Here is a 104,538-nt window from a genome sequence, read left to right as displayed (position 1 = left end):
TGGTCATTTCAGTTCTGGGCAGAGTTAGTCTGAGTCTGGGAGGGAAACCCTTCCCAGCACCCGGAGTCCACTCAGGTCGCATGCCTGTCTGCAGTGCCCTTGGAGCATCCCCAGCAGCCTCGGCACAGGCCAAAATGTCCTCGAGTTCTGGGGGCCATCGGGGAGTGGGGCCTGGGGAGATGCAGTCACTCAGTGGAAGGTTTCGAGGTTTTCTCAGAAGTCCGTTAGCAGAGTCTTCAAAGCTCCTGTGTGCTGCCATCTCACCTGTCATGGCTGAGCTGCTAACACTTCACCCCAAGCCTGGTATGTTCTGTTCAGACTGCCATGATGTGGCCGTCCTCTAAATAAAAATGGTCGCACCAGGGGTTGGGGATTTAGCTCAGTGGTAGAGCAGTTGCCTAGCAAGCGCAAGGCCCTGGGTTCGGTCCCCAGCTCCGGAAAAAAAAAAGAAAAAAAGAAAAAAAAAAAAATGGTCGCACCTCTCCCTGTGCGGGACAGCGGAGCTCTGGGGACCTGGGCAGTAGGCTGTTCGCTGAAGTTCCTCTAGAGCCGGCCAGCACAGACCTCCTTTTTTTTTTTTTTTTTTTTTTTTTTAATTGGTTCTTTTTTTCGGAGCTGGGGACCGAACCCAGGGCCTTGCACTCAGCACAGACCTCCTTAAGGTGAGTTACTGACCCATAAGGAGAAAGGGTGGTGGGGAAGGGGCGGGGTCGTGTTCCTAGGGTTCAGAATAGACCCCTGTGAGCCTCTGGCCCTCTGCTTAAGCTCACTAGGCCAGCCCTGTTGACAGCGCTGCTGTTTGTCAGAGCCGGGGGCTAATGTGGGAGTTTCTAGTCTTTGTTTTATGTGTGGGGGAGTTCGCATGTCCTAAGGGCACCGCGTGCCAGAGGAATAATGTCAAATTCTCTGGAACTGGAGTCATAGGTGGTTGTGAACTATCATGTAGGTCCCAGGAACCAGGTCTGGGTCCTCTGAAAGTGCCCCCTTTAAAAAACAGCCTTTTTCCCCCTCCATGTATGAATACACAATACATCTGTGTGCCTAGTGCTCTCTCCCCCAGGCATGCAGCTCAGCACCTCACCACCGTCTCCATTTCTAACTCACTCTGGCAGTGAGATCTCTCTGGGAAGGACAGCCCCTAACATCAGGCTCGCAGCGGGAGAGGAAAGCAGTCGGCTGAGATCTACAGCTAGAGAATAGCTACACGGCCTAGCTGCCACCAGGAGAGGAAACTCAGACTTGCCTGGGTTTGCCTTCAGTCTCCCGTTTGTTTCTCCCTCTCCCTCTCCCCACCGTACCCCGAGAATCCAAGGTCCTTTCCACCTTTGCAGGACATTAATTCTGTGGTACTGAAGCTGACAGACCCTGGGTGTTCCCACAAACCAAAGTGGAACTCTTGGAGTCAAGTCGGAAGTTGTCCTGAACACTGGATATGACAACCAACACTACATATGGAGTTGGCCACACAGCTCAGCAGAGGGCCCAAGGCTGGCACCTAGGCCTCTGTCCCGATGTGATGGCAAAACATCCCAAGTGCTGTGTGGCAGGCTAGACAGTGCCAGCCAAGAGGGCCGAAGAGCAGGCTGGTACAGAAGCCAGAACACCCCTGTCAGGTGTAACATTAAATGGCCACAAAGAAAAGACCACTGCAGCCTGTGATGCCTTGACCTTTAACACAGCAGGGCTCAGAAGCCTTAGGGTCATTCTCCTGCCAAGAGGGTGTGATGGTAGCGCGCGCGCGTGTGCGTGCGTGCGTGCGTGCGCGTGTGCGTGCGTGTGTGTGTGTGTGTGTGTCCTAGCAGTGGCAACCTAGGTAAGAACGTTACACGGTCAGGAGCACCTTTAGCACTGTTGGGCTGAGGCAGCTCTACAAGGCCAGCCTGGTCTACATGGCAACTTCCAGGCCAACAAAGGCAAAGTGTGTGTGTGTGTGTGTGTGTGTGTGTGTGTGTGTGTGTGTGTGTGTGTCCGTACATGTAGAAAACAGTTTGGAAGGAAATGTGACAAGCTTGGCACTCTGGACAGAGCATGATTTTTAGGCTAGCCTGAGCTACGGAACAAGACCCTGTCTCAAGAACAGTAAGATCTGCTCTGGTCTCCCCTGGTCGGCCGCTTCCTGTTTGGTAGACCATGTGACTGAAGCGTAGTGCTGGCCTCTGGCAACAGCGGCACCTAGCATTTTGATCCACGAGCCTCATGGAGGCCACAAAACAGCAGGAGGGCAGGAATGCAAGCAAAACAGGTCCGAGCAAGTGCACGGTGCGCAGGGGTGCTGTGCCCGCAAGGAGTGAAGGAAGTGTCCCCAGGACAGAGCAGGACAACTGCCTACCAGCACACCAGCCATGGGCACCAGTTCCTCTGCCTCTGGAGCCATGCCCATGTGGGAGACACAGTGTGGCTCAGGACCACACAGCTAGAGAGTGGCCTAGGAACCAGGTCTGCTCTGAAACCTAGCACAAAGGATGGAAGGAAGTATAACCAAGTCTGTGTCCTCACCTTCACATGACCAGCCCATCACCAAATTATAAGTCCTCTCTCTACCCACCAAGATACAGAGACCTCTCTAAGCAGCCCCACATCGGCCCCTCACAACTACAGCTCCAGGGAGTGCTACACCCATGTCCTTGCACTCGCATGCATACATGAGTATGTGTGTGTGCGCACGCACATACACACACACACGAAGCTTAATTTCTAGTGCTGGTGAGACTGCTTAGCAGCTAAAAACATTGGCCGCTCTTCCTAAGTTCATTTTCTAGCATGCAGGTGTACATACATACACACTCCTGTGTTTAAAAAGAACGTATAAATGTCTAAAACTGCTATGTGGATAAACACATACTGGGTTCCCAATCATGAGAAACCAGGAGTCCTAGGACTGAGACGGCAGCACGCATGCCCCCAGCCAGCCAGGCTCCCAGCAGACCTGGTTTCAGAGTCTGGACTGCGGTTGCCAGAGAGACGACAACTCTGCTGAGACCTGGATGAGAGCAGACTGAGCCTCAGCCCTGCATACACAAATGTGGGGCTGTCCTAAGTCTTGACATGGTCAGGGGGAGCCTGTCCTTACAACACCCCTAAAAAATGACAACTTTAAAGTCCAACCAAATAAAGCCACCCGGAGTAACTAGTAATGGGAACTTGCCATTTGTCTGAGGAAAGACCCAGTGAGCCACTGTAAGGCACAGTTAAGACACATCTTGGGGAACGGAGCTGGAGAGATGGCTCAGAGGTTAAGAGCACCCTCTGCTCTTCCGAAGGTCCTGAGTTCAACCCCTAGGACCCACATGGTGGCTCACAGGCATGTGTAATGAGATCTGGTGTCTTTTGGCCTACGGGCATATACGCAAAGGTGGTTCAGGGGCTAAGAATACTTGCTGCTCTTACATAGGACCAAGTTCCCCACACCCACATGACTGCTCACAAATTCCTGTTACCTCCAAGTCCAGCGCATCCACTGCTCTCTTTTTGCTTCCACAGGCACCAGAACACTCTCACACGCAAAAACATCGAAATAAACGTAACAAATTCAGAATGTCTTTGGAACTTAAAAAGGGGGGGAAAATCTTGAAGAAGAGAAGGCGGGGCTGGAGAGATGGCTCAGCGGTTAAGAGCACTGACTGCTTTTCCAGAGATCCTGAGTTCAAATCCCAGCAACCACATGGTGGCTCACAACCATCTGTAATGGGATCCGATGCTCTCTTCTGGTGTGTCTGAAGACAGCTACAGTGTACTCATCTAAAATAAATAAATCTTTTTAAAAAGGGGGGGGGGGCATTGGGGATTTAGCTCAGTGGTAGAGTGCTTGCCTAGCAAACGCAAGGCCCTGGGTTTGGTCCTGAAAAGAAAATTATACGAATTCTAGGTTTAGAAATATAAAAATTAGGGGCTGGGGATTTAGCTCAGTGGTAGAGCGCTTACCTAGGAAGCGCAAGGCCCTGGGTTCGGTCCCCAGCTCCGAAAAAAAGAACCAAAAAAAATAAAATAAAATAAAAAAAAAATAAAAATTAAAAGTGTTAGCCCCAAAAGCCACAAACTCAGGGCTAAGCCCTGCCGCCAGGAATAGCAGGCCATAAAGATAAAGAAAAGGAATACAAAAACCAGCCCAGGCTATCGAGGACTGACCCATAAACCATCCAAAGACATCCCCCCAGCTTACTCAGAGTCATACTTTAACCAGATGTCCTCCAGACCCTGATAAGCCCCTACTTGTGCTTTTCAGCCATTGTGTCCTGCAGAGAACACTCCAAGAAACCGGGCAGCCCAAGCCTAACCAGAGGTGTTTCGAATACAAATGCTCCATCAATTTTGACAAACTTTTAAAAATAATGAGGACCTGAAGACCCTACCCTTCTCCTGATTTAGTAGCTCTGTTCCAGGAACCAGGGGGCCATAAAACCTTCTGGCGTCCCCTTATCTCCTGGAGCCATAAAACAATCCTGTAACTTTTATTCCCCTTTGACATCCCCCATCCCCTGGTGCTCACAGCCTCTGCCTTTAAATACTCTTTTTCCCAGCCTCTCGGGGTGACACCTCTGTCTCCTGCGCGGGATACTTGTCGGCCCGGAGATCTCTGTAATAGGTCTCTGTAATAAACCTCGCCTTTGCTTATTACATCCAAAATGGTCTCTCTGTGTCTGGGGTCCACGATTTCCCAAGACTTGAGTAAGGGTCTCTCTGCGTGGGATTTTTTCAGTCCCCAGCTCAGAAAAAAAGAAAAAAAAAAAAAAAAGAAGAGAAGGCAAACCATAGTGGTCCACACCTTTAATCCCAGCACTCAGCAGGCAGAGGCAGGTGGATCTCTGTGAGTTCAAGGCCTGCCTGGTCTACAGAGTGGGTTCCAGGACAGCCAGGGCTACACAGAGAAACGCTGTCTCAAAAAAGAAAAGAAAAAGGATTCAATCAGCCTAGAAACTTGAGTGTTAGCTGTCAGCCATCACAGAGGATTGATTTTTTTTTAATTTTTTTTTAAGATTTTATTTATTGTATATGAGTACACTGTAGCTGTCTTCAGACACCAGGAGAGGGCATCAGATCTCATTACAGATGGCTGTGAACCACCATGTGGTTGCTGGGATTTGAACTCAGGACCTCAGGAAGAGCAGTCGGTACTCTTAACCACTGAGCCATCTCTCCAGCCCCCGAGGATTGATTTTTAAGTCGACTTAAATGAAATTAAAGGTTAGTGTGTGTGCATGTGTATGTATATGTACATGTGAGTACATGTGTGTATGCACATGTGTATTGGGGGGGTGTGCCTGCATGTCCCACAGCACACATGGAGGTTAGGAGTTAACATCCTGAGTCTGTTTCTATCTTCCCCTTGCTGGGGCACAGTCTGGCTTCTCCTGACCCATGAGCTTCAGGCAGCTCTGCCCTCCCCTCAGCAGTACTTAGGTTCGTAGAGGGGCGCATGGTCATATCTGGCTGTTTTGTGGGTGCAGGAATTGAACTTGAGTCAGCAGTGTTTTCACCCACTGAGCCATCCATCACCCAGGCCTAAATGCCCACATGTAAACAAGAATCCTTGGTAGAATTTCTGCGATGTGTTAGGATCCTTGGGATACAGTCCTCCTAGGTTATACATGTGTCTGTGTATGTACACCACCGTGAGTGGAGATCAGAAGGGGATGCTGTTTTAGTTCCTGAAGCAGATACCTATGTGCTGCCCAGGCTGCCTTCCTGGACATAACTGATCTCCTGTCTCAAACCCCTGAGAAATTAGGACAGCAGGCAGAGGCCCTCATACCTAAAATCATTCAAGACTTACTTTCTTACACATGGTATTACTTTGCATCCCTGACTGGACTCAAACTCTCAGAGATCCACCTGCCTCTGCCTCCTGAATGCTGGGATTAAAGGCGTGCGCCACCACCCCGGCAACATCCTAGACATCGACATCATCATTATCATCATTATTATTTAATCTTTTTTTACACTCTAGTTGCTGTTCCCCTCCCAGTCCTCCCACTGACAGTTCCTCATCCAGTCTTCCTCCTCTGACCCCAAGAGGATGTCTCCAACTCCCTCCCTTCCCACCAAACCTCCCCTCCCCATTCTAGACTTTGAAAGCAGCTATTAGAACTACATTGAGGGGTTGGGGATTTAGCTCAGTGGTAGAGCGCTTGCCTAGCAAGCACAAGGCCCTGGGTTCGGTCCTCAGCTCCGAAAAAAAAAAGGGGGGGGAGAAAAAAAAACTACATTGAAAGATTCTGTCAGAGGGGTTGGGGATTTAGCTCAGTGGTAGAGTGCTTGCCTGGCAAACGCAAGGCCCTGGGTTCGGTCCCCAGCTCCGGAAAAAAAGAAAGATTCTGTCAGAAGCCATCTGGGAAAAGTTATGGCAAGGGAGTGAGTCTTTCAGAGATGGCCCCACCATTTTGCGTGGATGCATTAGGTGAGATACAGGATCCTCAGAGACTTCATTCCCGGACTGCTGCTCAGTGCGGATATGCTTCCCTGACACCGTCACATAGACTAATCACTCTGGAGCATCAGTCCATCAGATTTTCTGCAGCTCAACATGAAGATGTACTCTGGTGTAGAAACGCCGTGTAGACAAATTGATTTCATAATCCCTGATAATGATTTTATGGGACTCCTAAACTGATACAAATAATTTCAAGCCCTCTCTAGAATAAAAGCTGCAAATAGAACTCTTTAAGCCTTCAGGTGTCCTGGGCCAATCGAACTAAAAAAGCAAAGCAAGTTTGGAACAAACTTACGATGGAGGAAGACATTCTTTCTAGGTAAGGAATGAAGCCACCACTCTCTGGTAACTACGCTCATAAGCTGGAATTGGGCAGTGTATCATAGGTCCAAGGACAGAACACGTGACAGACTAGTCTGTCTATACAAGACTTCAAAATAAGAAGCCATCTCATGACGAAGCCGTGCTAACTTGTGACAAAAATTATTGCTTTAAACTTAAAATGAAACTATGGAACTAGAAACAACAGATCGTGAATATTAGTCAGGTCCTAGTCTTTTATTTTTATTTTTCTTGAATATTTTATGTATTTACATTTCAAATGTTACTCCCTTCCCCCCTCTCCCATACCTCTAGTCCTAGTGGAAAGACATGTAAACAATTCTGCTGTAACTCTTTAAGTCTTATTGGTTTATGCCTTAAACTTACTATGAACTTATGAAGTGTAAGGACGCTTAGAAAACCGTGTGATAATTATCCTGAGAAAGAATAAAAACTAAGACCAGCAATAGAGCCCTGTCTTTCTTTTCTTTTCTCTGGTTAACAAACTCTGAGCCTCTCATCTGGCCAATGAGCGGTCCCTGAGTCAGAGAACCCAAATAACTAAGTTTCTCTTCCTTTGCTGCTATCAGCAGGAGTTAATTGCCAAAAACTAAACACCTATTGGCTCCTAATAACAAGAAGGAGCTAAAATGCCAGAAGTCATCAGCTTTTGGCCCCAGTCGCCAATGCTACCCTCTGCCTGCTTCAGTTTACCCTGTGATGTCAAGCGGCTCCTTGACAAGATTCAAAGGAAAATATGCTTACAAGAAATAAACAGAAACTGTCAGTGAAAATTCAACAGTAGAGGTTGGAGAGAGAGAGTACAGCAGTTAAGAGTACTGGCTACTTTCACAGAAGACCCAGGTTTGAGTCCCAGCACGCACAGGGCATCTAGTCACAACCATCTGTAACTTCAGTGTCATCTTCTGGCCTCTGTAGACACTGCATGTAAATCACACACAGACAGCCTTCAAGCAAAACACAATAAATATATCCAAGCTCGACACGTGGCACACCCCTTTAATCCCCGCACTTCAGAGGTAGAGGCAGACAGATCTCTGGGTCAGCCTCTTCTACAGAGTGAGTTCCAGGACAGAGCTACGCAGAGAGACGCCATCTTTAAAAAAACAAAACGGGTTGGGGATTTAGCTCAGTGGTAGAGCGCTTGCCTAGCAACTGCAAGGCCCTGGGTTTGGTCCCCAGCTCCGAAAAAAAGAAAAAAGGAAAAAAAAAAAAGAATAAAAAAAGTTTTTGTACAACAAAAGCACTGACTGCTCTTCCAGAGGTCCTGAGTTCAAATCCCAGCAACCACATGGCGGCTCACAACCATCTGTGATGGGATCCGATGCCCTCTTCTGGTGTGTCTGACCAGTATACTTATATATAATAAATAAATCTTTAAAACAAACAAAAAATGTACAAATAAATCGATAATTACATGAAAAGACGCATGTCCTTGCCCACTGGGGACTGCACATACAACCTGCATGGAGTTCTCACCTCACCCCAGTCAGAGTGGTTCACACTCGGTCACCCGTCCTGTCAGCCGGGAGGCTGAGGCAGGCTGAGCAGCTTCAAGACATAAAGGAGAGGTTGAAGAGGCAGCTCAGCCAGGCAAAGTGCTTGCCAAACAAGCAAGAGGACCCAGGTTCAATCCCAATCACCTGCATGAAAGCCTGACCCCCATGGCGTGTCTTTAACCCTGGCTGGGTACAGCAGGTGAATCCCCAGGGCTCACTGACTGGCCAGCCCTAATCTGCAGAAAGTTCCAGGTCCCAACCAGTTCAGCATAAGGACAGAGTCTGAACCAGTGTCCAAACAACAGCATGGACATCTCGGGAACTGACCCATCCCCCTCCCCCCATACACACAAAGTAAAGGCTGGTTGTGCGGCTCAGTGCTGGCCTACGTCAGCCAAGGCCTAGTTCAGTACTCACTATAAGAACAAATTCTGCTGCACCACTCCTGAGCATGAACCTGAAGGTTGAGGCACAGCCATGATTACCACAGCACCGGTCACTCCAGCAGGGTGTGACATCATTCTAGACACCCATCAGCAGATCATGGGGCCAGGAAAATGTGGTGTCCCTACTCGGGGCACTGTGCTCAGACCTAAAGGATGAAATTGCAGCAGGACACTGGTGGCACATGCCTTAATCCCAGCACTCGGGAGGCAGAGTTCAAGGCCAGCCTGGTCTACAGAGGTCCAGGACAGACAGGGCCACATAGAGAAACAACCCTGTCTCAAAAATAAATAAATACATAAATAAATAAATAAATAAATAAATAAATAAATAACAGGAATGAAATAGCATCCACTCAGGGAAATGGCAGGAACTGAGTGGAAAGTCAAACATCAGGTTAGATCTGTACCTCAGAGGAACAGCACCTGCCTACTCTGGGTAAAGCATGGATTCAAATCCCCTATACCCCACAATATGGAGTCTGCAAGTGCTTTGGAGGCTAAAGATCCTTGCTGCCATTTCAGGAGAGAACTAACGCAGAGCTCCACACTATGTCATCCATACATGTGTACTTAAAATTTTTAATTATTAAAATATGGTGGCTGTTGTGGCACATGCCTTTAATCCCAGCACTCAGGAGGCAGACACAGGCAGATCTCTGAGTCTGAGGCCAGCATGGTTTACACAGACTTCCATGGCAGCCAGGGCTGTGTGTAGAGAGACTCCCTTCTCAAAATGCAAAAAGTCGTTAACTTAGACAGTGGCCTACAGTGTAAAATTCACAATGCCTTTATTCAGTTAAACAGATCAATGTATGGGACAGTAGAAAAGGAATTCCCCACAGAAACAGAGTCCGAGATAGGCCAGGTGTCAGAAACAGCCAAGCACTGTGTTTAATGGACAATGATGGATGTTTTGTGCTTAAAGAAAGCAAAGGAAAGGGCTGGAGAGATGGCTCAGTGGTTAAGAGCACTGACTGCTCTTCCAGAGGTCCTGAGTTCAATTCCCAGCAACCACATGGTGGCTCACAACCATCTGTAATGGGATCTGATGCCCTCTTCTGGTGTGTCTGAAGATATCGACAGTGTACTCACATACATAAATCATTTAAAAAAAAAAAAAGACGGGGTTGGGGATTTAGCTCAGTGGTAGAGCGCTTACCTAGGAAGCGCAAGGCCCTGGGTTCGGTCCCCAGCTCCGAAAAAAAGAACAAAAAAAAAAAAAAAAAAAAAAAAAGAAAGAAAAGAAAGCAAAGGGAACCTTGAGTGTGAGGAGGGGGCTAGAAAACAATGGGCTGGGGCTGGGGATTTAGCTCAGTGGTAGAGCGCTTACCTAGGAAGCGCAAGGCCCTGGGTTCGGTCCCCAGCTCCAAAAAAAAAAAAGAAAAAAAAAAAAGAAAACAATGGGCTGACAGCAGGGTGGACAGACAGACACACACACATATGTACACATATGTTCATATACATATATACACACATGCGCACATATACATCCTTACACACACCCACATAACATACATATACATACAAATACATACAATCACACAGGTATACATGCATATACATACAAATATATACATACACACATATATAGACACAAACACATATATACACACATCCACACATATATACACACAAACACACGCATACGCATACATATGCACATAAGCACACATGCATATACAGTCTGAATTGTAAAGCACGCTGGATGAGACTAACAGCCTACTGAACACAGCTGAAGGAAAGATTACAGAACCTGAAGAGAGCGACAGAGTTGACCCAATCGACGCATGCAGAAGAGAGAGTCTGGAGATTACCCAACCGCAGGAAACAGGCAGCAAGGTGGGCTTAGAACGGTGAGTGAGCAGTGCAGGTATAAAACTCATGATGGCTGCCAGGAGCAGGGCCTGTTCTGAGACCACCCTGTGATTATGGTAATGGACATAGAAGTTCCTTTTTGGAAAAACTGGCTCCCCAACTCCACCAGCACGGGTCACGGAATTGTGTGCTTTGAAATGGTTAAAAATAGTAAACTTTACTATTTATTTTTGTGTGTGTTACATGAATGAGTGTTGGGGTCCAAAGAGGCCAGAGGAGGGGGATGGAGCCCCTGGAGCCCAAGTTACCATAAGTTCTGAGCCTGCCACATACGAGTGCTCTGAAAGAGTAGCCCGTGCCCCCTGACCACCCCCTTCAGCCCAAAATAGTTTTTTTTTTTTTTTTGGTTCTTTTTTTTCCGGAGCTGGGGACCGAACCCAGGGCCTTGTGCTTCCTAGGTAAGCGCTCTACCACTGAGCTAAATCCCCAGCCCCCCAAAATAGTTTTAAAACACAGTACTGACATTGTCAATAAAGGCAGCAGCTGGCTCTTTGAAAAGGTGAACAGAATCGATCAAACGAGCAGGCACAACTTGGAAGGTCAGGCATGTGAGTCGCTGAGCACACCTGAGTTGAATCTCGGCAAGGCCATCAGACTGATCGAGTCTCCGCTAAGCCACCAGCTGGGACTCTTCACAAACAGCTCTGGCACAAAGTGAATTGTAGGCTGGTGTGCTGTCCCGTGCGCCCGATCCCCGGCCAACAGCACCCATTTAACACTGGAAAAACCAGCCAATATGGAGGTCGAGTTTCCCTACTTAGGCAACTGTCCCATCTTGCAACTGTCCTTAGGACATGCACCTGCTGCAGAATGTAGGCATGGAAGACCGCGGTTATCTGGAACGGACTTCACAATTCAGGTTCAAATGCACCCAAGGGTAGGGTTCAGGACTCTAGCTCTAAGTGAGCAAATGTCCTTTCGTCCAAGCTGCCGAAGCCACCACCTAGCAGAGTGGCAGACCGAGTTGAAACACCCCAGTGTGCAGACCAGAGCTTAGCCTAAGGGGCCAATGTTACTTCACCATACAAAGGACACTCCCTGGCCTCCCGAGCTGCCCTGCACCCTGAGGTTGGGTACTGGTCCTGAGATGTAGAAACCCATGCAAGGGGACTCTGGCTATAGCTGACCCATTTCCCTGCTGGGTACATAAAGCTCATTAAGTCGCAAAGCTGTGACAACCCTTAGAATCGATGCCACAGAGTGACAGCTGGGTTCCAGTCATATGCAGGCTCAGTTTGGGTTCCCCTTGCTCTCCTGGCCACACACTGGAGTCCCTCCCGCACCACCTTGATGGGAGACGGTGCTACAAAGCTAGAGGGGCCATGGAGGCCTCTGAACACTGCTAGTACCCAAAGTTCCTGGCTCACACAGTCCCCACCTGACAGTGCAACTCACAGTGGTGCCCGCAATGTGGGGTGAGCTATGTGGGACCCACATCACCCTGTGCTCTCTGCGCTAGAATGGGGAACCCAGACGCAGGGACAACAAAACCCTCCAGCACTCACCTGGGACCAGAAGGAAGGAGCTGCTTTTGCAAGCTGTGGAGGCCTCACTTTGCCCTCCAGAGGATTAGAACGAAGCTTCCTCAGACACACGTGTGCCTGCCACACCCACACCCCGGGAATGGCACTTCGAATCTTTTCAACTCCCAGGATGAAGCTCACACTGTCCCTGCCACTTCCGGTCTACTAGGGGCACAGCGTGCACACCCAACAGCTCCAGCCCCCCTGCTGGCTGCTTCTCCACTCACCCAGGTGACATACCCAGCTTTACCAAGCAAGGACACCACCCTTCCGACACCACACACACACACACACACACACACACACACACACACACACACACACACTCTCTCTCTCTCTCTCTCTCTCTCTCTCTCTCTCTCTCTCTCTCTCTCTCTCTCTCTGTTGGGTGAGGCCTTGGCCTAAAGAAAGACACGGGCACGGGTCAGGACACAGGTGAGCTTTATTGACCACAGGCAGCTCTACAGCCACAGAACCACCTGCGGCCACTTGACCTCTAGCCAGGGCCCTATGATCCGGTTCCCCAGCCTTCCCACGACAACCCTGGGGACTCAAGCACTGGGCCATCCCCTTCCCCTCCTCACCCCGCCCTGCCCCTCCTGTTCTTGCCTCTGAGGACTCTTGGGAACGGCATCCGCATTGGGAGGGCCAGGGTCATTCAGGTCTCTGTGGCCCTGCCTCCAGCAGGTCGCTCAAAGAGAGAGGCACTGTTGGTGGGGGGTAAAGAGGTAGCCACGCCGCCCCATTCTGAGCTGACAGGTCACAGCGGTTGACCTTCCCTCTCCCTGAGACAGACTTTCCCCTAGTCTGACTGGGGGCTACAGTGAGGGGCAGAAAGGCTGACCGAGGCAGGTCCCTTCATGGTCTGAGCAGGCTGGCAAGTTCCCAAGAAGGGCGGGGGCTCAGCTCCGGTAGCTCCGGAGCAGATGCCCGGCAATCACCAGTCTCTGGATTTCGCTGGTACCTTCATAGATCTCAGTGATGCGGGCATCTCGGTAGTAGCGCTCGGCTGGCATCTCTGTCACGTACCCCATGCCGCCCAGGATCTGGATGGCCTAAGAGGAAAAACAGGCACAAGGAGGGAGAAGTCCCCGACACCGGGGAAGGGAAAGGGGCCGTGCCCAGGGGCTTGGTGCTCACCTGGTGGCTAATGGCAGTAGCAGCCTCTGATGCAGCCAGCTTGGCCATGGCCGACTCCTACCCCCCAAGAATGGCAAAGTCAACACCCTCTGTAAGCGACATGCACAGTCTTCCTGGTGGTACGGGAGGGGCCAGGACTGACTTCAAAGTCCCATGGTGCCCACTCCCCCCACCTCAGAGAGTGCCTTGGGAGCCCCTCCCCACGGTCACCTTGGTGAAAGGCTTCTTATTGTCCTTCAACATGGCGGCGCGCCAGGTCAGCAGGCGGGCACTCTCCAGGGCCAGGGCCATGTCTGCCAGCTTGAACTGCAACAATCCAGCCCCACCCATCAACCGACGCTCTCCCTCCCACTGGCCAGGGAGGGGGTTGGAAGGGTGGGGGTGGCAGAGGGAGGGTTGGGGTAGGAGGGGTGAGCCGAGCAAGTGAAAAGTCAGGCTTCCTTCCATTAGCCCGGTGCCCAGCTCCTGAAATCCAGGTCCTACCTGGATGTTTTGGAGCTTTGTGAGGGGTGCCCCAAAGGCATGGCGGTTCTCGGCGTACTTCACGGCACAATCCAGGGAGGCCTGGGCAATACCCAGGGCCTGGGAGGCGATGCCAATGCGGCCCATGTCCAGGGTTTGCTGTGGGGACCGCCCAGTCAGTAGCTGTAGGCTGGGCCCAAGGCCTGGCCCCAGGGTGCTGCCCTGTAGCCAGGCTCACCATGGCTATCTTGAAGCCCATCCCAGGCTCGCCGAGCAGGTTCTCCTTGGGGATGCGACAGTCCTCAAAGATGAGGTTAGCTGTAGATGAGGCCCGGATGCCCAGCTTGTCTTCCTTTTTGCCCAGCGTAAGCCCAGGAGTTGGCATGGGAACCAGGAAAGCGCTGATACCCTGGGAAGGCCCCCCAAAATCTAGAATGAGGCTGCAGAGCTGAGAGCAGCCACGCGGGCTCAAGCCCCGCCCCTACTCCGGCCCCTGCGCCCTCTGCTGGCTTTGGGAAAGAGTGCAAGCTCTACGGGGGTAAAGAGGGATCCGGGTCAGCCCCAGCAGGAGCTCCTGCAGGACCAACAAAGTTCTGACCTAGAAATTGCAAGGTCCACTCCAGGGGTCTGCTGGCCCACCTTGTTCTGCCGGGACCTGTCGGTGCTAGCAAACACCACCGTGGCAGAAGCCTCCCAGGAGTTGGTGATCCAGGCTTTGGTGCCGTTGAGGACCCAGGAGTCACCCTCTTCCCGGGCAGTGGTGGAAGCGGCCCCCGCGTCACTGCCATTGCCTGCCAGAAACACAGACTCGGGACCCACCCCTCAAGACACAGGGTGTCTAACTTAGAGCCCTGGCTGCCGAGCACGAAGTCCCTACGACTTGGGCTCTAAAGCTGGGACCTTGGACCAAACCTTCAAAGACTCGTCCACAAGGACACGGGGATCAGAACAGGCATGGGCTATCTTTAAGCCAAACCTTCCTCACCCGGGTGGGAAACCTCCTGGTATGTCTAGGCAGCTGCAGTTTATCCCGCAAGCCGCCGCGAGGCCTGCTCCAGTGGCTCAAGACTCCAGTTCAACAGGTCCCAAGCCTGCTCTCACCCTGATTCTGAGGTAAGGAGACAGAGGACCCTGCACTGTACAGTACCTGGCTCACTGAGGGCAAAACAGCCGATTTTGTCACCGTTGGTGAAAGGGGTGATCCACTGCTGCTTCTGCTGTGAGGATCCGAACTTCAGGATGGGTCCCAAGTAGAGAGACTGATGGGAGAGCAGAGAGAGCAGTTTGAGGCCACCCCCCAGGTCTTTACTCTCTCCAGAGGCCCTCCCTGGGGACTAAGGACTCAGGAGACTACAAGGAGACAAGTCCAGGAGCCCAGGCTGGCTGTGCTTGGCTGCAGAGATGCTCGGCCAAGGTCCACACAGCCGTGCACCTCCCCCAACTGTGTCCCGCGACCCAGGAAGACTCACGTTGTTGACACTCATGATCACTCCGGTGGAGGCGCAGCCACGGCTGATCTCCTCCAGGGCGATCGAGTAGGCCAGGTAATCCAGGCCAGCACCACTCAGCTCCTCTGGCACATCCATGGCCAGCAGCCCGAGCTCCCCCATCTTCTTCACCTGGCCGGGGGGGGGGGGGGGTCACATCAGGGAGAGCTGCTTCAAGCCTACTCCCCGCCAGCTCTCCAGCCCCTGAGGCAGAACCTGTGCTCAGGTCTCCGACCCCAACTATTCACACTGATCGTCCTCCCCCAGCGCAGGCAGCACCACCCACTCCAGCCGCGTGGCGTCCACACTTGATAGTGTTTGCATCTCAGCCCTCGGCTGCAGCAGGGAACAGGTAATGGGTGCCCATCGGGGAAGTTGGGAGTAAGAAATAGCTTTCTGCCACGCTGACTTTTCTTCAATCCCTTGTGGGCATGTGTGCATGAGCGTGCACGTGCACCACGGGACCTTTTTTTTTTTTTGTTTTTTCCTTTTCTGTTTTTCGGAGCTGGGGACTGAACCCAGGGCCTTGCACTTGCTAGGCATACGGGACCTTTGAGTGTGCCGTCTCGCTGTTCACTGTCAATTAATCTCCGTGGGCGGTAATATCTTCCTCCCACCTCCCTTTTTTTTTTTTTTTTTTTTTTTTTTGGTTCTTTTTTTCCGGAGCTGGGGACCGAACCTAGGGCCTTGCGCTTCCTAGGTAAGCGCTCTACCACTGAGCTAAATCCCCAGCCCCTCTCCCACCTCCCTTCTTACATCCGCTGAACCTTGCTGCATTTCCACAGCTGGAATTCCTAGCCTTTTAACATGTTTGTTTGACTACTGCCCCCCCCCCCAATGACACAAGAGGATGGACACCCTGTGGGGTTTTGTTTTTTTTTTTTTTCTCTTACTGTTGTATGCCCAGGGCCAGGGAGTGAAAGCATCCCTGACAAGCCCTTGGGATTTCTATTTGAGGACAACAGTAATAGTACTTTCCAATGAGGCCATCCCATTTGGGTTGTGGCTTCTTCCTTTAAATACTCCTTCTCTCAACCACTCGGGGTCGAACTCCTCTGCCCCTGCGTGGGATACGAGTCTCAACCCCAGTGCACTGATTCCTATCGATAAACCTCATGTGATTACAGCAAGGATGGTCTTAAGTGAGTTCTTGGGGAGGCGCATCATCCTGAGACTTGAGTGAGGTTCTCCCCACTCCGGGGGTCTTTCACTGCCTCTACAAAGTGGAGGCATCATGCACATGGGCCACCGTGCCCTGCACCGCTAAATAAATAGATTGAAGTAAAAGTCGATGGAGGGGGGGGTGTTGGGGGTTTAGCTCAGTGGTAGAGCCCTGGGTTCGGTTCCCAGCTGGGGGGGGGGGGGGGAGTCGATGGAGAGAGCTGGAGAGATGGCTTTGAGGTTAAGAGCACTGGCTGCTCTCTCAGGGAATCCAGGCTCCCTTCCTGCTGCCCACATGGTGGCTCACAACCATCTGTAGCCCCAGTCCCTGGGAGATCCAATGCCCTCCTCTGGCTCCTTGGGTACCAGACATGTATGCCGACGGAACACCCATGCACACAAAAGTATCTTTTAAGTTTATTAAAAACCTACTTGAAGACATTTTTTCCCCTTCACTGAGAGTGGCAGGCCCCAGTGAGGCCCAGGACTGTGAACCTGGCACAGCCCAAAGAAAATTACCATTTCAAGGTGGAGGACTCAGAAGCTGGCTGTAAAAGCTAGTACTGTAAACTCATTTCTTTCTCCCCTTTGTTAGTTTAGGTGTAAAAAAAGATTGAAGTCCAGTCTGGTTGTGAAGCAGCCAAAAGGCAGCTATTGTCTCCCACCCCCCACGCTGTCCCCCAGTCTGGCCCACTCTCCTCTCAGCAGCTGTCCACCCCCCATCTCCCATGCCCCCCTCCCCCCACTTCTCTTGGCAGCCGCCCCTCCGCCCTTCTGTAGACCTGCTATTCTGATCCTGCGATCCTGCGAGAATAAAACCATTCCTCAGCCAGAGCTTAGGGATATCCAAGCTTTGGGTCCTCTGAGGTGGCTTAGAAGTCTGTTTCTGAGAATTCTGTCTCACAGAATGTCACGTCTGGCCTTGGTTTCTCAGCAGAAACTTATTCTGACCAACTCTGGAGTGGTGCTTCGAAGAGAACATGGGCTACGTTACATTCACCTGGATACACAAGTGTCCGCTGCAAGGGCTGTTGTTACTGTTATTATTATGCTTTTGCTTTTATTGACTTGGGGATTTTGTAGGGTTTTGGGCTGTTTTTTTACCTCACTATGTAGCTCAGGCTGCTTTTGAACTTGGGATCTTCCTGCCTCAGCCTCAGGGACACATCATGCTCTACCATCTAAATGCTCGTCACCTTTTGTTTGTTTTCCAGACAAGATTCTGTGTGTGTGCGTGTGTAACCCTGGCTGGCCCAGAACTCACTATGTAGACCAGGCTGGCCTCAGCCTCGGGAGCTGTGGGATCAGGGACGCGTGCCACCATGCCCAGGTCTTTGCTCTTGGTAACTGCACTCCCTCCGTGGGTGCACCACTCTCCCCATTCTACCCGGTGGGTTTTTCACCTGCCTCCGAACACTGACAGAAAGGAAAGCTTATCAGAATGACCCTTCCATGTCTGTGGGGGAGCACGGGCACCCCTAATCTTGTCAGACATGTCTTCCAGACGGGACCGCTGGTCACGGCACTGAGTACGAGGCTCCCGCGATCGTGACACAGGTGCAGTTAGCAGGAGGAAGTCATGAGCACCTCAGAGAGGGACAGCGAGGCAGCATCGGTGCCAGTTTAGTCTGCCACCTGGGCAAGGCCCTTGCTTGGTGGCTGTGGAGTCGCATGGTCACTGGTCAGTGTTTGTGTCTCTTAACTGAGGAGGTGGTCTGCTTACTTCTCGGTTACTGTATAGCATTCTAAACCTCCAAGTACAGAATGGAATTTAAGGGCATCAGCCTAGCACTCAGGAGAGAAGCTGGGGCAGAAAGGTTGTGAATTTGAGGCCAGAGGTACCTAGGAGACCCTCTTTTCCAACAACAAAGCACAAGACATTTGAGGGATTATAGAAACAGGAAAACAAATGAATTGAGCTATCAATATAAATTTCAGTACATGGCCAGGTGGAGGACAGTGGCTTCCACGTAGCTTAGACCCCAGAGTCTGAGTCTGACTGGCTCCGAAACCCTTCACCACCCACTATCCATGTAGCTGACCCTGGAGTCCCACGAAGCAGGGAAGTCACCTTCTTGTTGGAATGAGATTATCAAGCCTCCCCTGTCCCCTTCCCTAGGACAAGCTCCTCCTCTTGGTGATCCCACTTGGAGCTGTGCCTCACGTCCATGGCCTCAGTAGAGAAGGAAAGACACAGTTGGGAGCAGGCCCTCAGGGTCCCTACAATGGCAAACTTGGAAGCTACAGGTCTCCATTCTCTGGATGTCTTAGCTACAAGGACAACAGGGCTGAGATGGCTCTGTCGTTAAGGACCAGAGGACCAGAGTTCAATTCCCAGCACACCACATTAGGCAGCTCAAACCACCTGTAATGCCAGCGTGGGGATTTTCTGGCTTCTCAGGGCTCCTGGACATACTTGACACAACTCTCTCTCAGACACACATACACATAAATAAAACCAAACTGAAAAAAGGCAACCACAGGAGCTGGCCCAGGAAGTGGTGCACCTGCCAAGCCTGATGACCCGAGGCTGACCCTCAAACCCATGTAGAGGTGAAGGGAGGGAATCCGCATATCACACGCACACACACACTCACACATATACACACACTCTACTCACACTCACACACACACAGACACACACATATACACACTCACACACACTCTCACACACACTCACACACACTCATGCACACACATACACACTCACACACACTCATATACACTCACACTCATATACACACATACTCACACACACACACTCACACACACACTCACACACACTCACACTCATATACACACACTCACCCACACACATACACACACCCACATACACACTCATACACACATACATACACACACTCACATACATACACACTCATACACACACTAGTGATGATAACAGTTTAAGAAAACGACCTCATGGGGCTGGGGATTTAGCTCAGTGGTAGAGCGCTTACCTAGGAAGCGCAAGGCCCTGGGTTCGGTCCCCAGCTCTGAAAAAAAAAAAAAAAAAAAAGAACCAAAAAAAAAAAGAAAACGACCTCATTATTAAAAGAGGCCTGTCGTGCCAGGAGTGGTAGGATGGGTCTTTGTCAATACACAAGAGGCAACAGCAAGGGAGAGAGAGTTCTGTGTGTCTGAGGCCAGTCTGATCTACACAGCAAAACCTCCAGGACAGTCAGGGCTACATACTGAGACCCTGTCTCAAGAAAACAAAATGGCGGGGTTGGGGATTTAGCTCAGCGGTAAAGCACTTGCCCTGGGTTCGGTCCCCAGCTCCGAAAAAAAGAACCAAAAAAAAAAAAAAAAAAAAAACAAAATGGCTGGAGAGATGGCTCGGAGGTTAAGAACACTTGGTGCTTGTGCAGAGGATCAGGGTTCAATTCCTAGCACCCACACGGCGGCCCACAACTGCTTGTAACTTCCTCTTCAGGACATAGGATGCTCTCTCCTTGCCTTGACAGGCATTCTATGCACATCACATGCAGACAGACAAACAGGCACACATATACGCACTAAATTCACAAATACATTTTCTTTAAAAGTTTGCAAATCTTGGCAAGGGGCAGGCTGCTGAACAAATCGAGCATTCAGAGCATGATGTGAGCCTCCTGCCCGAGACGCTGGTGCCTCTGGCTGCCGCCACCATGAGCTGTGGAGGCTGCTGTTCTCACCTTCGATGTGGGGAAGAGATGTTCCTTGTCCAGCTGGGCAGCGATGGGGACCAGCTCCTTCTCAGCAAAGTCCCGGCATGTCTGGCGCAACATCTGATGTGTCTCAGGTAGTTCCACAGACTGGTAAACAGTATGTAATCTTCGCCAATCTCGAGCGCGGAGAGCTATCAGATAAGGGTTGGAGTTAGGGAAGGACATTTCGAAAGATCTTAAGACTCGTTTCTCTTTATGTGTCTGTGTATCTGTGTTTATATGTGTACCCATGCATGCAGGTGCCCACACAGGCCAGGAGAGGGGTCAGATCCCCTGGACCTGGAGTGACAGGGGATTATGAATTACCCAACATGGGTGCTGGGATCTGAACTCAGGTCTTCTGTAATCACAGCAAACGTTGAGGTAGGGGATGATTTGAGCCTGGAGTTCAGGCTAGCCTATGCAACATGTCAAGACTTCATTCATCTCAGCGTCTGGGGTGAGGGCCGGCAGCTAAGAGCACCTGCTGCTCTTTCAGAGAAACCAGGAGCAGCCTATAGGGTGGCTCACAATTGTCTGTAACTAAAGTTCCAGGGGATCCAATACGCTCTTCTGGCCTCTGTGGGACATGGTGCGCTTACGCAAGCACACGTGCAGGCAAAACATTCACACACATAAAATAAAAATAAACGTTTAAGAAGAAAAAAATAGGGCTGGAGAGATGGCTCAGCTGTTAAGAGCACTGACTGTTCTTCCTAGAGGTCCTCCTGAGTTCAATTCCCAGCAGCCACATGGTGGCTCACAACCATCTGTAATGGGATCTGATCCCTCTTCTGGTGTGCCTGAAGGCAGGTACACTGTACTTATGTAAATAAATAAAGAAAGAAAGAAAGAAAGAAAGAAAGAAAGAAAGAAAGAAAGAAAGAAAAAAATAGAGCACTACTCCCCACCCCCACCCCCAGTGTCAAAGAAAAAAACACTTTATGGATACAACGCTAATAGGGCTGTCACGGAAAAGCCCCAGGCTAACTGAGTGCTTAATTGCTTGTTAAACACACCAATCCTCAATATGATCCCATTTAGGACACCTCGGAAATGGGTTTTAAGTTTTAAGTTTCGCTGGGTCTGGAGTTCTATAAAATGTGACCTCCAGGGTGTGGAAGGATTAAAGAAGTACTAACGGTTGATTTAACACCCCTTAACAATTAGACGGTTAAATCAACCCGTCTAATTGTTAAGGGGTGATAGTGTCAGGACTGCTACAGACGACCCAAAACACTATAAAACATAACCAAATGCTAACATTATGGAAACACATGATAGAGGCCAACCAGGACGCGTCCTGTGATTTTAATATAGCTCTGGGGATGGAACCAGTGCACACTTGGACCACTCGGTGCGGAGAGGTTGAGAGTCACGTCCAAGGTCACAGGTCGGAGTTCAATGCCAGCCCCCCACCCCCACCCCCGCAATGGAGGGCCAACTCCCCCAGAACTTTAGCTGGAGCTGAAATGGGGTTAGGGGTGTGGATAGCGGGACCGTAAAGGGGAGTTGGCGATGGGGGTCCCACTGGAAGGAAGCAGAGCAGGAGCCCGGATCCCTGCAGTGCCTGCATTAGCCAGAGGCTACCGAACTAGGACAAAGGCCGCGCGCAGCCGCAGGGGTGCTGCCGCTCGTCCGCCCGTAGTCATAGGAGGACCCGCCGTCAGGATCTCCGCCCTGTGACCGGTCCTGAGGCTCTGCGGGCGTACTCACCTCTGCCGAGAGAGCCACCGGCCCGGGCGAGCAACGCAGCGGCCATGGCCATGGGCACAGACCTCCGGGACCTCCTGAAGCAGCTCTAGAGTTCCGGATGGCAGGGGCAGGGCCTGGGCCACGCCCACTTGCTGCAGGGGCGGGGCCGAAGAAAAGCGGGGGCCATGCCCACGGCGCGGGAGAGGAGGGGCGAGAGCCAATCCTGGGCCACGCCCACCTGACCGGAGGGGCGAGGCCTGAGACTGGCTAAGCGTCCTAGGGTTGGGGCTTCAGACTTTCGCAGGAATTAACACTCCTGCCAGTCGGGGGACTACAAAGTTTGTCAGCTCGTTCTCCTGCTCTCATCTCTGGTAAAGCTGCTGACAACGCAGAGGCACAAAAATAAAAGCAAACAACCAGTCATCCTCGGGAGAGAGAGAGAGAGAGAGAGAGAGAGAGAGAGAGAGAGAGAGAGAGAGAGAGAGAGAGAGAGAGAGAGAGAGAGAGCAAACTTGTAATTCTAGTGACACCTGAGCCTGAGGCAGGAGGATTTTGCAAGTTCAAAGTATCCCTGTATCTTACTTCAAAATAAAAGTATAAAGAGGGCGTGAGGAACATAGTTCATCGGTTGAGGCCCTGCCTAGCAGACATAAGGCATTGGGTTCAGTTTTAGGGAGAGAAGAAAAGAGCTAATACCTACCCCTGCCCGCCCACTCACTTCTGCATCGTGACAGCGTGAGAGCGTAATCCCTGGCTCCGGTCACACAAGGTAGGCAGCTATTTACATCCATCCACCCTTCTACTTATACTTCGCCCTGGGAATTTTTTTTTAAAGATTTATTTATTTTATGTATACAAGTACACTGCAGCTGTCTTCAGACCAGAAGAGGGCATCGGATCCCTTTACAGATGGTTGTGAGCCACCATGTGGTTTCTGGGAATCGAACTCAGGACCTCTGGAAGAGCAGTCAGTGCTCTTAACCGCTGAGCCATCTCTCCAGTCTTTTTTTTTTTTTTTTTTTTTTTTTTTACTATTCATCTCTCCCACTATTTGATGATCCCAAAAGGGCTGGATGTCTCAGTATCTAGGCTCATTGCATGGGGATGCCTGGCAGGAAGATCCCTACAGCCCTGAGATGTGAATATGAAACAGAACTACTGTCTCACACACCTCCTAGCTGGGGAGCAGAGCCCCGTTGGGGGTAGGGATACCGCCCATTAATGACAAGGGTTGAGTCCTAGCACCCTAAGAACAACTTCCTCTGTCCTAGAGACTGTCAGTGTGATTTAGCTCACAGGGTCTGACCTTCATGCCCTCCTGGTTTCCACATATCCCACCACTGACCTGTGCACTGAAAGTCTTACTACATCCCCCACCCGTGCCTAGAAAACTGAGGTAAAGGTGTGGCGTGATAGTTTAGATTGCAAATGTTCCCATTCCTTCATTCCTCCCCCATCCCGGAACTCTGGAACTGCCATTTAAAAAAAAAAAAAAAAGCCAGGCTGGAGAGATGGCTCAGCGATTAAGAGCACTGACTGCTCTTCCAGAGGTCCTGAGTTCAATTCCCAGCAACCACATGGTGGCTCACAACCATCTGTAATGGGATCTGATGCCCGCTTGTGCTGTGTCTGAAAGACAGTTACCTACAGTGTACTCATAAATAAATCTTTAAAAAAAAGACACCTGCCCAGTTTAGGCTTGTAGCTTGTTAATAATAAACAAAACAAAAACAAAAACAATACAGGTCTCTGTGCCTTTATTGGGAACGCCATGCAGTTATTTGGGAGCAAAGCAAAGGGGGTGAAGGAATCCCCCCCCCAATAATTACAAGTACAGGCCTCCACTGCCTGGCCAGCCTTGTCTTTTGAGGTGGGGTCTCACAATGTGGCCTTGGCTGCCCTGAAATGGTAAACCAGGCTGGCCTGGGAGACTGACCTGCCTCTGCCTGCCAAGAGCTAAATTAAAGATGTGTTGACATCATGCTCGGCTCAAAGATGTACAGATAAGCGAGGTCATTGTGTCATCACACACAGCAGGAAGCCTCGTTAGGGCTGGGAACAGAGCCCAGGTCTACTGAAGAGCAGTCAGTGCCCTTACAGAGCCATCCCTCCCTCTGTCCCATTAACTCGAAGTCCCTGCCTAAAACCTACACCAGAAAAACTTTAAAAAGAAACTGGTGGCTCTCAGTTCAAATTCCCCTCTTATAAACCAGTGACACCCAAGTCAACAGAAATGCAGCAGCCGATTGAAGGGACTGGGACCCCACCCACCTCCCAAGTCCCCAAAGGCCCAATCAAGAAGCAAGAGAGAGTGAGGATATTGTGAAAAATCTTTATTACCGTCTCTGGTGGTAAAATAGCATCTCATACAAATAGAATCACCTAGGTTTTTGAAATGAGGATTTTAAGGACAGAGATGTTTCTAAAATTCTGTGAAAAATAGATTTACAGGGAAAATAGACTTTCACAACTCGAGGGACATCACCACATGATCCTTTATGAAACAAGGGTGAGCCCACCTCTTCCAGACTCCCTGGCTATGATGCTCTGGACACGGAATGTGGATGTTTTCAGAATCTGAGTCTATGGCCCATCCCGGACACAACAAGGTGCTGTCCCCAGGAACTGGGAATCAGATGCCCAGAGCCTAGAGAAGCTTCAGAAGGTTCGTACGAGACAGTGCTGAGCTGAGCTGAGACAACAGCTGACACCAGCCCAGGTACTGGCTATCTTTACTCCTGTGTTCATGGTTTAGGCAGCTTGGCCCCAAGGCATAGGCCAAGGATAGAGACCAAGCAGAACCTGCCTCGTACCAGGGGGGCTTCTGCCCAGCTGCGGGGAGGTCCCCTGGGGCTGCTCTGGGCAAGGGGCATGCGCCCCCAGCACTGACTCTGTCTCCCTCGGTGTCACAGGAAGCTGCTCTAACCACTGGGGCTCCTGCACATGCCTCTGCTGTCAGTCGTTCACCAAGAGGACTTCCAGTTTCCTCAAGTCAGGCACAAAAGCCGGGATTTCAAACTCTCTAGCAAAGAGCAGATGCATCCGTTCGCAGCCAGACAGGGATTCCTGGCCCTTCAGGAGCTAAGGAGACTGCTCCATCCTAGCAGGCTGACTGAGCACCGGCCTCAGTGTGCGCTCACTGAGAACAGGCTGGTGAGCAAGAGGCTGCCACCCGTCTCAAGCCAGTGTGCCCAGCTCCTCCACCCGGGACTCTCCAAGTAAAAGCCAGCACGACGGGCAGGAAACAGTGCCAGGAAACAGGAGCAGCCCAGGCTGCGCTCCACTGAGCAAAGCTCACGCAGCCCCAGGAAGCACATCCTGGTAGTTCTCACTCACTCACTGGGAACCAAATACCTCACCAGACTGGAACAGGGCAAGGGCTCTGAAGCTTGTCAAGAACATGGAAATCTCACCAGAGGAGCCGGGTGAGGGAAAGCAGAGACTGCTCATGTCTGTATATAGGAAAGGGAGGACAATGGCCCCGCAGCTCCCAGCAGCACATAGGGCAGAGCCACACTTAAGGCACTAGATTTGGAGTGGACTCCAGCTCTGAGATCACTGGAATGGTCACCTGGGCTCGCTTATCTCAGTGGATAAATCCAGTGCAGCATGAAGGGTGAGCCAGGCTTCCTCATTCCCAACGCTGCCCACACGTGGCCATCAGGTGCTGGCCAGACATAGAATAAGGGTCCAAATCCAAGCCCACTAATGCTTTAGAGGCCAGCAGAGCGACACTGGACAAAGCAAGTCCTTTTGCTTTGGGGCCCTGGTCGTGTCACAGGTGACATAACAGGTGATGTGGTGCCGCAGAGACACTTTATGCACACGCGCCCCTCCTGCACCTCATTCAATGCCAAATAGACCCCAGCCAAGCAGAGTCCTAGAGCCACCCACAGGGACAACCAAGGGAGCCAAAGAGGTGGGAGTCGGTCAGTGGGGAACTGAGGACACCTGAGGCCCACAAGTGTAGGAAGCCTATGCTGCCCCTTCCCAAACCCAAACATGCATCAATTTGACAGCAGGTCAGACTGGTCATTCCTCAGGACCATGCTGTGGCAGATGGTTCGAGGAAGGACTTCAGCGGAAGGAAGGCAAACAGTAGGAAAGTCTTCCTAAACACGAGCCTCTGCTCTGGAGCCAAATCCCCACTCAGAGCCTCCTGCAGGCTCACTGTACAGTCAGCTCTCTCTCTAAAGCTCGACTGTGCCTTCCCACAGGAGCCCCATTAGCCAATCAGTCCTATCGGAGATCTATCGGCCTCCTGGGCACTAAACACTGACACTGTAAAATTCCCCAAAGAAGTCTGAGAATAAGGAGCACAAAGCACAACCCGCCTGCACTGAACTAGAGCGACACCACGTTCTGTGAACAAAACTGACAAGGGCCACAGCAGGACATGTTAAGGTCACAGCCAGGAGAGCAGAGCAGCTCACGGCTTCTAGAGCAAGAACAGAGGGTGCCGTCAGGCTGAGACTGTGGCTCCCCGAGGCCTGGATGTGGCTTCTCAAAGGCAGGTAAGAAGCCTCCTCAAAAACTTTGTCTTTGACCTTCCAGCCCAGTGCCTTAGCTTGGGCTCCGCCCTACCAGAGTCTCTCTTCAAGTTTCTTCCAGTTGGCCTAACTGCATAGCGAGGACACAGGATGAGGGAGAAGTGAGCCGCTCTCAGCTGCCCACAGCATCCAGGAGCCTGCAGAGGGCTGGTAACCTGCGGGCCGGCCCAGCCCAAGCCTTCTGGCTGACACAGCTGTGCCTGGACCGGCAGGCTTGTCGGGATAAGCAGTGCACGGCTAAGACTACACAGAAATAAGCTTTTATCTGGATCTGGGAACCTTACCCTAATCTTTACCTCACTGTAAAGCCTCCGTGAACCAGGGGCAGGGAACAAACACTGGGAAGACTACACAGAAATAAGCTTTTATCTGGATCCGGGAACCTTACCCTAATCTTTCCCTCACTGTAAACCTCTGTGAACCAGGGGCAGAGAACAAACACTGGGAAGAGAAACTGCCGCCTGGCACCGCCTTGGAGCACAAACCATCACCGCCCCAGATGCAGCCTCCTGGACCAGGTTCAAGGTGGGTGTTGACGGGCAGCAGCTGCAGTTCCGCTGTGAGCCTCGTGGTGGCAGCAGAGGACCTCCCGTCCACTGTGCAGCGCTTACTGGCCTCCGTTATAGGCATAGTCGGCCTTGTTGTGCATGATCAGCTTGTTGTCCACAAAGTAGAAGCTGTCGGAGCGCGTCTCATAGGGGTTCTCGATCATCAGACGGACTGCAGGGTGGGGGGAGAGAGCACTGTGTGAGTCTGCCCGTGGCTGGGCTTGAGGAACTCAGCATCCCTCCAAAGGGCGGACCAGCGCTTTGCAAAGTTTGACTGTGCTCTCCCTGGACGAGGGCAGAACAAAAGCCGCCAGGGAGACTGGAAGGCTCCAGATGGACCGTGACGTCCAGTTCTATACAAGGATGCACTCCACTCTAGTCATCCTAATCTGATCTGTCCTGTCGGTATCCTAGGAAACAAACATCTCCCTCAGTCTCGGCCACTTCTTAACCCCTCACTCTTGGTCAGCTCGGCGAGTGAGCCCTGGCTCTGGGCATGTCAGTAAGATCCAGAGCAGCACACCCCTCTGTACCTGCTTCTTTGGGCTGTCTTGTTTGTGGAGAAAGGATCTCGCTATACCACTCTGGCTGGCTTTTTTTTTTTTTTTTTCCGTTTCTTTTTTTCAGAGCTGGGGACCGAACCCAGGGCCTTGCGCTTGCTAGGCAAGCGCTCTACCACTGAGCTAAATCCCCAACCCCCTCTGGCTGGCTTTGAACTCACAGAGATTTGCCTGCCTCTACTTCCCAGGGGCTGGGGGATAAAGGGAGGCAGGGTGCCCCACCATAACCAACTCACTTCTTTGTTTTTTAAATGTTTTAAAAATGACTTATTTTGTGTGTACAGGTTTCTTTGCCTGCCTGTGGACATGTGTGTACCACATGTGTGCTACACTCTCAGAGGCAGAAGAGGGTCAGAGGCCTGGAAGTAGAGTTAAAGCCCTGTGAGGCACTGGGAATGGGGCTCGACTCTTCCCCATGTCTCCATCTCTCCTGCTGCTTCCAGGACTGCAAGCCAGAAAAGCCTAGGTACCCAGTCAGAGGAACAGAGGGGAAGCTTCTCTGTAGAGAGGGCTCTGGTGTTCACCTGAAAGATCTAGACAGAGGTCTGTTTGCCTAGGGAACTTGTGTCTGTCTGTCTGTCTAAACCCTCACCCTGACCTCTTTCCACACTGGAAGAAGGTAAATACAATCACAGGCAGTTCTGATTTAAAAGCCATGTGTGCCCCATCCCCACCCACCAGGGCAGGGCGCCCCAGGTACTACAGTGTGAGAAATGTCAAGTTCTCTGAGCTCATCCTGGACATAGCAACTTGGTTTACACTCAGACTCGACTCCACAACCTTTGTTTGGTTTCATTAATCAATCTAATCTCGAAGGTATCTGCGAATCCAGGTCAGCTCCAGCCAGAGTGAATAAGTGTGAGGGCGCCCTTGCCCAGTCCATGATTTCCATGGGGTCCTGTGGTCATAAGAGTGGGGCGTCCACCACAGAGACCTGACACTTGGAAGACGCAGACCATAATGTATCCTCTCGGAAGTAAGCAGGACGCAGCGGAGCTGTGAGCAGCAGTGAGGGGCTTGGTGAAAGCCTGGGGTGCCCCTTTCATTTAACCCCGTAGACCCAGGTCACATGACCAGACACACAGCAAGCCACACCTCCCTCTTGCGCAGAAGGCCACCGGACAGGGGGGTGGGGGTGGGGGTGGGGGATGGGGGTGGGAGGTGGGGGTGGTCGGGATCTAGCTCGGAATGGGGAGGATACATACTGACGTCCTCTGAGAGCTGCGGGAACTCATAGATGTGCTCACACGTGTTTCTGCTGCTAGGGATGCAGAAGCCGAAATCAAAGTCAAAGGTCTTCAGTAGCCGCTCCCGGAAGTAGTGCCGCTCGATCATCCGGAAGCCTGTCACCGGCCTGTCGCCCACGGTGAACTCTACCCTGTAGGAGAATCCCTGTGAGACTCACTTCATTTCCTACGCCCCCCACAGCCAGCCTCAACCCCACAGAGCACCTCTTCCCTGCGAGCGAGTGGAATGCTCCGCCTCAGAAAAACAGCAGCACTCACGTGGCACCGACGGTCCGCAGGCGGAGGAACGCTGGCGTGAACTGATAGCGGACGAAACGCCCCACGCTGATGTCTACGTCCACACTCTCCTCCTCTGTGTCCTGGTCTTGGTCTGAAAGAGCACAGAGCTGAGACTCGAGCACAGGCACGCACATCCACACAGCACACCGCCGACTCCCAGACCCACACTGGTCACAACCCTGCAGCCCTCCTGTCTGGGCACACGCAGTGCAGCAGGCTGGACCAGCAGTCACAACAGCCCAGTGGGGAGGAGCCGCTTGTCCTGGTTTCACAGATGAGGACACTCAAGTTCAAAAATGCTAAGTCACACCCAAAGTCCCCAAACAGTTAAGGAACTGAGCAAAGTTCTGAAGGCAGGCCAGTTGACCAAAGTCTGTTCTTCAAACATTGTGCTATCTGCCTTATGCAATTTGGGGGTGGGCATGTGCTGGGGTAACATAGTAAGACAGCAGCTGGATAAAAGATCTGACATAGAGACGAGGTTGGTACTGGAGATCAGAGCGCTACCTTGTACGAAGATGGTAAGTCCTAGAGGTCGCAGAGGGAGAGGTGTGTCCTGGGAGCGCTGTCTGACTTCAAATGATGACAGACTGACCTGCAGACGCAGGCACTAGTGTCTGCTGCAGGCCATTCCAGGCCTAATCCTCTGACTCCCTGGAAAGCCGGGCAAGGAACCAGCATACTGGTCGCAGTATGAACGTGGGGGAATTCTCTACCAGTTTGAGCATATGGGTGCCTTGAGCACCAAGTATCTCAGCCTGCGATGTCCCAGGGACACTGAGACACTACCCTGGTTGGAGCGTCCATCTACCTACAGGGTAAGGGCCTGGATCCACTGATGTGACTCCAGCCTTCAAGGCCAAGCTGGGAAGGATGGAGAGCACAGTCCTGCACGCACCTCCTACAGCAGGTTTCTCTGAGGCTCCAGTGCCTCAAGCAAGGCCGGAAGGTGACGGTGGAAACACAAGCATGCTGAGCTGGGCCAGTGATCATGCTGATGTTCCTAGCAAGCCTGTCTGTCTGTCTGTCTGTCTGTCTTTTAGCGTTTTGTTTTGTTTTGTTTTTTTTTCCGGAGCTGGGGACCGAACCCAGGGCCTTGTGCTTGCTAGCCAAGTGCTCTACCGCTGAGCTAAATCCCCAACCCCCTGTTTTAGCATTTTAAACCGGGTAACTGCTCCTCCTGAGAGCTAAATAAAGCTTGGGACAGTCTTTTCTTTCTCTGAGATCTAATGCCTACCTTCTCAAAGAGCTGCAGGCTCATTCTGAGCAGCATATCAATGAGAAGAATTTTGCAAAAGAAGTTTCATTAGAGGCTGGAGAGATGGCTCAGTGGTTAAGAGCACTGGCTATTCTTCCAGAGGTCCTGGGTTCAATTCCCAGCACCCACATGGCGGCTCAACACTGCTGTAACTCCAGCTTCAGGGGATCAGCTCCCTCAGGCAGACATACACGTAGGAAAAACACCAATTCACATAAAATAAAAATAAGTGAGTTATATTAAAAAGTAAGTTTCAGGGCTGGAGAGATGGCTCAGCGGTTAAGAGCACCCAACTGCTCTTCCAGAGGTCCTGAGTTCAATTCCCAGCAACCACATGGTGGCTCACAACCATATGTAATGAGATCTGGTGCCCTCTTCTGGTATGCTCTGTAAATGGTAAATGTTTAGGAAAAAAGAAGTGGGGCTGGAGAGATGACTCAGTGGTTAAGAGCACTGGCTGCTCTTCCAGAGGTCATGAGTTCAATTCCCAGCAACCACATGGTGGCTCACAACCATCTGTAAAGAGATCTGATGCCTCTTTTGGTGTCTGAAGACAGCTACAGTGTACTTATATATAATAAATGAATAAATCTTTAAAAAAAAAAAAGTAAGTTTCATTAGAAATCACAGTTGGGTTGGGGATTTAGTTCAGTGGTAGAGCGCTTGCCTAGGAAGCGCAAGGCCCTGGGTTCGGTCCCCAGCTCTGAAAAAAAAAAGAAAAGAAAAACAAAACAAAAAACAAAAAAAAAACTTGGAGACCTGAGCCCCGTCCTATGACCACAATGGTGGGGGGAGAGAACCAATGCCCACAAGCTGTCCCGACTTCGCTTCTGCCCAGGCACACATACACCCCACACTCACATATACAGTAACAATACAAAGGAAACCAGCACAGAAGCCCTGATGAGCAAAGTCACCTCCATTTAAACAGCAAATTCGAGGCTAGCTCTAGCTACATGTGATTGTCTCAAAACAAGAAAATAAAGCAAAAGAATCAGCTCTCCTTGTACCTCAGGGGTGATGGCCACTGAGACCTAGTTCACTTTTGGTCACCCACAGTCACAGAAACGGTCTCATGGAGTCTGTTGCACACTTAAGAATAATTGTTTACTGAGAAAGAAGAGACACAGAGAGAGAGAGAGAGAGAGAGAGAGAGAGAGAGAGAGAGAGAGAGAGACAGATGGACAGGAAGGCAGGCAGACCATGGGGCTGGAGAGCTGGCTCAGTAGTTAGAACACTTAATGTCCTTACAGAGGACAAGTTCAGCTCCAGCTCCCAGCACCCCTGTCAGGAGGCAAATGTCCTCATGTGCACAAGCCCGGGATGGACACACAGGGCCACAAGCACTGCCCAAAGACAAGCAAGAGGCTGGAGGGTGCCTCCCTCGATGCACAAGGGCTCGGGGCAGGGCCTTCCTTCATACAGCGCAGCTGCAGCAGGGCTCAGTCTGCCGCTGTACATCGTGAGCCACTGAACAACAGGGTCTTAGGGGAGGGTTGCACGGGAATGCTGGGTCTCAGCTGAGCCACTCACAACCACAAGATTACACAAGGCAGTTCGCTAAAGAACCTGGACAGTGTCGCAACACAAGAAATGCCAACGTTCTATGCTGGTTGCAGTGACTCGTGCCTGTAACCCTAGCACATGGTGGGACTCAAGGGCACCCTCAGCTACACAGCAAGTTCTGGGCTAACATGGGCTACATAAGAACCTGTCCTAAGGGGTTGGGGATTTAGCTCAGTGGTAGAACGCTTGCCTAGGAAGCGCAAGGCCCTGGGTTCGGTCCCCAGCTCCGAAAAAAAAGAACCAAAAAAAAAAAGAACCGGTCCTAAAAAATAAAATAAAAGCCAGCCAGTGAGATAGCTCAGTACACACAGGTGCCTGCCACACACTCCTTGGAACCCCCACTGCAGATGTGGAAACAGAGAACTGACTCCACAAAATTTCCTCTGGCCTCCACCTGTATATTCTGTACACTCACACACACACACACACACACACACACAGAGAGACACAGAGACACAGACACACACACACACACACACACACAGAGACACACCATTTTCATATAGCTCTAAACAGCTCAGTAGCTATGCCACTGGCAGGCAAGCTGACAGGAAGTAATAAAAGAAAGAGTCATGAAAGTGGGGCACAGTGGCATCCCAGAAACAGATGTGCTGGCCCACAAATACTGGGTTTCCCAAAGATCTGTCCTTCCTGGGCCGTGACCACAACACCCAGGCCTACCTGAGATGCAAGGTTTGGCAATCTCGAAGAGCACCGTCCCTGTCTCCAGATCTCGGATTTTGAAGCGGGTAAAGTCAATACTGTAGACATTGTCCTCGGGTTTACATAAATAATCTGAAAAGGAGACCGGTGTTATTAAGTAATCTTCCAAAGCATACACTGTAGCTGTCTTCAGATCCCATTACAGATGGTTGTGAGCCACCATGTGGTTGCTGGGAATTGAACTCAGGACCTCTGGAAGAGCAGTCAGTGCTCTAACCACTGAGCCATCTCCCCAGCCCCCAGCCCCCAGCCCCGTTTTAAAGCAAATGTGTTGTTGTCCTATACAATTCACTGAAATTGTTCCTCCAAACATTCTCTTGTTTTTAAGATTGATTTATTTACTTTATATGGATGTTTTGCCTGCATGTAAGCACCACATTCGTGCAATGCTGGAAGAAGTCAGAAAAGGGAGTCAGGTCCCCTGGAGTCATAGTTACTGTTCGTTGTAAGATGCCACCTGGGTGCTGGGACTAAACCCAAGAGCCCAGAAAGAGCAGTCAATGCCCTCAGCCAGCAAGCCATCTCACATGGCCCAAACGCTTTCTTGAAAATTCATTTAACATTAATTTTATGTATGTCTTAGTCAGTATTCTATTGCTATGAAGAGACGCCATGACCAAGGCAGCTCTTGGGAAAGCATTTAACCATCATGGCGGGGAACACAGCAGCACATGGAGCTAGAGTGTGGTTCTTCCTTTCCTAGGGCTGTGACCTTTGACACAGTTTTCCTGGCCTGGTGACCCCAACCATCACATTGGTTTTGCCACTCCGTAACTGTATCTTTGCTACTGTTATGAATCATAATGTAAATATCTATGTTTTCTGATGGTCTTAGATGACCCCTGTGAAAGGGTCGTTAGACATGCACGTGGGCACATTCGCAAAAACACACACACACACACACACACACACACACACATGCACACACATGCACGCACGTACCCCCCAAGGGGTCTTGCCACAGGTTGAGCTGCTGTGCTAAAGCGATAGCTGAGAACTACATGCTGATCCGTAGGTAGCTTTACAGAGATGCTGGGCCTTCTGTGAATGGTCTGAATCTTCAAACCAGCCCAGTAACACACTCCCTCCAACAAGGCCACACCTCCCAATCCTTTCAGACATCCCACCCACAGTGACTAACTTTCAAACACACGAGCCTATAGGGGGATTCTTCTTTTTTCTTTCTTTCTTTTTTTTCCGGAGCTGAGGACTGAACCCAGGGCCCTGCGCTTGCTAGGCAAGCACTCTACCACTGAGCTAAATCCCCAACCCCTCTATGGGGGAATTCTTATTCCAACCACCACAACATGTCTGGTGCATGTTTTGCCTGTGTTGCATGGGTACACTGTCTACAAGGAAAGCCAGAAGAGGACGCCACATCCTCAAGACTGGCATTACAGGTAGTTGTGAGCTGCCATGTGGATGTTAGGAATGGAATCCAGGACCTCTGGGAGAGCAGCCAGTGTTCTTAACCACTGAGCCATCTCCCCAGCCCCCAAGCACCCTCTTGGATTATCAAAATTAGGAAGTTCAAGAGAGAAAAGGGTACAGGACAGAGAGAAGTCGAAAGATTCAGTGTGTGTGTATATGAAACTGTCAAAGGGTAATTTGTGCTCTTGCTGTTATTGAAGACGAGGCTTCTCTGTGTAGCCCTGACTGTCAGACCAGGCTGGCCTCAAACTCACAGAGCTCTGCCTGCCTCTGCCTCCTGAGTGCAAGGATTAAGGTGTACGATCACTGCCTAGCATTGTTTTTTGTTTTTTGTTTTCCTTAAAAGTGTCAGTTTTTATTTCATGGGCAATGGTGTTTTGCCTGCATGTGTGTCTGAGGGTGATGGATCCCCTAGAGCTGGAGTGACAGACAGCTTCGAGCTGCTGGAGCTGCTGCTGCAGGTTCTGGAAAGTGAACCTGTGTCCTCTGGAAGAGCAGCCAGTGCTCTTAACCACTGAACCATGCCTCCGGCCTGAAATTTTCAAAAATATTTAATGCATACTGACTAAGAAATAATATAGGGGTTGTTTGCCAACTGTATCAAAAAACAGAACAAACTTTTCTGGAAAAGTCCAGATTACACAAGTAAGCCAGACTCTGCAGCCATACAGAGTATGACATAAGCACTCCACTCTCACTGTAACCCCAAGGTCTACAGACAGGAAATAGGCAAATGAGGTCTTCACAACGGAACTGCTGGTGTGGTGGGCACCGAAGCCGAGTTGGATAATCACATGTAACAGACTTTAACATCTACTTCAACCACTGAAAAGGTTAAACCCATTCTTAGTCTGCGGCACAAAAACATGCATACATTAGCAAGGTCAGCGAGAACGAGAACGTTAGGCCAAAGCAGCGCCTACAGCAACCCAGGAACTCCTCAAAGTCCCAGAGATGCTGTTGCCTTGTCTGCTGGCTCCCCACAGCAACTCTTCCCGCTCCTCTGCACTGCCTTAGCATGCCTGTGTGTGATGCCTGTGTGTGAGCTGTTTCACACTCAACGAGCAGGGTGCTCTCCAGTGACAAGGCACACTGGAGAGGTACAGTAACTCCAAAAGCCTGTGGCAGGGGTCCGTGTCTATGGGACATGCTCAGTAAACAACTCACAGGAGAACTTAAGAGTGATAAAATCCAAAGGCCACTAAGCTCTGGCTGGGGGCTTTCTCTAAGGACTTGCAGAAATGGGCAAGGGACATACATCACTCTCAAGTGTTCAGGGAGACCCGAGTGCCCTTAGCACATCGGTAGGTCGGTAGCATTTGACAGTTCTAACTTGCCAGTGAGGCTCACAGGATGTTAGTGGTCAGGTGCTAACCATTTCTGTACTTTCAAATCCCCCGTGAAAACTGAGAACTGAAGCAGCTTTTCACTATTCTGGGACCGCAGGGCATAACTATCTAAAGTTGTTTACAGACAGACGAAAGAGTGTCCCAACCCAAACAGTGTTGGGAAACTGGGTCAACAAACATCCAAAAATCAAATTAAAACTATTTTAGGAGATGGAGGTTTCCTTTTCCACAGGCTGAACCAGTTAATGGCCACTTTCCCTCAAACTCCATCTCCAAGTCGCCGGATTGGACACGAACAACCTGAACTACACCTCACAGGCCTGGGGCTGAGTGAAACAATACAGCGGCTACTCTGGCACCCTTCAGGGAAGCGGGGTTAGAAGTCTCCAGGGCAGGGATGTGAGGAGGACAAGCCAAGGCTAACCAGGTGACTGCAAATTCCTGCAGGAAAGGGTGTCAGGTCACAGCCGGACTGAGCACCTTCCGAAAGACAGAGATCAGCAAGGAACCAACACGGATTTCTTCCCACCATTCCTTACCACGCCAAAGAGACAGGGAGGTGGCTTCTCATGCAAAACTCATACTTCTGAAACCCTGACGAATTAAAAAAAGTCTCAAGAGCAGGATCCCCGGGCCAGTTTGAACAAACGCTCAAACTTTTAAACTTTTTTGGGGATGTGGTACAGTGTAAGTCTGCAAGGAATGCGACAGCCACGTGTTTGACCGAAGCACAAGCTACCTGTACACAAAGGGGTCCCGGACCCCAGAGGGGGATTGAAAGGTCGAGTGGGGGAGGGGCTGTCAGGACCCTGAGCAGAGGGAAAGGCGGAGTCGGCAGGTAGGGGCTCCGGCCCCGAGGGCTGCGAAAGCTGGGGGTAGATCAGCAGGGTGGTCAGGAACCTGGCCGAGGGCTGAGGTCTCAGGAAGAGGGCTCCCGGGCCCGCAGGGTCGCACCAGGCCCAGAGACGATCGGAACTCTAGAAGCCTTGCCCGCCGGGTCTGGGAGCCCGGCAGTCAGAAGCACGGCCTGAGCGGACCCCGGCGCCACCACACGGCCCAGGCCGCCAAGGGCTCCCAGGCCCGGTGCCCAGGGAGGGCGCGGCCCGCCCGCCACTCACTCTCGGTGACCCGGTTGAGGCGTAGGACGTGCTCAGGGCGGATCGTGTCCAGTGCCAGCAGCTCCTGCTCCGTGACCGCGGTCCCGGGGCCGTCGTCCGACGTGTGTGGCGGCCCCTGCCGCCGCGCCTTAAGCCGGTTCAGGACGCCGCCGCCCGCCTTCTTCTTCTCCTCCTTGCCAGCTACCAGCCCGCCGGGCCCAGCCTGCGACCCCGCGGTCGTAGCCTTCGGGTTCGACCCGCTCATCGCTCCACCGCCAAGATGGCCGCCACCTCAGGGCGCCGTAACTATGGAGAGCGGGGGCGGGGCCCAAGCGCCTGGGGCGGGGCTCGAGCTCCTGGAGGCGGTGCCGAGAGTCTGGGGGCGGGGCCTGCGGGGAGCCGCCTCCCTGGCCAACTTTGAGTCTATTAAGTGAGATAAGGCTGGACTGAACCCCGAGGGTCTTCACACTCCAGTCACCCTTGATATTTAAAATACATTCTTAGAAAGTAAAACAAGATAAAGTGAAATATATTTTTAGTCAAACGGCTTTGAAACAACTTTAACAACTAATTTGCTGGTGAATGCTTTTAATCCCAGGTACTTAGGAGGCAGAAGCAGGAGAATCTCTGAGTTCCAGGATAGCTAGGGTTACACAAAGAAACCTTGTCTCTTGGAGGAGAAAAAGGTGGTCTTAACCACTGAACCATCTCTCCAGCCCTTGTGTCTTTTTTTTTTTTTTTAATGTATATAAGTACACTGTCGCTGTCTTCAGACACACCAGAAGAGGGAGGGCATCGGATCCCATTATAGATGGTTGTGAGCCACCCTGTGACTGCTGGGAATTAAACTCAGGACTTTTGGAAGAGCAGTCAGTGCTCTTAACCACTGAGCCATCTCTCCAGCCCCCCTCCTCCTTTTTTGTTTGAGACAGGGTCTCACAGGTCTTACTATAAAACCTAGCTGACCTGGAACTATGTAGCCAAGCCTGGTTTCAAACTCACAGAGCTCCACCTGCCTCTGCCTCCCAAGTCCTTGGTTAACTATGTATGCCACCACCTGCCTCTGCAGTCAGGGCTTTTAACAGGGCTAGGAAACTGGGGTGTGACTTCCAATTTAACGTTCCTCACTCCTTTCTAGGGTTTTTGAAAAGGCTCTCTTTGAAAGGAAAACAATGTAACCACATATCCTAGCAGGAAGGAAAATAGAGAAATACTGTATTAAACAGTAACTGGCCTCCCTTTGACCCCCTACACTGTACTCTGAGTCTCTTCAGCCACTGTAGGAAGTGTGACGGTGACTGTTTTCCAGGGCAGTCCCCTAGTAGACAGACAGTCTGCCTCAAATCAGACCAGGCAGGTAGAGCCTAGAGCTGGTGCACCCAAGGTTAGCTTGATGCTGCCGGGTTTTTCTCTGCAGACAGGGAGGGCAGTTCTGTTGCTTCCCTAAAGATGGCAGGCTGGGGCTGGATGGCAGGCACTCCTTGTGGTGTAGGACCAAAGACTAGTAATTTCCCCAGTATCTAAGTCACTTCACTCCTAGGCTGAGAACTTTTTTATTTTTATTTTTGTAAAGCATCGATTCATTATTCGAACATCCAAACTGTTCCAAAGGAGATTTCTGGCATATTCCAAAGCTACGTGGTGCTTGATTGGTGAGTACGGTTTTCATAGCTTTGTATAGGGGTAGCATGTGTTGTTCTAGGAATTCCTGAAAAGTGTTGTGTGGGGCTTGGAGTGATAAGGTCATCTGTGAACGATAAGGCTCACACATGTGGCTTGCTCCCCGGTTGATGGAACTGTTTGGAAAGGATCAGAGGTGTGTCACCGGGAGTTGGTTTTGAGGTTGTAAAGGCCCACACCAGGCCATGTTAACTCTCTCTGTACTGGGCTGTGTGTCAAGATGGGAGTTTTCAGCTACTGCTCCAGTGCCTGTCGCCTGGAGTGGTGCCACTCACTCTCGGTGACCCAGTTGAGACGTAGGACGTGCTCAGGGCGGATCGTGTCCAGTGCCAGGTCCCTCTGCTCTCACAGGAAACACACACGTTGCCCACTGAGCCATCTCTCCAGCCACCTTATATCACTGTCTTAAAAGGTTACATTAAGTTTTTAATTTTGGTATATGTATGTGTGGTCACACAGAGGCCAGAGGGAGGAACTGGATGCCGTGGAATCGGAGTTGTATATGGCTGTGAGCTGACAAAGAGGGGCTGGGAACCAGGCCTGCGCCCTCCGGAAGAGCAACAGGTGCTTTTAACCCCTGACCCATCTCCTAGCCAAGGTTACTTTTTTTTTTTTTTCCTTTTCTTTTTTTCGGAGCTGGGGACCGAACCTAGGGCCTTGCACTTGCTAGGCAAGCGCTCTACCACTGAGCTAAATGCCCAACCCCGCCAAGGTTACTTTTAATGGTGTCTTAGTTAGGGTTCCCATTGCTGTGAAGGGACATATCCAAAACAACTCTTACAAAGGGAAATATTTAATTGGGGCTGACTTACAGGGTTGGAGGGTCTGGCCATTATCATGAAGATAGCATTCGGACAGCACTCCGGCAGCCATGGTGCTAAAGAAGCCAAGGGCTCTACATTTTTTAAAAAATTTTGTACATATAAATACACTGTTGCTGTCTTCAGACCCACCAGAAGAGGGAGGGCATTGGATCCCTTATAGATGGTTGTGAGCCACCCTGTGGCTGCTGGGAATTAAACTCAGGACCTCTGGAAGAGCAGTCAGTGCTCTTAACCCCTGAGCCGTCTCTCCAAGAGTTCTACATCTTGATCCACAGGCAGCAGAAAGGAAACTCTTCCAGCCAGGGTGGAGCTGAAACGTAGGACCTCAAAGCCCACCCCCACAGTGACACACCTCCTCCAACAGGGCCACACCTCCTGATAGTGCCACTTCCTGTGGGCCAAGCATATTCACTACATTAGGTGAAAAGAATGTATTTCCCTATACTTAGGAGGCTGAGGTAAGATTGCTGAGAATTTGAGGCTAGTTATGGACATACAGTGAGTTTCAGTCTATACTGGATGACAAAGTATAACTCTCAATAAAACATACACATACACACACGTGCAAACATGAAACCAGATTTAAAATTTGTGTTTCTGTGTGTTGTGTGTGTGTGTGTGTGTGTGTGTGTGTGTGTGTGTCTCACACCATGCATAGAGACCAAGACTAAACTAGGGAAAACTGCTTTTCTTCTCTCATGTGGGTCCCAAGAAAGGTTTTCAGACTTGGAGACAGGCACTTCATCATGGCTTTAAAACTACAAGTTTGGGGTAGGCATGGTGTTACACAACTATATAATTTAGCATTGGGGGGGGGGGTGAAAGCAGAACTATCACAAGTTGAGAGTCAACCTAGGCTACACAGTTAAATTTCTGGTTCAAAAAAAATTAAGTTCAGGGCTGGAGAAATGGCTCAGATGTTAAGGGCACTAACTGCTCTTCCAGAGGTCCCGAGTTCAAATCCCAGCAACCATATGATGGCTCACAACCATCTGTAAACGGATCCAATGCCCTCTTCTGGTGTGTCCGAAGACAGCTACAGTATACTCATATATAAATAAATAAATCTTTTTTAAAAATTAAGTTCAGATCCTAGATTCACTTGTGGCAATTTTGGGTAGGCCATTCCTCCCCAGAATCTGAGCCCTTAGGCTTGTCAGATAGTCACCATATGCCCCAAACTGCCAGGAAGGCAAAACAAATAGCAACAAACAGTCCTGTGTAGATGCCAAGGAGGATCCTGGGAATGGTCCTATGTCAACACTCATGAATGGGCCATCCCAGGAACCTCTGCAGGGGCAGAGGGAAGATGTCGAGCGGTGTGGGAGAATAGTTTCCTCCATCAGTCAGAGGTAGGCAGAAACCAGGGCCAGGCCTTGAAGAGACAACAGATTTGAGTGGAAGCAGTAAGGGAGCTCACTCAGGAATTCTTTATTCAGGAATTCTTTATTTTCTTATTTTTTTAAAAAAAAAAGAAAAATCATAAATTAATTTTATTTATTGAGGTCTCATCATATAGCCCTAGCTGGCCTGGAACTTGCTATGTAGACCAGGCTGGCCTCGAACCTCGAATTTCCAGAGATCCATCCATTTGCCTCCACCTCCCAAGTGCTGAAGTCAAAGCCACCCCGCAGCCTCAGTTTTTAGTACAAGGTCTGAGCCGAGGAGGAAGGAGGTTTACTTTTTACTGCCATAGGTGACTGAGAACAAAGAAAACTAAGACTCTTGGGACTGTCGCTCCAGAGCCTCCGGGTTCCGCCCCTCTTGCCTTGACCCCCTCACCTCTGCTCCAAGAAGCTTTCCAGTAAGTGTTAGAATATCACCTCTCCCCTCTATGGAGGACGGGGTGGGGTGTGTGTGTGTTAAGTATGGAGGAAGGTCTGGCACACAGGCTCCAGCCAACCCGGAGCCTGATTTCCTAAGTAAGATTACTATCTGGCCCCACAGAGTGGTCCAACCCAACAGCTGCGCTTGGCCATGCTCTTCTGTCAGACAATGTCCCTCCCTGAGAGTCCCTACAGCGGTGCAGTTTCAGGTCCCATCCCCATTTGCCAGGTCACTGCTGCTGTGCTGCACCATGGTAACACCTACCTCTGAATGGTAAAGAATTCTACGGGGTTGGGGATTTAGCTCAGTGGTAGAGCACTTGCCTAGCAAGCGCAAGGCCCTGGGTTCGGTCCCCAGCTCCCAAAAAAAAAAAAAAAAAAAAATTACCTTTGAGAGGTCTCAGCCAGAGGCTCCATGGGGCCTGAGAATGGACCCCATCAACACTGGCTTTTATTCTTAGAGCTAAGTGCTGAATTCTGGGCTGGAGGGATGGCTCAGCGGTTAAGAGCACTGACTGCCCTTCCAGAGGTCCTAGGTTCAATTCCCAGCAACCACATGGTGGCTCACGACCACCTGTAATGGGATCTAATACCCTCCTCTGTACTCACACACATAAAATAAATAAATCTTTGTTTAAGAAATGCTGAACTCTGCCATTGAAAGAATGACCCAGCAGGCAGGGCAAACTCATCCTTCCTCACACAAAGCCAGACTTCCGTTACTGTTTGGAGAAAGTGGGTATGTTCTGGAGACACATCAAAACATCCTGGGGAGATGAAAGGCAACAGAGAGTAACCACCAAGATCCAGAGTCGAGGACTAGGCATGGTGGCCATAACTTTTAGTCCCAGCATTCAGGAGGCAGAGGCAGGCAGAGCTTCGTGAGTTGGAGACCAGCCTGGTCTACATAGTGGGTTCCATGCCAACCAGGTTGCTTCGTCAGACGCTGATACAAAAGTAAATAAATAAACCAAGAATCCTGCCTGTCGCTTTTTTCTTGCGGTGTGGCCGTGGGCCAGTCACTCTCAAAGGGAAAACACAGAGTAACATCTGTAAAGTGGCACTGTGGCCAGCCCATTTCAAAGGCTCACTTGAGGATTGCTACAGTTAGGCTAGCTGAGGGAGAGCCTGGGTTACGGGTGGCCGACTTGACCATTTACTAACCTGCCTGAGGTAGGTAAGTGACATTAAGCCTCCTTCCTGCACTCTGGCCTTCCTCCTGCCAGGGAAGGGGAAGCAAGAGAAATGTGCTGTGGCTTCGCTTTATTGTAGGTGGCCTCAATGGAGGGCACAGACAGAAAGACACAGCCTGAGGCCTGATGTGCCTTTGACCAGAGGTCAAGGCTGAGTATTCCAGTCTGAGTGAAACAAACAACACTGGAACTTGATTTCTCCTGGAGTGCCGGCTCAAGTGGTCAGATGAGGATTTGGGAGGAAGTGTGGACCAGTTTGTGTCTGGAGGTCGGATGACAACCTGTGGGATACCGGTTCTCTCTTCCCATGTGTGCTCTAGGGTCTAAGTCAAGCCTTAGGCTCGGTAGCAAGGACCTTACTTGCTGAGCTGTCTTGCTGGCCCCACACTAGCCCTCCCCTTCTCCCACATTCCTTACCTTTACCTTCTATTATTATTGTATGTGTTTGGGGGAGGGGTCCACAGCATGTGTCAGTTCTCTTCCTCCACACTGCGGATCAGGTTCTGGTCATCAGTCCTGGTGGCCGCTGAGCCATCTCCCTGGTCTTTAGTGGTGGGGGTGGAGTCCAGACTGACAATCTAACGGAGTACTTAACTGAATGTGGTCTTCAATTCCCAATCCTCCCAAGAGTCGGGATGACCAGTGTGTGCTACTGCAGCCAGCTTACCCCTTTGTGAGTTAAATTCAATCTCCACACAGCATCACTGCAAATTGTTTATTAAAACACAAAGCAATGGACAGTGAAAACATCCTGACTTCTTACTTTTTGGTGGGAGTGGGTGGGGCATGGAAGGGATAGAGACGGATGGAGACAGCCCAGAAGGAGCGACAGCTCTACCTACCCCTGCTGCTTTCCTGGCCAGCCAGGTTCAAGGTCCCTCACTACACCTTGCCACGCTGCTGTAGATGCATGGCGTGGCCGAGTCAGGCTGGCCTCGCAGGGAGAGATGGAAAGAATAAAGCGCTACAAAGGCTAAGGACTTGACGCCTGCTCTCCAGAACTGGATTCCACACAAAGCAGCCAAGTTCATACTGAGGGACAAGCCAGGCTGGGCCAACAGTGGTTGAAGAGGCTACCCTGAGCTGAGAATGGACAGCCATCCAATCCTGGGGGAACTTTGAGAAAAGGTAACGTTCCGTAACTCCAATGAAGGAACTAATCCAGGGTCAAATTTCTTTTCATTCCCTGGATCATGGCACACCAGGAAAGAGAAGAGCTAAGAATGTCTCTTTTCCTAGTTTTGCCATGACATCTCTCCTTGCCAAGTCTCCCCTCCCACCTGGCACCGTTGAGGCTTCCTGACAGTTGTCCTTTGAAAGGACGGGAAACGCACTCCAGTTTGTTGTTGTTTCCCTCAGACTGAAATAAAGCACGAAGCTCAAAATAGAGGTGAGGATGGAGTTCTGCTCTTCCCGATGCTGCGTGCTCCCGTCACACAAGACTGCTGGATGTGAGCGCCAAGGCTTCTCTGCCAGCTTCCACAGGCACTACTGTTCCCGGCCCCTTGGTTTTACACTCCTGAGAGAAGCCCATCCCAAGAGATGCGCTCTGTTCTTTTCCTGCCAAGCCAACCAGTCCCCAAGTCTGCTCTTACCACGATGATCTGGCCACGGAGAGCAAAGGAGGCAAAAGCAGCCCAGGAAAGACACATCGGCCGGCCAGCAAGCCATACACATACAAAGGAACTGGCCCTCCCTGGCAACTGACCACAGCACTACGCTAGTCAGCTACCATCATCAGGAAACCTAGCCCTTGCTCCTCTCCTGTGTTGGAGAATCTAACAGTTTTAGTTCCACCTGGAGGATAAAGCTGCCCTGAGCTCTCTGCGTGAGCAGTAAGGCTTCTTTGCAATTTTCTTAGCACTCTTTGATCCCTAATTACATCTTCCCTAGAGGAGAGGCTGAACTCTTCTGCCATCTCTGAGCAGATCCTGGGTGTCTGCAGTCTGTCTGTGTATCTTCAGTCTCACCTGAGAATCACCTTCTTCAGAGGCCACAGCAGGAGACCCAAAGTCACCTCCCTAGCTGTCTTTTAACAGCAGAAGCATCTGTTAGGTCTCTCATTTGAAAATGCTCACATGCTCTCCTAGGTCTTTATAGAGTCACAGAGAAGTGTCACATGTGGTGGCCACAACTCCATTAAGGTTCCCCAAGGCAAGAAGACACTTGAATTATGTCGGAGTAGGCCAGCAAGGAGGGGGAGAGAAAGGGAAACAGCCCACAGCAGGGACTATCAGACCCCTGCCCAGACCTGAATCTAGAGGGGATGCCCACCTGACTCAGAGCAGGAGAGGAAAAGGCACTGTGCTGACCGGGGCTGACCAGTTCCCAGGGAGGAGAGAGAACCCACTGACTCCCTACTGACTCCTCCCTGGACTCCGAAAGGTGAGCCAGTTTCTAAGAAGAGGGCTCTGAGTGCTAAGAGAAGGAAATACTGCGGCTGTTTTCTCAGATCCTTAGCTAAGACTCTAGACCAGGCCAGGCTTTCCCAGCAGAGGCGGGAATGAGACAAGAAGGAGAAATTCCTTAAAACAGAAGCTTCTCAAAATTAAAAAGTCAAACCACAATTCTAAAACTGCTCCCAGCCACACAACGCAGGAGTCAAACACAGCTCAACCCTACCCATCTCACTGAGGTTCACGTGACCCTGGGATCTCCTACTCAGCAGGAGCAGGAAAAAAAGGTCACATACTTAGTCAACAGGCAGTGCCTCTCACACGATGGGCCCTTGAGGGCTGCCTTCTAAACTGCCAGATCTGTGGGTGTCTAGTGAGCAGCTCCTCCTCAGGACTGCAGACTTTCCAAACAACAGATTTAATGGTTTAGGGGACATGAGTCCCACAAACCATTTCTTGGCACAATACTTAAGATAGTTTGAATAAGACCTAAAGCAAGCAGGCAGAGGCCAGCTGGCCCCTGACTGACCTCATCCACACTGAACCTGCAGACTCAACCCAGCTGTCCTCAATTGCTCCTCCCAAAACATTCACAGAGCCACCCTCTGCTATCTTGTCCTTCTCTCTACATCCCGGGCCAGAGGATAGCTCAAAACAGAACCCCTGAGCCTCTCCAGCCCACTCCCCGACTGGCACCACTCACAGCTCCCAATCCCAGGCAAACTCCTTGTTCTAGCTCAAAACACAGAGGGGAACAAACAGTGCAAAAAGCAACATGAACAATGGAGTCATTCTTGACACACACAATACGAAAATAAAAATAAAGCCTGCCCCACCCAACCCCTTTAACCCAAACCTCCCGTACCTACATCATCTTGGAGGAAGGGAAAAGCTTTCAAGTTCAACGAGAAGCAGCTCTTAGTAGCTGGGCGGGCTTGGCTTAGGGGAATCTACCCCAGCCCCTGCCACACTCCTTTCCTTCTGTTTCGTGGCTTCCCTTTTAGTTTTGTCAGCTACAGAAAGATGTTCCTTCCGTTTAGACACAACTGGAGGAAAGCCAGTAGACCCTGTCCCTATCCCTCTGGGAAGGGGTGGGCTTGGAAACAGAGGCAGAAACCGAGCTGCTTGGCTTACAGTACCATTAGGAAATGGCCCCAGGAGTCAGGGTTTCCTTCTGCGACTCTGAGTCACCAAAGGGATGGGTTGGGGTGAGAAAGCAGGACCCCTCCCTCCCCAGAGACCCAGGCAAACAAGGCAACGAGAGGCAGCTGTTCTCCCTCTTCTCCTTTAATGTGCTGACAGTGGCCCATAGGTTTGTAAATAGTGATGGACCAGGACCCACAGCCACTGGCAGCTGCCCCATTAGTCAGGACATCTGCTGCCCAAGGCAGGTCGTCCCCAAGACCGGTAGTACCTCATCCTGTAGAAGCAGGACCTTTGCAAGCCCTCCAGGAAGTGCTCCTGACAGCAACTTCAGGCCACAGCCGTGCACTGCCAACTCAGTACCCTAGGGCTAGCCTGAGTCACAGAGAAAATAGACGACAGTTCTCAAATGACTGAGTGCTGGCCTGGAGTCACCATTAGAAGCCAAAGTCAAGACATGGCCCAAGAGCTACCACATCACACAGCTCAAATGTCTGATAAGGCAGACCTAAAATTTAAACACATTCAGAAATATGGGCCTGGCCTGAGACTGACACCGCTCCAACTCAAGCTGAGCAAACCCCGCTGCTTCTGACCTAGAAAACCCCTTCCATGGCAGCTGGGCTGTCCCTCACTGTGCCTAACTGACAGACAGATGAAGGTGACCAAAAGAAAGATGGGGGACACAGAAACTTCATCTCCTACAGAGGTGTTTACTGGGAATTTGAGACAGACACTTTGATGCTAAAGTTAGACATTCAGAGCCTCCAGAACTACGGCCGACGAGGAGTCTTTCAGTCCCATCGTACTTGGATGGAACTTAACTGCTACTGGACGGGGAGGAGAGGGCAGCAGAGCGTACTGTTCTGATCAATGAGGAAAACAGCTGGGCTGGTGCAGCCAGTCTCAGTTCTTTGGGGTGACTCTAGGCATAAGCCTAAACTAGCTGAAAGAGGACAGAGGACACGGGGACAGATGGACATTAGATTCTGGACATTCTAAACAGTGGTCAGTCACTTAGCAGGGCTCAAGTCTCTGAGGTTGCTAACATAAGCCTTTTCTAATCCAAAGACCAGAAGAGACTTTTAAGGTCAAGTGTTCTGTTGCTGCAGGCTGGAAAGCATCCCTGTCCCCTGGCAACACGACCCTACGGAGGGCCAGTGAGAGCTGCTGGCTCAGGAACTCAGGGAGGGAGGTACCAACAAGTGAGGTGGTGGAGGGTCAGACACCCCAGCAGAGAGAACGCCAATGTCCTATCTCCTGCCCAGTTTTGACAATGACTTAGCTCTATGGTTGAGAAGTGAGAAATTTCAGATGAACCAGAGTAAGAGAAAAATCGAGAAGAAATCAAATCCTCAACAGGCACTGAAATCAAAACCATTTGTTGAGTAACGAGCTGTAGGTGATCTGAGGATCGACACACACTAGTCGTCCTGGGCACCAGATGGCCCTCTAACTGGCCACACCAAGATGGGATGACAATGAAGGGGCGTGAGGCGGAGCCGTCCACAGATCAACCTAGGAAGGCTTCCCAGGAAGGACACACTGACTCTTTTCCAATCCTTTGCTTTTTCCTGTCCTTACCTCCACGCACATACTTGGAATACCATGAATTCTGAAACCACATTTGGACATAAACTCAGAACACACCCAACTCCCACTGAGGTCTTTCCAGGCTAGGTGACATTTTCCCGCTGTTTGTTAATGTCTAACCTAAAAAACCAGGAGCTGTGACTGCTCCGAGTTCAGAGTCCTCTCTACTAGGTATATATATAGTGAGGATCCTTGGAGAAAAAGGATCCACTCACCTAAGTACCCCATAGGAAAAGAGCGCTGGGGGCCAGCTAGGCAGAGTAGGACTGAGCAGCTCTGCGGCCAATGTTGGTGGGTCGACCCCACTCACACTGCTTCTCTTATCTCTTTTCGTGTGTGTGTGTGTGTGTGTGTGTGTGTGTGTGTGTGTGTGTGTGCGCGCGCGCGCGCGCGTGTGTGTGTGTGAGTGTGTGCTGTTTGACTTGGTTTCTCTTTTGCAAAACACTGTGAAGAATACAGAAACCAACATGGCTGGTTTCTTTCCCCTCCCATCCACCCTGCTGAGGATGGTCATTTGTTCTCACAAGCGGCAGAGGCAGAAGAGGGTTGGAATGAACACTCCGAAGGCCACCAGAATAGGAAACATGAGGCTGCTGTTGTCCGAGGCGTAGGGGTTAGGTGTGCGGGGGCCTGACTGCACCCTGTTCTTGTTGGTCTGTCTTTTGAGATTAGACCCCTCATCATATTCTTCCTCTTCCTCCTCCTCTTCTTTCTTCTCCAATCCTGGATGAGGCTGCAGCTTTGGCACATCTAATAAAAACGAAAGAAAATACCCTGTAAGTACACTAAGACCCAGAGCGTTTCCATGAGACCATTCAGAGCAGTGAATGAAGCACACTGGAGAGCCCTGTGATCTAGCCAGGGCCCATAGGAAGGGAGAAAGTCTCAACCTCAACAGCAGAGCACAGGAGCAGTGGTCACACGGCAGTTATACTAAGACAGTAGTGTAGGGCCTTCCTCATGGGAAGGTTACTGCCCCTTCCTGCCTTACTTCTTCAAAACTCCAAGAGGCCACAATAGGCAGGGACAGTGATCTGACAATTAAAACTTATTTCAAAGTCTTCCTCGTCCTTCTCTATGTCCACATTCCTTCTGACACAGACACTGAAGGGCTGATCTACGAGGCTCAGGTTCCCAGACTCACCATGCCTCTGCCCTGACTCCTGTGGAACCCAAGCAGAGCCTGTGTAAAGTATCACCTTCCTAGAAGATACGGATCAGCACTGAGCAGGGAAGGAAGGTATCAGCACAAGGACCAGGGCTAACGGGATGGCGCCATGCTGGAGAGCACTGGCTATTTTTGCAGATGACCTAGGTTCAGTTCCCAGCACCCACATGGTTGCTCATGCCACCATGGCATAACCGAAGTTCTAGTTTCTCTTCAGAGCTCTGAAAACACTACACACGTGATACATATACAACACACACACTAACACAGTTGCACAAGTACATGCCAAGCACATGCACACTGATAAAATACACATAAAATAAGTCTAAAAAAATTAAGGCTACGATAAGACAGGAAATAGCACAGAGAAAAGACAGAGGACAAAACCCAGTAAGATCAAGCTCTCCCTGCAAAAATCAGCTGGAAGGCCGGTCGGCAGGCAGAGTAATTAAACCCTGAGCAAGAACTCTATCAAGAGTGATCCAAGGAGACACTGACAGTGAGCGTTACCTTGGTGTACTGTAGCAACACAACCAAGCCACAGGGACGCTTATGTTTGTCTTTTTCTCCAAAGGACTAGAGCCCAATCCACAAATGAAACAGACATATTTCAGATAATTCTAGGACGTGTGTGTGTGTGTGTGTGTGTATGTGTGTGTGTGTGTGTGTGTGTGTGTGTACAAGTTGTGGGGTCAGTTCTCTCTGTCTAGCATGTGGGTCCTAGGGAACATATTTAGGTCACCGGTCTTAGCAGTGGGTGACTTCCCAATGAGCCCTCTTGCCAGTCCGCAGGTGATTCTAACCGAGTAAAATAAGGGTGGGGACTCCGAAAGGAGCCATCCCAACTCATAGTGCGGTTTACAATCTGTCACAGAAGCAGGGTGTGGGGTCACACCTTTACTCCCAACACTAGGGAAACTGAGTCAAAAACAACAGCTTGGTCTACACAGTGAGTTCCAGGACAGGCAGGACTAGAGAGACTCTATCTCAAGGGGAGGAAAAACAAATGTTGTCAAAGACCAACTGTTGATTAAACAGGCAGGATGAACAGACCTGACTTTAACCCTTTGTGGCCAGCACTATGTGAAACTTTGTCCCTATTCATCTGACTCTGAGTTCCCCATAATTTGGTTTTAAATATTTCCAAAATAATGACCAGCCAAATTACCTCAAGCACTCATCAACCATATCCTTCAGTGCTAGACAAGAAGCAGAAGTAACCCTGGGTTCGGTCCCCAGCTCCGAAAAAAAGAAATTAAAAAAAAAAAAAAAAAGAAGCAGAAGTAAAATCCTGACTTACCGTCTACTGTCCCAGCCATTATGTAGAGTGCACAGACTTTGGGATTGTCATAGTACCCCTAGGAGAGAGAAACGCACAGTCAGGCCACGGGGCAGCAAACACCTCCATCTCCCTTCGACGAGAGGCACAGTGACTGTTACCTTGACGAACTCGATGTAGAGCTTCCCAGTGAAGGTAGACACCTCCCCCTGGACACTCAGCTTCCCCTTTCTGATGCTCATGGGGATGATTTCATCATGAGCCGTGCTGTGGCCAACACGGTCAAAGATGTCTAAGTCTTTCACCACAACATGGCCATTTAATCGGACATCAAATACCTTCCAGGATTAAAAAAGAAAAGACAAATGTTAACACCACCAGCTTCAAATCCTGTCAAGAAGTTAGACACTATGTACCTGCTTGGGCTTCATAGCTTAAGTTATGGCTCTGGATATACTCCAAGGTGGCTGCAGTTCTTCACCAGAGCCAACAAAGTCACAACCCTTTACTGCCAAGGTTTTCCATGCTGGCCTTACAGGGGGACAGGAGACAGGAGAGCACCAGGGAAAACAATTGGGGGATAAGCTGCTGAGAATCAAGGAAGGAAGTGAGCAGAAGGTTCCTAAGAGTACCAGTTTTGTTACCAACCCCAAGACTGGTAGAGCCGATAGGCAAGGGGATGCAGCTTCTCTAGGTGGGAGGATCCGATTTTCCCTTGGAGCTCACAGTTCCTCCCTTATGAGGAGGCCCACAGGTTTCTACTCTGGCCTCAGAGGACTGAAGTGTTCGAAAGCAGCGGTGTGTCACTGGTCAGGTAGGAAGGAACCTGAGCACCCTCACCTTCTGCTGAGACTGTGCGAAGTAAACCTCAGCAAACTTCAACACCAGCACATAGTCCCCCTCCTCCTTGACAGGTACTTCGTAGCCAAAAGTCTCTTCATTGTACCGCTCTGTCTGATAGAGGATCTGGTCCTCTGGGGTGGAGCGCAGGATTGGCAGTTTCATGCCATAGTCTGAGGCTAAGGAGAACACAAGGAGAAGCACGTCAGAGGCAAGACAAGGAGTAGCGAGGACCGCCAGAGCATTTCCAGGGCAGCACTCTGATAACTCTCAGTGAAGGGCCACGCTCTCTGCATCTGGTTCCAGAGAGAGTTCACACAAAGACAAGAATCAGATGGCTGCTGACACGGAGGAGAAACATCAAAGAAACCAAACAGCAATCACTTCAACAGAACCTTACACGTAGTTCCTGGGCATGCTGGGAAAAGGGTGGAAACAAGTGAGTCTCGTTCTTGACATGAAGGGAACGGGATGCTGCAGAGTTCTTCAAGGAGAGTCGTGGGGAAAACCTCCAGAGACCACTGAAAAACCAGCAACTCTAATCGGTTCAAAGGAGTTTTCTCAGTCTAAACCAACCTGGATTATCCACTCTCACTTTTACGTTTACTACATCACTCACTACATATAATAACTAGCTGTGCTTGCTGCTGCTGCTGTTGCTGCTGCTGCTGTTGCTGCTGCTGCTGCTGCTGTTTTTCAAAATTTTTATTCAAAAGGTTCCTAAGTTGGCAAAGATAAACAGGCTCCTAAAGGAGAGGAAGGAGTCCTGCAACTTCCTCCCGATGCAGCTACCTCACATGCCAGACTGAGAACTCACCTCCGCTGCCCTCCCCTCACCACTGCCTCGGTTAAGCAACAGGAGAAATGTTCTACCAAGGCTCAGCACAGTAGCCACTTGGATAAAGCACTGTACAGCGGCAGGGCCAGCGTGACAAGGAGCGCTGCACCCTGCACAGAAGTCTGCCTCGAGACACTTGCTGGTCTCCAGAGCCGCCTCCCCGTTTCTAGGGCTGACAAGGGTAAAGGAATCCTCTACAGCCCCAGTCCTCTCGGTAACAAGTTGTAAATGTGCCCCCCACAAACAAAACAAACTAAACTAGGATCTTTCCAAAGACATACCACCCTCCAGTCCCAAGAGAAGAATACTCATGCATCTGACAGGGACAATCCTGACGGGTGCTTTTCGCATACACACACAGTGAGGCTTGCCAACATCCAATAAAATCTCCCCCAGACTACTTCAGGAGTGTGCCTTTTCTCTGCACGAACTGAAGATTTTAAGTCCGCCTTCCACCTGAAGACACCTGACACCTGATTCTTTGACAGATGGGCAGACCAGCCATGACTACACTACCCTGAGGTGTCTGAGCTTATCTGAGTCACTACCTAGAACATAATGCTATAGTGCTATCCTCCAGGTCACCATCATTTCAAAGGAAAAGGACCCGACAAAAGGTGAAAGATGAACTCATAGTCACAATGACTAAGGTCAAGTCCTCAAAAATATAAACACACGTGTTAACAGTTCCTGTAAGTGCCATTAGCCTTGTGATCAGCTGCACACAGGAGACAACAGGACAGGAAACTTGCTGTAGTTTTGTCCTCAGACTCTTCTCCCTGTGTCTCCTCAGGAAATCAAGACGCACGCACGGCTTATGCTTACAAAGGATGTGAGCTAACACGCCCCAGCTCCTTCCCAACTGGCTACTTCTCTTCCAACTGGGTGCCAAGAGTTTCCTTCTCCCAGGAGGGCTGGGACTCCTGCAAATCTGGAACGTTAGCTAGATTTTGTTTATTGATACACAGAAAATGCTGTTCCTGTGTGGACCCCTCACCCCCCAATGGAAAACTTGAGAAGTCAGCAGCGGTGCTGTCTGTAGCAGTCTCGGTTCCACAGCTTAGAAAACTGCCAAGTGAGCAAGACTTACACAGTTGGGATTAGGTTTAACTGGTTTCCCTTTAAGCCCAAGTGGCTGTCCTAAGAGATCTGCCATGAAGTCCCAAGAGACAGAGTAGCAAAACCAGGGTTTTTCTTCCCTCATTAGCCTTTATACACTGACAGCTAAACAGGCTCCTTTCATAGACTGCGTGTACAGTCGGCACGCTGCTGAAGCTGGCACAACACTGCTCAGTTAACCAGAAAGGAAGGAGGCCAAAGGCCTATGTTCTATCTGCTCTGAGGGCAGCCAGGCTCTGGAAAACCCAACCCAGCCTCAGAGTAAGACAGGCCTGGATTTGAACCCTGACCCTACCAGCTCCTATTGATGCTGAACTAGTTGTTTCTTTTCGGTCCATTTCCTCAACTACAGTATGGGGTTATCACCACCCCACAGAACTGCAGAGGCGGGAGACACCTGGAAGAATCTTAGCAGATGGTCCCTCGAGGGGACAGACAGAAGATAAACAGGCAGAAATGCCCGCTGGGCAGACAGGCAGTGAGCATTAAAAAGAACACCTCTGCTCTGGGAGTTTAGAAAACAGGGTAGCAAGCCCAGCACAGGAGGCAAGGCAGACAGAGCGCCATGAGCTGCAGGTCAGGCAGGTCTACAGAGCTAGTCTCAGGCAAGCAGGGCTACACAAAGAGTTCTTGTCTTAATAAATAAATATGAAAACATTAAAAGGAGGTAATGAAATGAATTAGAAAGCCACAGATGAAAGGAAAATCTGCATCCAGCAGGAACATGTGGGAAGCACCCACCATAAAGTACCAAGTACACCTATGACCCCAGACTCAGGAGGGTGCCACAAATTCAAGGCCAATCTGGACCAGGATGAGACCTTGTTTAAAAACAAATAAATGAATTGCTTCCTCTAGTCCCCGACACTAGATTCTTTTTCTCAATCATTTCTTTTTCAAGAAAGGTTAATTTCTGATCATTTATGAGGAATGATAGAGGCAAGGAACCTATGACCTGAACCCTCTACCTGTAAACGTCAAGAAACATTCCCACTAGCAACGGAATAGCAACAGAACTCTACACAAACCTCTGGCCATCAGCAAACCATGACTCTCCCACCTCCCTTCTGCCTCATACCCCACCGAGCTCTTACCTCCTCAAGGCTAAATCCTTCCTTAGCCAAAAGGCAGCCCCCAAAAGGGTCCACTTTAGGGTTAAACAGTAAGTCACCTGACCGGCTCAGGTCTCCAGATATTTCTCCCTCTGGACACCCATTCTGACCTACTTTTAATTTCATGTAAAAGGTCACCAAACGGCGAAGAAAGAAAGGACAGTAGCAGCATTTTACCCTCCTCTGGCCAGCAGACCTGTGAGAGGCACCTAACATGTGACAGTGTGACTGTCGGGAAGGAAGACAAGGCTCAGGGCAGTAAGCAAGGTCCTCGAGCCATAAATTCTAGAGGGGTTGGATCTCCTTAAGAAAAGAGTGTCCCCTAAACCAAGCCAAGAACTCTGTGACCTGTACGTATTATAAAATACTCAATAGCAGGATCTAGTCATCACGGGCAACCAAATCAAGAATCTGGAGAGTCAGGCCTGGTACAAGCCTGTGATCCCAGCACTTGGGAGGTAAAGACAGAATAATCAAGAGTTCAAGGTTATCCTAAGGCTACATGGTTAAGTTTGGGACTAACCTGGGCAAACTGAAACCTTGTCTCAAGACAAACCAACGTCAAAGCCCCCCCCCCCCCCCCACGCACACCATGTGGCAGCACTGTTTACAGTAGTACTCCCATCTGCTGAACTGAAGCACTCGGTATAAGATGCCTTTCCACGCTGTGAACACTAGCCATCCCAGGGCAGAAGAGAAAGCCAATAAACATTTATCAAGTGCCGTTAGGAGCATAAGCCACTGGGTGGGTACCCCAGGCCACTCAGTTACAAGAATGCTGAACTACTAAGAATGCAAGTTCAAAATCAGGCCAAACCCTTATCTGGACTAAGCTGGCAACAAATCTCTGAACTCACTCAACAGAAAATGAACTTTCCTCAGCGCTGCAACAGTGTTACAGCCATGTGGGAAGGCACGAGGGCCAGAGCTCCCAATCAGCATAAATAGCTACATGAGACAAGGGTCTCCAAATAAGGGGCACACCCTGATCCGGAGAGGGAAAGGCGTGTGAGCAGCTGCTCTTCCCTTGGCAAGGCCAACTCCTCAGCACAGAAGAAACTAGAAAGCTGATGGCTAAGGGGAAGCATAAGCTTATCTGGGGCCTACACCTGATGCCAGGAAGCACTGCACTGCTCTTAGGAAACTGTAAGTTCTAATACACGCTAGCCCAAGCCACAGTAGTGTCCCCCACTCTTCTTTCTCTCCATGCCTTAGTGCCAGCCACACCCAAACAAGCAGACAGTCTGGGGCAGGGGGCCTTCATTTCTGCATCACCCCAAATGCTAGTGTCCAAACTGGGATTACACTATGAGGAGTCTGGTAGGACACCCCAACACACACATACACGCACACACACACCTGGGATTACACTATGAGGAGTCTGGTAGGACACCCCAACACACACACATACACACACACACACACACACACACACACACACACACACACACACCCCTCTGGGATAACACTATGAGGAGTCTGGTAGGAGACACACATACACGCATGCACGCACCCACGCACATGTTCTGGCCTCCAGGGAACTACAATCCAAGGACACAAGAGCCTGGCTGGCTACCGAGCACATCAAAACTAAATCACCTGTACCAACAACTTAAAAGCAGGGTTTCTGAGTAAGAGCGGAACCAGGACTAAAGATGACAATCTTCGGTCTTCTGTACTGGGGACCCAACAGTAGCACAATGGAGCTAGTGTAAAGCTGGGTATCTGAATGAAGAAACCAGCTGCAACTGCTCTCACCACCATTATCTCAAGAGGCAAAGTCCACCAACTGTCTGGTTTCCTCAGGAGCTCCTTCCTCTCTGCCCACAATCATGAGGAAAGAGAAGCACCAGCAACAGAGGCAGTAATGACCCTGCTGTTACAAAGTCTGGCTTTGGCTGCCTGATCTGGAGCCCTGACTCAGCGGAAACCAGGTTCCTGGGACCTACATGCCAGGGGACCTACATGCCAGGTCTAAATGAATTCCAGGACACAGAACTACAGAAAACAGCCCCATGCACCAAGGTCCTTACATGTAAAAAAGCAATCAATTCTGGTTTCTTGTGTGAAACAAACTCTCACATTGTAGCCCTGGAATTCTGGCTGACCTGGAGCTCCCTATGTAAACCAGACTGGCCTTCAACAATCAGGGAGGGACTTGCCTGCCTCGGCCTCCCAAGTGCTGAGATTATAGGTGTGTGCCACCACATCCAGATAATACACACACAACAGAACTCTCAGGACACAGAAACTAAGTCAAATCCTTCAGTAAAGCTAAAAGAGCCACATACAGACACTGAAAAGAAGACCTGTTGTCCAGAAAGGCATATGGCCAACTAGGCGGCCTCGGCACCCAGTATACAGCATCAATCTCCCAGAACATGAAATAAGGAATATCTTTCCTTTAACTTTTAAAGTTTTATGTGTATAGCGTTCGGCCTGCATATATTCTGTGTGTGCACATGTGTGCCTGGGACTATGGAGGTCCGAGAGCACACTGGATCCCTGGGAAATGCAGTTACAGACAGCCTTAGTGTTTGGGTCCTCTGGAAGAATGTTCTGTCACTCTTAACTGCCAAGCCAGCTCTTCAATCCCCGAATTTCCTTCTAAACCTGTCTTTCAATCCTACCTGTGGAAGAACCTAGAGTAGTTTTCTCCAAAGAATGGATTGTGGGTAACCTCTAACAGAAGCGCCTGGGGCAGAACCCAGCCAGTTAAGTGAAAGAGAAAAGTTTGTTGACTAGGTCTAGAGACGGTCCCCAGGGACCTGTTTTTTAACCATCTGCCCCTCGGGATTTTCATTTGGCCACTGTAAACTGTAAAAACCACTTTCCCCCCTAAACTGGAATCATACTTCTTGGATCACCCGGGGGCGTGGGGGAGGGTCATTGGAATACGCAAACCTTACATAGGTTGACCTCATGGGCAGGATGGAGTTTCAATATACCGACACCCGACGGGTGGCTCTTACTTTTAAGCATACAAATTCCAAAGGAAGGTAGGGGTGGGTGCCACCGCCAAACTTTCCCGGACTATCCCCTTCGAAGATCCTCTGCTCTTCTGGCTAAGAATCAAGCCCCACTCCCGGAGAAAGGGGCCCGGGAAGCGGGTGATTTATGGGTGGGCAAGAATCTACTGGAAATCGTCGCGATGGTAGAGCAGTGGGAATCGGTGACCTACAACCTGCGAGGCCTCCAGGAACCAGGCAAAAGGCCACCCCTGGCCTTTACATTCCCAGCTTGGGTGGGATGAGGGGCTGAGAAAAACGCCAGGATGAAAGATCTAAATATAACTTCTCGCCAACTCTATGCCTCGATGGGATCTCGGTGGCAGCTTCGAGCCGGAGCTAGGCCCTGGGCTCTAGCCGGGTCCCTGGGAGACCTGCAGAGAGAAACTTCGTTCCAAGGATGTGGTCTCGCGGTCGAGAGGAAGGGGCTCGAGGCCCGCGGCGGCGCCCTGCTCCCAGGCCGCGGATCCCAAGGCTCGGCCGAGGGGCTCTCACCTCGGCCCACCCGGCCTTCCAGAGGGTCCTTGCGGAAGTGGATCCCGTGCACGTCCACATGCGCCTCGCCGCCTGCGTTCACTGCCCAAATGACGCTCTCGGGCAGTCCGGCCCCAGCGGCGCCGGCCACGCCGAGCCCCCGATCCCGGAGCTCCGGCGGCAACAGCAGCAGCAGCAGCAGCAGCCGGAGAAGCGCCACAGCGGCTCCCTCGGCTGCCCGGGGCTTCAGCATGGCGGCCACCACTGCGGGGGCAGCCCCTGCCGACCCTCGTCCTCGGCCGGCCGCCAGGCCGCCCCCGACTCAGTAAAACAGCGCCACGGACCGTTCTGCCTCAGCAACCCGGGACATGTCGCTCTCGGGCCTCCTCCTCAGCCTCGGGTGCCGCCTCCCACCTCAGGAACAACCTACCCCTCCGCCCAGCCCTCAGCCTGGAGGCTTCGACCAATCAGGGCGCGGCCCTCATGAATTACCCACCACCCTGCCTAGAGCGGCCCTCCTATTGGCTATGGTGTTCGGAAAGGGGCGTGGCCGAGCCCAGGCTCCGGCCCAACCACCGGGCACGAGAAGCAGCGCGCGCAGAGGGAGGGAGTTCGGTTGAAGCGGCGGTTCCATGCGGAAGTGGCGGGTGCAGCGCCCAGGCCGCCCCGGAATCCCACATCAGACTAGGAAAGGTGGCCTGGGTGGGGAAGATTTAGAGAAGGGCGCACTGACACGTCGCCAGCACTTCCGGTGCTCTAGATCTTGGGACCCAGTCAGCTCCGAAGGGGGCGTTGCTGCCTTTTCCAATCCCCCCCCTCCATTTTCCCTCAGAAAGCAAGAGCACAGGCTCTAGCAGGGGAAACAGTGGCTTGTCCCCGTGTGGATCATAGGAGCCAGTCTCTCCCTGGGATGCCATTTGTACAGGTGGCAGGACGCGAGTCCCACGAGGGTAAGGTCCCGCCCTCACCCCTTGGCAGGCGCGTGGTGTGTGGTAGCGTCCGGGAGGCCGTCCAATCAGAATGCTCCAACGCAGCGGAAACGCGTGGCCGTTAGGGGAGGGGGCTCCAGGATGCCTACGTCTCCATGGCGACGGTCTCGGGAGGGCTTGAGAACCTGAGTGGAGTTAAGGCTTCCTCCTCCCCCTGGTGCCGGGACTACCTGAGGCTGGCGCGACCCGAGATCCCTCCTTTGGCATTTCTCCCGGCGCTCTTCTACATTAGCGTCCATGCCCTTGGGTATCTGCCCCAAGCTCCCATTTTTCGGACACAGCCAAGCGGAGGAAATGAAATCATTTGTTCCATATGTGCTTATCCTTGTCCGTACGACAAAAGTTGTCAGATTATGCCGACGAAACATAGGAAGCCCGGTTAATTTTGATTTTTGAGGTTCTTTTATTTAAAAAAAGGAACATAGAAAATAAAAACTCTGGGCACGGTGACACCAGGTGACACATTCCTGTATTCTCAGGGCTCGTACTCGGGAGGTTGAAGCAGGAGGATTACCAGGAGTTTTAAAGGCCAGCTTGGGCTACAAGAGTGCGCCCCTGTCTCAGAATTAAACAGGCGGCTGGAGAGATGGCTCAGCGGTTGACAGCGCTAGCTGCTCTGGCGGAGAATTGCTCCCAGCGCCCACGTGGCTGCAAAGCATGGGTCGCGCGGTCTTCTGACCTTCATTACGTGTCGGTGACACATAGACACACGTGTATTAAAGCCCTGCTTTGGGATTGCCAAGGCCCAGGTCAATGTTTTCTTTAAATCCTCAGCACTCTCTCAGGACAGGTGACCTTGACAAAGTGACGGGAGCTACAGTTTGGGGCTGAGCCCAAGCTGGGTTCTGTTCCTTTCTTTTAGATCTTTGAGCCTTTGCTGACCTGAAACGGAACTGACACCATCCCCCTAGCCCTGCACCGCTCTTTTGGGAAACTAGGGTTGAGCTCAGCATCGTGTGTGTGTGTGTGTGTGTGTGTGTGTGTGTGTGTGTGTGTGTGTGTGTGTGTACACGCGTGCGCGTGCTAGGCTTCTACCCCTGAGGTGTATCCCCAGACTTCAGTTATTTTCTTTGAGTCAAAACAGTTATTCTCTTGCTAAGTTGTCTAGGCTGGCCTCAAATTCCTGATCTCCCTGCTGCAGCCTTCAGAGTAGCTAAAATAACAGGTCCGTGCTACCTTGGCCCAGCTAAAAAATATGCTTCTCATGGAAAAATGCAGGCAAACACGGAAGGGAACTTGAAAAAGATCACACACCCATCCAAGGCCAATATTAGGACCGTAGCCAAGACGGGTCCTGACAGCAGGTTCTCTACAACCATTTGTTCCCACACATCTGAATCTCACAACCACCCCGGAAGGCTGAAAAACAGGAAATGTCCCCCGTTTTATGGATGAGAAACTTAAAAAGTTGAAGGTTAAGTAATTTGTGTAAAACCACACAACAACTTTCAGCTTCAAACCCACTTACACTGTGAGCTTGGCTGCTTATGAGGCCATATTTGATGCAAATTAACAGCTCTACCAGGTGTCTCTTATGTTACCTGGGTAAGGAATGCGCCTCTCGGTGCCTCAGTTTCCCCCCCTCTGAAAAAGAATAATTGTATACATGTCATAAGACTGTGAGATATAAAAGATACATGCACACACATGCGCGCGCGCACACACACACATTAAGGGAAGAGAATCAAAAATGCTTTTCAAAAAGTCTTTTGTAAACAGGGGGTGTGGGGGAGGCACCTAGGTACATGCCACAGCTTGGGTGCGGAGTTCAGAGGAAAACATTCAGGAGTCGGTGAATTTCATCATCAACTGTCAGGCTTGGTGGCAAATGCCTGCACACCCTAAGCTGTCCTACTGCCTCTTCTTCTAATTTTAAGACAAAGCCAGGCCAGCCTCAAACTCAGGATGTAGCTGTCTGTTGCTGAGGACAGCAGCTGGTCTCTACCTGCTAGGCTACCTTGCCAGTCCAAGAGCATCGTGTGACCACGGGCTAAGTGTCAATAAATAAGTCTTAAGTGTTTGGGGTGTCGGGGCACAGAGACCTAGATTCAAAGCCTGCTTCCACTTTTTAGAGCTATGTGGAACTTGGGGAGTCCTTTCTCCCCTCGGAGCCCCAGCTTCCTCTATAGATGCCATTAGAACTTTCAGAAACCCTTAGCAGAGGGCCTGGCTCATAGATGGTATTTAGTACACAGTAGCTATTAATCATACAAGAAGAAATAATTACAACCTCGTGCTGGCAATCGAATAGTAGAAAAGGCCCCCAGTGAACACCCCAGGGTAACGAGTTGGGAAAAACCCTTCTGCCCCAGGGAGGGAAAAGCCAACAGGAACCAGAGTTCAAAAGTGAGAAATGAAAGCAGCTGTTGGTGAGCCCCCAGAGGCAACTTCACCTTGACCCACAAACATGAAAGGAGGCGTGTCTTCCGGTAGAGATAAGAATCCTAAGAACAAAGCGTGCTATTAATTAAGCATAGTCTATTTTAAGATAGTGGGATAATTTCCCCCTGAAGGATAAGCTCACAGTAAAGGCTCGAGAGGAAAAAACACAAGGTGGGTGGGGGCCACTTTGCCTCTTCCTCAGAGTCCTGTGATGCAAAGATGGGTGGTCTGTTCCCAAAGCCAAGATTCTTCACCTTGGGCCTCTTGAAGCCACATTGCAGAGGGATCAGAGCCACCCAGAGAAGCAGAGAACCAGCCCATGGCACCTCGACCTTCAGTCAGAGAGAAACTGAGTGGGTCTTCACCATCAGCAGAAAGGAGGCTGGGCCGGCTGGCCTCTGCTTCCCCGCAGAAGCTGATAGGCCAGTGTCACCAGGGGACAGAAAACCCTAGCAGCAGCCTGGCCGTGGGCAAGAGGTTTCCTACTCTGTCTGTTATTCTTCATCTGAGACGTTAATTATCTTTAGCTCCACCACAAACGCCTGACAACTGTTTTTTTTTTTTTGTTCTGCAGCTGAGGATGTTTGAACTCCTGCTTCTATCTCTGGAGCTGCAAACATGCTCCACCATGCTTAGTTTCCAGATGCTGGGAACGGAAGCCAGGGCTTTGTGAATGATAAACAGGGCACCTCAACCTACCAAGCTGGGTCAGAATACCCAGCACAGAGAGCAATCCCATTTGCTTTGTTTTGTATTTGGGGGGCAGAGTCTTGCCTGCAGCCCAGGCTGGCCTGGAATCTGTGACCTCCTGTCTCACAGCCTCCTACAAGCTGAGATCACAGGAGTTTGCTGTCACCAGTCACAGGACACTCCCATTAGGGAAGGTCAAAGCTATGCTGTGGGCTTCAGTCCTTCCAAGGCAAGAGGGAGGAGACCTTTAAGCCTAACTCAAAGGAAATCGCAGGCAGAAAGAACTTTAAAGGATTTGGGCCACACTCTCTAAGCACCATGTGTGGGGACTTTCCTTTTTTGAGACAGGATCCCACGATACAGTCCTGGCTGGCCTTGAACTCACAGAGATCTGCCTGCCTCTACCACCCTAGTGGCCCGCCCTCCCCCCCCCCACTTCCGTGTGCATAAGCGTAGGTGCATTATGCAGGCCTGGTGCCTCCAGAAGTCAGAAGAGGGTGTTGGATCCTCTAAAACTGGGGTTACAGACCGTCGTGAACCCTCACGTGAGTGCTGGGTAGGCAACCCAGGCCCTGTATAAGAGCAGTAAGTGCTGTTAACTGTGGAGTCATCTGTTCAGCCCCCCAAGGAGCTAGTTCCTTGTAACCACCCACCGGCAAGTGGGGTATTGCTAATAATCAAGAAAGAGGCTAAAGGAAGGTGTATCCGTAACTCCAAGGAGAAGAGGTTCAGTCTGACTCGTGCTTTCAGCGGTTGGTTATGGTTGCTTAGCCCCACAAATTTTGGGAAACCATCATAGTTTAGGGAACACGGTGCTGACAAGCTTCCTCACCATGTGATGGAAACAGGAGGCAGGGAAAGAGAATACAGAATGGGCTACAGCCCGCACTGAGCTACTTCCTATTGCCTTGGCCCCGCCCCCCGATTCCCACCACTTCCAGAAGAAGCCCTGCCAGGCAGGACAAGGTGTGGGGAGCTGTTTTCTATTCCAACCCAAACTCAAAACTCTGTCCTCCCTCTGCAAATGATAGTGGGCTGAAAGCAGGAGCAGGTGACAGACACCTCCTCAAAGAGTGCAGGGACAGCGTGGGTCTGCAATCTGAGCCTGCCAGGCACAAGAGGATCAGGGGCCCCTTGCAGGACCCTGAGGCACAGGGGAACTACTTCCAGATATTTGAGCCAGAACCCAGATTTGAGCGAAGATGATGAGTTTGTCACTGTCAACCGGAGGTTCCTGTACGGTTCCACTGGGGCTGGAGAGACGGGTCAGCCGTGAAGAGCTCTTGCTGCTTTTGCCCCACTCCTGAGTTTTGTTTGGTCCTCAGCACCCAGGACAGATAACTCACAACCAACTGTTTTTAACTCCAGCCCAGGGGGATCTGACGCCCTCTTCTGGGCCCTGTGGGCACTGCACACACAACTTCCACTGACACCCACCTACACCCTCATCTCACCCCCACGCACCTGCGCGCGCACACACACAATTTAAAAAATTTAAAAATGGGGGCTGCAGAGAGTGGTTAAGAGCGCTTCCTGCTCTTGCAAGGTCTTTGTGCTTGCTTCCCAGCATTCACATGGTGGCTCACAACTCTCTATAACTCCAGCCCCAGGGGATCCAACACCCTCTTCTGGCCTCTGACGTTACCACGCATGCATGTGCTACACATATATGCGCACGTGCAGGCAAAGCCTCTTATGCATAAAATAAAACCTTTTTAAAAAATAATAAATAGGGCTGGGGAGATGATGGCTCAGAGGTTAAGAGCGCTGACTGCTCTCCCAGGGGTCCTGAGTCCAGATCCTAGCAATCATATGGTGGCTCACAAGCATCTGTAATGGGATCCGATGTCCCTTTCTGGTGTGTCTGAAGAGTGTACTCATATGCATAAAATAAATATATCTCTTTAAAAAACTTTTAAAAAAAAACTTTAAAAGTGAATTTCATGACTGTCTTTCCCATGCTTTTTCCTCAACAGGAAATCCCAGTGAGGCAAGGCGGCACTGAGGAGGAGAACAAAACTAAAGGTATGGCATTTTTAAAAATATTTATTCTATTTATGAGTACACTGTTGCTTGCTCTCTTCAGACACACCAGAAGAGGGCACCAGATCCCATTACAAGTGGTTGCTGGGAATTGAACTCAGGACCTCTGGAAGAGCAGTCAGTGCTCTAACCACTGAGCCATCCCTCCAGCCCAACAGGACCAACTCTTAATTGCTAAGCCCTCTCTCCAGCTCCTACATCTTTATTATGTTTTTAGCATGTGCGCTTTATTTATAGTTTCGTTTTTTGTTGGTTTTAAAGAGTGTTGAGACAGGCAGGGGTGCCATCGCACACATTGGGGGCGGGGGTTAGAGAACAACTTCAAGAGTCAGCTCTTCGGGGTTGGGGATTTAGCTCAGTGGTAGAGCGCTTGCCTAGCAAGCGCAAGGCCCTGGGTTCGGTCCCCAGCTCCGGAAAAAAAAAAGAAAAAAAAAAAAGAGTCAGCTCTTTCCTCGGGATTAAAGTCGGGTCACCGGCTCTGTGGCAAGTGCCTTTGCAAGCTGAGCTTTCACACTCCCCCCCCCTTTTTTTGTTTTGTTTCAAAGAACTGGGGGTGGCAAGCAATTCATGGACCTGTGACCTCTGTGATTATTAAGGAAGTGCTCCCTAACCGCTAAGACACACCCTAGCAGTTTTCGTTTAATTTTGAAATTGCATTTTATTTACCTATTTAGAGATTGTGAGCATGTGTGGTGGTGGTGGTGGTAGTGGTGGTGCACGTGCGTGCGTGCGTGCGTGCGTGCGTGTTGGGTATGTGATTATACAGTTTGGGCTGCCCTCCAACTCACAATACTCCCTTCTCCATTTCCTGATTGCTGTGATTATAGGCTTGTGCCACTAGGCCCAGCTCTAAGGTAACACTTGGAGCTGCCCCAGGAGGGATATTAGAGGAGTGCTCTGGGTAGCAGAAGGGGCCCTTGCCTAGGGAAATGCATCTTGGTTCTAGAAGTCATGGAATTCTAAGCCCTAAAATAACCTTGTGGGCGGGAGGAGCTAAAGTGCGAGGGCGGAGCTAAGATGCAAGGGCAGGGCTAAAGTACAAGGGCGGAGCTAAGGTGCAAGGAAGGAGCTAAGGTGCAAGGAAGGAGCTAAAGTGTAAGGGAGGAACCCCAGGCTTCAGAGGAAACCTACCCCTGCCTAAGTACTTAGTCCTTCCAGCGGACCCGACTTTTCTCAACTCCCTTTTCACAGCTGCTGTGTTTATGGTTTAAAGAGCCCACACACTAGGTACAGAGTTGTCCTAGCCTACTGTGTGCTCCACGCTCTCCTTGGCTAATTTCTGGAGGGCTCCCCCGCCTGCTGAGGAGCTGTCTATTGAGGCCCTTTCTCTTCATATTGCCCTACAAGCCATTACCTTTCTGAAATGTCCTCATCTGGAGTCTCTGGGCAGAGCTAAGCCAGTAGAACTGTAGGCCTGTGGGGCACAGAGCCAAGGGCTTAGTCCCAGAATTGGATTATTAGAATTTGGAGCTCCCAAGCCATGCTGGCCGCTGTGACATGGAGATTACCCAGGCGTCTGGCTGGGGCCCACAGGCCTTCCCACATTCCCTGCCAGGTCTAAGAACAAGTGTCCTCCCTTTGCTGTGACACCTGAGGATACAGATTGCTCCATCCCTCCCTCTCCCTGCTCTAGCCTTTAACCCTCCCTCCTGCCTCAGGTGCCTGGAAGCACACCTGGAATACCGTGGAGTTCTGTGGTCCACAGACGGACAGCATCGGAATCTTCTGAGATTTGGTTAAGGATGGAAAATCATGGCTCTTACCCCATGCATGACATCAGAATCAGCGGCAATTCCAAATGGGTGACTTAATGAACCCTCAGGTAGGCTGGTGAGATGGCTCAATGGGTGAAGGCTCTTGCTGCCAGACCTAACAACCTGAGTTTGAGGGCCAGGAACTCCATGGTAGAAAAAGAGAGCTGACTCCCAAACGCCATCCTCTGGCCGTGCTGCACGTACCCACAGGCGTGCACACGAAATAAACAAACACATGTAATTAAAAAAAAAAATCCTTGAGGTGACTCTTTAACACGCTGAAGGAGGGAAACAAATTTGGAGGACTCCACCTATCCTCAAGTATGCTCCAAGCCTGCCCAAGATTCCAAACAACTTCTCACAAATGTCTCCTTTAAGGTCCTCCAGCCCGGGGTTGGGGATTTAGCTCAGTGGTAGAGCGCTTGCCTAAGAAGCGCAAGGCCCTGGGTTCGGTCCCCAGCTCTGAAAAAAAGAACCAAAAAAAAAAAAAAAAAAAAAAAATCCTCCAGCCCGTCAGTTGTGGAAGCTAAACCCACTGATTAGCTCTATTTCGCCACTGATTGGCTCTATTTCGCCAGGTCACAAAAGTCAGTCCCTAAAGATGCAAAAGTCAATGTCCCCAGTGTGGAATCGCCTCCTCATTATACACAGGAAGCAGGTTCCGAGAGGGCACATCGTGGCCCGAGTCACACACAGTAAACAAACCCAAGGCCTAACTGCCACAGAGCAACTGCCGGTCTCAGTGGGGTCTCCTCCAGAGCAAAGCCCTTGACACCACTTCCTCTCACCTCCCTAGGGCAGGGCAGGCCTCCTCATGCTCTGCTTCCTGTCTGAGCAAGGTCTGCTTCCGGTTTGCTTCCTGTCTGCTTCCCTCAGTGCAGGGTCGCACTCTATAATCACATCTGAAGGTGTTTCTAGCATGTCTGTCTCCCTGACCACTCTGGAATCTCCTGGCAGTCAGGAGGCATGACTCCTGCTCCAGCATTCATCTCCTCAGACAAGGTAACCTTGTCTCTCCTGTCCTCTATGTTAGAAGGAAATAAGGGGTATCCCTATCAGATGGTAGAACTCTTGCTCTGCTTCCGGGAAACCCTAACTTTGGTCCTCTGCACCGCAAAACCAGGTGCCGCATTGGATTCCCGTAATGCCAGCCCTCCAGAGAGGCGTGCATGCGTGCGTGCGTGCGAAGGGTCATGAGGTCCAGGTCAGAGCTGGAGAGATGGCTCATAGGCTAAGTACTGGCTGTCTTCCAGAGGATCTGGGTTCAATTCCTAGCACCCACATGACAGCTTATAATTGTCTGGTAACTCCAGTTCCAGGGGACCCAGTCCCTCCTCTGATTCCGCGGGCACCGGGAATGTACACCATGCAGAGGCATCACACAGGCAAAATACATGTGCCCATAACAAATAATAAAGTTCAGCTAAACACTCTGCCAAGAAACAAAGAACCGGGTCTTACTTGAAGCAGCGACCCCGCTACATAGCCATATCAGTCTCCCTCTTAAAAGAGGCCACATTTCCAGGGTGGAGCGGGCCTTTGATCCCCGCACTCAGGAAGCAGAGGCAGGTGGATCTCTGAGTTTGAAATCAGCCTGGTCTGCAGAGCAAATTCCAGGACAGCAAAGGCTACACTGAGAAACCCTATCTGGAAAAACCACCCCCAACCCCCTAAAAAATGCCACATTTCTGGACTATGTAATATACGAGAATGGAAGTTGCGGGGTATAGAATACTGTCAATGTATGTGGCAGGCAAGAAAATCCACCCAGTTCTGGTCATGCACGAGGTTCCTCTACCAGGCACAAAGGAAAGACCACCCTCTCTGTCATTCTCCGTTTTTTTTTATTGGTTCTGAGATCAAAGGGCTAGGCGAGCTGGGACGGGCATCGGGAGGGCGCTGAAAGGCTCTGCCCTCGGGGCAGACATGCTGTGTGGGGTCTGCTGGCGGGCTCCCTGGCCCACCCAGCCAGCAGCGGCTGGGCAGATGGCACTTGGCGCCTTGCGTGTCCTCTACCGGCTTGGCACTGTGGCCTCCTCGCCGGCGGGCGCCCCCTTTTCCAGTTGCAGGAGTTGTGAGTCTTTCACAGTGCAGAGGGGTGGGGGTCCGGGGTGGGCACCTCCCCGGGGTGCAGGCAGGCCCCATCCGCCAGTACATCCTGGGCTCTCGGCAGCTACTGCGGGGTGAGGCGAGCTCAGCTCTTCTCCCCGCCTGTGGGAGTTGGCAGACCTGGAGGAGCCCCTCAGCGGCCTCAGCGAGACATCATCCGGACAAACTCTGGGAGGGGACAGGAGCGGGTAGAGAGAGTGGCAATCAGAGCCAGCAAACGACCCTGTGGCCAGGCCCTTCCTCATCACCCCTGCTCCGAGGCTGCGCTGTCCCCAACATCTCCCCCCATCTTCGTGGGGCAGCTCTGGGAGCCTGTGGTCTGCAAGTCTGACCCCTGCAGATATCCTCACAGCTCTTCCCTGGTGGGGTGACCTCACAGCGCTCCCTGGTCTGATCCAGCCTGGCATTTCCAGCACAGTCCCCTGGGTATATTACAGTTGTATGGGTTTTTTTGGTTCTTTTTTTTTTTTTTTTCGGAGCTGGGGATCGAACCCAGGGCCTTGCGCTTCCTAGGCAAGCGCTCTACCACTGAGCTAAATCCCCAACCCCAGTTGTATGGGTTTTTAATCCATTCACTTACAGAGGAACATCTTGGCTGTGTCCAGGTTTTGGCTGATGTGTTTATAAAAAGGGGGGGGTGAGGTGTGGGGAAAGGGGGAGCCTCAGCGGGCCAATGCTGAGGGACCAGCCACAGGACCGGATAGTGTAGAATAGAGTTTATTCAGGGCATGAGGAAGTTAAGAGGATAGTAGAGGCAGAGAAAGGAAGGGAGAGAGAGAGAGAGAAATAGAGTAGAGGTGGGCCATGTGAAGAAAGGAGGGAAGGGGATGAGGAGAGAGCAGGAGCAAGAAGGGAAGAGCAAGAGAGACCAAGAGAGAGAGGAGGGGCAGGCAGCCCCTTTTATAGTGAGTCAGGCACACCGGGCTGTCACCAGGTAACTGTGGGGCGGAGCTTAGACAAAAACAAAACAAAACAAAACAAAACAAACAAACGCTAACATTGGTAACTGCTAATAAAGCAGCCATAAACACCCACATTTGGGATTCTACACTGACATACACCTTCAATTCACTGGGATAGACATCCCTCCTTTATTATTTTTAAAAAAGATGTTTTTAAATGTATGTGAGTACACTGTTGCTCCCATTACAGACGGTTGTGAGCCACCATGCAGTTGCTGGGAATTGACCTTTTTTTTTTTTTTTTTTTGTTCTTTTTTTCGGAGCTGGGACCGAACCCAGGGCCTTGCGCTTCCTAGGCAAACGCTCTACCACTGAGCTAAATCCCCAACCCCCAGACAGTGCTCTTAACCACCGAGCATCCCTCCAGCCCCTATCTCTATTTTTAATTGTGAGTGTGGATGTGTGGGTGTTGTGAGGGCAAAGTCTAGTGAATCTTATCTGTGTGTGAGGTGTTTATTGTCTAGGAAATGTTGGGATAAAGGACACAAAGTTAGGGTTGGAGAGGTGGCTCAGTGGTTCAGAGCACTGGCTGCTTTCCCAGAGGTCCTGAGTTCAAATCCCAACAACCACATGGTGGCTCACAACCATCTGTAATGGAATCTGATGCCCTCTTCTGGTGTGTCTGAAGACAGCGACAGTGTACTTATATATAATAAAATAAATCTTAACAACAAAACAAAACAGAGTTATTCTTCTTTTAAATTTCGGAGTTGATTAGGGCAGCCATGGGGTACAGGGTAAGGAAAAGGGACGGACCTGAAGTGAACAGAGGTCAGAAAAGAGGAGGCTCAGTCTGTAGAAGCGTCTACTGCTGGGTATTGGAAAATAAGTAGAATTTCACTCAAGGATAGGTGAGATGGTTCAGGAGGTAAAGGTGATTGCTGCAAAGACTGGAGATCTGAGTTTGATCCCCAGGGCCCATTTGAAGGAGGAAAAGAACCACCTCCTGCAGGTTGTTCTCCATACTCATGCCATGGAATGTGTGTGCAAGACACACACTGGATGGATAGACAGACAGACAGACAGATAAATGCAATTTAAATTATCTGTCCCAAGTGGAAAGACGACACCAGGCACAATGGCTAGCAGATTCACAGGAAGGCGGCATAGGGCACATGTCTTCAGCATGTCTTAAGGCAGCTCAGAGGGAAGGAACGATAGACGCTACGGCTGGAAAAGCAAGCTGTGGTCAGATGTCAGAGGCCTAAGGTCAGGGCTGAGGAACCGTGATGCTCAGGAGAGTGTGAACAGAGACAGTTGGGGCAGACCGACACAAGGGTGGACAGATATATGGATAGCTGGATACAGGACAGACAGGAATGCAAGGAATGGCTGCAAGGAAGTGTGTGACTATAGAGCAAACCACAGAAGCATAGGGGAGAGGCGAAGCTGGGAGCCCAGGTACCGAGACATACGCACGAGCGAATGTATAGCCTATGATTGCATGCAGAATAAATCGATAAATGCAGGAATCGATATGTATCAATAACTTTTAGAGATGGTGACAAACTTTTAGAGATACCTGGATAGATGAAGAAATGAACGGGTGAACAGTCTGAGTGACAGACGGGTAGACAGACGCACGGATGGGCATGGGCGTGGATCGACAGTACACAGAGAGCAGAAGAAATGCAAGGGGCGGGGCGAGGCACAGAGTGGGATTGGTGGTTCCCTAGTGCGCCTGCGCTTAGAGGGCTCCGTGGCTGGTCCGCTTCACACCCGGTTTTCAAGCCCCCGCCTACCTTCGAAGTCCACTCGTCCATCTCCATTGAGGTCCACGTCTCGGATAATTTCCTCTATGTCCCGGTGTCCCACCTGATGACCCAGGAGCTTCCTCATGGCCTCTCGCAGCTCGCTCGTGCTTATCTCCCCGTCACCGTTGGTGTCAAACTGGAGAGCGTGAAAGGGAGAGCACGCTGCATGGATGGGCGGCAGACCCCAAAGCTGAGAGGGGTTCCCCCTATGCCAGGTCTCCTTTCCAATCCAAGACCCCGCCCACGGTCAGAGACCAGGACCCAGGGTTCAGGATCCTTCACAGTCATCCCGAAGTTGAGACTCAGCCCTTCCACCCCTGCCTGTCAACACCCATCCCTCACCTCCCGAAAGGCGTCTCTCAGTTCCTTTACACCGATCATATCTGCTGTCTCCGCCAGGAGTTTAGGGCCCATCAGTTCCACAAAGTCATCGAAATCCACGTGGCCACCCACTGTTGCAAAAAAGAAGGGACTAAGCCACGCTCAACCCGCCCAGTACACACCTCTCACTAAGCAGCCTCCCCGCTCTCCTCCATCTCCAAGTCCTGGGGTGTCTCCAAGTCCTGGGGTGTGACCGAGGGCAGTGAGGTCAGATCACACACAAGGGGCTTGTCAGGAAACGACTCGAGGGGTGGCCAGGGAGCGGGAAAGGGAAGAGTCTCATAGTGGGCAGAAGGAAACACAGGAGAAAGAAGCCACAGAGCCGGGTGAGCCAAGACGCTCTCGGAGGTTCCCCGTACCTGCACCATGGCGCGCTCTGAGCCTGCCTTTACTCAGCTGTGCAAATACAAACGCAACTTGCAAGCGACTCTCAGTGGAAGGAAGTAGGGCACCTGCCTGCTGGCTTCATCTTTGAATGACTGCAGCAAGCGGAGGTGGGGGTGGGGGGACGCCCCCCCCCCCCGCATACCTTTTAGTTGTGTTTGTGTATATGCGCCTTTATGTATGCAGGCCTATGAGCATCTACAAAGGCCAGAGGTCAGGCACATCCTCCATTGCTCTCCACCTTCCTGCTTAAAGCAGGGTCTCTCACTAACCAGAAGCTCACTAACTCAACTACAGTAGTAGGTCAGTGAGCCTTACCTTTCTCCACCTCCCCAGTGCTGGAATCACAGACACATATTGTCGGCCCTGGCTTTCTCCTAGCCACCACTACCACCATCATCACCATCATCATCATACAGAGCCCATGTAGTCCAGGCTGGCCTCAAACTTGCTATGTAGCTGAGGATGATCTTGAACTTGGTTTTTTTGTTTGTTTGTTTGTTTGTTTTTGTTTTTTTTAAGATTTGTTATTTTATGTGTATGGATTCTTTTTTTAAAAAGATTATTTATTTTATTTATATGAGTACATTGTAGCTGCTTTCAGACCTACCAGAAGAGGACATTGGATCCCATTAAAGATGGTTGTGAGCCACCATGTGGTTGCTGGGAATTGAACTCAGGACCTCTGGCAGAGCAGTCAGTGCTCTTAACCGCTGAGCCATCCCTCCAGCCCCATGTATGGGTTCTTTACCTACATGTTTGTCTATGCCCCACATGCATGCCTGGTGCCCACAAAGCCGGAAGAAGGGGGTCAGACTGTCCTAGAGTTACAGCTGTAAGTCTCCATGTGGTCGCTGGGAATCAGACCCGAGTCCTCTGGAGGAGCAGCCAGTGCCCTTAACTGGGGGGCCATCTCTCTGACCAGCCCTCATCTAGAACTTCTGCACCTCCATCCCCCAGGTATGCTCTCAGCACAGGGGCTGTGGGGTGTGGTGGAGTCAGGAGGATACCTGGGACTTGCTGACCAACCCCTGTAGTCAAATCAGTGAGCTGCAGGCATGTGCCACCAAGTTTGGTCTATGCCTTCCTAAGGACCAAACCTGGGGCTTTGAGCACGCTAGGCCAGCATTCTACCAAGCAACTATCTCCATACCAACTCCATGGGTAAGCTTACACTCCCGTGGCCCCGGCAGCAGTCGGTGTGAGTCTATCCTGTGTGGGCCCCTCCTCTCCCCTTCCCTTTCCTTCCCATTTCCCTGTTCCCCCTGCACTTCCCTTCCCTTGTGTGACAGATGCCTCAAACCCAGATCCCTGTTTCTGCAGAACCCAGATAAAGACGCGGATAAAGACCTCGTGATACCAACAGCATCCTCTTCCTTCTTACCATGAGCCCAGTTCTAGGCTGTTGTCCACCCGAGGCCCTAACTTACTCCTAGTGTCTCGTTACAACCCTGATTTACAAGGGAGGAAGCCGAGGCTCAGAAACCACGAGCCACAGAACAAGAAACAAAAGTCGACCCCAGGCCCGTGTGGTGGGGAGGGCAGCGACTCACGGTTCATGTTGATCTGCTGGGACAGCTCGATGAGTTCCATCTCAGTGGGCATGTAGCCCATGGTGCGCATGCAGTTCCCCAGGTCCCGGCAGTTGATGTAGCCATCTTTGTCCTTGTCAAATTCCCGGAAGGCCTCTCGGAGCTCTGGAGAAGCCAGCAGGGGCAGATGTGATCAGAGATGGGACCCAAAGAACCCTTAAAGTAAAGGCAGTCTGGGGCCAGCTCGGAGAGGCAAACCCTGGCGTCCTCTGGGCTTCTCTGGCTTGCCCAGGGCTCTCTACAAAATGATCCCTGCTTTGTGCTAGGGACTGCCCCAAGCTGAATCTGCCTCTCCTCCTGCCAACACCCAGAGGCAGGTGGATCTTTTTAAGTTCAAGGCTGGACTATTCTATGTAGTAAGTTGCCGGACAACCAGGAAATATGTGGAAAAATCCTGTCTCAAAAAAACAAACTGGGGTTGGAGAGAAGGCTCAGTGGTTAACAGCGTTAACTCTTCTTCCCGAGGTTCTGAGTTCAACTCCCAGCAACCACATGGTGGCTCACAACCATCTGTAAATGGGATCCAATGCCCTCTTCTGGTGTGCATGAAGACTGCTATAGCGTACTTGTATAAATAAAATAAATAAATCTTTAACCCCCCCCCCCAAAAAAAACCCATCAGGTGTGGTGATGCACACTATTAGCCCAGAACCCAGGAGGCAGAGGCAGGTGGATCTCTGAGTTTGAGGCCAGCCTGGTCTACAGTGTGAGCTCCAGGATAGCCAAGGCTATGCAGAGAAACCCTGTCTGGAAAAACAAAACAACAGAACAACAACAAAACCAAAACCACCCCCACACAAAGGGAGTTGAGCAGCCCTATCCTCTAAGGGCCTGACTTTACCTTCGATCTCCTCTGGTCGTAACGATCTATCCTGAAACGAGAGAACATGTCACGTTAGCAGCAGAAAGGGACCTAGAACATACAATATGCCCATCCAAAGGGGGCATCCAAGAGGCAGCAGGCAGTAGGGGGCAGGTGATGGGAGATGAGCAGAGGTCTGTCTGGACCTTGAGGGAAAAATACTTAGTCCCCAAGTCTTAGAACCAGAAGGGTATTGACAGAGATGCCTCACACCCAATAGTCCCTGCAAAGACTGTGGGCCGCTGAAGAGCTGCTCCCTTGTCCAGACACAAATGGAAACAGAGCTGGTCCAGAGATAAAAACCTGTAAATAAAATAGGGCCCGGGGAAGTCGCCACAGAAGAAAAAGACCACCCAGCAACACCAGGAGGAAGTTGGCAGCAAGAGGCCTGCACGAGCTGGAAGATGGGGGTTGCTACGGAGGGGAGAGCAGGCAGAGGCCACACAGGCAGCCCAGACAGAGGAAAAGCTGGAGCTGTGTCCAGCTTCGTGGGCACTGCTCCCACCTTCCCCCCAGTGTGACCCCATGCCCTGGACCTGGGGGCTGCATTTTTGCAGCTTCCAGTAGGGCCTGTATCTCCAGAGGGAGCTAAAAAAACAAAAACAAAACCTGCATCCAGGCATTAAAATTGCTGCCCGAGAAGTTTCTAAAAAACAAGTTAGAGGAAGCGTGGAATAGGTCCCTATGATGACGCCATCACCTAGGCCTGCCCGGTAGGCCCCTGATGATGACGCCATCACCCAGGCCTGCCCGGTAGGCCCCTGATGATGACGCCATCGCCCAGGCCTGCCCGGTAGGCCCCTGGTGATGACGCCATCGCCCAGGGTTGCCTGGTAGACCCCTGATGATGACGCCATCGCCCCAGGCCTGCCCAGGAACTCCTGGTTCATAATAGATATGGGTGCCATGTTCCTGCTCTCTGCCTTAGGGTGTAGAGAATATGAGGGAGGTCTGGCTACCCTAAGGAGGCTCACAGCAGGCACTGGCTCCCACATCAGTAACACAGGCAAACAGGAAGGCCATAGTGAGTGTGGGGTGTCTCAGCTGTGCACAAAGGTTGTTTCACAAGGCGCGTGGAGGCCATGGAGACAAAGGCACCCGGATATAGGCACCCAGTCTGAGAACCATGTCCAAAGGGAAGCGTTATGTTGATGTTCAGAGTGTATTCGAGTTGGGAATGAGCAGGCTACAGATTTCTCAGGTCCTTGCAGGGGACATTTCTAGCTGAGGGGGTTGTTGGAAGGGAGTTTGTGTCTGTGACGACACATGGCCGCAAGGCTTTTCCCTTCCAAGGCTGGCATGGTGTACACAGCACAAGAGTCAATCCTGCTCCAAGACAGAAATATAGGTTCCTGGACATTCTTGGGTGGCCAAAAAGACACATTTCCATGTATTCTATCTCCAGTAAGTGATAATAATTGTACAGTCATCCTTCGCTATCAGTGGGGGATTGATTCCAGAAACCCCAGGCATGCCAACATCTTACGATGCTCTACGTAAAATGGCACGCTGTTTTGCATATCATTTACATACCTTCTCCAGTATACTTCAAATCATCTCGAGATGACTTGTTCTATTTATACAATGCAAATACTATGCAAATAGTTGCTATGTTTTATTATTCAGGAAATGAGGATAAAAAATAATAATTTTGTGCATTTTCAGGGCAGATGCAAAGTTTTTTTACTTAAACATTTTAAAGACTTTTTTTTAAAAAGATCTATTTATTTCTTATGTATAAGTAGACTGTAGCTGTCTTCAGACACACCAGAAGAGGGCATCAGGGGGTTGGGGATTTAGCTCAGTGGTAGAGCGCTTGCCTAGCAAGCGCAAGGCCCTGGGTTCGGTCCCCAGCTCCTAGAAAAGAAAAAAAAAAAAAAAAGAAGAAGAAGAAGAAGAAGAGGGCATCAGATCCCATCACAGATGGCTGTGAGCCACCATGTGGTTGCTGGGATTTGAACTCAGGACCTCTGGCAGAGCAGTCAGTGTTCCTAACTGCTGAGTCCTTAACCTCTCCAGCCCCGAGGACTTATTTTTATTTGATATATATGAGTGTTTTCCTGCTCATGTATATATGCGCACTGCCTGCATGCCTGGTGTTCTAAGAAGCCAGAAGAAGACATCAGATCCCCCGGAACTGGATATACACACAGTTGTGAACTCAGGGTGAGTTTTGGGGACCGAACTCACATCATCTTCAAGAACGGCAAGCGCTCTTCACATCTGGGCTCTCTCTCCAGCCCCAAATGCAAGGTTTTAAAAAATTTATTGTGTGGTGTTGTGGAGAGGAAAAACTTTACAGTGGCCCTGCTACAACAAACCTGGTGGCTGTACCCAGTCTCCCACTCTGCCCCCAAGTCCCGCGCCGGGCAGTGGGGGGACATGCGTTGTGTTCCACAGTAGTATATATACCACTCCTGGGGTCGGGGGAGTGCAGGCAGCCTTGGAAACATGCATGTTTTCCCCCCAGTTTGTGCAGTTAGGAGAAGCCCTCAGAACCTAGAGTCAGACAGACCCAGGTTTGAAGTTTCTGGCTGCTACCTCCTCGCTCCTGCTTCTGAAGCTAGCTTTCTCAGCTGAAACGTGGGTGAATGTCAGTGGGTGAAACTCATAGGGAGTTTTCGTGCATTCCTCAAAAACATGTATTTAGCATTTGAAATTAAATCAATGTGATCTACAAACGCTTGTATCCCTGACAGCCTCGTCACCCTCTTCCTTGTGACAGCTCAAGACACCTGGAGGAGGCTGCTCCGTTAAGGTAGCCACTAACCACCCGTGGCTACTTATATTCGAACTGGAGGGCTGGGGTATACAGTTCAGGATAGAACCGGTGCCTAGCATATTCAAGATCGCACAAGCTCAACCCTCAGCCAAAACAAAGCTTTTAATGAAAAAACAAAAAACCAAATCAATAATTCCGTTCATTGGCCACCTCCCTAGAGGTCAACAGTCACACGTGACAGAGGATGTCACAGCATAGCATACCAGGAGACCGTCTGGGTACACTGCATTGCTGCTAAGAGCACAGAAACTGCAGAATTAGCTGCGTCTGAATCCTGTCGCTGACACGTGGGAGTGTGACCTCAAACGTGTTACTGTATCAGACTTAGTCTCCCCACCATGGTAGTGAGGAGGGCAAAAGCCCCTGCCTCTGGGAATTGGGACTTCTGGGAGGCGATCCCACCAAGACACTTGACGTAGCGTTGGTTTCCTCTGCACGCCGTAAGGAGTCCGGTGCGTGTTTATCTGCGCATGCGCAGGTGCGCTCGCACAGGCACGCGTGGAGGCGTGTGTGCACGCAGGACCATGTGATTGCATTTGTGATAGTGTGCGTATGGAGGATGGGGGTCAGCCTTAAATGCTCTCCTTAGGAGTCTTCCACCTTTTTTTTTAAAGATTTATTTATTTATTTTATGTCTGTGAGTACACTGTGGCTGTCTTCAGACACGCCAGAAGAGGGCGCCAGATCCCATCACAGATGGTTGTGGCCCACCACGTGGTTGCTGGGATTTGAACTCAGGACCTCTGGAAGAGCAGTCAGTGCTCTTAACCGCCGAGGGTTGTGCCTGTGTACAACCCCATGAATGAAGAACCCCTGGGGGCCAGAAGATGGCAGTGTGATCTCCATGGCGCTGGAGTTAGAGTCAAAGATGAGCTAAGTGATATGAGGTATTGGGAACTGAACCCAAGGCCCCTGAAAGCGCAGTACCACTGAGCCACCCGGCCAGCCCATCCCTTGCCCCATCCGCCTTATATTTTAAGACAGGTCTTTCTCCCTGGGGCCTCAGGTTCACTGGTTCTGGGCCGGCCAGTGAGCCTCAGAGATCTTCGTGTCTCTGACTCCTCTCAGCAAGCACCTGTCATCACCTTCCGATTTCTAGTGGGTGTCGGGAACTAATCTCGGGTCTTTTATCTGCTTTTATTATTTATTTCTCTTTTGAGACTTTTAAAAAAAGATTTATTTTGTATGTGTTTGAGTGTTTTGTCTGCATGAATATATGTGTATGCATGTCACGGTGCCCATGGAGATCAAAAGAGGGCATCGGATCCACACATACGCCCCCCCACCCCCGGGACTGGAGTCACAGATGGTTGTTAGCCACCAAGTGTGTGTGTGTGCTAGGAGGCAAACCCAGGTCCTTCACAAGAACAGCCAGTGCTCTTAACCATCTCTCCAGCCCCCGGCTTTAATCATTTCTCAGTGGTTGATACAGACTCACTTTGGAGCCATGAGTGGGAAACTTCAAGAATCAGATTCACAAGTTGGGGGGGCATTGAGAATTGGGGTTGCTAGGTTACAAAACCCCTTTTCTTCCCAGCACCTCCTCATGCCATGTGAAGCCATGTGAAGCCAGGTTCAGTTAGCTGGCTTCACCGGGTCAACTTACGTACAGGTTGTCTGTTCTCGGCAAAACCCTTTCGGAGAAAGATGCAGGCGGGACCCAGCAGGTTGTGCATGACCGCACAGTTCTGGGCCAGCATCATGAGTGGTCCAGGGAGCTCACCGCCATCCGCCAGCCCATCCTCACTTGTCTGCACCGCCATGTAGCTGGTCTTCTCCTCCTGGCGCATCTTCAGCCAGAACCAAGCAAATAAAAAGAGGGGTGAGGTGTCACCTCCCTGTTCACCTGGGCCCTCCCAGCCCTGGCCTGGCTGTTGATTCTAGAAGATCCTTGAGAGTCACAAGATGAAGTCCTGAGAGCTTTAGCGTGTACAAGGGTGAATATCTAATTAATCCAACTGATGGAGACTCCAATCCTTGGCCGAAATGTCCCATGAAGAGATAGATGTGGTGCTTGAAGTAGGCTGTGCATGCACGCACACACACACACACACACACACACACACACACACACACGCACGCACGTATACAGAGAATCACACACTTGTATGCATGACATTCAGAATGAAGCAGACGGAGCGGAGTGTCACACAGAACCATGTCCTTTCCCTAAATGTTTCCAGTGTCCCAACTCAGCCCTGGGACCTACATCCTGTCTCCCAGTCTTCTGATAGACTCAGGCCCTGCCCTAGCTGGACACCCCCTCCTGCACCCCCACCAGAAGAGTCAGGCTGAACTGGTGACACAGAGAACACAGGGCTTCCGAAAGTCCGCTAATTGGAGGTCACAAACCAACGATACCATTGCTGGCAAATAAAAGGTGAGTGGTAGGGGGTGGGAAGGGGGCAGAATGGACGCTGTGCACTCTAAATGGGCGGTGCTACCCAGGCCACGCCAGGCCACAGGTGCCAAATCTGGTTCAAAAAGCATCAGTGGGTCAGACGAGGCCCACCTGTGCCCAGGCTCCACCTGTTCATGACGACCTAATTGGGCGGTCTTCCAGCAATTCTCCTTTCCTCTCCCGCCCTCTTTCCCTGGCTCCATGCCCAGGCTGGCCTCCTTGCGCTCCAGAGGCTGAGGCAGGGGCCTTGCCATCTGACCAAATATAGCTGTGCTCTCAGGCCCCAGCCAGCCTGAAGATTCCCACAGTTATAAAAAGTCAGCATTGCTCCACAGACCTTCCCCTTAGGATAGAAGCAGTGTCCAGACACAACATGTGGCTAGATCCAGGCCTCCCAGAATTCTCAGTGCCTCCCAGGTCCAGCACCGTGCCCCGCAAGGGGATAGCCTCTCTTCAGCGTGGGAGCTTGTAGCAGAACTTTCCCAAGGACAGAGGGATAGCTGGACTCCCAAGAGAGCTGTCTGTCTGAGACACACAGAACTATACACTCGCCATCCCAACTAGCCTTCTTCCAACCAGCCCCCTCTAGCTAAGCACACACACAGGTGTAGACGGGGCAGCCTGTTCTGTTGGAACCTCAGAGACTCAATTCCAGCCTCTTAACCCCTTCCAGACCTAGAGAAGGAGGAACAGAACTTGAGTTCCTCAAAGGAGACACGGTGACTCAGACCAAGGCTCGAGGGTCAGCTGTAAGAAATCTCTGAACATGAGGGACGTCCACGGAGCAAGGCTCACTCTAGCTTGAATCTCTGCCCCATTTGCTCACACCTCTGAGGCTATGCTGGAAATGGCAAAGACCAGAGAGCCCTTCCCTCTAAGAAGGGGTCCATGAGAAGTCCAGGACTGGATGGAGGACTAGCTCCAGGAAGTAATCTGACTGGAGATGTTTGTGGAAAAGCAGACTCTGTTTCTGGACGAATCTCACTCGTGTTGGCTCAGGAGAAGCACAGACAGGAGGAGGAGGAGGAGAGGGAGGGGGAGGGGGAGAGAGAGAGGGGGGAGGAGGTGGCAGGTGGCACAGAATCCTAAGAGCGGTTCGTGTGCTGCCTCTGGACACCGTCACGGGCAAAGCTCTGCCACTTGCTCGCTGTGTAACCTTGTGCATCTCCCCGTGCCCCAGCATCCTCCGCATTCTTGGGGGGCAATCGTCTGTGTCCACAAGGCTCTCTCGTGAGCCAGCGAGCGAGCTACGTACGGCCTATAGAGTGCTCTGCATAGCATTCAGAACACAGTAAGAGCCAAATAAATGAAGTTGCCGTAGTTACGGCAACGGTGCAGACAATGGTGTTGGTAGAGCGAGTTAAGAGATGTTGGGAGCCAGAAGGCATTTACTTCTGGCTCCAGGGGAAGTGGGGGAGCATCTGCCAATCAGTAGAGAAATGAGAAGGACGGAGAGGGATTTGCTCCCACAAAGAATAAGCCAGTGGTGGCTGGGAATTTCCACTGCATCTCTTGAGTGTAACTCTGCCTGGCACCGCGTTGCCCCAGGAGGCAGCCGTTCTTCCCCAGTCAGCGATGATGACACCTGACAGTCTAGTCCTGCCCGGTTCAGGGCCAGAAGCAGGCTACGTATCACCAGGTCCATATTCCCAGCTTCCATTCAGGGAGCCGAGCCAGGGGCCAGGAACGCCTGGGCTGGAACCAGGAGAGGCCAGAGTATTAGAGAATGTCACTACCTCCGGCTCTCTAACAATACCATCTACCCGAGGGTGCACGGTGCGGTCCGCTCGTGCTCAAGGAGAATGTGAAGGGTGGTGGGAGCTTCATGAGACAGGAGAGGGCGTGTCACTCTACAGAGTGGGGAGTTGAACTAGACAGTCTCGGGGGTCATGTTTTGGAATTTATGAATAACATTTCTGGCACTGAGAGAAAGAAAAGGCACGCACGGAATACCAGCTCCGAGTTTACACAGGGCAGGCTCTAAATCCTCAACTCTGCTTGCTAGCGACAGAATGACCTCGGAAATCCTTATCTCCGGGCCCAGCTCCCTTCTCTGCAAACTAGCCAGGGGAAGTATTCAGAAGGGAAGAGGGAGTGAGATGGCAGATGTCTGATACATTGTAAAACATCCAAAAAAAGAAATGGTTCCTAAGAGTTATGATCACTTCTCCAGGGGACTCAGAGCCTTGCCAGAGCTGCCAGTGTGGCTCAGTGGGCAGAGGCACAGGGCTCAGCACGTATGAGGCTCTGAGAACGAAGTCTGCCTGGGTGTGATGGCTCAAGACTATGCTGTACATCTAATGTGCGGCAGCTAAGGCAGGAGGATCTTGAGGCCAGCCTGGGCTACAAACAGAAGCCTCATGTCAAAATCAGCGGTGATGATAGCCGATCTCTTCCGTTTTTACCCCCTCCTTTACCTTGGATGATAGTGAGCTCCCTAACACGTGTCCAGCACTATACATCCGGCACTGCGCACAGCACACAACCATTTTGAGAATTAAATACTAGGGTCTGGGCGTGGTGATGCACACACCTTTGAGCCTAGTACTTGGGATGCAGAGGCAGGAAATCTATGAGTTTGAGGCCAGTGAATTCCAAGTCAGCCATGGCTATGCATAAAACCTTGTCTCAAAACAAAACAAACAAAAACCAACCAGAGAGAGAAAAGAGAAGAAAAAAGGCCTAAGCATTATGAACCAGCTGTAGTGGCCCATACGTGTAACCCCAAATACTCAAAATGCGGTTTCAGAATAAGCCCTTGTTTCTAGTTAGCAGAACAGAACAAGCAAAAGCCACTACGGCTCAGGCCCGGGTGGTGTACAGATCTGAGTTTGAGTCCCACTGAGACACACGTTGGAAGAGGTACGTGCCCATCAGCACGCCCAACTGATGGGCGATGATAGAACTAAGTCAATGGAACGTTAAGGAATTCGTCCACAATCACATGGCCGGGAGGAGGAGCCCTGTGTGGTCTGACTCGAGCACTCTTCAGCAGGAGATGATTGGAGGCGGAGGAAAGGACTCGTTCTTAAATTCATATCCCTCTGCGGTGGCATTTGCCTGTGATCCTCTAATTCAGATCAGCCTCTGCTTCCATAAACCACCCCCCGGGCAGAAGCCTCCCCTGAGAGAATGGCAGACTCTGAGGCACGAGGGAAGCGTCAGCCCTCTGAGCAGCCCAAGGAACGGCCGAAGATTAAATGAAATTCGATGTGAGCAGCTTAGCCACACGAGAGGAAGGCGACAGGCTGAAAAGCCCCAAGTGTCCTAAATCGAGAGGTCAGAAACCTTAATGGGGAAAATGAGGTGGGACCTGAGTGACGGCTCCATCAGCCAATCCAAGACCTTCGGTGAGTCACCTGACCCTCTAGTCTCCCCGCCCCCTCAATGGGCAATCACTTTTATTTGGAAAATGAAAACACTGGAAGCAAAAATCTTTATCAGTCTGTGACCTGACTGCTGCCAGGCAGCAACATACGCAGCAGAATACACACAGGCAGGGAGCACACATCCTGCAGGCACAGCCCAGACCCTAATGATGCCCGAGGAGCGAACAATTGCCTTCTCAAAGGAATTCTTGCGAAAGAAATCCTAGCATACAAGCAGTAAATCCACCCTAGAAAGTGACATATACAATCCTGACCCACATATCTCTTGGGCACTGTGTTTCTCAAAAGAAGCCACTCTGGGTTCTAAGACGGCGTGGTCATCCTGACTCCCACTCCTGACTCGAGAGTAAGGGTGAGTAGAATCAAAAGGGGGGAAATGTCCTTGGTTAATACGGTTCCCATAGTTTTGAAGGCTTAGATCGGTGGTTCTCAACCTGCAGAGCATGACCCCTTTGGCAAACTTCTATCTACATGATTATTTATATTATGGTTCATAATAGCAAAATTAGTTATGAAGTAGCAACAAAAATAACAATAATTGGGGGGGGTCATCACAACACAAGCAACTGTATTAAAGGACTGCAGCATTAGGAAGGTTGAGAACCACCGGCTTAGAGAGTACCAGTGAGAAGCACAGACCCTCTGAGCCCTGTGGCCTGCTCCTGAAGGGTCTTCCATTCTTTAGACTCTAGGGTAGCTATCTGTACACCGATGTCCTACGAATCTCCACTCTTCATGTTACAACCCTAAAGCCCCAAAGTCACATGATTTTTCTCTTACCTCTTCCATGAATCCCCAAATATGGCCTTCCGGGACCCCATGACCTCCCACCCCCAACCCCAGGCAGCTTTAAGCCCTAACTTTAGCTCAGAGCCTGCCTAGAACATAAGAATCTGCCAATGGAGGGTGTCTTGAAGTCGGAGCAGGGAGGCGGTTTTGGATAGACACCCTGGGAAGGGTAGAGAGTGTCTGACGCCCACCCACTTCATCCCCTCCGGGGTAGGCGGCAAGATGTCCCCAACCCCAGTACCAAGACTTGGGCGCTACACAAACATACCTTTCTCGAGAGGTTTCTTAGTGGCGACTTGACGCAGTTGCCCATTCTACACTGACACAGCCCCTTTGGCGGTCTCTGGGTCCATGAAGGAGGCTTCTGGGGGTCCAGAAGACCTCAGTCTGGGTCACTGCCAACCCCAGCGACTCTCTGTCCGAGCTGGCTCTTCCTCCAGGACAGAGCTGATCTGGAGCGCGCGTGCTCGCCTGCCTGACTGCTCCCGCTGATTTTTTTTTTTTTTTCCTGGTGGTTTGTATGTGCGTTTGTGCGTCTAGGTTTAACTTTCTGGTCAGTTTCTTAAGGAGCCAAAGGCTGAAGGAAAAAGTGCATGGCACCAGAAAAAAAAAAAAATCCCCTGGAGAGTAGATCACAGAGGGCACTGGCGCTTGGAAGCCTCTCGGATCATCAACATCAGATTAAAGCATTAGCGTTGAGTCCATTCTCTGCATCTTTCCCCTCCCCTCAGCCCCCTCCTTCCCATGCTGCCAAATATGCAGGGAGATTGCCTTGGGGAGGGGGACCAAGGTGGCAGCTGCAGCTGGGAATTAGGCCAGCAGATCCAGAAAGGGGAAAGCTGGCTAGTTTGGGCCCCCAAAGCCAGGGTGCCTCACAGCTTGCAAACCTTGCTGTGTGAATGCGTGCGGGTGAACGAACACACACACACACACACACACACACACACACACCACTAACCACACACATGCATGCACACACAGGACCCCAGGGAGATGTATGCCTCATCTGAAGAGCACTGAGCCGGACAAGCATGGCTCATCCGCCCCTGGCAATTCCAGCTGGATGGACAGCAAGGTGGCTCTCAGTCGAGGGCCTGGAGATCTTGTGACGTCTCTATTACGCTCCATTTTTCACACTTGCCTCATCATTGACATGGAACGAGGCTCCAGGGCTGGCAGCACAGCTGAACCCACAGCTGGCATCTGCTTCTTCCTTCTGTTCCCTCTGCTATGTAAAGGCTCCCTGACCCTCGGGAAGCCAAGCGATGGCCTTGAGGGGAGCAGAATGAAGGCGGTGCTGGCACAGAGGTCGTGGCCAAGGTCTCTGGTCCTTCCCATTATCCTCCCAATCCTGACCGAGGGTCTTTCACTGGCTTTGTTGAAGTGCAGAACAGGGAGACTGGCTGCCTTTTAAAGGTGGTCCTCAAAGTCCCACTGATGGAACTTTACAGACGACTGGATGTTCCTCGTCCCTCCAAATTCTCGCTTTGTCAAGAGAATTCTTCTCATACCTCAGATGTCCCGGTTTGAGCGCTGCAATCCAGAGATGCATTCCTGTTTCCGTGCAGCCAGCTTTTCCCCAGCAGGGGGCGCCAGAGATAGACCAGGAGGCTGACCCATTCCCTGGCCCCTGATGCAATCGCAGACACCGGCCCAGACTGCTTCCTCTCCCAGGGACTTTTGTCCATTGGGGTGTCTGGTCAGAAATCTCATTAGCGAAGATCGCTGGGTGCCTTGCCCAGTGGGTGGCACAAGCTTCCTCCTGCGAGGCTATAAAGGAAGTCGTTGGCTGGCTCACGATGGCTGTGATGCCGTGGGAATGGTTTAGCCAAGGCAGTTTCTCGATGCCTTGTTTGGGCCATACTCCTGGAGGAGGAGAAAAGGGAGAGGCCACTCCCTGAGCACAAAAGGAGGAGCCTGGGTGGGAACACCTAAAGGGCAGGAAACAGGGTGAAGATGCCGGACAGACAGCTGGGGAGGGGCAGACAGCTAACGGAACCGCAACGCAGTAAGGAGGAAGCACTCCGCTGGGCCAGGGGTCAGGGTCAGTGGCCTCGGATGTATGGGGAAGGATCTGGGGTTTAAGGTTGAGCCCAGGCTCTGACTCTGATCACCCTCCATTCCTGAGCTTCAGTTTCCTCCGTTAGAAAATGGGACTTTCCCTGTGTGGCTAGTACGGCGCATACAGGAAAGCCTGCGGTCCCTAATAGCGCTGATAAGTAATTATTCAAATGGAAGAAGGAAGTAGCCTTTGCCCGGCGTTTATGTGCCGGGTGCTGTGCTTGGCTCTGGGAACAATAAAGAGGAACAGCAGCAACGGGAGTCTCCATCCTCACAGGTGGGCAGGAGAGCGTGAGGAGCACGGCTATTTAACTGTATTTCAGAGAACGCTAAGAAAGGCAAACACAGAGGCGGCTGGAACCTGCCCTGAAGTCCCTGGTGCAGTGGGTGTAGGCGGCTGAGTGCAGAGACTGTCCGCTCTCTAGGGAGCTCGAACCTGTCGCTGGCGTGAAGATCCCCCGAGAGTGGCTGGGGAAACGCTTCGGTGGTTATGTGCGCTTGCTGTTCTAGCAGAGGACCGGGGTTTGGTTCCCAGCACCCACTTCTCGCAACCTTTTGTAACTCCAGTTCCAGCCAGGCACACATGTGGAACACAGACAAGCAGGGGAAAAATAAAAAAAAACCTCCTACACACAAAGTAAAAATAAGTAAATCTGGGCTGGAGAGATGGCTCAGCGGTTAAGAGCACTGACTGCTCTTCCAGAGGTCCTGAGTTCAAGTCCCAGCACCCACGTGGTGGCTCACAACCATCTGCAATGGGATCTGATGTCCTCTTCTGCTGTGTCTGAAGACAGTGACAGTGTACTCGTATATAATAAATAAATCTTTTAAAAAATGAAAAATAAATGTTAAAAAATAATAGTAACAAATAAATAAATAAAAGATGTACCGAGGGCTGGAGAGGTGGCTCAGCGGTTAGAGCACTGACTGCTCTTCCAGAGGTCCTGAGTTCAAGTCCCAGCACCCACATGGTGGCTCACAACCATCTGTAATGGGATCTGATGCCCTCTTCTGGTGTGTCTGAAGACAGCTACGGTGTACTCACATACATAAATAAATAAATCTTTAAAAAAAAAATGGACCGAGAATAGAATGCCGAGTCAGACTGATGGAGATGGATCTGATTCACTCTGGTCTTCTGGAACTTGTCTCTTAGATACTAACACCTCCTTGGGGTTTTTATGGGTGGTTAATGAAACAATATTCACAAAGGGCCCCACCCAGTGTCTGGCGCCTAAAACCTGTCCCCTTCCTCTGCCTAGCACTGGCCTTAAAGTACTAGATGCATCATCCACTCATCCCGTTACTCAGCCCTGGTCACTTCTGCCCCCTGCAGGCCAGGCTCTGATATAACAGGCGCTTGTCGACCTTGGCTTTGTATGCCTCTGTCCTTGGAAACTGGAGACAGAAGACAGCAAAACCAATCAAATGCTTAAAGAAAGCCCATTCGGCCGGTCTGCAAGATGGTGCAGTGGGTCAAAGTGCTTCCTGCTGAGCTTCACATCCTGAGCTGGATTCCTGGGATCTACATGGTACAAGGAGAGAACCAACTCCTGAAAGCTGTCTTTTGACCTACACTCCACACACACACACACACATGCACACTTGCACAAATACAAACATATACATGCACACATGCAATATGCACACATGCACACACACTTGCATACACACATATACACACATACCCATGAACACCTGCACACACATGCACGCATATACTTGTACACATGCACACACATATACACACATACACATGCACACATGCATGCACAAACACACACATGCACATTTGCACATAAATGCACACATATATACACACATGTACACACATACACATGCACACACACACTTGCACACACGTACACACATATACACACATACCCTCCATATATGCATATACATGGACACACACTTGTATACATGTACACACACATATACACAGATACATATGCATGCACAAACACACACATGCACTCACATGTATGCATACTTCTGCCTCCCAAGGGCTGGGATTAAAGGTGTGCACCACCACACTTGGCATATATACATTTTAAATAAATAAACTGTAGAAAAATTCAAAATCCATTCTGCTTTAGGGTAAGAGTGGGGTTGACACTACTGAGGTTTTAAGGTCAGCCAAGGATCCAGAAGGAGCAGATATGGGGTTTTACAGACTCCTTAAAATAAACTGGCCAGGGGCTGGGGATTTAGCTCAGTGGTAGAGCGCTTACCTAGGAAGAGCAAGGCCCTGGGTTCGGTCCCCAGCTCCGAAAAAAAGAACCAAAAAAATAAATAAATAAATAAACTGGCCAGTGGGCAGGAGGTTTGACCTTCCCTTAAAAATACAGCAAGGCTGAAGGTTGGGAGTTTCCTCTAGGAAGCGAAGAGTGCTTTGTGACACGCACCCTTTTTCTTATACTCTGCGAGTCCCTGAGCTTCTGAGGCCATGCTTCGGATTGTGAATGGATAATAGGATGAGAGGGTGAGAAGGATGAGCCCATCGCTGGTTATCCCTGATTAGCAGGGGGCTGGACTTAGGTTTTGACCAGATCTACCAGCAACATATCAACTTGGGTGATAACCCAGTGCTGGGACACTCAGGGGGAGAGCTGGGGGACACCATGAGGTGTGCCCCGTGGACACTTCTGATGACTCCCTTCCCTTCCTGGCCAGCCCAGTGCCACTCAGGTGACAGGTGTTACTGTTTATCTACTCTGTGACCTCTGGCAGGCACTGCCCTCTGGAGCCTGTGTCCTCGTTTCAAAAAGGGGAGATGACAACGCCAACCCTCTGAGGACAGACTCTGGTGAGGGTCGTGGATTCTGGGCTGAGGTTTTGAGTACCCCTGTCGATCACCGGAAACAGCTGGAGCCAAACGCAGACATCCAGACGTCCCCGAGGATGCTCATCCACTGATTCAGCCACTCCTAGCATCATGACTGATGCAAACCACAGGCTGACCTTCTCTTCCCTCACCCCAGGCCCCGAAGGAAAGGCATCAGAAAAGAGCAGGTGGAGCAGGATCAGAGATTCACGGTCCTCGTCTTTAAGACACAGGCTGATGCGGTTGAACCCACAGGACCCGAACCATCATGGCCCTGACCTATCTCTTCATCTGTACCTCAGGAACGAGGAACCCCATGAGTCACTCGGGAATGCTGTGAGGCTTTTGCTTGTTGTGTGGACACCACGCTGGTCCCTCCAGACCAAGAGAGATGCTTCTCTAGGATGGGACCAGAGCTGGGGGCGTTAAGCTGGGGCCTTCGTCTCTTCTTAAGCTTTAAAGCAAGAGCAGGTGTGTTCCCACCATAGTCTTCCAAGACCCCATATCCTGCTCACTCACGGTTGCGTCTCATGCCCCACAGTCGGGGCATCCAGGTGACATGTCCTTACCTGGTAGAACCAGGGACAGTTCACGGAGACTGAGCTCTGAGCCCATTCTTTCAAAAGCCTTCCTTGCCTTACGTGGCAGCCCTTACTCAGACACCCCTCTTTCGTGACTCTTAATTCGAGCAGTGAAATGAACAACGCAGGCTGCTCTCTAGCCTGCGCTTACCGTGAACTGGGCCTCTGATAGCCTTAACCTCCTGTGAGCCTTCACAACCCTGCCAGGTAGCCTTTCCTCGGTCTCATTCCTGGATGAAGAAACCACGGCCACAGAGAGAGAATGATGCCAAGGTCACAGAGATACAAAGTGACAGAGTTGGAAGCTAGGGATCCCAGCCACCATCCCATACCTTAGCCTTGAAGCCACAGTGTCTCCCTACAGGCAGTAGAGCAACTCCAGGTTGCTGATTGGGGGAGGGGGGGATCTTGCTTCCCACTTTCCCCAGTGTGGAGAGTCTATCTGGATAGCTCTACTATGCCCAATCCTGCCTAGCTCGCTCTGCTGCTACTACAAGCAGAAGGAAGGCGACCTTATAGTTAATTGGTATCAGCAACACGGACATAGACACAGCCCTGGCTTGGTGGCACACAGTGGACCCAGCTTTATACAGGGGCCTGCGTAAATCGTTTAACTTCCCAAATTCTCCTTGAGACACTATAATTCATCCCTCTCTCTTTTTTCCCCCCAAATAAATAAAAGCCCAGATGAGATAATGGTTCAAAAAAAAAAAAAGGTCAAAAAATGGATAAATAAGTTAACGGCCTGAACAAAATACACTCTGCCCTAAGTGGGTCCACCCGGAACTTTCTGCATTCAGGACCCCACCTTGCCTTCTTAAGTCTCCACCCTGTCTCTAAGGACAGAATGTTCAATGCAAGACAGAGATAGCAAGGAAAGACTACTTCCTCCTGGTCAAAGGAGACCGGAGGCTCTTGACACAAATCCCCCCCAGCTGGGTTTGTCGTCTTGATCCCTTAGAGGAGTCACAGGAAACTCAAACTGAATGTGCTTGGGGGGAGGGGTAGCGGGGGGGGGGCAGAAAGTCTGCGGCTCTGAGAGGCAAGAGCTTCCAGAGGGAGGTAGTAAATATTTCATGGGACCTTCCAACTCCTCGTGACTCAAGTGACCCTGTGACATTTCAGAACCTGGGGCTGGAGAATAGTCTCCACTTAATGGCTGAGCGGTTGGAGGAGGTGAGGAGCAGACGGTCGAAAGGCTCTGAGCTCAGACTGGGGCCTCTGCAGGCAAATGCTGCAAGGGTGGGGAAGCAACGGTCCTTCCCCCACCCCGCTCCCAGATCGATAGCAAGTTGAATAATCAGCCTGTGACTGGGCACCTTCCAAACTGCTGGGTCAAAAGCTCCAAAACAGCCCAGATCTTGACTACCCCCCTGCTCCCTTCCTAGTGGACCACCAATGCCTGGAGAAAGTGGGCGTTCAAGAAATGCTTGGTAACTGAGTGAATCAAAATTCCCCACTCACGACACAGCGTTTGGGTGACAACCCAGTCCAGACCCATAGATCGCTCCTAACATGCTTCCGCTCCTTGGAACACACAAACCACTGCAGTGAGCATCTTCCCTGGCACGGAGCCAGGCTCTGGCTCGCAGGGCTCTGCGTCCAAACCTCTACTCCTGAGCACCGCTAACAGGGCTCCCTGCAGGAACAAAGCCTTGTGCGGCTGGCCCCATCACACCATCCCAGCAGTCCCGTGCAACCCGAATCCACGTGCAGCTGCCTTCATGACAGAGCTCCACCTGCATTAGCCACTGCAGAGTAGTATTTTTGAAAAGAAGTGAGCAGATCTGAAGCAAAACACACGCGGCCTCCTTGTAGTACTGATCCCGCACAGCAAGCCGGGAGCTTGAGGTGGTTATCTTTGCCTTAGATCCTGCCACAGAAACGCTTAGACCCCCTGCGTCTAAAACCATGCCAGCCAGCATTCTGCAGTTCAGCGCCTCTGCTGAACTGCCTCCCTCCGTGAGTTCGATTCAATTACAGGCTCGGAACTAGAGGAAATCTTGGCTTCGCTCAGAAGTTCAAGGGTTCCTGTCTCCCCTGCGACACAACCCCCCACTGTAGCCTTGAGCTGTTTGTAAACGCCTGGCTGACTGGAGTCCTTGCGGGCAAAGGCGTGCGAGGAACAAAAACGAGTCGCCGGTGACCTCTTAGTGGCCTTCCTGACCCTAGACACAAGAACTCAGGCTTACATTTTCTCGGTCTTATCCCACAATTGCCTAACTGTCATCCAGATGGCATCCCTGGAATACCACCTTTCCTAAAACATTCTCAAGTTCCAGATAGAGCCGTAGCCCTGGGCAGACCCTTCATGCCTGCCCAGACATCTCTTCTCCTCCCCATTTTTCCAATCCCCTAACTTTCTCCAGACCTTTGAAGACACTCTAAGTCACGGCTATTAGAAATTCATATGCAAACAACTCAGCGGACTCCCAGGTCCTCCCCTCTGCCGCTCAGACTGCAAGCCCTTCGCTCCTTTGGGTCGCCAGAGGCCAGAGGAGCGGGTTGGCGCCGCCTGCTCCAAGCGCTGCTCACGACCCCGGAAAATCTCCGGGGAGGATTGCGGAGGTCGCTCCTGCAGGTGCGAGGCAGGCTCGGCTGAGCAGAGCTCAGGAAGAGGCCCGGAGTGTGGACAGCGCACAGGGTGCTGAATCAGACACGGGGGTGGCGGAGTGCCAGGGCCGCGGGAGGACAGGATGAGCCGAGGTGCGCCCCGACTGGGCAGAGCGAGCAGGGCCGGGGACGCGCCGCCGCCGTAGGGTCCCGAGCGCCGGTGCCCCGAGCGCGGGCGAGGGGCGCGGCCCTTACCTGACCGAAGGCGGAGCTGAGCATGGGGCGCAGCTGGTGGAGGAACGGGTCCGCCTCGGGGGTGCCAGCGGGAGCCGGGTCCCCGCGACCCCGCGATCGCAGGGAGCCCCGTAGACTGAGAGCCGGCGCCAGCCCCCGTTCCTCCCCATCGCGCCCGCGGGCCGGCGGTAGCGTCTCCCGGGGCCTGCAGTGCGCCTGGGGCAGCCCACGCCGGCTCCCGCGCGCGCCCTCGTCCCGCGGCACCGGCCGGCACAGGGGCCTCCGCGAGCTGGGGTCCCCGCACGTTGCAGGCGAGTCGGGGCAGGGACCGGGCAGCCTGCGGCCACGCAGCCCGGGGTCCCGCGCAGAGCTGTGGCGGGGAGCCCGGCTGCCCCCGCTCGCCGCCGCCGCCTTGAGCAGCGACGTCTTGGACTCGCTCTTGGCGATGTGCGAGCTCATCGCGGCGGGGCCCGCGCTCGCATGGCCCGGCGGGGGTGGCGCGGGGCCCCCGGAGGGCAGGGAGCGGGGCGCCCGGCGGGAGCCGAGCCCGAGGACGCGCTGCAGGCGGGCGCCGTCCCCTGGCCGCTTAAATGCGGCCCCGTCGCCGCCGCCCATGTGACAGCGCAGCCTCTGCGCCCGGAGCCTCGAGCTCCCGGCGGCCGGCGCTGCGGATCTGGGGGGGCAGCCTGCTGTCCCCCGAGAGCCCACCCCCGGCTCTCCCGCGGCCCAGGTGCCGCCGCGCCCCGCCCCTCGCCCCGCCCCGCGCTCGGGGAGTCCCGCTTCCGGGCGCCTCTGGTGGCCAAGGGGGCGCTGCGGCACTGAACAGGAGCACGAGGGAAGGGGCTGGCTAACCTCCCCCAAGGAGACTGGCGGAGCCCCTTATCATTCCCGGAGGATCCCTCAGTGCCCCGGATTGGCCGGTCGCCCCCAAAGTCAAGCAAGGGTGAACTTTCCAGAGAGAACAACTTTGGCCATAGGACCAAAGGGGTGCAGGACGCTAGAGGATCAGCCAGGAGGCAGGCACTCTGTGACACCACCCAGACAAACGCAGGAACCAGATGACCTGGAAGGATAAAGCTAGGAGTGTACCTATGCCGCTTTCATCCGCCTTCCACACAGTGTAATCGGGACTAGGATTGCCCAGGCAAGCCAGCCACAGAATTTACAGTTGACCCAAGAGGAGCCAGGTGGCGTCTGGCTGCAGCTACCTGTCCTGGAAGTTCGTGGTGGTGGTCAAATTCCAGGTAGGACCTACTTGCTATGCTTCTTTCTCTGTCCAACCACCTCCTGCCCTTCTAGCTGTAGAGAGACTCCTGCCCTTGGTAGGCAGCCAGGAAGTCACACTGGGCTGGTTTCAATCTTAAATCCCAGCTCTGCGGCTTGCCCCATCTGGGTAGCTTGGGCAAGTGTCATCACCCTCCCTGAGCCTGTTTCCTCTCTTCTGTGAAGCGCAAATGATTCTTTCAAACTAATTTCGGGGTGACATCAGAAGACACGGTGCACACGAAAGACCCGAGCGGGAGCTGGGACAGGGCGCCCATGCGGTGAGCAGCCTCTATCTGGTCTGTACCTCCTGAGGCCCTTGTACCAAGGTGCTAAGTAGTAGGGGAGTTAAGATTTGGAGGTGAGGACCTCTGTGTTCTAGACTCTGCCCATGCTCCGTCCCTACATCCTGCTCACTGCTTAGCCTCTTTAGGATCGATGGTCAGACTCCCAAAAGAACGCGGGCTTCGAGGAGGACCCTCTTTTCTGCATGGACACGTGCAAGAAAGGTGGATTGGGATGTGGTGGCACAGGCCCGCAATCCCAGCAGGATTGCTACGACCTGGAGGCCAGCTTGGGCTTCGGAGTAAGAACCTGTTTAAATATTTTGACTCTTGAGGAAAAAAAAGAAAAAGAAAAAGAAAACCTGGGTGTGGTGGCTCGTGCCCGTGCACGCAAGCACGCACGCATGCACGCACGCGCACACACACACACACACACACACACACACACACACACACACACACGCACACGTCTGTAATCCCTTGGGAGTTACAAACAGGAGGATGAGAATAAAGAGCTCTAGGCCAGGCTGGGCTACGTGAGACCCTTTCATAAAAATGAATGAATGAATGAATGAATGAATGAATGAATGAATGAATTTAACAGGCAAGGTGACACGCATATTTAATCCCAACACTCAGAAGACAGAGGCAGACAGACCTCTATGAGGCCATCATAGTCTACAGAGTTATAGACCGGTCAGGGCTACATAGAGAGACATGTCTCAAAGCGAGCACACAAACAATTACGAACAAACCAACCAACCCCAGGATGGCCCGGGAAAGCAATTTCACAGAACAAAAATGAACAAGGAAATGAAGCAGCATTTGGGGGATTAAAAGACGACGTATGCACGACATAAACCTCAGGAGATGAAGAACCGAGCGGAATCCCTCAGGAGCCGATAAGCAGCAAGGGATGACTGTAAATCCCTGCTGTGCGTGTCTGCCGCTCGCTAACCTTTGTGAAGCCTAAACACCCCTGAGACAAACCTGGTTGGCCAGCCGCTCTTGTTGGAAACCCAAAGGAAGCTGGATATCTCGCGCACGGTTATTAACACAAGTGAAATAAACCAGAGTTACGCTCAGAGACTAAATGGCTGAGACATCTGTATTCCCACCCCAGATAATCCTGGGTGCAGGCTGGAGTTCCATTCCATGTGTAACGTCTGTGAATTTGCTCGGCACCGACACATATGTATGCGACCAGGTACCATACCTGGAATCTGCCACCCAAAGATGTGCCCGACTCAGTCAGCAAATACCTGTCCGTGCGTCCAGCCCTGCAAGGGTTGGAACTTGGGCCTAGCGTATGCTGGGCGACCACTCTGACGGTCCGCTATGCCCCCAGACTAGATGGTGTCACTGGACGGCAGACACCTCTGCGTATGAAGTAAAAGAAACAGTTGTGTCTCCATCTGGGGAAAGATGGATCTGACCAAGCAGAGGGATTCAGTATCCGGAGGAGAAGAGAGCTTGCTGTGTTCAAGAAGCCACCAGATAAGGAGGGCTGAAGGTGGGGGAGGGGAAGGCAGGGGCTAGAAGCCGCATCACCCCATCACCGTGGGCGTGAGTGGAAATATGGCAGCAGGCAGGTCTCGTTCCAAAGTGCAGGGGAGAGGTGCTGAGGCCGGACTGGGGCGACAGTTGGTGGAGGAGGTGTGAGAAGGGGTGAGACTCATGAGATGTCCAAAGAATGGTAAGATCCAGACGGGCAGGGTGGCAGGTGTCTGAAACCCCAGAACTCTGGAGGCTGACACTGTAGAACCTGGGGGTCAAGATCATCCTTGGCCACACAGAGTTTGAAACCAGCCTGGGTTATGAGAAACCCTGACTCAAAGCAACACAAGCAAAATGTCATATCCATTCCTTCTTCTTTATTCTCCAGGAAACACACATACACACACCACACACACACACACACACACACACACACACACACACACACCACACACACCACACACACACACCACACACACCACACACCACACACATACCACACACCACACACACATACACACACACCACACACACACCACACACCACACACATACACACCACACACACCACACACACACCACACACACATACACACACACACCACACACACCACACACCACACACCACACACACACCACACACCACACACATACCACACACCACACACACACATAGCACACACACATCACACACACACACCACACACACATCACACACACACACATCACACACACACCACATACACACACACACCACACATACACACACACCACACACAAACCACACACACACACACCACACACACACACCCCACACACCACACACACAGCACACACACAACACACACAACACAACACACACACTACACATACACACACAGCACACACACACAACACACACACTACACATACACACACACCACACACACACACCACACACACACACCACACACACACCACACACACATAACACACACACCACACACACACCACACACCACACACACACCACACACCACACACACACATAGCACACACACATCACACACATACCCCCAAACACACACACACACCACACACATACATACCACACACCACACACATACACATACACACAGCACACACACACACAGCACACACCACACACACCACACACAGAGCAAATGGAGGAGAAATACAACTGTGATATAAGGAAACCAGGCAATTAGGAAATTACAGAATTACAGGCTGGGTTCTGTGGAAGCCCAGAAGAGAACCTTCAGGGAGACAGAGAAAGCGGCAGAGAGAAGTGACATTTGAGTGGCCTCTTTGAAGGGCAAGAGGATTCTGTCAACTGGCTGAAGAGTGTCTGGGGAAGGTTGTTCCACATGAGGGTTTCCGGACGTCCCCTACATGGATGGCTGAGTGTACTTGGGAAAGTGCCTGGTCACTGAGGAGGGCGTAATTAAAGTTGTGACATGGGCCAGGAAAGGTGCTTAGAATGTGACATTGGAGAGGTCGCACTTTATCTCACAAGCAATGGTGAATCCTTGAAGAAGCCGGGGATAGGGGTAGGGTATGGATAATGCTGGCAGAACTGCATTTTTTTTTTTTTGGTTCGTTTTTTCGGAGCTGGGGACCGAACCCAGGGCCTTGAGCTTGGTAGGCAAGCACTCTACCGCTGAGCTAAATCCCCAACCCTGCAGAACTGCATTCTTGGTTGTTATTTTGTTTCGGTTTTGTTTGCTTGTTTGCTCTTAAGCAGCCATCTTGGGGTAGTTGATTACAAAGACAGGAGGAGCGAACAGATCGGTTAGATCAATTAGGTCCACAGGACTAACGGAAGTTAACCAATGGAGCTTCCTGGTCTTCATCTGGGCTCACGGGGAGGGGCGGGGCACAGTGCAGGAATTCTGACTCGTCAGCTCTGCCTCAATGTCCGTGTGGGGGAGAGTGCAGTCAGACAGACAGACCCCGGCAGTCCGTGGACCAGGCACCCTACGCACCCACCGTGTTCTCTCTGAAGCTAAGACAAACTGGCATCAGGTGTTACTTCCCACAGGGGTGTGGTGGAGGAGGGAGAAATTCTAAGGGAGGGTCCAAAGGTTCAGCGTATGAGTTAGGAAAGCCTTGACCTGGGGACCCAGGAGGAGGGGTTTCTGAGCGTCCAGGATGACCCGAGCATGTGTGTCTATGGCCTGGACTTCAGTGTGGGGCTCAGGAGGCCAGGGCCATTAGCACAGTGAAGCAGCACAGGAAACGCCGAGCAGAGGGCAAACAGAATCAACAACAGAGAGACAGCAACATGCCGCTGTCGCCAGCACAATAGGATCCTCTTCCCGAGGGTGGGGGGGAGTTACATTCCAAAAGGTCAGTAAAGAGCTAGAGAGGCACCTCGGCCATTAAAGGCCAGTTCACACTTCCAAATGTCAAGCGCTTGGTTCCCAGAGGGCAAAGGAAGTGTTTTTCACTGAGATGCGCGGAAACCCAGCCACAACCGACAAAGCGTTCGTGTGCACCTGCCGAGCGCTGGGACTAAATATCATGCATTTCCCTCACAGATACGGTTGTATTTGTTCCTTACATTTAAAAACATCTATCTACTTCGTGTGTGTGTGCCTGAATGTGTGTCTGTGCGGGCACCACACACATGCCGGAGTCTGTGGGAGTTGGAAGTGGAGTCGTGGGTGGTCGTGAGCCACCGTCTGGGTGCTGGGAATCAAATCTGGGTCCCTCTGCAAGGACCAGTGTTGTTCACTGCTCAGCCCCCACGTTTTGCTTATTTATTGAGGGGAGAGGATTTAAGCCAAGATACACACGTGAAGGTCAGAGGTCAAGAGGTCAAAGGTCAAGCTTTCTACCTCGAGAGTCCTGGCTGTTGAGCTCAGTTTATAAGACTCGGAGGAGAGTGCCTTTATCTGCCTACCCATCTCACCCACTGATTCCTTTGTTTTGATACAGTCTCTCACGATGTAGGCAAGTTGGCCTGTTATTCTCCGAATTACAGCCTACCCTGCTCTCCAACTTGTAGCAATCCCCCTGCCTCAGCCTCCTGAGAGCCGGGAATACAGTCATAAGCCGACCTCAAGTAGCTTCTACATGGGTTTTTTTTTTTTTTTTTTTTAAAGTCTGACAAACAAGTAATGTAGATTTAATGAGGAATTTAGTTCAGATGTAGGGAAATTGCAGACATGTTATTAAGGTAGAGAAAACTGTGGGTGTGGAAAGAGAAGACGGCTTGCCTCACCGATGGGGAGGTGTAATGAAAATGTAGCCGCTATGAAGTACCCTGCCGGGTAGGAACCATTTTCAAAGAAGCCTTTGGAATGTACACACCTCTCTTGCTTTCAAAGTAGTTTCCTGTGAGGCCTTGCGTACACCTTAAGGTGTTACCATACTGTATTTGTTAGGTAATTACACGCTGCTCTGCCATTTGACTGGGAGACTGAAGCCTGCAAAAGAAAAAAATGCTTTTGGAGTTCTGGAAAGAAACCTCCTCACCTTGTAAGGGCTCTGAGACAGGGAGGAGGGGCTGGACCATGGCATCAATCCAGAAGATTGCATTTGGCTGTCTCATGACTCAAGAAAACTCACAAAGGAGTTTGGCAGGGAGAAGGCCACATTCCCGGACCTGTCCATGGGCCCATCTCTCTTGGAGCACCGCTGTTTGATGGCAGCAGCCAGCTCCTTCAGAGACTGCTCTCGGCCCCTGCAGTCTTGCAAGGCTGCCCCGCTGGTGTTTACACGGTGGGGCCTGGATTAATTCTCTGGGACACCTCACCCTCTGCTTGCTTCTTTCTGTTGTCAGAATCAAATTCTGCTCTTAATCTCCCCTTGTTTTCAGATCACACAAATCACTCTGTTGGGTTTCAGAAATCTGGGATTACAAACTGTTCTCAGGACTCCGAGGTCATTGGTGAACACGGGAGAATTTTCTCCTGGGAGGCGGAGGGGATGGTCTGGGTACTAAATAGAGGATTCCTTCCAAAAATCTGCCTTTGGCCATCAGTGCTCATTGCTTAAGAGGATTTCAAGATTTTCCAAGTGAAATGAAAAGGAGCCTGAGGTCTAAGAACGCATATTTGGGTCAAAACCAAATGGCGCATTTAAGGCCAAGCATGTCACCATATTTATATAATTCAATAGAAACCACAAAACAAGCAGGAGAGATTGAGCAAAAATAATCAATACTGACAAGAACAGACAACTGGAACAGCCTAAAGGTATAAACTATGGTTTTTCAAGATGGCGGCATAAGAACTCATTTGTTCTGTAGATGAAGGAGAGGGAAGCCTGTTATTGTCATTCAGGCTTAAGCAAAAAAAAAAAAAAAAAAAAAAAAAAATCAAAGAGAGAGAAATTCTATCCCATACTGATCATTGATTGCTTTCCTCTCATTATATTATTTTTTTTTTGTTTTGTTTTTTTTTTCGGAGCTGGGGACCGAACCCAGGGCCTTGCGCTTCCTAGGTAAGCGCTCTACCACTGAGCTAAATCCCCAACCCCTATATTATTATATTTATGTATTTGTTTATGTGTCTATTTATCGTAGGGAGCATGGAGGTCTTTGTGCTTATAGACACGCACTAGGGGGACCCAGAAGGCCATGCACTTCGGTTGTTGCTTCAAGGGAAGGAATGAGAAACCCATTCTCTGCCCAGATGGCTGGAGCAGATGTGCTTTCTAACCTGGTGGCTTTTGTGCCATCTGTGTGGCCTGGGATGTTTCATCCACTCTCATAAGCCTGTCCATCTATAGGGTTCATCTTTACAGAGGGTGATGTGTTTATAAAAAGATAGAGAGAGGGGGTTGGGGATTTGGCTCAGTGGTAGAGCGCTTGCCTAGCAAGCGCAAGGCCCTGGGTTCGGTCCCCAGCTCCGAAAAAAAAAGAAAAAAAAAAAAAGATAGAGAGAGGGGGATATGTAGGTGTGGTCAGGTAGGGGGAAGGAGGTGCCTCTGTGGGCCCGTGCTGAGGCATCCCTTCCCCCTGAGGGACTGGCCAACGATGGTGTAGTATAGAATAGAGTTTATTCAGGGCATGTGGAAGGGAGTCAGGAGGGTAGTAGAGGCAGAGAAAGGGAGAGGGAGAGGGAGAGGGAGGGGGAGGGGGAGGGGGAGAGGGAGGGAGAGGGAGAGGGAGAGGGAGAGGGAGAGAGAGAGAGAGAGAGGAGGGAGGTAGAGGAGTAGAGGCCGTCCATGAGCATGTATGTGGGGAGAGAGTGGGGACAGGAAGACAAGAGCAGGAGCAAGAGAGCAAGGGGGCAGGGCAAGCAGCCCCTTTTATAGTGAGTCAGGCACGCCTGGCTGTTGCCAGGTAACTGTGGGGCGGAGCTTAGACAGAATGCGAACAGAGGGCATCCCACGGACTTTACTAAGAGTTTTGATGTTATCTGGTCTGATCTGTATTTGGCTTACTTTGCTCCTCAGAGAGTGATATAGGCACGCTCTGTTGCGTACTCCGGATTGAGTTACTCATCCCCAAGAATGGCTTCCGTCCGATGGCGCGCCGTGCTTGAACACATCTAAAATACACAACTCCCGGTCGACACTGGCTACAACACATCATGTATGCACATAGAAGTCAGAGGTCAGTTTGCTGGTGTCAATTCTGTCTATACCACGTAGGCTCCGGGGATTGAACTCAAGGCCATCAGGCTTGGCATCGGACGAGGGGCCATTTTGCTGGCATTGGTTGCTCTTTTGGTAAAAATGGCGCCTCTAAGCTACGGTTGTAGCTCGAAGGTGGAAAGCTTGTCTGGCACTCAAGGAGTCCCAGTCCTGTTCCCAGCGCTGCACACTCAATCGATCTCCAGCTACCAGGAAACACCGCCATCTTGCCCCATTGTGCGTACGCTTCTTCACCTAAGGAGAGCTGTTCTCCCTCTGTCCGGAAATGTGACTGGTTCAGGAAATGGTGGTCCCCAGTGCCTTCCCCTCCCCCAGCCCTTTTGTGGCTGGGCTCAAACTCACCACCCTTAGGTCTTAGCCTCTCAAAGGCAAGGATTTCAGATTGCACCGCCATGCTCGGCTCCTTAATTCTTCAAGCCTGAATGTGGAGAGAGCTGAGTCAGCCAGAGGCAGGCTGACTCCGTGACAGGCTGCAAACTGGCCTAAATTTCTGTTTCCCAGAATCAAGAACCCAGATCCAGGAACCTGAGGTCAGCCAACCACCGCCTCGGGCATCCAATCCCAGGGCACCTTGTCATCCGGCCAGAAGTAAGAACAGGTAGCTCAAATGAGTGAGCTGCCCCACTCCCCTCCGGGGGTGGGGGGAAGTCTCCAGAGTTTAAATGATTGTAGAATCAGACACCCCCCACCCCCACCCCACCCCCACCCCCGAGACAGAGCTGACCAATCAAGGTAAAAGCGCACACAGCCCTCCCTGGAATTCTCCTAACAGGCAGTAAAAGCGGAGGTCTCCGTTTCTCTCAGGTCCCAAACAGGAAGACCCCCCCACGCAGGAAGTTCAGCTGAAGACGCATTGTTTGCTTTTGCACACTCTTTGAGCCTGGGGTATCGTTCTTCAGAGATTCTTGGACCCTCACCATGTCTTACACTGCAGTGCTCTCTCAGCCAAGCGTATATGACGCACACAACACACGTCACCGTAACGTCGATGGAGTCTCCATTAGGCAAAATGCAGCCCAAGTTCAGACGACCTACTCCAATCACAGCACCCCCCTTTACCCAACTCCTAGCACGATGACCCTAACGGCATCATAGATACTCGTCTGATGTTTATTTTATTTTTTATATAAATTACTTTTATTTTACATGAATTGGTGCTCTGCCTGTATGTATGCCTGTGTTTGAATATGAAACAAACAGACGAAATACAAAAAAATCAGATGTCCTGGAGCTGGAGTTATAGACAGTTTTGAGCTGCCATGCAGGTGCGGGAATTGAACCTGGGTCCTCTGGAAGATCAGCCAGCACTCTTAACAGCCGAGCCCTTCTCCATCCCTAATACTTATTTTTAAATCCATTATGTTTATCTATTTAGCGTGTGTGTGTGCACACGACCGAGGTCAGAGGCCAACTTCTGGGGGTAAGTTCTCTCCACCACGTGAGTCTTGGGGCTCAAACAGGTTGTTGAGGTTCTCTTCTGGTGTTTTCCCCTCTGAGCTGCCTCACCAGCTCTCACACTTAGTGAGAGAATACCACATAAAAAGAGCCAAAATGACCCAGAGCTCCCAGGGACTAAACCACCATCCAAAGAGTACGCATGGAGGGACCCATGGCTCCAGCCACATATGTAGCAGAGGATGGCCTTGTCGGACATCTATGGGAGGCAAGGTCCTTGGTCCTGTGAGGGCTCAATGCCCCAGTGTAGGGGAATGCCAGGGTGGGGAGGCAGGAGGGAGGGGGTGGATGGGTGGGGGAGCACCCTCCTAGAAACAGGGGGAGGGGGAGAGAACAGGGGTTTTCTGGAGGGGAAACGGGGAAAGGCGATAACATGTGAAATGTAAATAAATAGGATATCCAATAAAAGAAAAAATTGCAAATTCAAAACAAACCAACAAACAAAAAGAATCAGAACGAAGGTGGGAGTCATAGAGCACACCTGTAAATGCATTTGGGAGGTTGGAGCAGGTGGATCGATAGCCCAGGGTCACTCTCGGCGGCTATCGAACAAGTTCAAAGCCAGCCTGAGCTAGATGAGCCACCCTGTTTAAAAAAAACAAGGGGTTGGGGATTTAGCTCAGTGGTAGAGTGCTTGCCTAGGAAGCGCAAGGCCCTGGGTTCGGTCCCCAGCTCCGAAAAAAAAGAACCAAAAAAAAAAAAAAAACAAAAAAAAACAAAAAAGGACGTCATAGAAAATTCTTATTAGTCTTAGGGGTTGAAGTGTGGCTCAGTAGGTAGAGTGACTGCCTGGCGTGCACAAAGCCCTGGGTTCAAAGCCATGCTATATAAATCTGGGTGTGATAGGGCGGGCGCAGGCACATAACCTCAGCACCCATTAGGAAGAAGCCGCAGGATCAGGAGTTCAAAATTATCCTTAAACAAGAAAGAACTAATCTCCTATGCTTAGATTCAGTAGAGGGTGATAATTCAAAGACCAGTCTACAGAGCTATTTTTCTCCCCCGAGATTTTGTATACACAGCCAGGACCCTGAGTGGCCTATAACCATCGACATTCAGATGACTTTCAAGGACCAGCTATGAGTTTTGCCATGGCCAGGAGAGTTCTAAGTTTTAATTGCCAGAAGGAAGGAAGGTTCCACCCATGATCAGAGTCAGCCAACAGTGAGGTCTGTGAGCAGGGCGGTTACATCTGTGGCACTTGGAGCTGTGCCTGGCCCTGCATCAAGCAGCCCTACTTAGTGGTTCTGCATGGCTGCAAACAAAGTGGGTTTGGTAACAAAGAAGCCTACGGCACCACACGGAAAAGCAGAGAGGCTTTAAATTTCCTAGAACCGGAGGCTCTCAACAGGCTGAAGTATCTATCAGATGAGGCACCACGAGGCTCCAAGGTATGTTTACCTCTGGGCAAGGACTGTTTCGTATTCAAACATGCGCAAAGCCGGGCGCCTTCGCTTCTGAGAGCTGGCATATACCTCAGAGCCTCTGCAAGAACATCTAAATACTGCGCTTCCGGCTGAGGGCCTAGCTGGGAGGCTTTTCACCTTACAAAGCCATGAGATCATTTTTCCTAAGCGAACGAAGGTGACATCACTGGTCTAAGGGTACCGCCCTATCTTCAGAACAATCAGAGGACGTGACTGGCTCTGGGATACAAATCACTGGGCAGATCTCCCTTCCCTGAGTTCAGGCAGTCCTGTTTCTATCCTCCCTCTAATTTAACAATCTAGACCACACAGGGTCCAAAGTGAATGCAGAAGTCTCTAGAGGAAAAAAATGGAGGAGGGTTTTGGGGGATGGGGAGAGCCCTTTCCACTTCACTTTCTGCTCTCTGTTTACCGGCTTTCGGCATTTTCCACTAATCTTGGAATGGTCGCAGAAGGCAACAAGCCAGCGGCGCCTAATGAATGAGAAACACGGCAGCGAGGGACCCCACAGCTGAGGCAGACTCTGTGAGCGGCTCTCAGGAGACTGGCGAGGCGTGCGCGCGGGTCTCTGCCTTGGCACCATCTGCCGATTCCTCGGGAGGACAGAACAGACCAGCGAGCCATGAAGATTCGATTATGTAACGCTGGAGGATCGCTTGTTTTTCAAAAGGGAGACAAATGGAACGAATTGATTTGTTTGTCAAAGTCATGTCACTAGAGGAGACCAGTCCCCCTCCTCTTCCTGGAGGATCTCCTCAACCAGGGGAGTGATTTCACGTGCTCAGAAAATAGGAGCCCAGGACCCACAGAGTCAGCTCAGACAGTAACAGCAGCGCTTGGGCCAGAGCCCAACGAGCCACGTGGGGAAGGAAAGAACCAACTTCAGCTAACAGTCCTCGGACCTCCACACGTGCACACACCCACCCACGGCGAAAGAAATAAATAAAAGACTCCATTCATTAAAAAAAAAAAAAAGTCCATTTCCAAAGCTGTGCTGGCAAACCCTTTTCTGGCTTCTCTGCTTGAGAAAAGACCGTTCCGCCGTTACCTAAAGGGCTCAGCCATGGCAAGGAACATAATTGGCACCCCTGCCCTCAGCTTAGGAACCTGCCATCTCTGTCTAACCTCTCTTGCTTGCTCTCAGGGAAATAACGTCTAATCTTGGAGTCAATGGGGTCATATTAGTATTCAGAAACTCGTGTGTGTGTGTGTGTGTGTGTGTGTGTGTGTGTGTGTGTGTGTGTAGGTGGGGTAGTTGGTCCTCTCCTTCTACCAATGTGTCAGGGCTCCAGCAACCAAACTCTGGTAATCAGGCTGGCCTTTACCCATGGGGCCATCGTGGTGCCCTCCCCTAGCATCTTTATTCAACACGGAAACTAAGCCCATAGCACCCGATCTTTGCCCTGCACCCATCCAGGTCCATACCTTCCTATTCTCCATGCTCTTCTCTGCCCTAGGGGTTTGCCCCCTCGCCCTCCAGCTCTTGGCAGCAGCAGGAGAAGAGAGAGCAGAGAAAGCGGGGGCCTAAAGGCAGTGATGATTTCAATACCCCTAGCTCCCTCCCTGACACTCTGCCTCAAGTTACTGATGTCTTTGGATAGAAGGTTGCCTGGCTCCCAGAATCCTCCCTTTCTGGGTTCTGTAGCTTCCTCCTCAGCTGTCACATCTGGAGAGTGGTGGCCGCTATTTCTACCTCCTTGGGCGTTGTACCAATCTTCCCTGTGCCCTCCCCACACCTTGTAGACCGTCCCTTTATTAAATCCTCCTCTGACCGTCTAATTTGGACATGCCATCTGTTTCTTCTAAGACCCCATGTGATACCCCTACCGGGTCACATTGGCCTGTGCTAGACCCTGCACCGAGGGTTAAACTCAAAAACAAAACCAGTAATACTACGGCTTCCGGCTCCCTGTCATCAGTCTGTGTTACCTTTCCCCAAAGCTATGCTAACAACAACTTAAAGAGAAAGTCGAAACCCTCTTTACAACATAATTGTGCAGTGGAGTTCCTATGAGCTAAATATAATTCTGAGAACAAGCTTGGTCGTGCAATTGAAATTCATGTTAACACAACTATAAAGAGAAAACTCCAGAACTGATGCCCTGGAGTCAAGATTTAACAGGAAACATGTTCCAGTATTTAAATCAATCCGACAAACGAACCAGAGTCCAGAGTTGACCTGTAGCCGGCGAGCGCTGGGAGGCGGAGGGAGGGACAACAGACATGTTCTGGGTGGGATTGGGCCTTTTTTTTTTTTTTTTTTTTCAGAGCTGGGGACCGAACCCAGGGCCTTGTGCTTGCTAGGCAAGCGCTCTACCACTGAGCTAAATCCCCAACCCCTGGGCCTTTTATGAGATAAATGTACTTTCAGTATTTCTTTTTTTCTTTTTTTTTTTTCCTATTCTTTTTTTCGGAGCTGGGGACCGAACCCAGGGCCTTGCGCTTGCTAGGCAAGTGCTCTACCACTGAGCTAAATCCCCAACCCATAAATGTACTTTCAAAAAGGTGAATTTGGGGCTGGCAAGGTGGTTCCGTGGGTAAAGCCATTTGCCACCCACCCTGACTACCTGAGTTCGGTTCATGGTAGGAGGAGAGAATTGACCTCCACAGGTGTGCTATGGCACACACACCCTGACCCCTC

At 51.1% G+C, this 104,538-nt stretch overlaps 4 protein-coding genes and 2 long non-coding RNA genes across 15 annotated transcripts; 2 read left to right on the top strand and 4 right to left on the bottom strand.

Moving 5' to 3' along the window:
• Positions 1 to 12,537: 12,537 nt before the first annotated feature.
• Positions 12,538 to 21,845, bottom strand: Acads (acyl-CoA dehydrogenase short chain). Its single transcript, NM_022512.2, is given in 10 exon segments — positions 12,538 to 13,167; positions 13,253 to 13,309; positions 13,463 to 13,558; positions 13,736 to 13,873; positions 13,953 to 14,123; positions 14,354 to 14,505; positions 14,862 to 14,973; positions 15,184 to 15,333; positions 20,040 to 20,203; positions 21,768 to 21,845. Coding segments are annotated over 10 exon segments (1,245 nt in total). The 5' UTR covers positions 21,820 to 21,845; the 3' UTR covers positions 12,538 to 13,014.
• A 2,220-nt stretch (positions 21,846 to 24,065) lies between these two features.
• Positions 24,066 to 36,684, bottom strand: Unc119b (unc-119 lipid binding chaperone B). Its single transcript, NM_001105934.1, has 5 exons — positions 36,376 to 36,684; positions 32,436 to 32,549; positions 28,910 to 29,021; positions 28,610 to 28,782; positions 24,066 to 27,016 (listed from the first exon to the last, which is right to left on the bottom strand). Exons 1-5 carry the CDS (start codon positions 36,617 to 36,619, stop codon positions 26,904 to 26,906), a joined length of 756 nt encoding a protein of 251 aa, NP_001099404.1. The 5' UTR covers positions 36,620 to 36,684; the 3' UTR covers positions 24,066 to 26,903.
• Positions 36,685 to 42,655: 5,971 nt separating this feature from the next.
• On the bottom strand, positions 42,656 to 57,249 carry Mlec (malectin). Of its 2 annotated transcripts, NM_001013983.1 has the most exon segments (5): positions 46,783 to 47,759; positions 49,478 to 49,535; positions 49,618 to 49,794; positions 50,297 to 50,475; positions 56,869 to 57,234. In NM_001013983.1, coding segments are annotated over 5 exon segments (876 nt in total). In that variant the 5' UTR covers positions 57,101 to 57,234; the 3' UTR covers positions 46,783 to 47,529.
• A 195-nt stretch (positions 57,250 to 57,444) lies between these two features.
• LOC102548245 (uncharacterized) lies at positions 57,445 to 66,142 on the top strand. Of its 2 annotated transcripts, XR_015634880.1 has the most exons (4): positions 57,445 to 57,797; positions 62,885 to 62,933; positions 64,610 to 64,773; positions 65,502 to 66,142. It is a non-coding gene; the product is annotated as an uncharacterized LOC102548245 (long non-coding RNA). The 2 variants fall into 2 exon arrangements; XR_015634879.1 differs by lacking the exon at positions 65,502 to 66,142 and having other exon boundaries at positions 64,610 to 64,959.
• Positions 66,143 to 66,530: 388 nt separating this feature from the next.
• Cabp1 (calcium binding protein 1) lies at positions 66,531 to 91,044 on the bottom strand. Of its 5 annotated transcripts, none has more exons than XM_087577636.1 (7): positions 90,388 to 91,041; positions 77,142 to 77,321; positions 72,729 to 72,759; positions 71,849 to 71,992; positions 69,873 to 69,982; positions 69,519 to 69,666; positions 66,531 to 66,982 (listed from the first exon to the last, which is right to left on the bottom strand). In XM_087577636.1, exons 1-7 carry the CDS (start codon positions 90,979 to 90,981, stop codon positions 66,957 to 66,959), a joined length of 1,233 nt encoding a protein of 410 aa, XP_087433762.1. In that variant the 5' UTR covers positions 90,982 to 91,041; the 3' UTR covers positions 66,531 to 66,956.
• Positions 91,045 to 91,150: 106 nt separating this feature from the next.
• On the top strand, positions 91,151 to 100,166 carry LOC134481303 (uncharacterized). 4 transcript variants are annotated; one of them, XR_015634883.1, is made up of 4 exons: positions 91,151 to 91,610; positions 98,815 to 98,974; positions 99,517 to 99,603; positions 99,820 to 100,166. It is a non-coding gene; the product is annotated as an uncharacterized LOC134481303 (long non-coding RNA). The 4 variants fall into 4 exon arrangements; XR_015634882.1 differs by having other exon boundaries at positions 99,517 to 99,613; XR_015634884.1 differs by lacking the exon at positions 91,151 to 91,610 and adding an exon at positions 95,283 to 95,433.
• Positions 100,167 to 104,538: the final 4,372 nt, after the last annotated feature.

Source organism: Rattus norvegicus, chromosome 12 (genome assembly GCF_021556685.1).
Source record: "Rattus norvegicus strain SHRSP/BbbUtx chromosome 12, alternate assembly SHRSP_T2T, whole genome shotgun sequence".
Taxonomy (NCBI): domain Eukaryota; kingdom Metazoa; phylum Chordata; class Mammalia; order Rodentia; family Muridae; genus Rattus; species Rattus norvegicus.
The sequence above is the reverse complement of the archived record's forward strand: the minus strand, read 5'-3'. Positions and strand labels throughout refer to the sequence as shown.

Coding starts and splice junctions, on each gene's coding strand:
- Mlec (XM_087578521.1), bottom strand. CDS start 57,100: ATGCTGAAGCCCCGGGCAGCCGAGGGAGCCGCTGTGGCGCTTCTCCGG. Junction 50,476..56,868: donor GGAAGGCCGGGTGGGCCGAG/GTGAGAGCCCCT, acceptor TGTTCTCCTTAG/CCTCAGACTATGGCATGAAA. Junction 47,760..50,296: donor TCGCACAGTCTCAGCAGAAG/GTGAGGGTGCTC, acceptor CGTTTTTATTAG/ATGTGCCAAAGCTGCAGCCT.
- Unc119b (NM_001105934.1), bottom strand. CDS start 36,619: ATGAGCGGGTCGAACCCGAAGGCTACGACCGCGGGGTCGCAGGCTGGG. Junction 29,022..32,435: donor TGCCAAACCTTGCATCTCAG/GTAGGCCTGGGT, acceptor GTGCTCTTTCAG/ACCAAGACCAGGACACAGAG. Junction 27,017..28,609: donor GCAGCTCTCAGAGGACGTCA/GTATGTATCCTC, acceptor CCCACCCTGCAG/TCCGTCTGATGATCGAGAAC.
- Cabp1 (XM_087577636.1), bottom strand. CDS start 90,981: ATGGGCGGCGGCGACGGGGCCGCATTTAAGCGGCCAGGGGACGGCGCC. Junction 72,760..77,141: donor TTGCCGAGAACAGACAACCT/GTACGTAAGTTG, acceptor CTCTCGTTTCAG/GATAGATCGTTACGACCAGA. Junction 66,983..69,518: donor TGGACGAGTGGACTTCGAAG/GTAGGCGGGGGC, acceptor GTCCCCTCCCAG/AGTTTGTCCGGATGATGTCT.